This window comes from Dasypus novemcinctus, chromosome 6 (genome assembly GCF_030445035.2).
Source record: "Dasypus novemcinctus isolate mDasNov1 chromosome 6, mDasNov1.1.hap2, whole genome shotgun sequence".
NCBI classification, from domain to species: domain Eukaryota; kingdom Metazoa; phylum Chordata; class Mammalia; order Cingulata; family Dasypodidae; genus Dasypus; species Dasypus novemcinctus.
In genome coordinates, this window is record NC_080678.1 from 117,155,637 (window position 1) to 117,299,815 (window position 144,179).

The 144,179-nt window shown below is 41.8% G+C and overlaps 1 long non-coding RNA gene and 1 pseudogene across 1 annotated transcript; both read left to right on the forward strand.

Annotated features, from left to right (window-relative positions):
* Positions 1-40,091: 40,091 nt before the first annotated feature.
* On the forward strand, positions 40,092-70,426 carry LOC131279033 (uncharacterized). Its single transcript, XR_009186376.1, has 3 exons — positions 40,092-40,179; positions 41,267-41,382; positions 70,254-70,426. It is a non-coding gene; the product is annotated as an uncharacterized lncRNA (long non-coding RNA).
* A 6,918-nt stretch (positions 70,427-77,344) lies between these two features.
* On the forward strand, positions 77,345-77,530 carry LOC131279060 (U1 spliceosomal RNA; annotated as a pseudogene).
* Positions 77,531-144,179: the final 66,649 nt, after the last annotated feature.

Sequence of the window (144,179 nt, forward strand, 5' to 3'; positions counted from 1 at the left end):
GTCTGTCTAATGGGGAGACACACAGCCGAGTCAGATTCTCACACAGGGTGGTGGGGGGACGGTGATTTCATGAATAGAGCTGGGATAGCTGAAAACATGATTGACATTCGTAGTCCCCTTATTTTACTAAAATTAAGTACAGGTAGATTAAATATAAAAAACTCCACCAGGGGAAAATTGGTAGAAAACAGAATCTAATTTTTATCAGATCTATAGAGGAATGATAATTTCCTTTGGCTTCTGGCAAAAAGCATTAACAAAGAAGAACTACAAACTTGACAATATTGAAAATATTCAAACTTCTACATAATAACCATGATAAAATTCATGTAAAACTAGAATAATTGGGAAAATGTTTATATGATGGTAAATAGAGATTATATTTAGAGAACCTTGGAATTTATTATAACTTATCAAACAAGGAATTTGAATAGATAATGTACACAAGAAAAATACAAATGCTAGGCAAACCCATGGAAAATATTCTGGTAAAAAGTCAATGTACTAAGTTACGTTCACTATACTCTCAAAATAAAAAAGAATATTATCCAATGTTGTTAAGATAATGATGAAGCTGCTGTACTCCAAGGTATCAAAAGCCATAAAAATGTTTACGCCCATTAAGCCAATAATGCCAATTTTCAGAATTTATCCTAAATATCCAGAATAAGAAAAATAAAATATTCATTTATTTTAAGATATTCATTAAAGTGCTCTCCATAAAACAACAAATTGGAAGTGAATAAAATGCTTTACAATATGGTAATATTAAAGGCAATTCTGGTACTTCTGTTTCAGCATGATAGAATATTATGCAACCAAATAATAACTATAAGAAAGTCACACTTAGAAAGAGTTTGATGTAATAACTTAAAATTGTATGCTAACTGATTACAATAATAGGAGAACATGTACGCACACAAAGAAGTTCAAAGAATAGAAAGAACATTCATAAATGGAATAGAAATCAGCTACTGTTTCAGTGACAGGATTATGAAAATGCTCTTTATTTTGTTAAAAAATCCTTTATTAAAAAAATTCCTTTTTTGCTTTATAGTAAATTTCATATTGAAAAATACAAGGATTTCAACAGCAAACAAAGGCAGAGATTTCAAAAACACTTTTCCTCTAAAATCCAATTTGTAATTCTTCTCTACATGTTTTTATTTCTAGTTTTCATGTTCTCTCTGTGATGGTAAAGCCTTTGAGGTCATTTGGCTGGTTCTGCCATTAATGAAAAAGAATTTTCCAAGGATCTGAACAGTCTTGTTTCAAATGCTCTTAGGGCCATGGCCAGCTCCTTTGGTTCAGCATTACACAGTTTCATTGACCTCAAGGTTAGGTAATTAATCAAGTAGGCAATGAAGTGAATAGATAACAGTATGTACAATTTTAGAACTGCTTGCCCTCTGCTGAACTCTGCTTATTTCCTTTTGGAAAAGAAATGGGTGGGTGCAGTTTCACAATTAATTAATCTAGTCCTCCTGCTTGTAGGATAGGACCCCCAGACCTGGCAATACTCATTTTTGAGTCATATCTCAGGATGAATGTATTTGTTTTAATCAGACTCTATTGCATCTGCCACTTTGCTTTGTTTCAGGACAAAAGTCAGAAGAAGAGTCAGAAAGAGGGACTGTGCTCATTGCCTGCACAAAGCTCCCATTTTCAGTCTCTGCGTGTGGCATTCACAAATCCAACTGGACAAGGAAAACAACATTCAAGGGTGCTAAAATTGCAGATTCCCTGGCCTCACCCCTGGAGACTCTGAATCAGTAGGGCTCAGCAGATGATTGCATGTGTGGCCAGATTTAGGAAGCAGGCTCCAGACTCCTGAAGACTCCGCCTGCCCCTACCATCCTCCTTCTCCGTCATAATCATTTCTTTAGCTCCTATTATGCACCAGCACATCATTTGTCCAAGATGGCCCAAATGTACAAATGTTTGTCATTAAATTGTGAAGCAAAAGTGGACTTCCAGTTCAACACAGTAAAGATGTCAATCCTCCCCAAATTGATTTATAGGTTTAAAGCACTTCCTATCAAAATCCCAACAAAGTTTTACTGTAGACAGAGGCAAATTTATTCTAAAATTTATGTGGAAAGGAGGCACACAATCTAGACTAGCTAAAACAACCTTGAAAAAGTAGAAAAAAGTGAGAGGAATCACACTATCCCATATTAAGACTTATTCTATAGCTGTGTAAACAAAACAGTGTGGTATTGCAGAGGGACAGCCTTATAGCTCAGTGGAACAAAACAGAGGACCCAGAAAGAGACTCATGCCCTGACGACTGACCAAGTGCAAAAGCTAATCAATGGGGAAGCAGGTGTGGCTCAAGCAATTGGGCTCCTGTCTACCATATGGAAGGGCCAGGGTTTGAAACCCAGGGCCTCCCGGTGAAGGCAAGCTGGCCTGTGTGGCGAGCTGCCCCATGTGACATGCTGCCCCATGCAGAGAGCTGACACAGCAAGATGACACAACAAAAAGAGACACAGAGAAGAGACAATAAGAGATGCAGCCGACCAGGGAGGTGAGGAGGTGCAAGAGAATGATCACCTCTCTCCCACTCTGGAAGGTCCCAGGATCAGTTCCTGGAGCCACCTAATGAGAATATAAGCAGACACAGAAGAACACACAGTGAATGGACACAGAGAGCAGACAATGGAGGGAGGGGGGAGGAATCAATCAATCAATTAATCAATCAATCAATCTTTTAAAAAAAAAGATAATCAATGGAGGAAGAATAGCCTTCTCCACAAATGCTGTTGGAACAATTGGACATCCATAGGCAAAAAAAATGAAAATTGACCTACACCTTACACCCTATACAAAATTTAATTCAAAATGGGTCATGGACTTAAATGTAAATGTAAAACTCTAAAACTTTTAGGAAAAAAATATAAGAGAACAACTTTGGGATCTGGAGCTAAGCAAACAGTTCTTAGACTTGATACCAAAAGTACAATCCATAATAAGAATCAGTTATTAATTTCTCTTGTGCCCTGTGTAAGACACTGTTAGAAAGATAGGCAATATTAGCAAACCATAAATCCAACAAAGGATTATTATCTAGACTACATAAAGAACTTTCAAACCTTAACAGTTAAAGAACAAACAACCCAATTGGAAAATTGTCAAAAAACATAAACAGATAGTTGACTAAAGATTATATACAGATTACAGATAAGCACATATAAAGTTGTTCAACTTCATTAGCCATTAAGGAAATGCAAACTAAAACCACAATGAGATATGATAAACCTAGCAGAATGGCTGAAATGGGAAAAAAAATAGGGACATCAAATGCTCATGAGTATGTGGAAAAACTGGATCACTCATACACCACTGGTGGGAATGTAAAATTGTACAGTCCCTTGAAAAACAGTTTGGCACTTTCTTATAAAAGTGAACATGTAATTACTATAAGACCCAGCAATTGCACCTTGGGAATTTATTCCAGAGAAATTAAAGTTTATGTTTACACAAAACCTGTACACGAATGTTCAGAGCAACTTTGTTCATAACAGCCCCCAAATGGAAACAACCCAGAAGCTCTTCAACAGGTGGATAGCTAAACCATCTGTGGCACATCCAAATCATGAGGTGGTACTTCAAAATAAAAAAAAAGGCTACTGATACATGCAACAAATTGAATGACTCTCCAGAGACTGCTTAATTTAAAAAGGCAAGCCCAAAATGTTATACATACTGTATGATTCCATCTATCTAATATTCTTGAAATGACAAAGTTATAGAAATGCTGAACAGATTAGTGGTTGCCAGGGGTTAAGTGTGGAATGGGGTAGGGTGGGGGGTTGGAGTAGTAAGGTGGGAGGGAAGTGGGTGTGGTTATAAAGGGCAATGCAAGGGATTCTTGTGGTGATGGAAATGTTTTGTGTTTTCATTGTGGTGGTTGATACATGTACCCAATCACATGATAGAATTGTCTAGAGCTAAATACACACATACAAATAATTACAACTAAAACAGGAGAAATCTGAACAAGATGGATGGATTCATTATTAAGGTCAAGTCCTGGTTGTGATACTGTAAGAGGCAACCTTGCCGTGGCAGCTCTGCATTTTGGCAGATGGGTTTTTACAGAAAGTGACATATCCTTTGAAGACTGAGCATGGCTAGCTTCAGTGGCCAACTGGGGTGCATGTGCTCCCCCCAAAGGCTGTCTCCAGAGTTAGCAGTGTCACTGCATTTAAAACATTTTTGGTCATAGATTACAGAAGTCTAAGCCAACGCCATCCTTTAGCTACTGGTAAGTCTGCTGCAGAATAATGGACTTGTCTTTACAGAGTCAAAGAATCCTGGAGACAAAGAAAATTGGACAAATATTGGAACATATCTAAATGTTTCTGTTCCATTTTCAACTCGACACGCATTCATTGAGCATGTACTGTATAGCAGGGTCTGGGCAAGACCAAGCAGATAGTGATGAACTTGGATGATTACCCTCCAGGGGCTTACACTCCAGAGAAGGAGGTAAAATAAAAGCACATTACTATAATGCATGGAATAAATGCTGTAATGATGTTGTGGTAGGTTGTGAAACTCTTTGTAAATGGGAATTCTTGGAGGGTATAGCCAACTGAATCAGGATGAGTCTTCTTTTTTTTTAAGATTTATTTATTTATTTATCTATTTCTCCCCTTTCCCCCCTCTACCTCCCATTGTCTGCTCTGTGTCCACTTGCTGTGTATTCTTCTGTGTCTGCTTGCATTCTCAGCAGCACTGGGAATCTGTGTCTCTTTGTTGCATCATCTTGCTGCATCAGCTCTCCATGTATGTAGTGTCACTCCTGGGCAGGCTGTGCTTTTTTTGTGTGGGGTGGCTCTCCTTGCAGGGCGCACTCCTTGCACATGGGGCTCTCCTGCACAGGGGACACCCCTGCATGGCACAGCACTCCTTGTGCGTGGCAGCACTGCTCATGGGCCAACTCACCACATGGGCCGGGAGGCCCTGGGTTTAAACCCTGGACTTCCTCTATGGTAGGCAGACGCTCTATCAGTTGAGCCACATCCACTTTCCCAGGATGAGTCTTAATCCACATTACTAGAGGCCATTTAAAAGGAAGAAACTGGAAGCTAGCAGTCAGAGAAGGTCACACAGAAATGCAGACATAAGGAGAGAGAAAGCCCTATGCAAGGGAGGCAGGAAATAAGCTAAGGAACTCCAAGGATTGGTGCAAGCCAGCGCCAGAACGCTGATGACTTTGGGGAGAAAGCATGGTCTTGCCAAAGCCTGGATTTTGGATTTCTAGCCTCCCAAACTACAAGACAATACATACCCCACCAACCAAATGTATGGTATTTTTCATAGCAGCTTGGCCAATAAGACAGATGGCATATAGAAAACAGAAATTTTTCCCAGAAGGAAAATGTAATCATGCCTAAGGGTTGGGTCTGCAAGATCAAGGTATTCCTCTGAGAGAGTGCTGTAAAAATTAAAGGGCTTAGCATTTGAGCATGTGGAGGAGGCAAGCAAAGATGCAGCATACGGGTGCCTGGGAACTGGAATATGGGAGAGGAGCCAGGAGAGATGGGCTGGGAACAGACTGTGAACCAAGAATTCTGGGTTTTGAGTTGGAATTCATTATAATCAAACCCTGTTTAAAAAAGATTAGTCTGGTTTGTGGAGGTGAATGAATTCTTGGTGTGGGAGAGACAAGAATTAGTGAAATCACTTTGGAGGCTATTGTTCATTTCATATAAGAGAGAATGGAGGTGTTAGAAAATCCCATTTGATGATCAGTTTTGTACATTTGGAATTTGAGATATTTCTGGAATGAGCTACCCCAGAGGGTTAGCTGGCTACTTTAGCTAATGTGGGTTCATCCTGAATGCCATTGCAAGGGATGCAGCTGCAGGGTCTCAGAGCAGTGATATAGTGTAACTTTACCCACAAGAGATCCTATGGAAAGAACCCTAAAGAAGGCTGTGTTGTGAAACTCTAGCATAAAGGGAGAAGCCTTGGAAGAAGATTTTAAGGGTGAGTACACATGGACATATTTCACGGCTGAGGGGCAAACAAGGAATGAAGTGGGAGAGGATTGGTGTCTCCTAGTTGGTTCTTTTTAAATTTTTTATTATTTTTAAATTTATTTCTCTCCCTTTCCTACCTCTTCCCCCCCCCCCCCCAGTTGTCTGCTCTCTGGTTCTTCCTTATACTCCTAATCTGCTGACAAGTCCTACGTAATACTATCCCCTTAATAAGAAACTGCTAAGGATCAGTGCTGGAAACCATCTATCTCTGAAGCAGTTCTTAAAACCAGGCCTGCTTAGTATCAGTGGACACAGAGTAGACTAGTCATTGTCCATTCAGCATCCATCTCTCATTTTTCCTTCCAGGATAAGACCCAATTGCTTTAAGGGTAATCTCTCTTACTATGGACAGAACAAATGATGAAATTTAAGCCAACACACACACACATACACACACGCATACACAGTGTAGATACTTTGTAGAGGCTTTTAGGAAGTTCCCCATGCATCTCTAGAGAAAGTTTCCAGAAAGCAATTACTTATCTCTCCCACTGGATAGTTTCTGAAAGCCTTTCCATGACCTCAAGAGGAAGCAGCCTGAAGATGAAGACAAATGAAATCAACACACTGGATGGTCAAGCAGAAAGATGGAGAGAATCTGGGTCCATGTTGACATAATTGAGCTGCTGAATCAACCAACCTGAACCCTGCCTGCAGTGGCTCTGGGAGTTCTCCTACTCCTGTTTAAGGAGCACTGCCTGACACTTGCAGCCAAAAGCCTTCTGTCTGTCACCAGCGATTTTCACCCGCCTTCCCCTAAATTCTGTCCTTGAGGGCCCTCTGTATCTATGACTCAGAGACATTTGTCAGTCCTGATCTTTTTGGATCTCTGTTTCCCACCAAGGATTTTCTTTGCTGGAATTTTCAAATTTCCTTTTATCATTTTGAAAGTATTTTCACACGGAAGGCCTATGTCTACCTCTGTGGCCAAGGAGACAAAAGGTTTCCTAAAGTTCTTATCAGTTAGAAGCTAGGAGTCTTAACTACAGCTGTGGGTAGGGGTGCTCTTCCTCGAGGAGCTTCCATTTCTGTCAGAACCTGATAGAGTTCAAGGTCGGTTCCTGCCACTTAGTGTGTCTCACCAGATCTCGTCCTCACCATAGCCTTGAGGAGTTGACATTCAGGGAAGTCATTCATGCTGTGTTCCAAATATTTCTGGTTTCTTCATTCTGAGCACAGGGCCATGGACTTATTCTGGCCAAAAAGTGATGAGAAGAGGCCATGGGTGCTACTTCCATGCCATCCTGGCACATTAATTGCATGTGCACATGTGCAGATCCCACCCACCCCCACCCCTCTGTGATCTGGCCCAGGGATCATAACAAGCAAGGAGAAAGGAAACATGGAGCAGAGCTGCCCCCTGACCCACGCTGGAGAGCAAGAATAAAACCTGCATTGCGAGGAGTCACTAAGATGGGGGGTTTGTTCGCTCTACAGCAGCATAATCTGGGTTATTCTGACTTAAACGTTGTTAGTGTCATTTTTGTAGAGGAGCGAACTGAGATTCAGAGAAGGTAATTATTTGTCTCAGATCACCAGTAAAGAGGGGACTATTCATTGTCCCCCCAAATAAAACTGTGGTTACTCTGAAATAAAGTCCAGGACCTTTCCACTCAATCACCCTGCTTCCTTAAAGACCTGGCCAAACAAAAGGCCTGAGTGGCTATCCAGATTCTACTGAAGACACTCAGAGAAAAAGGTGAGAAATTCTTTCACTGATTGGAAGACTCTCCAAACATTGCTTCTTCCCCGTGCTTAGCTCATACCAAAGAAGTCTCCTCTTTCACTGTGCCCGCCCCCACAGTGCCCCCCAAAGCACACTGGGATGCACATAAAGCCATGTGCTCTGCTTTTTTGCCTAAAATCTGGCATAACATTCAAATTTCTTAGCCTGGCATGCAAAACACTCCAGGATCTGGCTACAACCCAGTTTTTCCATTCTTTTTTTTTTTTTTAAAGATTTATTTATTTATTTAATTTCCCCCCCATCCCCTGGTTGTCTGTTCTTGGTGTCTATTTGCTGCGTCTTGTTTCTTTGTCCGCTTCTGTTGTCGTCAGTGGCACGGGAAGTGTGGGCGGCGCCATTCCTGGGCAGGCTGCTCTTTCTTTTCACCCTGGGTGGCTCTCCTCACGGGCGCACTCCTTGCGCGTGGGGCCCACGCGGGGGACACCCTTGCGTGACACGGCACTCCTTGCGCGCATCAGCGCTGCGCATGGCCAGCTCCACACGGGTCAAGGAGGCCCGGGGTTTGAACCGTGGACCTCCCATATGGTAGACGGATGCCCTAACCACTGGGCCAAAGTCCGTTTCCCGAGTTTTTCCATTCTAATGCCATCTCTTGACCATTCCCGGAGGAACTCTTCCTCCTGCAGCCACATGGGTGGTCCTGGAATAGCCAGGACAGTCATGCTGTGCTCACTCCTGCCCCTTCATATGCTTTTCTTCAACTTTGGCCACATTAAAAAAAAGAAGTTTGTAAGGCTTTACATAGGGGTCCTGCAATTCAGGGGTTGGGGTGGCACAAGAGCTGGGGGCCTGGCACGTGCCTGAGCAAGTCAAAGGTGAGAGGTGATGGCTCTGACAACCTGCCTGGTGGGAGGGCAAAGAGGAAGAGTCAATACCCATGCCAGGGCAATGATGTGGATGTCCAAGGGGACCTGGACGGGAGCGGCAGCCAGGACCCGCCATGAAATATGGAGGGGCGATATGGGCCTGGACAGAGAGTGAGTGAGCCGAGATATCTGCTCACATAGAGGGGGCTTTCACATAAAGGGCACCCTCCTTTTGGCTGATGAATTACACAAAGGTGACCCTTCCTCCCCCACTCATCAGGGTTCAGGGCTTAGCTAACAAAGCGCTGCCTGCATCCTGGCCTTCAGGTACCCACCTGTTTGGCACCTTCATTCATGGTGTGAAATATATAAACATATTGGTAGCCCTGGAGTGGACCCAGGAAGGGCGAGGGCTGAGGGAGGGCGCTGTGTGCAGCTAGCCAAGGTCAGGACCTCATTAATCAACAGAGTTGCATTTGGAGATTTCCCCTTCCCCAGGGCAATTCCTGGGGAAACCACAGGATTCTCTTTCTGCAAAGTATCCGCCAAGTCTAGAGGGCCTCAGGCCAGATTCCAGGGGAGGAGGTGTCTGAGCTGATCCATTCGGCTGGCTGTGAAGCTGGGCGTAGAGGGAGAGGTTGAGGATGCCTCTTTCTCAAGACTGTTTTCTGCCCAAAGCAGAACAGGCCTGGAGGAGGCAAGAGCCTGCAAATCAGATCAGAACACAGAGTTTTCTGTTTGGAGTGCTTAAAGTAACTGGACATGCCCAAGATTTTATTTACAAGGGCCTAGGCAAAAATGAATCTGTGCATTGAGTTTGAATGGTTATTGGAAAGAAACAAAGCAGTTGCCTCCTGCAGGCGCCCTACGAGGTCCAGCTAATAAGATGCAATACAATAGCCACGCCTGTTTTCCCACTGTGAAGCACGGGCTCTGCACAGGCCGCCGTAACATGGGAGGATTGAAAGGCTCCGAGTCCAGCTGCTCTCTAGAAGCTGGCAATTTCTACACGCCACTTTCTGCCACATCATGATTTTAGAGTTAATAAAGCAGGGCATTTATGTTCAAGGGTGTGTGCCAGGTTTTCCTGTCCACCCAGATGCTCCCTCTCTTCAAAGCCTAAGGATTCTCTCTCCTTATGGGGGATGGGTGCAGGGCAATGCACTGGCTGAAGCTTTGCAAATGGGTGAGCTGGCAATTAATGGAATGAGCCATTAATATTTATTGGGTACCCACCAAGGCTCAGGGACTAGGTGGCCCCAGACTTCACACCGAGGTAATTATGTGTCCATTTGGTCTTTCAATAAAATATTTTTCAGCCTCCACTGGGAATTTTTTTATTGGCATTGGACTTCCACACAATTTATTTTTATAGTCTTTTATGTGAGGTTGTAACCTGATTTTGTCTAGGTTCTTGACTGTGGAATTGATCCAGGCAGGGCTGAAGAAGGCCAGAATAGGGTTCCAAAGGCAGGAGAGCAGAGGAGAGAGCAAGACCACTTTGAGCTTGCTTTTTAAACGACTAATTGTTCCGCCCCTTTGTTAATGACACAGGATGTGTCCCAGCTGTTTGCTGCTTTGATTGATTACCCCACTGTCAATTCCCCAGGAGGGCCATTAATAAGGCCCCTGGAGAATATCCAGGCATCTGGTCTTATCCCCAACAGTACCGAGCTGCTCCTGCAGAGGGTTCTTTACTCAGAGGGAAACACGGTGGTAGGTAGGAGCAAGGAGCCCAGTGAGTGCGGGGAGGGGCAGCTCTAGAGACCTGTAGGAAGTTAATCTCCTGGGGAGGGCGGGAAGCGTTGGCTGCAAGGGGGGGGGTGCCACCATCCTCTGTCTCAATTAGACACTCAAACCTATGAAAGGGAGGCTGAGACAGAAGCCGGGGAAGAATCTGCCAAGGCCACCCAGGATTAGGCAGCAGAGCAGAGATCTAAATCTAGGTCTGCCCACCTCCTTGCACTCCCAGTAACTGACAAGGCACAAGGGCTTGCAAAGGCCTCGAAGGAATGGTGCAAATCTATGACAGAGTCCTAAACTTCATAGTACTTTTCATTTTTCACTGGTAGAAACAAAATCACGAAGAGCCCTGGAGGTCAGTGGCCACTGGGAGTATTGGGTGGTCCAGTAGGAATTTCCAAGTTCCTGGGAGAGATGGGTTGAGACCTCAGGGCCCACCAAGGGGAATTTCCTGATGTAGCAAGCAGGGATTCTTCCTTCTATGTGTCCCCGGAGCAGCCACCTATGTAGGGACACAACGATGTCTGCAACATTTCAATTCATTCATTCTGCTCACGTTTATGAAATGGTGAGCAGGTGCAGAGTCTTGATTTTAGGCATCCTGAGGAAGAAAAAGATACACAAGACACGCTGCCCATCTTTAAGGAGGAATTGAACCCTGGTACTTACATGCTTGCCCGAAGGATGTCCTGGAAGCTGAGGGAAGGCCAGGATGATGAGGGCAAGAAGGCACCTGCTGCCAGTACACCATGGAGCAGGAAGCCGACTCCTCCTCACCTGGGCAGGGGGTGGCCATTCCTGCGCAGCCCAGTTCAGCTCAAGCATGAGACTGTCTCCTGGCATAGCCCAAGGAAGGCTGTGCACTGTGAGGCAGGTCTTGTCATACCTTTCAAAGAGCCAGGTCAGCCAGTTTTGGCTCTGGTTAGGATCAAATGGATAGGGGCGTGCTTGTTAAGAAGTAAAGTTTCTGGCTTCAGATTCTGAGCTGATGTCTGCTCCCTGAACTCTCTCTTGACTGACCACCAGACCTGAAACTGTCTCGACTGGCCTATTGGCCACTGACCTCCTATTTTGGCCAGGCTAGTGACTCCTTCTGCAGTGGTCTATCCGGTCCAGAGTGCTCAAGCTCTCTATGCGCCCTGCTCTGACACTGCAAACCTCCCCTGCCGCCCCTGCAGGATCAGTAGGGTGCTCAGGTGCGGGCCAGGCCCTCCCTGGAGAGCGCAGCCACCTAGTCCTTGCTGGGTGGAGAGGGTGTGCCCTGAAGTCCTCAGTGAGCAGGGCTGTTGGCACCAAGACACTGGCCTGGGAGACGGGCGACGGGCCGCTGTCACTCCAGAGAATTTACTGCTGGCAGCGAAGGGCGCTGCAGTGCCTCGGGCCACCAGCAGGGGCAGCACTACCGCTCTGGGCTCAGTCAGCCTAAGTCAGGGGCGCGGGCCAAGGCTCCAGTGTGCAGCGCGCAGGCGGCGCCGGGGTTGGCTGAGAGGACCCTGCACGGAACCTAACTGGTGAGGCGGAGGGGGCGGGGCAGGCCGGGTGAGGACAAGTGCAGGGCACCGGGAGGAGGGCGACGGTGGCCCGCCGGGGCGTGGGGGCGGGCGTGGGGGCGGGCGTGGGCCCCAGAGGGCGGGGCCGGGGTGCCGCGGGCCTGGCGGGTTCTCAGGTGAGGTCCAGCAGCCCCTGAGGGCGGGGCTATGCTGCCCTGGGCCCTGTCAGGCCTCAGGTGAGGCCCTGCGGTCACGAAGGGAGAGACCATGTGCTGTGCAGGGAGCCTAAAGGGGTGATTGTGGCTGGAGACCTGGTGAGGCCTGAATGGCCGGGCCCTGCGCAGCGGATGCCCACGTACTGTGACAAGTGCTGTGGCTCCTGTGTTTAGCAGGTTTGGGACAGAGAACAGTTTGGGTCTGTGGTAAAGAAAGTTCTTGAACTCTCCTTTAAGGGTCTGATATGACTGGTCAGAATCCATAATGAGATAGTATGACACAGTCTCTGCTGCCTGGGGCCTGGGGCAGTTGGAGTCCACGAGCTCCATTCTGGTTCAAGGATCAAGGAAGGGTGAAGGGCCTTAAGAGAAGCAGAACAGTAATCCCTCATTAATTAGTTCAGCCACTGGTTTTGAACACTTCCTGTGTGCCAGGCACTATTCTAGACTCTGAGAATATTGATGAACGAGCTGGGCAAGGTCCCTGCATTCATGGCGTTATGTTCCAGGTGGGAGACAGGCAGTCAAGGCTCAGCCCTGGATTTTTGCCTTGTCTATTTTTGCCTTGGTATTTACAAGAATACTGTAAGGAGTTTGAAAGGGATGGAAGCAATAATTATGATGTGACTATGTTAGGCTTGAGATGTGTAGTAGGTTTTTTCCCAACATACACTGTACTAACAGCATAGTTCAAAAAAATTTTTTTACAGTGAAGGCCATGCACCCACTGGTGGCATTTAACTCTCCTTGTGTTTTCACATTTCTATTTATCTATTCATCTCTCTATCCATCTGTCAATTGCCTAGTACATTTTTAGTTGAGATGTCAAATAGGCCATTGGAAATTTGAGTCAGAAGTCGTGGGGCTGTCAGGGCTAAAGTTAATTTTTGGAATTATCACCCATAGATGTAGTTAAACTGAGCCACTGGATAAGCCTAGGTTGAGCCAGGACACAAAGAAGAGTAGGGTTAAGTCAAAAATAAATAAATAAATAAAAGGGAGAAATGTGGTCAGCCATGCTTAATGCTGCTATTTAGAATGAATTTGGCAGTTAGGAGGCGTTTGAGTTTTCTGGCTAATGGGTTGGCTTGAACAAGGGGGTTTACCAGGCCCATGACTTTGTGGTTAGGAGAAGTCCAAAGTCAAGGCATCAGCAAAATGATGCTTTCTGCCTGCAGACTGGGGCTGGCCGCCAGCTCCCTTGGTCCTTGGCTTTTCAGGCACATGGCAGCGCCTTCTCCTTTCTGTTCTGGGCGCCGCTGACTCCCAGCTTCTGGCTGTTCCCCTTGGCTTCTCTGTCCAGTTTCCTTCACTCATCAGGACCTCCACCAACTGGAAAGGGTCACCCTCCTTGAGTTTGGGCATGACTTAGCTAATAACATCTCCAGAGGTCCTATTTCACTTGGGTTCATGTCCACAGACCTGGGGGTTGGGACTTGATTGTTCCTTTTGTGGGGGACAGGATTCATTCCCCAACAGAAGGATTTTGATAATTTTAACTAGAGCAATGATAGTGGAGTGGAGAGGCTTTAGGGTCAAGTAGATTTTTTTTCTAGCTAGAAGAAACTAGACCATCTAGTTAATACACCAGTGGGGTTGAACTCATGGAAGGAGAGAAGTTATGATATTGATGAGAGAGGAGAAGACTGCATGGGAAATCCTTGACTGCCTGAGAGGACAGGAGATACAAAAGAGGTGACTGACTGACTTTGAAATGAGCAGGGGCCCTAATCCACCACGGTAACTGCGGATGCAGGTAGGTCAGTAACATTGGTGGGAAAGGCAGAGTCATTGGCTGAGTGAGGGCAGTAGGAGAAAAAACAGGTACTGGAAATTGGAGGAGAGACCTGAGACATGGCCATTTTAGAGAGTGGGAAAGTGAAATAACCTGTGAGGTAGAATTGGATGGCCAGGCTGTATTGAGAGCCTATTTGCGAAATGCAGGCATGAGTTTAAAGTGAGCTTAACCAGTGTGGATGTGTCATTTTCTTCAGGAATGGTCAACCTTGTAATGGTGCTGTGAGGGTTAAATGAGGTAATCCAGTTAATATAGTGCCAAGCACGTGATCAGTGTTATCTGTTTTTATTTCCGTCCTCATTGGGCATCTCAGTTTATACAAACGTGGCTAAAGAGAGCTGACATTGACCACTTTGCAGGATCTTCTCCTGTGGCATCTTGTCATGTTCTCCAGTAAAACCAGTCCACTGCAGTTGGCAGCTTCTTGCTTCAGTTGGGCACAGCTTAACTAATAATATCTCCAGGGGTCCTTTCACTTGTGTTCACACCCACAGGCCTGGGGGTTGGGTCCTGAACGTTCCTTTGGTGGGGGTCAGACTCCTGGTGTGGTTCTCTTTATACAGTTTGGTGATCGAGAATGTTTGCTTTTCAAAGCCATGGGGTAGCAGCTAAAACCCTCCATCATCAGACTGTTTCAGAGTTCCCAACTGGATGCGCCAGAGTTTGTCAGCCATGGCAGTTCTTAAGTTTCTGTGAAGATCTCTTCTTCCTGCATTTTGTATTGGATCTGTGGCATCTACAGTTTGATTACCAGGGGGAAATTTTCAGTTTATTAGGTTGACTCTTCTTCCTGACTGCTGGGCAGTATTAACACAAATATAGCAATACTAACTGCCATTGACTGAGGTCTGAATGAGAGCCACTACTACAAGCACTTCATATGCATACTCTCAACTCTGTGAGGCACTTACTATTATATCTCTCTTTTTTTAGAAGAAAAAATAGGCTCAGAGTGGTTAAGGAACTTGCCCAAGTTACACATGGCCTAGTTTCTGCCACGGACTTGAATTTTTTTTATTTGGCTGAGCCATCACTCGTCTGGAGTAGAGTAGTTAAGGTAATGGGCCCAAAGCCAGATGAGCTGGATTAAAAAACTTCCACTTGCTAGCTATATGACTTGGGCAAATCATTTCACCTCTGTGTGCCTTTATTTCCTTGTCCAGAAAGTGGGAATCATAGTAGCACCTGCGAGGATTAAATAAATTAGAGTTAACCTGCCCAGCTAGTGCCTGGCTGCATTCAGGCAGATGGTAGTACAGTCATGGCGCTATGGGGGCTGACTGACCCTGACCCGCACCCCCAAACCCATCCCTGAGGGTCCTGCTGCCACAGCTTGGTGGAGCTTGAGCATGGAAGGGCGCTGGATCCCTGCTCCTCCCTCAGGGTTCCGATTTTATTAGCTCTCTGAGGTGAGCGAACACTTTATTCAGACTCATCTGACCCCTGGTGTTTATTTCATTAGTCCTGGAATTGCACATCACCTAGAAAAGGGCAGTAAGCCTCGAGGAGTAATGTAATTCCATTTTCATTCCTGAATCAGCAGCCCATGCAAGGGGTGGTTGAAAGGCCAGTTATTATATAGCTGGTGCTGGGCACGGAGTGTGGTAAATGGTGTGTGGTTCCGTGGCTGCGTGCTAAAATGTATGGACAAGCTTGGCCAAATCTTTGGGGTGACTGTGATGTGTGGTGTCAGTTCCTGATGAAAAGCACCTGGGCAGGCCTTGCATGTGAGACCAGGGACAGCTCTAAGTGATCTTTGATGAGGTACAACAGATCGCCTGAATGCATGCTAGAAAGGCATGGTGCCCCGTGGGCTGGCATCTGCATCAGCAGGGGTGGTTCATAAAACCTGGCAGAATGGCAGGCTTTACTTCTGCAGATTCTGAAGCAGTAAAGCACAGGTAGGGTGCTGGGATCTGTTTTTTAAGTGCGCTCTAAGTGAGTCTGGTATGCACGAGATATCGTTAGTGCCAGTCAGTGCTTTTTAGCCTTGACTATTTCAGAATCACCTGGGAAGTTTTACCAAACAAACACATACACAGACACACACACAAACAAAAAATGATTCCCTGGCTCACCCAAAAGATTCTGATTTAATTGATCTGTTTAAGAGCTGGCCATTGGTATGTTTAAAAAGCTTCCCACCTGATTCTTCTGTGCAGCCAGGTTTGAGTATCATTGTCTATGAATGATCAGCTTGGTTTCTGTTCACAGTTTTGTTACTCCTGGATTTAAAGGAAACATATCTCCAGGTAGGAAAGTAAAAGAAATCAGCATTTCTTAAGCTAAGCCATGAAGATTTCCTGACATTTTGCCCTGGGGAAGAGAATTAACATGCACTGAGAGCATTGTGTAGAATTTCCATCTTGCAGCGGTTCTGGGAGATGTTTATTCTTCCCATTTTGTTGATGAGGATTTGGAGACTGAGGGCAGTTATGTTACTTGCCCAAGGTTTGCATTCAGAAACGTACAACTCCCAAGTCCATACTGCACTCCATCAGTGGTTCTCAAGTGTCACTGCATGTTGGAATCCCTCAGGAAGTTTTAAAAATGACCCAGTGTTGTGTACCATTCTTAGAGATTTCTGGTTTCATTGGCCTGGACTGTCCTGGAACTGGGATTTTGGAAAGCTCTCCAGTTAGTCCTAATCCTAATGTGCAGCTGAAGTTGCGAATCCCTGTCTTACACCTTGTAGCCTCCTGGTGACCTAAATTCACTTTCTTCCACACCAGCAGATTGTCCCTGTGTAGGCTGCCACCACTGGGGCCCCTGCCTCCATCCGTTCACTTATACTTGTCTTAGTGTCCTTTCTTTCCATGCCTTCCTGTATCTTAATAAATAGGTATTGAGTGCCTACCATGTGCCAGACATTTTTCTTGGTGCTGGAGTGCCTCAGTGGTGACAAGACAGCCAGGCCCCTGTCCTCATGGTACTTACATTGGAGGAGACAGGCAGGAAGCACGTGAGCAGATTCGCATGGATTACACACAGAGCAGATTTTTGGGTGATGAATGGTACTTCAAAGAAAAATAAAGTGGGGTAATGAGGAGAGCCATGCAGACTCAGAGGGCCTCTGTAGGTTGGCTGATGAGGGGAGGTATTTCCAAGGATAAGTAGGCAGAAATCGAAATGCTGTGCATGTTTTAGGTAGCAGGAGATGAACTTGGCTCATTTGAAGAATGAGCTCCCTGCCAGAAGGTAGATTGAGGAATACCCAGATCCCTATTTCATTCAAAGCACCAGAACAGCACCTGGCGCATCCCTCAATAAATATTTGTTGGATGAATGAATGAGCAGCCACTAGGTATGGCTGGAACAAAATGACAGTGAGGGAATGAGTGGCAGAGGAGTTCAGAGGGATAGGGCCAGATGATGGGGGCTTTTATTGGCAATAATGAGGAGTTTGGATTTTACTTGAAATGCAAACAGAAGCTCATGGAGGGTTTTAATCACAGGAGTAACACAATCCAGTTTAAATATCTTTTCAATAGGGGTATAATTTAATTACAGGAAAACTCACTCTTTTTAGGTATTCAGTTTGATTAGTTTTGACGAATGTGTCAAGTCATGTAACACTGCCACATTTTCATCAGTCCATCATTCATCCACTCACCAGTTGATGGATACTTGAATTGTTTCCAGTTTTTGCCATTTCTAAGTAAAGCTGCTGTAAATGTTCAGGCACAGGTTTTTGTATGAAACTACATCTGACAGTAGGGTTGCGGGTCGTAAGGCAAGTATATTTTTAATTCTTTAAGAAACTGCCACGGTGTTTTTCAAAATGGCTGTACCATTTTGAAATATCACTGGCAATGAATGAGAGTTCCAGTTGCTTCATATCCTTGCCAGAACTTTGTGCTGTGTGTGTGTGTTTGATTTTAGTCATTCTGTATTCTAATAGGTATGTAGTAGTATTTCATTATGGTTTTCTTTTGCATTTTGGTATTTTTCGGGAGTGTTGAGCACCTTTTCATGTGTTTATTTGTCATCCATATTTCTTTGGTAAAATGTCTGTACAAATATTTTGCTCACTGAAAAATATTAGGTTGCTTGGCTTCTTTGTGAATTGGTCTTTATATATCTGGCATAAAGTCCTTCTTCAATATGTGTTTCACAAATATTTTCTCCCAATCTGTGGTTTGTCTTTGCTTTTTCTTAATGGTTTTTAATTTTTATGAAGTCTGCCAATTTTTTTCTTTCTGTGGTTTGTACTCTAGTATCCTAAGAAATCCTTGTATGTCGCAATGTCACAAAGATTTTCTTCTAGGTTTTCTTCCAGAAGGTTTACATATTTAGGCCCATGAGCCATTCTCAGTTGATTTTGTATATATTGTAGAGCTCTGTTCATAATTTTGCATGTGGGTGTTCAGTTGTTCCAGCACCATTTGTTGAAAATACTCTCCTATCTGTGTTGTGTATTCTCAGCACCTTTCCTGAAAAGGGAATTAGTTGATTTTATTCTGTTCCGAGAGGTGTTATGTCTATCCTTATACTATATGACTGTGTCTAGATGTTCCATCTCGTCACTTGTATTCACCATTACAAAAGGTCTTAGCCAGTGCAATCTAGGGAAGCAAAAGACAAAAGGTACACAGATTGAAAAGGAAAATATACAGTGGTCTTTATTTGTAGACAACACATTGTCTATATAGAATATCCCAAGGAATCTATGAAAAAGTTACTAGTAATACTAAGAGTTTGTAGCAAAGACAAAGGATACTAGGTTAATATCCAAAAATCAATTGTATTTCTATATACTAGCAATGAATACTTAGAAATTGAAATTTTAAAAATACCATTTACAATGGCTTCAAAAATATGAAAAACTTAGGGATAAATCTAATGAATCACTGAAATAGTTGAGTACTAAAAACTACAAAACACAGAAAAGAGAAATGAAAGGAAACCTAAATAAATGGAGAAATATCTATGAATTTTATTTGCTAATATTTTGTTGATGATTTTTTCATCATGAGAGACTATGGCCTGTAATTAAAGATTCTGTTCTATAATTATGCTTTTGATATCAGGTTAATGATGGCCTCATAAAACAAGTGGGAAGTATTCCTCCCTCTTTAATTTTTGCAAGATTTTGTGTAGAATTTGTTATTTTTTCTTGAAACCTTTGGTAGAATTCAGCAGTCAGGCCCTATGGGCCTGGAGTTTTCCTCATGTTGGTTTTTAGCTATGGACCCAGTTTCTTTATATACACACACACATGTTCATACATATGCATATACACATATATAGATACATGGCTACTTGGGTTATATATGCTACTCAATTTTTTTATTGGATAACTTCAGTACATTGAGTTTTTCAAGAAATTGTCCTTTTTGTTTATGTTATCAAATTTGGTATATGGTTGTTCATAATACTTGCTTGTTATCCTTCTGAGAGCTCTAATATTAAGATCTCTAGTGAAGTCCTCTCATTTCTTGTTTTGGTTACCCTTTTATATCTTTCTCTCCCCTCTTCGACCTTCTTCCCCTACTTTCTGCCTGCCTTCATTCCTTTCTCCCTATTAATTTTGTCTTCTGGCCAATATGTAATTGGGTTATTTTCTTATTGAAGAGTCCTTTGTATACTTTGAATATAAGTCCTTTATCAGATACGTATTTTCCAATGTTTTCTCCCCATCTGTGGTTTGTCTTTTCATCCTCTTAATAGAGTCTTCTGTAAAGAAGTTTTTAATTTTAATGAAGTCCAGTTTATCATTGTTTTTCTTTCATGGATTGTGCTTTTCATGTTGTATCTAGAACTTCAGTGCCAAACTCAAGGTCAAATAGATTATATCTTATGTTATCCTCTGGCACTTTTATAGCTTTGCATTATACATTTTGGTCTGTGATCCATTTTGAGTTTGTTTTTTTGTGAAAGGTTTAAGATCTGTGTCTAGATTTATTTATATTTTGTACACAGATGTCCCCTTGTTCCAGAACCATTTGTTGAAAACCCTGTGCTTTCTCCATTGAGTTGCCTTTGCTGTCTGTCAAAGACCAATTGATTGTATTTCTCTGGAGGCTTGCTCTTCTGGTCCTTCAATCTATTTGTGTATTCTTTCACCACTACTACACTGACTTGATTACTGCAGCTTTAGATTGTTTTGAATTCAAGTAGTGTCAGTCCTCTTAACTTTGTTCTTAGTATTGTAGTGGCTTTTCTGGGTCTTTTGCCATTTCATCTAAACTTTAGAATTGGTTTGTTGATATCCACAGAATAACTTGCCAGCATTTTCATTGGGATTTCCTTAAATCTGTTGATCACATTGGGAAGAATTGATAACTTAACAATTTTGAGTCTTCCTGTCCATGAACTTGGAATATCTTTCCGTTTATTTAAATCTTCAGTGTTCTCTTGCAAGTTTGCTTTGGGAGCTTATGGAGAATACAAAGAGCAGGTTGTTACTCATCCAGTTACACGAAGGCTGCCACTTTAGACAAGGTGGAATTAACTACAGTCTTCTTTTTCCTTTCCCTTTCCTCTTTCCTACTTCTCCAAATATTTGAATTACTAAGCTTTTACAGCCTTGGAATGTCTCCACCAGACCACTGGGGAATTAGAACTAACCTCACTGATGCTTGTACTCCCCTTTTCCTCATTACCCACAAACTTTTATCAACATTTATTGGGGTTATTCCAATTTGAAAAAGAATTGGCTACAATTTCTCTTTTTTCCTTTTGATATTATGGTAACATATACAATATAAAATAGCCCATTTTAACCACTTTCAACCTTACAATTCAATGGTAATTGAAGTACCAATGTTGTACTACAATCACCACCATCGGTTACTAAAACTTTTCCATCATCCCAAACAGAAATGCTATAATCATTAAGCATTGACTCCCTCTTCCCTCTGTTCCTGGTAACCTTTAATCTACTTTGTCTCTATGAATTTGCATATTCTAGTTATTGAATATAAGTGAAATCAAACAATATCTGACCTTTGTGTTTGGCTTATTTCACTCAACCTGATGTCTTCAAGGTTCACCCATGCTGTCCCATGTATCAGAAGTTCATTTTCATGGCTGAATGATAGTCCATTGCATGTATATACCACATTTTATTTTTCCATTCATCTGTTGATGTCCATTTCTTATGACGTGGCAGATGAATCCTAAATTAAGATTGAAGTCTTGGTATTTTAAAGCAACCTCTTGGACTTATTTATTTTCTTCCTTTGTTTTTTAAAATGATCATTTTTTTTTGCTGAGATATAATTCACATACCACAAATTTTACCCTTGTGAAGTGTATGATTCAGGACTTGTATATTTATGAAGTTGTTCAACCATGAGCTGTGTCAAATTTCAGAACATTTTCAACAACCAAAAATGAAACCCCTTACCCTTCAAGCAGTCCCTTCCAGGTCCAGTCCTTGGAAACCACTAATCTGTTTTCTGCCTCTATGGGTTTGTCTCTTCTGGACATTTCTTATCAGTGGAGTCATATGCTATGTGGCCATTTGTGTCTGACTTCCAGGTTTTCAAGGTTTATCCTCAACACCTTAATCTTTTTTTATGGTGACTAACATTCCCTTAACATGGATATACTATATTTTGTTTATCCGTCGATCAGTTGATAGACATTTGGGTTGTTTCCACTCTTTGGCTACTATGGATAATGTTGCAATGAAGTTTTTGTGTGGATTTTAAATTCTTAAATTCATTTGGGTATATTCCTAGGAGTGGAGCTATATCCAGACTTCTCTTAAAACATTTAATTCCTTTGGAAGTTTGAATGGAAGAGACATGCACATAAATAATTGTGTTAAGACAGGGCTTTTAGGGGACTCTTAAGAGGTCTCTAAAGTTATCTTCCATTTCATTGGACTGATTTCAAGAATCAGTGAGGAATTTTCCCAGATGCCCACTCAAATGAGAGCTCCTTGAAGGTGGAAGTTATATTCCTCTCTGTATTTTCAGTCCTAACAGTGTACAGCACATTGTAGGCACTCAAAGCCTGAGGAATCGATTGGGGATTTTTCCTCTTCCCAGACGTGATCTGTGATCACATTCCTGACAGGTGGATATAGAGACTCAGGGCATGTCAGGCACCATTGCCAGGCAACCAAGGGCAGCTTCTGTTGCTTGGTGACTGGATAAGAGGATGGGGTTGGAAGTTTAGAGCCTTCATGGTCACTCTTTTAGAACTGCCTCATTGAAGCTGAGCTTGCCTCCCCTCCTCATGCCTCTTTTTGTTCTCCCCACCTTGTTGTCCCTGAGTGAGTAGTTGGACAGCTTAAGCCACTTGCTTCATAGTAGAGCAGGGCTGTCTTGAAGCACGAGTGCCATTTGAAATCTTCAGGAGCAACCTTGTTTCCAGAGGTGGCTCAGACTTCACTTGCTAATCTCACAAGACTGCTGGGAAGTGGCCCAGAGGCTTTCCAGAGAAGGGAGAAGGTGGGGTGATGAGTTGGGAGAGGGAAGATTTTCAGAGGTGGGAAACTTGTTTCTTTTTTTCCAGCCTTTAGAAGCTCAGGGCTCAAGCCATAAAGTGACCTAGAAATCCAGAGCATTGGCTTTCTCTTCTCCCTTTTAACTTCTCTCAGAGGGAAGATGTCTAAGAAGAAAAGGGTTGTGGCAACATGTGTTTTCTTTTTTCCCTAAGGGTCCAGGACTTCTCAAAGGAACTGATTATACTCTAAGTTCAGAGAAGAATATTTTAACCATGACAAATGAACATCAGTCTTTCTAGGAGAGAATTTATGGACTTAGAATTTTCTAATTGAAAAAAACATTGCTGACATCCCTGTTGTTTTTTTTCCCCCAGTTTTGTTTTTTAAGTTTTCTTCTTATATTTGATGTCCCCTGTTTTAAAGCTTATGTTTGACATGTTAGATAACTAAAGATTAAGAACAAAGGTGGCCTTGAGGCATATGAGGACAAATAATTTGAGAGAGGTTGGGAAGTCCCCTTTCACAAGTTATCTCCCTCACTTCTTGTTTTCCTAACATAGATGCCTTCTTTGTCCTGTAAGTGACTGTTTTTTCAGGAGACCCCCCATGAAAATGCTCATGTATTAAAGGGAATTAATTTAAAGGTAGAATCTTGAGGGAATAGGCAGAGCAGTCATTTCTGAAGAGAGACAATGGCATTTTACATTTTCCTTTGAGTCTACCCTGGCTTAATCTTTTATTGAGTTTCTCATTTTAGACCATATCCACATATGCCTATTGATAGCACATTATGAAACATGTGGCTGGAGTTCCTCTCTTGATAATAGCAGAACAAATTGCATTTTGTTGGAGAAATATATTCTTATATTAAGAAAAACTTGTTACTTAATAAAACATATTTATAAAAACAATCAGATGCAGGCATGCCATGTATGCAAAACTCATTATGGTAAAAGTAATGAAGCATTATATGATTTCTCACTTTGCAGAGGTGGCTGTTCTGAGATTGCCCAGGGATGATGTGCAGGTAGCCCTTGTGTAGGTCTTTCTCTCCTGGCAAATGTGAGGCAGGAAATGCAATTAAGTAGGACCTGCTCATTGAGACAGCAATGTGTTCTCCCAGCGAGGTAAACACTACTGTACCAAGGGTCCCCAAATCCACCCCCAGATTCAGTAATTGACTGGAAGGCCTCATAAGAATCAGCATGAAGTTGTAGGGCTATTACAGTGAATTTATTCATTGTGATATTTACAGTATAAATAATTGCACTGTGATGATTACAGTGAATCTATATAATAAATACAGGGTACCAGTTACAAAGCAAAATCAGCAAAAAGGAAAGGCTCGTGGGGTAAGGTCTGAAGGAGACCAGGTACATGCTTCCAAGAGTCATCTCTCAGTGAAGTCACAAAGGCTTCAGTTCCTCCAGCTACAGGTTGTGACAAAACATGTTACTGTAACCTGAGGCTAGGAGTCCAGGGGTTTTATTGGAGGTGAATCATGTAGGCACAGACTCAGGAGACTCTCAGGAGGACAGCAGGTGTTCAACATAAGCCACATTGTTTGTACAGTTGCTTCAGCACATTGATCCACTGTTACCAGTTAGTTTTATATCAGTTAGGGAACTGTGTACAAGTCAGGTTCTCAGATGTCAACCAAGGGCCAGCTGTGCAAGCAGGCCCCTCTAAGGTAGCTGTTTCCAGCCTACTCTGTTGACTGTCTTTTGCACAAGTATGTAATGTGCACATGTTCTTGACTGTCATGATCTCAGGGAAATTGTTCAGTTGTCACCTATAAATCAGTAGTTCCTTGTGTTACATATGCCCAGGTCTTCTAATTGGTGATGCAGGAACTTTGTACTTTGAAATAAAGTCCTGTCTGTAATTAGTGGTAGAGAGGGAAAGGAATGAGGGGAAAGAAAGGACAGATGGACCCAGGGTTCAGGGGCTTGGAGGAGGAAATATGCTGAAGCAATTTACATCATGAAAGAAAGAAACTAGATTATTTACCTTGACGCCTAAATAGCAGAAGCATCTAGAAAATGGAGTAATTTAAAAGTGCTATTTTAAGTGTTTAGTTATTTTTACTTATTCCATTTTAATATTTGCAAAGCATTTGCTCAGAGTGAGGTTCTGTGTCGATCAGTTGCAATTGTTGGCAGGGGTCCGATCCTTATAATGCAAAAAGGATGATAATGGAACCTGGGACTATCACAGAAGTCCTTGATCTTGCTGCTAACACATGGGATGTGATAGTTCTCCATCATTTCTCTGAGTGGTAGGTAAAAACTTGTTTTTAATGTTTAAACTTTCATTAGTAACTTGATTGTTTTCATGCAATTGCTTCTACATATTTTATTTTAACCTTTATTTTTTAATTAATTAATTTCTCTTCCCTCCCCCCCAGTTGTCTGCTCTTTGTGTCCATTTGCTGTGTGTTCTTCTGTGTCCACTTGTATTCTTGTCAGTGGTATCCAGAATTGTGTCTCATTTTGTTGCATCACCTTGCTGCTGCGTCAGCTCTCCATGTGGGTGGTGCTAATCCTGGGCCGACTGCACTTTCTTTCATGCTGGCGGCTCTCCTTATGGGGTGCAGTCCTTGCGCTTGGAGCTCCCCTATGCAGGGGACAGCCCTGTGTGGCACGGCACTCCTTGCGTGCATCAGCACTGCGCATGGGCTAGCTCCACAGGGTCAGGAGGCCCTGGGTTTGAACCTTGGTAGGCAGAGGCCCTATCTGTTGGGCCAAATCTGCTTCCCATTTTTACCCTTAATGAAGTGAGTTATTTTTCTTCTATGGTTCAAAAATCAACTTTATTAAAATCATTTTACCTTTTAAAAATCAACTTTTTTCAGATACAGTTATGTACAGTAATCTTTACCTGATGAATAAAGTCCCATTTATTTAATTTTTTGGCCTATTTGAATACCCTTATTTCTTTTCCTTGCCCATTAGTATTGGTCAGAACTCTAGTACAATGTTGAATAGCAAGGGTGAGAATGAATGTACTTGTTTTGTTCCTGATCTTAGGTCAAAGCATTCAGTCTTTCACCTGTAGGTATGATGTTAACTATAGTTAGAACTTTTTGGTAGATACCATTTATCAGATTGAGGAAATTCCCTTTCATCCCTAGATTGCTGGTAATTATTATCAGGAAAGGATTTTGGATACTTTTTCAAATGACTTTTTTCCTATATTGAGGTTTACATATGGCTTTTTAGGTTTGTTATTATGGTGAATTATATTGTTTGATTTTTGAATGTTTGCCAACTGTGAATTCCTGGCACAAAGCCCATTTAGTTATGATCTCTTACCCTTGAAAAACATTGTTGGACTTGATTTGATGAAATTTTGTTTTAAATTTTGCATCTCTGTTCAGTGAATAGTTTTATTTTTTTGTAGTGTCTTTGTCTTATTTTAGCATCCTGGTGATACTGGCTTCATAGAATATATTGGGCATAATTCACTTCTCTTCAATTTTTGGGGAACATTTGTGTAGATTTGGTATAATTTTCCTTTGATGTTTGATAGAATTCACCAGGGAAGCCATCTAGGTCTGGAGATGTTTTGATTTTAAAAATGATTCAGGACTATTCATATTATCTTTTTCTTCCATAACTGAGCTTTTTAGTTTGTATCATTCAAGGAATTTGTCCATTTTAATTAAATTATTGAATTTAATGATATAAAGTTGTTATAGTATTTCCTGATAACCCTTTTTATATCTGTTGAATCTGAAGTGATGTCACTTCTTTCACTTCTGATTTTTGTGGTTTGTATCTCTCTTTTTTTTCTTTATCAGTATGGCTAGAGTTTTATTAATTTTATCGATCTACTCAAAGAACCAGCTTTTGGTTTCTTTGGTTTTCTCTTTTGGTATTTTATTAGTTTTTTCTATTTCATTAATTTCTGCTTTAATATTTATTTAATTTCTTATGACTATTTTGAGTTTTATTTGCTTTTCTTTTCCTAGTTTCTTAAGGTGGAAGCTCAGGTAATTTGAGCTCTCTTTTCTTTTTTAGTGTAAGTGGTAAATTTCTCACTCAGAACTTTTTTAGCAACATTCCATAAATTCTGTTATGTTAGGTTTTAATTTTCATTTAGTCTAAAATATATTCTGACCTCCTTTTTGGTTTCTTCTCTGATCTGTGGGTTATATAAGAGGGAGTTATTTAGCTTCCAAATATTTAGGCTTTTTTCAGAGACCACTCTGGTATTGATATCTGATTTAATTCCATTGTGGTCAAATAATATACTTTGAATAACTTGAATTCTTTTGAATTTTTAAAGATTATTTTATTGTACAGAATTTGCTTTATCTTGGCAAATGTTTCATGTGCACTCAAGAAGAATAATCTTCTGTTTTAGGTAGAACATTCTATAAATATTAGTTATGTCAAGCTGCTGGATGATATTGTTCAAATCTACTATATTTTTTGCTGATTTTCTTCCTACTTGTTCTATCCATTTTTGAGAGTGGGGCATTTAAATCTCCATCTATAATTATGAATTTGTCTATTTTTCCTTAGCAAACCAAAATTCTTGGTTTTTTTATTTTGAAGCTTTGTTATTGGGTGTATAAATGTTTAGGAATATTATGTTCTCTTGATTAATTGACCCCTTTATCAATGTGAAATGACCTTCTTTGTTTCTGGTACCATTCCTTGCTCTGAAATTGTCTTCTGCAATATTAACATCGTCCCTCCATCTTTCATTTGACTAGTGTTAGTATGATATAGCATTTTCCATCTTTTACTTTTAACCTATTTGTGTCTTTATATTTGTGCCTGGGGGTTTCCTCCTGACAGCCTTCATGTTACTCAAATGTGGCCACTCTCACAGCCAAACTCAGCGTGTAGATGTGATGCATTCCCCCCAGCATGGGACACGACACCCAGGGATGAGCCTCCCTGGCACCGAGGGATCACTACCACATACCAGCTGAAGAAGCAACTAGAAAATGACCTTGAATTAAAGATACAATGCGGAACAGCAGAATATACCTGTCTACATATAATAACATGACTTTGGGAAGTGGTTTGACCTAATGTAAGGGGGAAATGGAAAGAAGAAATGAGATTATAAGGCTGTGAGTCTCCAAAAAAGAGTCTGGAGGTTGTCAGAAGGAATACCCCTATGTACAACTGAACAGAGTCTAAGAGACAGATAAGGTAGATACAACCCCAGGTATTGGTTCTTTTGAGGGATAAAGAGACCCACGGGTTCTATGGTCATGGCAGAAGGGGTTCACTGCCATGACAGATGGCCCTTCTTTGGAGCTGGTGTTTCTGCGTGATGGAAATGGACTCAGAGGGGATCTCTTTTCACAAGACTTGCATGCTACTTTATTGAAATTGTAGTTGGTGCTGAGTTTAAGATATATGTAGGGGATTTGAATCTCTGGACTGATAATATGACACCCAGGCCCAGAGCCTCAACAGACTTCAGCTCCTACACTTTGACTTATTGGACTTACTCCACTCAGCTAACATGGAGTTGAAGAAGGTCAACCACCACAACATGGAGCCTAGAGTGTCTACAACTAGAAGCGGGAAGAGTGCATCCAGTACCCATGTGGAATCTAAGCCCTCACTTGACATAGGTGTGCAATGGACACAACCAATCCAATGTCCACAGAGAAAATGTGGAATGGGTGTGGGAACGGTAGCCATGGGGGCTGCTGGGTGTGGGGAACGGGAGGAAGAGATGAGATGTGGAGGCGTTTTCGGGACGTGGAGTTGTCCTGGATAGTGCTTCACGGACAATTACGGGACACTGTAGATCCCCCAGGGCCCACTGGATGGAACGTGAGAGAGTCTGGGCTATGATGTGGACCATTGACTATGGGGTGCAGTGATGCTCAGAGATGAACTTACCAGGTGCAATGGATGTATCACGATGATGGGAGAGAGTGTTGCTGTGGGGGGAGTGGGGGGTGGGGGTGGTGGGGTTGAATGGGACCTCATATATTTTTTTTAATGTAATTAATAAAAATAATAATAATATTTTTAAAAAAATATTTAAAGTGTATTTTAAGTAGCATATAGTTTGGTCTTTCTTTTTTATTCATTCTGATGATATCTGTTTTTTAATTGGGGTATTCAATCCATATACATTTAATATGATATTGTTATAGTTACATTTGAATCTGTCATCTTACTTTTGTTTTCTATTCGTCCTGTCTGTTTTGTGTTCCCTTTTCCATTTTTATTCCTTCTTTTTGATAAAGTAATTTTGTGGTTGCTTCAGAATTTATAGTATACATCTTTAAACTATTACAGTTTACCTTTAAGTGATTGCCTTAGTTTCTCAGCTGTATGGACAAGAAATACCACACAATGGGTTGGCTTAACAACTGGAATTTATTGGCTCCTGGTTTCAGAGGCTAGAAGACTTGCTTCCTCTTGGGGTAGGCAGTGTTCTGGTTGGCTGGCAATCCCTGGCTGGGTTCCTTGACTTTTCTGTCACATGATGTGTCCTTTCTTTCTCTTCCAGGCTCCATTGACTTCCTGCTTCTACTTGTCTATGTGGCTTTCTCTTCAAAAAATTTCCAGTAATAGGATTAAAGCCCAGCCTCATTCAGGTGGGCCACACCTTAACTAAAAATAACATCTTCAAAAGGTCCTATTTTCCATGGGTTCACACCCACAGGAATAGGTAAAGATTCAGAGCATTTTTTTTTCTGGAGTACATAATTCACCCTACCAAAGTGATATTATGCCACTGCACATATGGTGTTAGAATCTTTATTGATAATATACTTCCTTTTCTCCTTGACCTTTATAATATTTTTGAGTGTGTGTGTATGTCTCCCAGTGTGACTCCCTTATCTGTTTGTTTTTGCTCATTGTCTGCTTGTTGTCTGTTTGTTTTTTTCTTTTGGAGGCCCTGGGAACTGAACTCAGGACCTCTCATGTGGGAGGCATGCACTCAACTGCTTGAGCCATAATCGCTCCCCTTTGTAGTATTTTTGTCATGCAACTTACTTATATGGTTGTAAACTGTAAAATGCATTGTTATTATTTTTTATTAGTCAATTTTCTTTTTAAGTGATAAGAATATTTGTGATATATTTATCCTTATTGTTACCATTTCCTGTGCCCTTCATTCCTTTGTATACATATAGATTTCAATGTGATATCATTTTACTTTTGCCTAAAGGACTTCATGTAACATATATTGTTTTACAGGTTTGCTGATTAAGGAGTTCTTTCAGCTCTTGTATGTCTGAAAAATCTTTATTTTGCCTTTGTTTTTGAAAGAGATTTTCACTGTTTATATATCGCTATATTGTCCATTTCTTTCTATTCTTAAACAAAATTTTTTTGTGTGATGTTCTTCCACTGCCTTTCCACTAGTATCCTTACCTTTGTTCTTTTATCAATAGCATGTCTTTTTTCCTCTGGTTGCTTTTAAAAAATTCCCTTTATCTTTGGTTTTGAGCAACTTGATCAGATGTACCTGAGTGTAGTTTCCTTACTCATTTTTTTGCCTCGATTTCATTAAGTTTCTTGGTCTGTGGTTTCTCATCAGATTTGGAAAATGACCATTCTTTCTTCAAATATTTTTTCTGGCCTCCCTTCTTTCTTTGATGGAATCAAACTACATGCATATTAGACTGTTTGAAGTTGTCTTAGAGCTCACTGATGCTCTTTTCATTTTATTCAAAGATTTTTTTGTCTTTGTGTTTCAGTTTGGGTTTTTTTGTTTTTGTTTTGTTTTGTTTATTTTTTAGGAGATACCAGGGATTGAACCCAGGACCTTGTACATGGAAAGCAGGTGCTCAACCACTGGGCTACACCTGCTTGTGTTTCAGTTTGGATATTCTATTGCTTTGCCTTCTGGTTCACAAATCTTCTCTTTTATAACAACTTTTAATATATTTACCTGCTAATTCATCTGTTAAGGCTCAGTTTTAATTAAGTATTTTCCTTCTTATCTTTGCATGCTAGGTAATCATTTATTGGTAGTCAGACTGAATTTTACTTTGTGGGTACTGGATATTTTTGTTTTCCTAGAAGTCTTCTTGATCTTTATTCTGGGAGCAGTGAAAGTCAGTTGGATTACTATTATATTTCCTCTCTGTGTGATTATGCCACCAAATTTATATAGAGGTTTTTTCCTTTAATTTTGCTTGCAATTTTTTAGTGGATCTCATTTTCAAAATTTAATTGTTTTAAAGTTATTTGCATGGTTTCAAAGTTAAATTTACACAAAGCAAGGTTTAGTCCAAAGAAGTCTCTTGTCCAATCTGTCCCTCTACCCTTTATCCTTCCTTCCCTTATATTTAACCATTGTTTTAAGTTTAAAGGTACTTGCTTCCATTTATTAAAAAATGTTTTGTAATGTGTATTTTTGTGTGTGTGTGTATTGGTATTCTCTGTCCTTTCTTTTACTATGTAGTTTATTTAATTGCTTGCTCTATCTTTTGATAATGTTTCAGATATTTGGGCAAGTTTTTATTTTTTTATTTTGTTTTAAGTTACTGTTTTACTAATAATTTTATTGTAAGCTAGTTTACAAATTTTAGGTTATGGTTTTTAACTCATTTGTGGGCGTGCTTTTCTAATGTGCCTTTGTTACTTGAAAGGATATTATTTTTCTCCTGATTTCCTTTTTTATTATAACTTTTTGTGAGCACTGATCTCAGTGTTTTACTGTTGCTCATGTGTAGATGTGAAGAATTTTCCTATGGCTAAGAAAGGGAGAGTGGGTGAGGAGTGCTTTGCTACCTTTGTAGTTCTAGGTGTCCTCTGTTTCCACCAGGTGTTCAAAGTGTGCTTTTTATGACATGCGCTGGTTTCCTCCTATCCCCATTCCCAACTTTATTTGGCCCTTCTGTTTCCTTTGATCCTATTTTCCCCCACTGCTCAATTTGATTTATACTCCTGCAGTTTCTCTTCACTATGAAGCCTTGTCCTATAAGAAAACTTTCAGCTGGTTAGTTTCAGGACTTTATAGGATTCCCATCACTCTAGTACCCCCCAGCCTTACTATGTTTCCATTGCACTCATCCAAGAATTGGACCCTGCAAAGCCACTTCCAGTTTCAGATGTTGTTCTTCGACAGATTTTCTGAGTACCTATTGGAGATTTGGGGGTTCTGTAACTTTCAAGACCATCAGAAGTCCCTTTTTCTTTCTTCCTCTTTTCTTCTGTACAGTTGCTGATACTATGCAGGAAGTGTTGGTGGAGTTATGCTGAAACCTTTTTTGTTGTATATAATATCTATTTTTTTTGATGGCTATCCAGTTTGCTCTATTTTTGTGAGTAGATTTTAATTGTTGAAATTATGTGAATTTTAATAAGTTTTTGAGTTGTAACAATTCCATAATGCAAGACTGGTAGGATAAAAGGTGCTTTAGCATATTGGTTGGCCTTATAACCAGGAATGGCTTCTGCACATCTGTTGCCCTCTTGTTTTCAGGTGTTCTGGGGTGTTGTGGACACTCAAAATATGCCATAATTCTTAGTTATCTACAATGCCTTGGTATGACTAAGGAGGAAGTGGCTACCTGCCTATAAGATCTAATATTTGAGTCACTGTCTTTTTTCCTAAGGTATGTTTATTCATATTTGTCTAAATCCCTGATTTGTCTAAATCCCTAATATTATAACAGACATGTTATATTACATGTTATATACATATACATACATGTTATATTACATGTTATATACATATACATACATGTTAATATTATAACATAAGACTAAGACATTTCATTTTCTGTTCTATGTTTCAGTTTACATTAAAGATTATTTTCCAACATATCCAAATATTTCTGTTTAGGGCTACATAGAAAACTACAATTTGCCAAATTAGATTTTTCAGCAACAACTTTTGTTGCTTCCATATATGCAAATACTAATCTATTGAGTTGAATCTCATTTTATATTCTTAAAAATTCTTCACCCAATATTTCCAGGTCACCTCACAGTTCTACATTGCCTTATTACATGTTTTCAATCATAAGGCTTTTTTCTTTTTTCAAAATTCTACATATAAATTGTATTATTTTCCAGTATGAGTTAGCTGATGTGAAATCCAGCTGAAGGTTTACCCATCTGACCTTCAGAATGGTTGTTTCTTCATTGGAAGAATATTAAAGCTACTAGGAAATGAATGCTCACTGAACACACTCTTTCATATATGACCTGAAAAGTGTTTTTTTTTTTCTTTTTAAAGATTTATTTATTTATTTAATTTCCCCCCCTCCCCTGGTTGTCTGTTCTTGGTGTCTGTTTGCTGCGTCTTGTTTCTTTGTCCGCTTCTGTTGTCGTCAGCGGCACGGGAAGTGTGGGCGGCGCCATTCCTGGGCAGGCTGCTCTTTCTTTTCACGCTGGGCGGCTCTCCTCACGGGGGCACTCCTTGCGCGTGGGGCTCCCCCACGCGGGGGACACCCTTGCGTGGCACGGCACTCCTTGCGCGCATCAGCACTGCGCGTGGCCAGCTCCACACGGGTCAAGGAGGCCCGGGGTTTGAACCGCGGACCTCCCATATGGTAGACGGACGCCCTAACCACTGGGCCAAAGTCCGTTTCCCTGAAAAGTGTTTTAAATAATGTGAATTCCTACATGCCCTGCAAATGTTGCTGTATGAATAAAGGATTTCATGTGGTTTTCATCAAACAGTTTTTCAGCATGAAATATCTGGTATTCCTCCTAGGAGTTTTGTCTTTCTCATAAAGACTTTTCATGATTATTTTTTGTTTTTAGTGATTATTCCTACACTGAATTTTCTTTTGCACACCAAGGCTGGTCCTTGAGTAAATAGTTATACACATCCATTACAAACTTAGTGTTTCTCTTGTTGTGTTCCTTCATTTAATTTAAAGGAGAATATAAACTTAGGCATTCCTCCATTGATTTACAATGTAGAATTTCTCTCACATATCATTTTCCTGGTTTCTTTATAATTTTGAAAAGCAGGTGAAGACTCTTCTATTTTTATTGTATTTATATAATTAGTTCACTCATTTTATATCAAACCATCAATAGAAGGTTTTGCAACAACTATGACATTGTATAGATTTGCTTAGGTAAGATGAAGTAGTTATAAGATAAAAAGCTATTCCCTGTTGATTACAAGCATAGTGTTTCTTCAGTGTGTGAGCTCTGTGGTGTATTAAAGGTTAATTTTATGTTTATAATCTCTTCTGTATATTGAATGTTAGTGACTGCTGTCATATCCTCAGATAAAAACATTGCTTGAGAGCTGTCCCATATACTTGTATTTTATTCCTATTTAAGTTCTTATATATTATGTAAATTAAAAAATAAACTTAAGGTCTTCCCATTCATATTAAGACATTCACGCAGTTTCTTTCAAATGTGAGTACACTCATGTCATCTAAGTTCAGAATGAGTGAAAGCTTTCCCACACAGACAACATTCATGTGGTTTCTCCTCATTGGGAATTCTCTCATGTTTCCAAAGGAGAGAACAATGAGTTAGGACTTTATGACATAGGTGATATTCACATGGTTTCTGTTCAGTGAATTCCCTCATGTTCTCTAAGGTAAGAATAATGATGGAAGGTTTTCCAACATAGATGACATTCATAGGATTTCTCTCCAGTGTGGGTTCTCTCATGTCATCTAAGGCCAGAATGAATGAAAGTTTTACTACATAGAGAACATTCATGTGTTTTTCCCTCATTGTGAAATCTCTTATGATGCTAAGGGCTGAACAGTAAGTGAATGTTTTCCCACATAGATGACATTCACAAGATTTCACTTTACTGTGAGTGTTCTCATGTTTTCTAAGGTCAGAACAATGGGTGAAGGCTTTCCCTCATAGATGGCATTACTAGGGTTTTTTTTTTAACCAGTGTGAGTTTTCTCATGTTGTCTAAGGACAAAAAAAAAGGCAAAGGCTTTCCCATATAAATGACATTCATAGGGTTTCTCTCCAGTGTGAATTCTCTCCTGTTGACAAAGGCTTGAAAAGTGATTGAAGACTTTCCCACATAGATGACATCCATAGACTTTTTCTCCAGTGTGAGTACTCTCATGTTGTCGATAGTGGGACCAGTGGATGAAAGCTTTGCCACATAAAAGACACTCATATGGTTTCTCTCCAGTGTGAGTTCTCTCATGGCCTTTAAGTTGGGAACTTGTTCTGAAGGCTTTCTCACATAGATGGCATTCATAGGATTTCTCTTGAGTAGTAGTCTTCTCCTGTTTCCTAAGGCCAGAAAAGTGGTTCTGTATGTGGTTTTCCCACATACAGCACATGTGAAGGGCTTCTCTCCAGTGTGAAGCCTCTCACGTTGCCTAATGCTAGAAGAAGTGTTGAAGACTTCCCCACATAGATGGTCTTTTTAGGGTTTCTCTCCCTGTGAGTCCTCTGGTGCTAAGGATAGATTCAAAGGCTTTCCCACATATATGACATTCATAGGGTTTCTCTCTGGTGTGAGTTCTCTCATGTTGCCTAAGGTTTAAAGATTGACTGAAGCCTTTCCCACATAGATGACATCTGGAGGGTTTCTCAACAATGTCAGATCCATTGAATCATCTAAGGGCATACGACTGAATAAAGGTTTTACCATTTATGTGATATTCATATGATTTACTTCTACTGTGAACTGGTTCATGTTGAGTAAAAGATGACTGTCACTGAAGGTCTTTCCAAATTGCTGAAACAGGGTTTCTTTCCCTTGTGAGTTGACACATGTTGAAAATCTGTTGATCTTTGTGTGAATTCTTCTTGCAAATATATTACATCTAGAGGGATTCTTTCAAATGTGAAATCTCAATGACATGATGGAAGATACATCTTTCCTGCAGATATTTTGTATGGCTACCATTTATTTTTTATGGCTGCTTTGCCTGCTTGAACTCTAGTCATGGGGAAATCCTATTCCTTCACTCCACAGTTCCTCTACTTGCTCCAACTGGGAAAAGACATCTGATTTGCAGACCTGAATACCCACCGAAACCAGATGATTGGTGATCTCTGCTGTGACATCTCTGAACACCTTTCCCTGGGACTGGTCCAGGAGAGCCTATTCTTCTTGGGGGAAGTCTATAGCTACCTCTTTAAAGGCCACAGACTCCATAGGTTGCATTGGCAGTTGTCAGCTGAGAGCTATATTTTTCTGCATTTCTTTTACAACCAGAAAACCAGTAGTCAGCCAAACTGTGGAAGGCAGGCCATGGGGGTGATTGGTGAGCACAGGCAGCTTGAGACACTTGTTGGTGGCCTGAGAGGGAGATCTAGTTTTCTGTTGTGGTGGTGGTGGTTTTGCTTTTTCTCCTTATTTTGTTTATTTCTCTTTCTTTCATTTCCCCCTCTTTCTTTATTTTTCTTTCTTTCCACCTTCTCTTGTTTGGTCTTTATTTCATTCCTCTCTTCTCATCATTCTGATCTTTTATATTTTTCCTCTTACTTTTATTTCCACCTTTTAAATTTTTATTCCGTTTTTTTCGAGTGTGATTTTTCACTGTTATTAGTCTGGCTCTTTTATTCTTCTTCCATCCTTTCTTTTATTCTCCTTTTTCTCTTCCTCTTTCTTTCCCTTTTAGTGAACTTACTATTTCTTTGGTGGATGTCACATGACTTGTCCCAGAGTCACCAATGCTCCCCTGAGCCACTGTCTTTAAGTAGCAGTAATATTTTCCTATAAGATGACTGCACCTGAATTATGCATATCTGTAAGGGGGAAAGTTGTTGATTTATTTAGAGCAAGTCTAGAATAGTGATTTTTACATCTTTTAAGTGATAAAGATATGTATAAAATTACTCGGAGATGATTACTTAAAATACTGTTTGGAACAGTTGTTTTTGAACTTCTTTTAGTGGAAGAACTTTGTTGAAAAAATTATGGGAGCCTGGAGGGATCCTGGAGCCCTGCCTTCTGTGTCCTTTGCTTTTCTCTCCCTCACTCCACCACACTCATCTCCACCACCACAGCAGCTCTTGAGGTAGCAGTTCACACCTCTCTTCTCCCTGTTTCCCTGCAACCCTCTCTCCAGACACACATACTGAGAATGGTTAATAAACTACAAAATGAAATTTCCTATTTGTAACTTTACTATTGGTTATCTTTATAGTCAGAAAAATCAACAATAGTAATTCTTAGAAAAAGCATAGTCTGAAAAAACAATTCTTAAAAGGTATAAATAGTGCTGTATAATTTGTAATAGTCCAACATGCTTACACTGGCACTTCGCCACAGGAAAATAGATTTCAGAGGAGGGAACTCCTCTCTCCATAGGACTACAGGAAAGACAGCAAGAGCCATTCAGTATTGGGCACTTGGTCTTCTTTCCTGCCCTTTATTCTAGGCTAATACACGACTCAGTGAATGGGGTATGACAGAACCTTCAGGAGAGTTTGAAGAGTCTCAGCCTGTAGTTAAGAATTGGCCTAGACAAGGTGCTCAGCAGGTCATTTCAACTTATTTATCTTGGCATCTAGTACCTGCTTAAAGTCCATTATGAAGAAGTGGTCTTTGCCAGTATCTGCTAAAGTTTTGAGATAGGCTATAAATAGTACCCCAACTGGATTTACAATAGTTATCATTTGAAAATAAGAATTCATTGGTTCTTCCACTATGTCACCCTAACTTCTGAAGGAAAATGTCATGCTTCTTTTGCCTGGGCAACACAAACACTTGTGTTTTCTTCCTCTTATGATCAAATGGGATCACTTTGCATCAGGTTAGACCACTTTTTCTCTCTCCTGAGTTATGTATCCAGAAACTAGCTCTGCTTTTAGTTTTCTCCCTTCTCAGGGTTAATGCCCTGATTTTCAGCACTCTGGCACCTTCCCCAGGAGTTGGAAGGAAACCTTGAACTTTATCTTTTACAGCCCTTCTCTCAGGGACCGTATAAGACTTCTGAGACTTCCCAGAGTTATTGATGTGGCTGTGTGGACTGATCAGTGATGATACACATTTTCATGAAATTAATTAATCGAACATTTCTTGAGTATTTCCAATGTGCTAGTCACTGAAGAAACAGCAACAATTCTACCCTTAAATGCTTAGATTCTGATTTGTCTGAGAGGAAGCTCCGCTCCGCTGAAGCGGTAGGGAAGGATGAGCCCAGGAGGAGGTCGGCAAGGCTGTCTGCTAAACCTGCTCCTATGAAAGCAGACGTGAAGCCAAAAATGACAGTGGGAAAGGATAAACCTTCAGACTGAAAAGTGCAACCCTCAAAGGGAAAAGGGAAGCAAAGGGAAAACAAGCTGACATGGTAACCAAGAAACTCAACAGGATTTACTTGCAGAAAATGGAGAAACTAAAAATGAGAAGAGTCCAGCCTCTGATGAAGCAGGAGAGAAAGAAGCCAGGTCTGGTTAAATATTGTATACCATGTCTTCTCAGTGGTCCATTTCTCCTTTCTTGTATAACCCAGAGGAATATTTTTATCAGCTATTTTTTTTTACATTTTTAAAATTAATGCTAATAGATTGTAAAGAATGTTACATTAAAAAACATAAGCGGTTCCCATATAATCCACTCTCCACTCCCCACCCCACCATTTTTGTAAATTGTATTTTTTTGAAAATATATACATTACCAAAAAAAGTTATTTTATAAATGCAATGTTTTTAGTAGCTCTAGAAGAAACAGTGTTAAGAAGATTGGGATCCCACTTCATCCCATTTTTTAAAGTGTAAATGCTTTTTTTTTTTTTTAAGGGGGAAGTCATTTGCTGGTTGTTTATTTCTTGGTACAACCAGAAAATAGTGGATATTGATAGTCTTTGACTATCTTGGATGTCAACTTTTTTTTTTTCATTGTAAAAAATATATACACATTTCTGGTATATTAGATGTCAACACTCCATGGCAGGGGGAAGCGGACTTGGCCCAGTGGATAGGGCATCCATCTACCACATGGGAGGTCCATGGTTCAAACCCTGGGCCTCCTTGACCCATGTGGAGCTGGTCCATGTGCAGTGCTGATGCACGCAAGGAGTGCCCTGCCACGTCCTTGCATAGGAGAGCCCCCCACACAAGGAGTGCTCCCCATAAGGAGAGCTGCCCAGTGCAAAAGAAAGTTCAGCCTGCCTAGGAATGGTGCTGCACACACACGGAGAGCTGACACACAAGATGACGCAAGAAAAAGAAATACAGATTCCCGTGCTGCTGACAACAACAGAAGCGGACAAAGAACATGCAGCAAATAGACACAGAGAACAGACAACTAGGGCGGGGTGGGGGAAAGGGGAGAGAAATAAATATAAATATTAAAACAAACAAACAAACAAACAAAAACACTCCATGGCGTAGGGGTTGGCAGTTTTTGTACCTTGTAATGCATATTAACTGGTGATTTGAAATCACAGTCATGCATTGAATATGGTTGAACATTGTTATTAATCAGGGTTCTCTAGGGAAACAGAATCAACAAGAGATATCTGTCAATTGTATGTTATTTTATGAGTCTGTATTATGCAGCTGTGGGGATGCACAAATCAGGTTTTGCAGGCAGGCTGCAACCAGGGGCTCCGATGAAAGTCCAGTGAAGTTTCTTGATAAGTTCTGGGAGATGTTGGTTGTCCAAAGATGAGCTGGGAAATTATCACTCAATGCTGAAATCACTTCCTCTTTTAAGGCATTCAACTGATTGGGTTAAGTGTCACTCACTGCTGATTGCAATCTCCCTGATTGATGTAATTATAATGAGCTCTCTATGATTTACCACTGCAGTAAAGTCAATGGTGACTAAAGTCCATAAATGCCCTTGTATTACAGTTAGCCCAGTGCTTGCTTGACCAAACAACTGGGTACAATTACCTGGCTGAGTTGACACAGTAGCCATCACAAACATTTTAAATTACTTCTATTCCCCTGTTTTTTAATAGAATTCTTTCTTGAAACCATCCCTTGTCTGAACTGTGTGTACTCTATAACATCCTTGGTCATGGCCATCCAGTTTTTCTAATTACTGTGTTATGTGCTGTGAAAGATTGGAAATGTGTGTTGTGTGTATGATATTGAATTGTGAATTAGTGGGATATAAAGATGGAACAGCTTATCAGCACTTGAAGATGTAGGTACTAGATAGCCTCTTAAGGAAAACTTACATTCAAATTTTAAGCTGGAAAGTAACTGGAATAACTTTAGAAAAACAACTACATGGCTTTTTAGGTTTTTGGTATTTATATTTAGAATTGTGTTCAGATTGTTCATAAATGTCTGTGTACTGAACTTCAAAATGACTGATAAACCTCAATTATGAAAAGAAAAAAACCCCACAGAACAGTGTTTAACCATAAGTTAAACCATGGACTACAGTTAATGGTATAATTATAAACATGTGTGTTCATCATTTGTAACAAAGGTACCACACCAGTGCAAGTTGTTAATAATAGGCTGGTATATGGGAATCCTGTATTTGATGCACAATTGTTCTAAAACCCTCAACTTCTCTAATTAAAAAAATAACCAAAAATCCCCACAGAGATTAGAGGGGAAACACTAATGGCTGCTTACCTAGCCAAACTTGGGAGGAGGTGGGCACTGTATTTCCTGAAAAGTTTTCTTTTGCTTTATAATAAATGAAATAATGATAGTAAGGGTGGGCAGGAGAGGGAACAGGGATTTATATAATTTATTTTTTAAACTTTATGGACTGACTCGGCACTCAGTGTACATTTGTTGATGGTGACTTGTATAAACTGTTACTTAGGCATTATGCTATGTCTAATTTACTGCAGTAGTTGCAATTTAAAATTGAATTAAATATTAATCATCTTAACGTTGGTATTCTTTTATCTAGTTGTACTATGATATACTAGATAACATGTAAGAGAAGAGAAATTCATCCAGTTGATGGACTTTTGTTTTTCTATAGGATTATCTCTGATTCATTACCTAACAAGTCCCAGAAATGGGCATGTGTTTCTAATCAAAACTGTTTGTCCTGGAAGCACTGCTGACTTTGGTGGAAGATTTGAAATTGGTGACTCTTGGTATGAATTAATATGAGTTTCAGTCTATTTATTTGTTTGCTAGAGAGACCTTATCTATGTGTGTGTGTGTGTGTGTGTGTGTGTACAAAGAAGATAAGTTGTTTGGGTACAGGGCCATTCACATGTTTATTTCATGTGGGCCATTTATTTAAACCCTGGTACTTGTGTTAAGGGTTTCACTAATTATCAAGGACTGTCTTAAAATTAATTTTCAGACAAAATTTTTAGAGAAAATTGACTTTAGTTGTCTTTAGTTAAAAATATACCAAGTAGTTGGATGGCAGATCCTCTGGTCCTTAGTGGTTCTTCATTAACAAGGAGGTACTTCAATTCTCAGGTATGTGTACAGGGAAAGCTCTTCATTGCCAGTCACCATAGTTCTTCTTTTTGAAAAAGAGATGCCTTTTCTCCTTGTCAAAGTAGAATTAAAAAAAAAAGTTTACAAATAATATGTCATTTCACTAAGTGTAGGACTCTTAGTCAACAGTAAGCAATGAGTGGACCAAAGTACAATTTCCCTACGTTATTAAATAATCCTTGGGAGGGCCAGTTAAACATTATCCTTATGTGGCATTAAAAGGAGGTGCCACCTACATTTTTGCCTTAAGGAAAAATTTTAAATATTTTTCTTAATATTGTAAATCTCAGAGTTTTTAAAAATGAATCTGTTTAAAACAGTAATTTTTGGTTTCAGGTTACAGTAATCCCATTTCATTTGTAGGTAGCCAGACAAAAAATACGCCAAGCTTTAACAAATGACAGCAATGTAACATGACCTTGCAGTCCAATTATGGCAAATATTAGAGGAAAAAATGCTTTTTTACATGATAATATTTATTGATTGAATCAAGGTGACCACATTTCTTGAGGACAGGCTCTATAGTTAATTCTTATTTATTATTTCCATATTGAATCCCCAGCATCTCATTCAGTGTAGATGTGCTATTTAAGGAATTAAGTATCCACTGAATGACACTGACTGAATAAATGAGTAATGTGTCAGAGCTGTGGAAACACCAGTTGTCTTATAGAAAATCCTTGGCTTTGTGTTTGCCCAAGTGAAGGACTATTGTGTTCTGGCCCCCAGGGTGCTGACTGGGCCTGCCTGCCTCAGGACACCAAGCTCCATATCTGCAGAAGGCTTTGCGCCACCTCATGCCGGCTATGGCGACATGTCTTTATCCAGGGTCCCAGCAGAGTCTGGTAGGTTCCCACACACTGTTCACTTGGGGAGGGTGTGGGGAGTGGGGGGTGGGGAGAAGAGCAGAGCTTTTCAGACTGAGATGTGCCATCTTGTTAACAGCACAGTTTGGGGTCCCTGGGTCCCCAAGTTAGGTGTTTCTAACAAGCCATCACACTGAAGAGTAACAGTGATTATTGTGTTTTTTGGTCTTTATTTTCCCAAAGAGCATGGGTTCTCTGATTATAAAAGTAATACATGTGCATTATAGAGGATTTGGAAGGTACAAATAAGCACAAAAGCACCAAGAAGGCAATGAAAATACCCTGTAATTTGCCACAAGTCTCTTAGTATTTCCATGTTTTTCTTAGATATGGCTTTAGGGGATATATTTTTCTAAGACTTTTGGTACGTAATACTAATGTGATTTCTTTAAATTAGATGCCAGCTGTCTTCCAACTGACCTGTATTATCATTACCTTGCCTCAAACCTGAGTAGCTTGCCCTCGTTTTCCATGTCCTTCTATGTTTCCTTGTTCCTTCTGCGTTAGCCCTGTCCCTGTTCCCTCTCCTGCCCACCCTTACTGTCATCAGTGCTGCTCTCCTTCTCTAGAGGTTTAAAGCCACAGCCGTCTGCAGGACAGTCCTTTGCCAGGCTGCTTCTGGGTATGTCTGCTTACTCGCAGAGAGATCGGAAACAGCTTTCTTTCTCATTGTAATATTAATTACTCCATAGCAGATGCATTGTTTCCAGTTTTTTCTTCCCTATTATAGACATTACTATTCATACCATGTTAATATTTGTGACTTTTATTCTTTCATTGAATTGTTTCTTTAGGATAAATTCTCAAGAGTGGTACTCTTCAACTACGGGTGCAAATTTCACATTGCTTTTGCTCTCTGTTGCTATGTTATTTTCCAGAAGTGGTCAAACAATTTACCAGCGTTACTCTATTTACACTGCACCCACACGAGCTTTTGGTGTTATCATAGCAAGAAGAGACCTGATAATTTATTTGTGAAATGATGCCTTGAGCTTCTTTGATTTATATTTCTTTGATTACCACCCAGGATTATTTATCTCCTTTTGTTGTAGCTTAATTTTCTTTTTTATTTGCTTGATACTCTTTCTTTTTTGTAGTAATTGTGCATAAACAATTCTGTCAGTTAATAGTTGGTCTCTTCTGACCTATTCAAGAAACTGATGAAATGATAAATTTTACTAAAGTCATTTTAAGTATGATTTCCACTCAGAGTCTTCCCTATTTTACACAGACACTCTGTGCCTTTATTTTAGCTTCCAATAAAAAGGAAAAGGCAAGCACATAAAAAGATAGTTGAGGCACTCATTTAATACATTTCCTTTGTAAATTAATATTAAGTGGCCAAGCTAGGTGGATTGTCTTAAAAGAAATTACAATGAAAGTAGCAACATTTGTTATATTTTATGGGCAGAAATTTTGAGGTTCTAAATATATTTTATCTGTATTCAAAAAGTACTGCATCATGTTACGTTAATTTATAGTTCTGCTCTTCATTTCCACCTAGTGAATGGCCTCTTCGGGGAAAAGGAATGCTTTGCAAAATTGAAAGGTTAGACAGCTATAGATGGAGAGCCCCTGGTTACTTTAAGTGAATTAGTCTTTAGCCATAGACACAGTACTGAAATCACTAATTAAAAGCATTTACAGTAGTCATGGAATCCCCGCTGGAATGTGTATTCCCTTTTCGGGGCTCCTGTGAAGCTTTATTTATATGCCTATTCAAGTGCTTATTTGTTGTCTAATTCCATTTATTTTTATATTTCTCTAGTGGAGTGTTAGCTCCCTGAGAAAATAGGCCAGGTCTTTTTTCGTGTTCATTTAGGCAGGCTCAGTACTTGGTATGCTGTAGAAGGTTCATAAACATTTGTTGGGTTGAACATTTCCTCGGAGCCACTCTTGGTGGTGTAAGCAACCAGAGAACCAAAGTACTACTAAACAGAAGTTTCTACAGTACGTTGTCCTTTAAGAAACTACTAATTAAAAATCTTGGTTTATGGCATGGTTCCTAATACTAAACAGATGGAGTGTGAGCCCTTAGGAAAGAATGTTATTATTTTTAAGAACTGGCTGAGTTTCTTTAAGTCAAGGTGGGCTAACCCAGCTTCTAACTGGCATTGTGGAGAGCAGCCCTGGATCATGAAGACGTTCACCTCTTCCTGGTGGGGCAGGCACTCTTCTTCCTAGTTATTAAAACCACCAAACCCCAGGGAATTACTTGCTTAAGTACTTTGTGTCCCTTAAGCCACACTCCCCTTAGGAGGCCAGACAGGGGTGCTTGAGCCTATCATTGTTTTCTGTAATCTAAAACCATCCCTTTTTGATAATAAAAAGGGTAGGATACATAGGAGCTGTGTTAATACTTACCAGTACAGCAAGATCACTGAGATGTTCCATTGGTAAAAGCCTGTGTGAAGGTCATCAGTTTTTTCCATCTTTCAGACTTCTTTAAAACTTAGCCACGATAACCTGAAATTGCTCTATCAGGTCCAATATTCTGAATTACATAGGACCTTATAGGACCTGAGCCAGTGATCAGGGTTTATGTTACTTATCCTCAATTTCTGAGTAACCTCGGAGAGCCTCACCCTTCCTAAGATGCCCAGAATACAGTTCTCATTCTATGCAATGACCTTGCCAAAACAGACCATATGGCTCTTTGTGCTGGCTCACCTTTGTCTCCCCCAGTCAACCCCATTTTTTCGGAAGAGATGTTTCTTTGTGTGCTTCCCACTCATGTGTTGAGAGAGGGCCACATTTATTATGTCTTGCACTTAGAAGACTCTCCAAGATCATGTCCACCTATCAGTAATCCAGAAGGGGCATTTAAGGAGTCACTGGGAAGTACTTTGGGTACTGTGCCTTGTATGGATAAAATAGTAGGCTACAGAGCTACTATTTTAAATGTGCAAGTAGTTAAATTGGCATACACATCTTTCATAGTAATAATGTTTTTCACTTCTAGTTCTATATTTGATCTAGTGCCATCCTGATTCTGGCCATTGGTCAAGGAGTCTCAATCCACCAGTAAGGATTTTAGGATACCCCACCAAAGACCATTTACTAAGCCTCAACTGACACAGCATGGCTCTCCAGTAGACAGTATCGAATTAGGCAATCTAGAATCACTCACCTCCCATGAAATCTCTTTGACCTGCCCATTCAGGAAACTCAAAGACTACATTTTGGGTTCTTCCCAAATTGCTAAAGTAATGAAGGTTGCCACCTTTCTGCCTACCATGGCTTCATTCATATTATCCCTGTCTTTCACTGTCAATTGGCATCCCTTTCGACCATATCCAGCTCCTTTGGACATTGCAGCCAGTACTTTCAGGATGTGCTCCACACACTGCCTCCACCAAGACCTGCTCCAGCACCTGAGTCAAGAGGAGAGATTGGACAACAGAGGAGTACATAGGGACACTATCTCAAATAGATTTTCTTTGGGGTGGGATCTTAACACTGGGAAAAGGAACATCCTGTTCTTATCCTGAGGCAGTACCATCTGTGAATTATAAGACCTGGAGGAACTTTCCCAGCCTAGATTATCAATGAATTTGGGAAAGTACCTTGCCCATTATACTCTACTAATCTAGAATCCATGATGAAAGGGTTCCCAACCATAGTGGAAGTTCTTTGTTTCCCAGGTATATTGGTCAGCTAAAGGGCTACTGATGCAAAATACCAGAAATCGCTTGATTTTTATAAAGGGTATTTATTTGGGATAGAAGCTTTCCATCACAAGGCCCTAAAAAGTCCACCTAAAGGTACTGTAAGAGGTACTTTCTCACCCAGAGTCTGTTGCCACATGTTGGAGCAGGATGGTGGGTGATGCCTGTGAGGGTTCTGTCTTACTCCTCCTCCCAAGGCTCCATGGTCTAGCTTCTTCCAGTCTCAGCCACAGACTGGGACAAGTCTTGGCTCTTTTCCAAGGTTTGTTTCTTTCCCGGCTCAGCTGCTCTGCTCTCTCCACAAGGCCAGCTGTAAACTGTCAGGGGAACAGCTTGACTCTCTTCCTGGGGCCTCTGCAATGTCTAATGGAGCCTTCACTCTTTCCTCATGTATCTGCTTCTTTGTGTGCTTACTTCCTGAACTCCAGGATCAAAACTCCAATTTTCTTCTCTGCCATGTCATTTTCTCTGTGACTACTACTCACGTACTACTGATGTGGCCCAGTCAAAGCCTTAATCATTATTAATCAAGTAAAAGTGAAACCTCTGACTGCAATCCAATCTAATATGCCCAGAGGAACAGACCAGTTCACAACATAATCCAATATATATTTTTGGAAATCATAAATATTATCAAACTGCTACACCAGGTTTGTCAAGACCTGGGAATAGTACTCATTTTACTAGAGAAACATAATAAAATGAACCACACAGTGACAATACAAAATTCCTTTTTTCTAGTTACCATTCTGGACTAGGCACTACATTCTGGGTTGGAAAAAGAGAAGCAGGTAAACATTTTTCCAAGGAGATTATAAAATATTGTAGACATTTATATATAGGTAATTATAATACAAATGGGAATCCTATTATAGTTGCATGAACTAAGTGCTATAGTAAGGTTATCTCAGCAGATCTAGAAAGGAAACTAATTAAACAAGTTTAAATAAAGGAATAAAATTAAAATTTGTGTTTAATGTTAAAAGTTTAGCTCTAGAATAATATGATCGAGGTAAACTGTACTTAAAATATATTCAGTGGGCAATTGGTGTATTCTCTTTTTTTTTTTTTTTTCTTGACTGTCTTAGCTAGAGGTTTATCAATTTTGTTCATAATTTCAAAGAACCAGTTTTTGATTTTGTTGAAGTTCTTTATTTTCTTATTTTCAGTTTCACTGATGTCTGCTCTAATCCTTATTATTTTTTTCTGCTTTTTTGGTTTAATTTGATCTCTATCTTTTTTTTTTTTTTTTTGAGTTTCCTAAGGTGGAAGCTTATATAAACAACTTGAGATGCATCCAACGAATTTTGATAAGCTGTCTTTTCATTTTTCTGTAGTTCAAGATATTTTTAAAATTTCTTTTGAAACTTCTTCTCTGACCCATGTGTTATTTATGTTTTGTTTAAGCTCCAAATATTTTGGAATTTCCATCTATCTTTCTGTTATTGATTTCTAGTTTAATTCTGTTATGGATTGAAAGTTCTGTTCTTTTACATTTGTTGAGGGGTATCTTATAGCACAGTATGTGGTCTGTCTTGGTGAATGTTATGTGGGCTTGAGGAAAATGTATATTCTATTGCTGTTTGATGTTTCTATAGATGTCAATGAGATCCAGTTGATGGATGGTGCTCCTCAGTTCTAATATACCTTTACTGATTTTCTGCCTGATGAATCTGACAGTTACTCACAGAGGGATATTGATGTCTCCAAATATGAGTGGAGTTGTCTATGTCTCCTAGCAGTTCTATCAGTTTTTGTATCACATATTTTCGTGCCCTGTTGTTAGGGACATACATGTTAAGAATTGTTATTTTTTGGAACATTGACTCCTTTTTCGTTATGTTATTTCCCTATATATCCTTGATAATTTTTCTTGCTCTGAAATACGTTTTGTTTGAAATCAATACAGCTACTCCAGCTTTCTGTTGATTAGTGTTAGCATGGTATATCCTTCTCTATCTCTTTACTTTTATCTATCTTTGACTATGTATTTAAGGTGAGTTTATTAACAAAATATAGTTGGGTCTTATGTTTTAATCCACTCTACTAGTCTCTATTAACTGGTGTATTTAAGTCATTCACATTTAAAGTGATTATTTATATCATTCGATTAATATCTACCATATTTTAACTACTTTTTATTCATTGACATTGTGCTCTGTGTCTTCCAGTCTTTTTTTCCTTTTCTAATTTTAATCAAGTATTTTATACAATTCCATTGTCTCTCCATCTTAGAATTTCAATTATACATATTTTTTTAAAAATTTAATGGTTTCCCTAGAGGTTACAATATACATTTACAAGTAATCTGAGTACTGCTTCATGGGTAGTGCAGGTACCTTATATAACAGAATAATCCCAATTCTCCCCTTCCATTCCTTATAGCAACCATCATATATTTAATTTATCCATAAACTGTAATCATTGTTGGTATTATAATTTTGAACAAACTTTTATTTGTTAGATCAGTTAAGCATAAGAGAAACAAAATATTTTACCTTCATTTATTTTTTCTTAACACTCTTCCTTTCTTTTGTAGATCAGAGTTTCTGACCTTTATCATTTTCTTTCTCTCTGAAGTGCTTCTTTTAACATTTCCTGCAGGACAGGTCTGTTGGTAACAAATTTCCTTAATTTTTGTTTGTCTAGAAAGTTTACTTCTCCTTCACTTTTGAAGGATAGTTTGCTGAGTTCTATAATTCTAGGTTGTGTATGTGTGTTTTGTTTGTTTGTTTGTTTTACTTTCAATGCTTTTAGTATTTCACTCCAGTCTCTTCCTGCTTGTATTGTATCTGGAGAGAATCTGATGTAATTCTTACCCTTGTACCTCTATAGGAAGGTGCTTCTTTTTCTATGGCTTCTTTCAAGGTTTTCTTTTTTTCTCTGACTTACTTACATTTGAATAGATATGCCTAGGGGTGGGTTATTTTACATTTATCATGGTTGGTATTTTCTGAACTTCTCAGACCTGTGCTCTGTCATTAATTTTGGAAAACTCTCAGCCATTATTAATTCAAATAATTGTTTTGTTTCTTTTTTTCCTTCTGGTCAATACCTGCATACGTGCATGTTACACCATTTGTAGTAGTCCCACAGGTGTTAGATATTCTGTTCTACTTTTTCAGTTTTTATCTCTCTGCTTTTCAGTTTGGAAGTTTCTAGTTATGTATCTTCAAGCTTACTGTTTTTTTTCCCTCAGCTGTGTCTATTCTGATGGGCCTATCAAAGGCATTCTTCATTTATGTCACAGTGGTTTTGATTTCTAGTGTTTCTCTTTTATTCTTTTGTAGAGTTTCCATCTCTTTGCTTATGTTACCTGCCACTTTTTGCCTGCTGTCCACTTTTCCCATTAGAGCCCTTAACATACTAATCATAGTTATTTTAAATCTTGCCCTAATAATTCCCAAACTGCTCTCATATATCAGTCTGATATTTACCCTGTCTCTTCAAATTGTGTGTGTGTATTGTTTGTTTGTTTGTTTGTTTGTTTTGGCTTTATGCATGCCTTGTATTTTTTTATTAAGAGCCAGGCATGATGTATCAGGTAAGAGGAACTGAGTTAAATAGGTGTGCTTAGTGTGAGGTTTTATGTTTATCTGGCCAGAGTTAAGCTGTATTTATTTTTTGCTGTAGCTGTTAATGGAGGCTAAAATTTCCTGTGGTGGTCTTGTTTTTATCTTCCCTGTTGTCTGTGGGTTTCCTGGTATACTACTTCTAAAATACAGTCTGAGTTTTGCCATTTCAACACTAATCCCCTATTTTCCAGGAACCCTACTGATGTGGTTGTCAGAGGTGAAGGAAGGGATAGCTCTACAGTGCTGTGACTAGGTCTCATTCTTTTAATGAGCTGCTGCTCCTACATGGTGACCATCCCAGGTGCTTTGCATCTTTTTTAAAAATCACCCCTTATTGGATAGTGGGGACTGGAATTGGGTATTTCCTCTTCCCCATGTCAAAAGCTAGACATGGAATTCAGTGTTCTTCGTTCACTGGGTTGGTTAGGTTCTGATAAAACTCAAGTAGGTTGGTTCTGGTAAACTAGCTTCTTTCGAGGGCAGCCCTTTGTAAAAGAGAGGAGAGCTCTCTGGGCTTTTTTTTTTGAAGATTTTTTTTCTATCCCCTGCCCTGCTGTTTTAGCTGTCTGTGTCCATTTGCTGTATGATCTTCTGTATTTGTTTCTCTTTTTGTCTTCCCTTCTTCCTCCTACTGGAAACAGAGGGGGTTTGTTATAGTTTGCCAAAAGGCTGTCTATGCAAAGTACCAGAAATCTCTTGGCTTTTATGATGGGGATTTATTGGGAGTAGAAATTTACAGTTCCAAGGCCATGAAATGCCAAATCAAGACATCAGCAGAGATGCTTTCTCACCAAAGTCAGTTGCTGGTGATACTGGCATTGTTGCCACATGGTGAAGCAAGATGGCTGCCCATCTCTACAGAAGTCTCTGCCTTCCCCTCCAGAATCCACCATCTCTTAGAGCTCAGCTGTGAGCAATCAAGCATAAGGCTTGTCTGTTTCTTTTTGGACCTCAGCTCTTTGAGCCTCTCAGGGGCTTCTGTTTTCCTGCAGTTCTCTCTCATGGCAGAGTCAAACATGGCAGCTCTCTTTTCCTGTGTCTGTCTCTCTGTGTCTCCTTTTATATCAGACCCAGCCAAAGGGTTAGACGCAACAAGAATCACACCCCGATGATGTACTCCAGTCAAATGGATCTCACATCCACAGGAATGGATTAGTTTAAAACAATCTTTTTTTTTTTTTTTGATTCACACAATTCAAACTGTTATACTCCACCCTATGGATCCCAAAATATATATTCTTTCCATATGCAAAATACATTCACTACATCACAATATTTCAAAAGCCTTAAATCATTTCAGTGCAATGCTAAGTATAAAATTTCATAGAAATCAGTTATAGGTATGCAGTTTGTCTTGGGGAAATATTCCCCTCTGGCGGTAGACCAATGAAACTTACAAAGAAATTATCTGCTTCCAATATACAAAAGAGGGGCATATATAGGATAAACATTTGCTTTACCATAAGGAGAACTTGGAAGGGAAAAGGGTGTCACAGGTCCCAATAGTTCTGAAAACTTGCAGGGCATACTGCACTAGATTTCGAAGTCTGAGAGTCATCCTTAAGATAATGGTTTCTTCTCCTTGGGGCCTCATGGGAGCCCATCCTTTTCGTGGGTTTGCCCAAAGGCCATACTTTCAGCTCCATGTTCCTCAAGCATCTGGGTGGAAACCGAGCTACCGATGTTACCCACCAAGGATATTGGAGTGATGGTCACACTTTCCCCAATCTCTGGGGGACAGGCTCATTCCTCTTAGTACAGTGAAATGGCAGCAATATTCTCTCTAATCTTTGGCATATAGGCCCAACCCCCTCAGAGAAATGGAGTGTTGACCTCACTCTCCCCAAACATTGGGAAATATGCTCCACCCTCTGTAGCCTGGGGAGACCAAACTCTCCCTTAACAATGTGCTGGAACATCCGTCCTCTTCAAAGGCTGGGACAAACTCACCTTCTCTGTACACATGGGTGGGGTCTCTCTCTTGGCCCAAGGGAATATCTTAATTCCAGGCTTCAGCTTCCATGGTTTTCCTTTTGATGCTGTTTCTCCCTCAGTCTCTCCCTCCCCTGACTTTTAGTCCAGGCTGACAGTGGTTTTGTTCATACAGTTCTCACAGAAAGCTTGTTGGTTTAGATGAACCTCACAGGGGTCCAGACATCAGACAGTAGGACTTTCCACCACAGGTCCTTCCTGGATAACTGCGTTTCCAATCTTAACTTACAAGCTCCACGTTTAGTTAAATCCTCACATGGGGCACTATCATCTGGGGGCTTGTTTTCCAGAAGCTTAGAATTTCCCAAATCAGTCTTTGGTTTCTTTGTGCCCAGCAATTTAGTTCTCAGTTTATCTCTTTCCTCTTACATTTTTCTGTAAGCTGCAAGAAAAGCCAGGGTGCATTTTCCACATTTACTTTGAAACCTCCTCAGCTAAATGTCCAAGATTGTCATTTTCAAATTCTGCCTTCCATCTAACTTCAGGAGTCAATTTTGCCAAGTTCCCTGCAACATTAAAACAAAGATCACCTTTCCTCCAGGTTCAAATAATAGTTTCATCATTTCCTTCTAAGGCCTTATCAGCACTATATTTACCATCTGTATTTCTACCAACAGTCTCTTCAAAACAGTCTAGACCTTTTCTATCAACTGTCTCACAGTTCCTGACAGCTGAACTCCAAGAGATGGTTTTATAAAATAAAACTGTTCCAGCATTTTTGGGAATTGCAAACAGCGTGACTCACTCTCCTGGTACCAGTTTCTGTTTTAGTTTGCCAAAGGGCTAAACCTTCCAATTCTACCACCTGAATCCCAAAAAGCCATGTCTTTTCCATGTGCAAAATAAAATATTTCAAAAGCCTTAAATCATTCCAGTTCCAGGGCTGTGAAAAGTCAAAACCGAGGCACCACCAGAGATGCTTTTTCACCAAAATCAGCTGCCACATGTTGAAGCAAGATGGCTGCCAATCTCTGATAAGATTCCAGCCTTCCCCTCTGGGTTCACCATCTCTTGAGCTGCTCTGTGGGCTCAGCCTCTTGAGGCTTCATGCTTAAGCGATCCTCTAGCCCTCTCTCTTACATGACAGGATCAAACATGGTGACTTCCTTTTCCTGTGCCTGTCTGTGTCCCTCTCTCTCTCTGTGTATCTGTTTATATCAGCCCCAGGAAGAAAGTGAAGAATCAAACTGAGTCACAGCTCACTGAGGTAGTCTAATGAAAAGCCCTAAATCCACCTTATCAAGTAATCTGATCAAAGGTCCCTCAACTAAATTTATTGCAATCAGAGAGTAGAGTATCATATCCAGAGGAGTAGATTAGTTTACAAACTAATGATCATTCTCTTTTTGGGATTCATAAAATAATCTCAACCTGCCACATTCTACCCTCTGAATCCCAAAAAGATATGTCTTTCCATATGCAAAATACGTTCATTACATCACAATATTTCAAAAGCCTTATATTATTTCAGTAGTAATGCTTTAAAAAAATCTCATAGAAATCGGTTATAGGCTTGCAGTTTGTCCTGGGGCAACATTCCCCTCTGGCTGTAGACCTGTGAAACTTACAAATTATCTGCTTCCAATATCGAAAGGAGGGACGTACATAGGATAAACATTTGTATTTTTGCTTTTTGAGATTCACAAAATTCACACTGTCACAGGACTTATCTCTAATCTTCACAGTGAGAACCTGGTTGGCTCCTAGGGGTAAAACTCCTGAAAGTGTGGGCCCCTCCCCCAAGGCTGGGTCTCCAGGAGTTTTTCTCTCCCAATCTAGTCCACACTCAGCCTCCAGCAATTAGCCTTTCACTCTGCAAGAAGTCCTATCCAATACTTGCTCTAATCCTGTGAATATCTATAGTGGCAAGTCTTTTTAGTTTCCATGATGATGGTTTGCCTGTGACCTCAGTTGTCAGATGGATCTGGGAAGAGTTGTTGATTTTCAGTTTGTTTCTTTTCTTTTTTTAAATTAATAAACTATTTTTAGAGAAGTTTTAGATTACATAGAAGTGAATAGAAAGTGTAGGGAATTGCCATATAACCCACCCTTCCCCTCCCATATTTTCCCCTGTTAGTAATATCTTACATTAGTGTGGTACATTTGTACAACTGATGAACCAATACTGAAGCTTTGCTACTAGCCAGGGTCTTCAACTTACACGATAGTTTACACTTTTCACTGTGCAGTTTTATAGGTTTTGGCAAAATGTGTAGGGTCTTTATCTGCCATTGCAATATCATTCAGAACAATTCCACTGCCTCCAAAATGTGCTATATTCCACCTGTTCTTCCTCCCCCTCCCCTCAGCAACTCTGGTAATCATATCTTTATATCAATGTTGTAAGTTCTTTGCTACAATATAATAATTCTACTTTGATTGGGGGTTGTATTCCCCCTTTATATTGTTCATTCCTCAATTTTGAGGCTTTTGGGATGATGTTGCCACTTGGCTTCATATTGGAAGAGGGCTTAGATCTTATGGGGCAGATGGAAAGAACTGTTTTGCTGGCAGTTGTATATACTCTTCAGTTTTGGGGGATGGGAGTTGTCCATCCTCAGCATTTTGATAGTTGTCCTGGGCAAATCTAATGGACTGGAGAGTGGGTAACTCTGCTGAGTATCAGGGTTCAGCTGGCATATAAACAGACTAAAGCCTTAGGTCTCTGGAACTTGTATTTAATGGGTATAATGCTAATTATTAGGTTCAAATGAAAGGGATAGAAACCTTAAGTCTCTGAAACTTATATTTAAGGGGTATAATGCTACTTATAGGTTCAAATAAAAGGGATAGAAGAATTGCCAGTAGGGAAATTATGAATGAGTCTAATTCCTTATATTGGGGAAACAGAATATTGTATCTTACAGAATAAGGTCCGCTGCTGGAATGCTGATTTCGTGAGTATGTGCCTTGCCTGTAGTGACTGGATGTTACTAGAACCCTTGGGAGCACCCCTGTTTGAGGCTTTGTTTACTGTGTCAGTTAGTGAGATCTGCCTGAGACATGCATAAGCATGTCTGAAATGAACTCCTGGCTCACTTTTAGGTCTCTTAGCCATAAGAACTCTTTTGTATTTAATGTTTTCCCCTGTATTAGGGGTCTCTAGGGAAATAGAACCTATGGGAGATATCTGTAAATAGTATGAGATTTTATAAAATGGTCTCATGCAACCGTGGGGATGCACAAGTCCAAATTCTGCAGGACAGGTGCAAACCCAGGGCTCAGATAAGAGTCCTCCTTGAATTCCTCAGGAGATACTGGCTGCCTGCAGTAAAGATTGGGATTCTCACTGTGAATGCTGGAATCCCTTCTCCTTTTAAGGCCTTCAGCTAATTGGATTACATGTCACTCATTGCTGATAGCAGTCTCTGCAGTTGATTGTAGAAGTAACCAGCCATCTATGCAATCAACTCACTGATAATTAAAGTCAATGTCATTGTATTACAATTATCCCAGTACTTGGTTGACCAAATAACTGATACCATTACCTGGATGAGTTGACACCATAGCCTAACCATCAAAGTCTACCCCTTGTCAACCTGGCAGCTTTATTATCACCTTAAATCATACTTGGTCTGTAAATAAAAACAACAGATTCATACATATATATGTATATTTCTGCCTAACACTATTCAACTGTACTACATACAATCAGAAACACGCTAATTCCCTCCACAATAGGGTGCAAGTACTTGGGTAGTATTCACTGTTAAACTTCACATCCTTAAATAGTGCAACATAAAGCTGTACACCTTATTTCATATAATAAGGGGAAAGGCTAGGGAAGAAAACAAAGATTAATTTTATGTATATATACAAACATACTCATAACAAAACAAGGAAGGAAGATTCATGATTACAGTTCTTATTTCTGTAACTGGTCATGTGATTGAAGTTCATATTTATCACTATTTTCTTCCACTATCCATTCCATGTTCTCTTTACCATTAACCAGCTCCTCAGCTGGCTGTGGTTCTTTACCTGGTGGGATGACCCAAACTTTCATTCCTGAAGATTCTGGGCCTTTTTTAGTCCTGCCTGGATTGGGTTGGTGCAGTTTTCCATTGTATTTAATCACAGGTCATGGTAGTATTAGGAGCCACCCTAGGGGATCTCCTGTATTCCTATTTCCCCTTGATAGCAGGATCAATTACCCCAGGAAATAGTAATTTCCTTCTTTGCCTGTTAGTAAAGAGGCATGAGGAACCCAAAGTGGCCAGGTGGCAGTCTTAACTTCCAGGTCAGTGGAATCATTGTGTTCCCTGATGGAAGCACTCCTCCTTTTGGCAATACGACCCACAGACAAGCAGAGTTTCAGGTTGCAAAAAAGGAGGCAAAATTTTTTCCTAGTGGATCACTCAGGGTAATAGCTAGTGGTGTCACTCCCATTTCCATCCTTGATTCCTGGACCTGTGAATCCTGGCTATGGGAGAAATAGTACCTTAGAGTGAGTTAGAGCATACACAGCCTCCTGGAGAAACTTGCCCCAGCTGTGTGAAGTATTGCCACCTAGTTGGTGCCAGAACACCGTTCTAACAATCCAGCTTCTTCAGGATGGTCATGAACATGGTAGGGCCAGTGAATTCCATGAGTGTATGCCCATTCCTGCACATCACTTGCTGTAAGGTTAATTCCTTGATCAGAAGCAATGCTATGTGGAATGCAGTGGCAGTGGAAAAAATATTTGATAAGTCCACAGATGGTAGTTTTAGAAGAACCATTGCCTGCAGGGAAGGCAAACCCATATCCATGGTGTATGTCTATTCCAGTTAGAACAAATTGCTGCTCATTCCATGATGGAAGTTATCCAGTGTAATCAACCTGCCACTAGGTAGCAGGCTGATCACCTTGGGGAATGGTGCCATATTGGGGACTGATTGTGGGTCTCTGCTGCTGGCATATTGGGCATTCAGCAGTGGCTGTAGCCAAGTTGGTCCTGATGAGGGTGGGTAAGTCTATATTGCTGATCCCTTGCATAATCTCCATCCCTACCACCATGGCTACTTTGTTCATGAGCCCATTGGGCAATGACAAGAGTGGCTGGGGAAAGAATCTGAATGCTAGCCACAGAGTGGGTCATCTTATCCACTTGATTATTAAAGTCTTCCTCAGCTGAAGTCTCCCTTATGTGAGCATTTAGGTGGGACACAAATATTTTCAAGTTTTTTTGGCACACTCAGAAAGTTCGGTTCACATATTCTTCATTACCAATTTTTGAATCATGTTCTTCCAAGTCCCTGACCATCCACCTAAACCTTTGGCAACAACCCATGAGTCGTATATATACCACTTCCACTTTATGATGGAATGCTGCTATGCATGCCAAATTTTATGGTTTGGTGGGTCAGACAATACCCAGCTCATGATAGGCAACTCGGGTCTCATGGTTACTTGGTGGCCTGTAACCAAGCATTTGTCAGATAGATAGCTGCATTCCAGGTACCAGCAGATGTGCTGATTTGCTCAAACAATGGTACCACATCTGGAACAGCAACTGTAATTGGCCTGTAACTTAGTTCAGTGTCAACTAAGGCCCAGTAGCTGGCCAAAAGCTGTTCTCAAAAAGAGAATAAATATCTACATAGGATGGTAGGGCTTTGCTCTGAAATCCTAAGGGTCTGCATTGGGATTCTCATGTAGGGGCCTGCCGAAGGCTCCAGATGGCATCTCTATTTGCCACTGACACTTCCATCCCATTGGATCTGCTGGATCATATGGCCCAAGTGGTAGTGCGGCTTGTACAACAGCCTGGACCTGTCACAGAGCCTCCTTTTATTCAAGTCCCCACTCAAAACTAGCGGCTTTTCTGGTCAATTGGTAAATGGGCTAAGTAGCACACCCAAATGAGGAATGTGTTATCTCCAAAATCTGAAGAGGCCACTTAAGAATTGTGCCTCTTTTTTTTGGTCATAGGAGGGGCCAGAAGCAAGAGCTTATCCTTTACTGTGGAAGGGATATCTTGACATGCCCCAAATCACTAGACACCTAGAAATTTCACTGCGGTGGAAGGACCCTATATTTTTGTTGGATTTATCTCCTATCCTTTCTCACACAAATGCATTACCAGTGAGTCTAAAGTCATTGCTACTTCTTGCTCACTAGGTCCTATCAACATGATATCATCAATATAATGGGCCAGTATGATATCTTCTGGGAGGGAGAGTTGATCAAGGTCCCTGCAGACAATATTATGACTTAGGACTGGAAAGTTGACACACCCTTGAGATAGGACAGTGACAATTTATTGCTGACATTGCCAGCTGGAAAGCAAACTGTTCTGGTGGTCCTTACTAATGGCAATTGAGAAAAAAGCATTTGTTAGATAGATAGCTGCATTCCAGGTACCAGCAGATGTGCTGATTTGCTCAAACAATGGTACCACATCTGGAACAGCAGCTGTAATTGGCATAATCCACTGTCATCCTCCAAGATCCATCTGTTTTCTGCACAGGTCAGATAGGAGAGCTGAGTGGAGATGTGGTGGGAATCACCACCCCTGTGTCCTTCACATCCTTAGTGGTGGCACTGATCTTTGCAATCTCTCCAGGAATCTACTATTTTGCTAGGTAGAGGTAGTTCCTGTGGCTTCTTTTTGGCCTTTCCTATCATAATAACCCTCACTCCACAAGTCAGGGATCCAATGTGGGGATTTTGCCAGTAGCTGAGTGTATCTGTTCCAATTACATATTCTAGAACTAAGAAAATAGCTACAGAATGGGTCCAAGGACCCACTGGATTCACTGTGAGACATATCTGAGCTAAAACCCCATTGATCACCTGATCTCCATAAACCCCTACAGACTTGTGTACCACAGTGACATTTTGGGTTTTCTGGAATTAATGTCACTTTTAAGCCCGTATCTAGTAATCCCCCAAATACCTGATCATTTCCTTTTCCCCAGTGCATGGTTATCCTATTTAAAGGCCGTAAGTCTCTTTGGGGGAAAGGTGGGAGGAAGAATAACAGGATAAATTTTTGGCAGTTTAACAGGGTCCCTCCCCAGGGGTACCTGGCATTCCATTCATTCATGGTGCTCTGGTCCGTATCCTGTCTCAAGTCTGGCAATTGATTAAGGGGCTGTGATTCTCTGTGTCTGCAGTTCAGTTTAGGGTTTTATTTACTTGATCTAGAACTCTTCCACTTATACAGATCAAGTCGTAATTTTGTAGACTGCCTATCTATTTCACTTCTAGGTACTCCAGTACTTCATTCCTTTTTACAGCTTTATAATATTCCATCATATGTATATCACTCATTTTATTTATCCATTCATTAGTTGATGGGCACTTGGGTTGCTTTTATTTTTTGGCAATTGTGAATATATATTTTAGCACAGTAATATTTTTAAAAAAGAAGCCAGATACATAAGAGTAAAAATAGAGGATCCCGTTTATATAAAGTTCCACAATATGCAAAATTAAACTGTGGCTCAAGAAGTCGAAATAGTGGTTATCCTGGGAAAAAGGGAAATGATTGAAAGGGCATTCATAAAAAGGCACTCCAGCATTCTGGTAATGTTCTGCTTCTTGTTCTGGGTGCTGGTTACACAAAGTACAGTCACTTTGTGAAAAGTCATTGAGCTTATATTTATGAGCACTTTATATATATATATGTATATAATCTTGATTTTCTCCTCTGCTTACTCAGTACTAGCATATAGAAACAATACTGATTTTTGCATGTTGATCTTGTACTCCACCAATTTGTTTATTAGCTCCAGTAGCTTTTATTGTAGTTTTTTAGGACTTTCTGTATATAGGATCATGTCCTGTGGAAATAGTGAAAGTTGTGCTTCTTCCTATCTAATTTGTATGCTTTTTATTTTTTTCTTACCTAACTTCTCTGACTAGAACTTCCAGTAAAATGTTAAATGACAGTGGTGACAGTGCACATCCTGTTCCCAATCTCAGCAGGAAAGCTTTCAGTCTTTCACCATTGATTGTTTTGTTAGCTGTGGATTTTTCATGTATTCCCTTTATCATGTTGAAGAAGGTTCCTCTCTTTTTTTAAAAATATTTATTTCTCCCTGCCCCCCCCGCTCCCCGACATTCCCTGCTTTCTGTGTCCATTTGCTGTGTATTCTTCTGTGTCTGCTTGTATTCTCATTAGGCAGCTCCAGGAACTGATCCTGGGACCTTCTGGAGTGGGAGAGAGGTGATTACTCTCTTGTGCCACCTCAGCTCCCTGTTCTGCTACATCTTATTTCTTTTCTCTGTGTCTCTTATTGTGTATCTTGCTGTGTAAGCTCTCAGTGTCAGCTGGCAATCCTCTGTGGGGTGCCATTCCCATGCAGGGTGGCACTCCTGTGTGGGGTGGCATTCCAGCATAGGCTGGCACTCTATGTGAGCCAGCTTGCCACATGGGTCAGCTTGCCCTCACTAGGAGGCCCTGGCATCGAACTCTGGACCTTCTATATGGTAGGTGAGAGCCTAGTTGGTTGAGCTGCATCTGTTTCCCAGAATGTTCCTTTTATTCATACTTTTCTGTTTTTTTTTTTTTTAAATCAAGAAAGAATGCTGGGTTTTGTTAAATGCCTTTTCTGCATCAATTGAGAGGATCATGTGATTTTTCCTTTTGTTTTGTTAATATAGTGTATTACATTAATTGGTTTTCTTATGTGGAATCACCATTGCATACCTGGGATAAAACCCACTTGATCATGGTATATTATTATTTTCATGTACTGTTGGATTCTGTGTTTGGGTATGTTGAAGATTTTTCATCTATATTCATGTGAGAAATTGCTCTGAATTTTCTTTTCTTGTTGTATGGAATGAGTTAGGTAGTGTTCCCTCCTCTTCAATTTATTGGAATAGTTTGAACAGAATTTGTATTAATTCTTCTTGGAATGATTGGTAGAATTCCCCTGTGAATCCATCTGGTCCTGGGTTTTCTTTGTTGGGTGGTTTTTGATTACTGATTCAATCTCTTTACTTGTAATTTGGTCTGTATAGGTCATCTATTTCTTCTAGAGTCAGTGTAGTTTGTTTGTGTGTTTCCAGGAATTTTTCCACTTCATCTAAGTTGCCTAATTTGTTGTCATACAGTTGTTCAGTTGTTCATAGTATTTCTTAAGTTACTTTTTATTCTGTGGGGCCAGTAGTTATGTCCCTTTCTCATTTTTTATTTCATTTATTTATAACTTATCTCTTTTTTTGTCAGTTTAGCATAGGACTTGTCAATTTTATTGCTCTTCTCCAAGAACCAACTTTTGGTTTTGTTGATTCTCTCTTGTTTTTTTTAATTCTCAATTTCTTGTATTCTTCTCTAATATTTGTTATTTATTTTCTTCTACTTGTTTTGGAATTAGTTTGCTGGGTTTTTTTCCTAGTTCCTTGAGGTATGTATTTAGTTCTTTGATTTTAGCTCTCTCTTCTTTTTTATTATAAGTGTTTAGGGCTATAAATTTTCCTCTTAGCACTGCCTTCACTGTATCTCCTAAGTTTTTTTTAATATATATATTTTTAAATTTATTTTTAAAAGATAATAAATCACACAAAATGTTACATTAAAAAATATAGGAGATTCCCATATACCCCACTCCCCACACCCCCCACTTTCCCCACATCAACAACTTCTTTCATTAGTGTTATACATTCATTGCATTTGATAAATGCATTTTGGAGCACTGCTACAGAGTATGGATTATAGTTTACATTGTAGTTTACACTCTCTCCCAGTGAATTCAGTGGGTTATGGCAGAGCATATAATGTCCTGCATCTGTTTCTGCAGTATCATTCAGGACAGCTCCAAGTCCCAAAAATGTGCCCATATTACACCTCTTTTTCCCCCTCCCTGCCTTCAGCAACTCCAGACATTGATTGTCTCCACATCAATGATATAATTTCTTCCATTGCTAGAGTCACAATAATTCTATAGAAGAATACCAGTAAGTCCCCTCAGATCTATATTTTATTCCCCAATCCAGAAGACTCTGGGATGGTGATACCCACTCTACTTCTTAATTGAGAGGGGGCTTCTCTAGACACATTGACCTCTCTTGCAATTTCTTCTTTAACCCACTAATTGTTGGAATATGTCTTTTGTATTTGTGGATTTTTCAGTTCTCCTCCTGTGATTGACTTCTAGCTTCATTCCATTATGGTCAGAGAAAGTGCTTTGTGTAATTTCAATCTTTATAAATTTTTCGAGGCATGTTTTATAACCAAACATGTGGTCTCTCTTGGAGAATGATCCATGTGCACTTGAGAAATATATATATCTTGCTGTTATGGGTTGCAGTGTCCTATATACATGTTAGGTCTAGTTCATTTATCATATTACTCAAGTTCTCGGTTTCCCTGTTGATCCTCTGCCTAGATGTTCTATCTGTTTATGAGAGTAGATATATTGATGTCTCCATCTATTATTGTAGAGATGTCTATTTCTCCCTTCAGTTTGCCATATTTGCTTCACGTATTTTGAGGCATGATGGCTAGGTGCCTAGATATTTATGATTATTATTTCTTCTTGGTGGATTGCCCCTTTTATTGATACATAATGTCCTTCTTTGTCTCATAAAGTCTGTATTGTCCAGTGGAGGTTTAGCTATGTCAATTATTTTTTGGTTACAGTTTTGTATGGAATATTCTTTACAACATTTACTTTCAACTTATTTGTCTTTGGATGTAAGGTGAGTCTCTTTTAATGGAGGAGTTTAATCCATTAACATTCAATATTATTATTGTAATATTATTACTTTAACAATGTTATCCTTTGGTTTTCATATTTCATCTTTTTGGTCTCTCTTTTTACCTTTTCAATACCTTTATTGATAATTCTCACTTCTTCACTCTATTCCATGCCTCTCTCCTGTTTTTCCTTTCAGACTGTAGAATTCCTTTTAGTATTTCTGCAGGGCAGGCCTCTTGTTGATAAATTCTTTCAATTTTTGTTTATCTGTGAATATTTAAAATTCCCCCTCATTTTTGAAGGACACTTTCTTCCATGAAAGAATTTTTGGTTGGCAGTTTTTCTCTTTCATGATCTCAAATATATCATTTCATTTTCTTCTCACTTCCATGATTTCTGATGAGAAATTGGCACTTAATCTTATTGTGGATCCCTTGTATGTGATGAATCACTTTTCCCTTGCTGTTTTTAGAATTTTATCTTTAGCATTGACATTCTGATTAGTATATGTCTCAGGGCAGGTCTGTTGGGATTTATTCTGTTTGTAGTACATACACTCATAAGCATTGGGAACTTTTCAGCTATTATTTCCTCAAATATTATTTCTGCTCTTTTTCCCTTTTCTTCTCCTTCAAGGATACCCATTATATGTACATTTGTGCATTTCATGCTGTCATTCAAATCCCTGAGACCCTGTTCAATTTTTTTTCATTTTTTCTCTATCTGCTCTTCTGAGTTTCAATTTTCCTGTCTTCTAGTTCACTAATTATTTCTTCTGCCTGTTCAAATCTGCTGTTGCATACCTCTGGGTTTTTTGTTTTGTTATTGAGGTACTGGGAACCGGAGATTGAATCCAAGGCCTTGTATGTGGGAAGCCAGCACTCAACCACTGAGCCACATCAGCTTCCCTGAGTTGACTTTATCATCTGTTTTGCTTGTTTGTTATTTTTTCAGGAGGCATTGGGAACCGAACCCAGGACCTCCCATGTGGGAGGCGGGTGTTCAACTGCTGGAGCCCAATCCATTCCCTGTAGTGTATTTTTAATATCTTTTAATATGTTTCTTCCCCATAATTTCTGCTGTTTCTTTATATACTTTCAAATTGTTCCTTATGATCACAGTGTCTTCTTAATTTCCTTTCTCCCTTTAACTTTATTTTCCTTCATCTCCTTGTATTGATTTAGGAGGTTTGTTTGAATATTTTTATTTAGTTTTCCCAAATTCTGTGTCACCTCAGGTTTTAATTTGTTCCTTTGACTGGACCATATCTTCAAGTTTCTTAGTATGGTTTGTGATGTCTAGACATATGATAATATTGTTGAGTTTGTTTTGAAGGTCAGTTTCTACATCTTGCCCAGGGTTTTATTGTTGGTTGTTTGTGTTAAGGCTTTTCTTTGACACTTGGTTCAACTTACTGCACACTTTTAACTGATCTGATTCTTTCCCTGTATATGTGGTGCAATTTTTAATATTACAGTTTTTGTGAATGTTTTACCCCCAGGAGAAAAATTCCTTTCTTCCTTTCCTCTCTTCCTTCTCTGAGAATCTTTTTTGAGGAAGTACTGGGGCTTGAACCTGGGACCTCATACATGCAAATGAGCACTCAACCACTGAGTAACATCTGCTCCACAATGAGAGGTGTTTTTTTCATTTGTTTTTAGGAGGTACCTGAAATCAAAGCCAGGACTTCATACATGGGAAGCAGGCAGGCACTCAATCATTTGAGCTCTATCTGCTCCCCTCTGGGAATCTTGATCTGTTCTGTTTGTTTCAGTTTTGCCTCTGTAGTTACATTTACACTTCTTTTGTTGTCTCCAGCTCCCCCTCCCTGGAAGGCAACTCTTGCCTGAAGGTCATTCCAGAAAAGACCTTCTCAAGACCATATTTCCCCACCCAGACATGGCCAGGAATCCACAAAGGGATCAATGACCAATTCCAATGTGTTCTGGGAAGGGGATCAGAAAGGTTGCCAAAATTCTCCCCAGTGGTTTCCCAAAGCTGTGCCTTCTGGCCTGTCCATCAAATGCTGCCCTTTAACAAACTGTTCCCACTACCTCAAGGAGGTGCTTTGTCTTTAAATCTCCACTGCTTCCACCCCTGTCCAGGGTGCAGTCAAAATGGCTTCTGCTGCCCTTATCCAGGGCATGTCAAAACAGTAGCATAAAGATGGGACCCAATGATTCAAATTTGGTAATCAAAAGCCACGATCAGTGCTCTGCCATGCCTATTCCTGTTTTGGGGGAAAGGATATTTATGTTCCTTTCAGCCAGCAGCAGGTAGCCAGGGACTTGACCCCAGGTTGGCCCACCATAAGAATGGGGGATGGGTGTCAGCAGCTGCAGCAGAGAGAGCTACTCACTATTCTTTACTGTAGTTTATCAGTCTCTTCCTCCCTCTCTTCCCTGGATGCTGTTCTGGCCTCTGGAGCCCCAGAACAGTTGTTTCAGATAGTTCCTGCCTGTTTAATAGTTGCTTTGTTGGAAAGACCGAGTGTTAGAGCTCCCTACACTGCCATCTTCCCCAGAAGTTTGTGCCTTGCTTCTCTTTTGAAATCCCATTTTGTTGTTGTTCTGACCTGAGGCAACCACATGCCTTTTCAAAGAAGCATCAGAGTGAAACTAATATCCTACAGATCAGTATCAGGATATAATATGGTCAGTGATGTTGCCAGAATTTCTCTCAGTTCTTGGCTAAGCTACATAAAATGAATTTCAAGAGTGAGCCAGCTTAGTTAGGCCAGTAATTTATTAAGGAAGGGAGGGAAGATAAATGGGAGAAAATAACAGATTACAGGTCCCAAGTATAGGGGAAGGGGTTGAAAAGAGATAAAGAGGGCTGATTTACAGATTACAAATGCCCAGGTTTTACTTGTGTGCTGTTCCAGGCAAGAACAGGGGAGTCTTGTTTTGGCCCTTACCTTTTAAACCATTAATTATTCTTCCCCTTTGCTACTGACAGGGGAGGAGTCCCAGCAGTTTGTGTTTTGATTGATTACCCCACCCATCAATCCCCTGGGAGGGCCCAATGATAAGGCCTCCTGGAGAAGATCCCGGTCTTCTCCTGTCTTCCAGAGGAAATCTTGTTCTGAATGAGGTTTCTCTCAAGGGTCTTCCAGCAGCCATCCTGGGGGTACCAGTGGCCACATGGGCATCCTGCCAGTTTCCAGATTCATCTATTGATTCTCTTCCTAGCCTGCCTCAGTGAGAACATGGGCAGTTCTCTAGGAATTTTATACAATCTTTAAGTATTTGTAAGTACATTTTATCCATATAAATTCAACCAATAGAAGGTTAGAAAATCTCTTTTAATTTTTGTATTTCCCATGAAATTCCTAACATATCAGAGGAACCCAAAGATTTTTAGCACCATATTTTTACATGATGAAAGAATAAATCCTTTGCAACTGTTTGAAATAAAAGATAGCTTTTAGGGTTTGGTTTTGTGAAGACAAAATACAAAAGTTGTCAGGTTTAAACATTATGTTAAACAGGAAAATGGTCCCCGTAAAACAATATTTATTTCCCTATTTAACCAAAGTGACAATAAAATAATGAAATAAGACTTAATATGATTATAAGAAAAAGTCTTAATTCCTTTAAATAATAGAAGACTTGTCTTCTAAAACAATAAAGGATGGTAAGGTCAACATAAACATTAACGAGGATGTTATTCTAATATGACATAGAATCTTTGTCTTATAAGCAGAATACTTAGATGGCATTAAAACAAACAAACAAAACAAATAGAAATAACCTTATCAAATATTATTCAGCACTGACCACAACAAATAAAATTCATTTCTATGAACCCTCCACAACTTTCTATATCCATTCAGGCTTTTTCTTACACATTCTTGCTTCCCATTCTGTGAAAAACAGTAATTTTATTTTGGGAAAAATCTGTCTTTTTTCTTTAACAAAGAACATCCTGCATACTTTACATACCTGCCACCTTAAGTTACTAAAAAGATCTTTGAAACTGTCTTCAAACATCCTACAAAAATAATTATATTTGAAATAAAGTTTTTAAAAATAATTCAGTTACATTAAACAGAAATTAACTTTTTTCATAATTTTAAGATCTAATAGCCATAATGCAGGCTTATTTTATCAGTAAATCTGTATAAATTTAGGGAGAATATACCCAAGTAGAATAAAATTTTATGTTTGTATTGCAATTAACATGGTAGTACAGAGGACATAGCTATTTTAGTTACGGTTTTCAAAAATATTACTTTCCTCACTTTGCCATTTTATTAGTATTCCAGTGAGATACATTATGAATAATTTCTGAAATAGTTTTCTGGAGGCAATTAGGGAGGACTGGTTTAAAGCTATGATTTAATGTCAGGCTTATAAAAGTAGCCAGCTTCTTTCCATTCTTTTTTGTCACTTCTTCAAATAATTTTGTACATCTAGATTTCTGTATGACCTTCACCCGCAGTCCTTAAATTAAATGGTAAAGATATCCAGGCTCCTAAGTCTGAAATAAGACTGAATTATTTGTAATACCCTTTGAGTCTTCAGTAGGGTTTGATGAATCTTATCGCTATAGAAGGGGAGGTTGAGTAAGCCAGAACATAGACAAGGAAGACAGGAAGAGTCTGAAGGATATAAGTTTGATGTCCCTAATTCCTGGAAATCCAGGGTACCAATTTACATATACATCTGTGTGTATTTTTAATATTTTCATATGTATATATGTAAACACATATATGTATATTAGCACACATTTATTTTTAAGCAATTTGAATGGAGGTCTCCTAAGAATTTTTTTATTCTTAATTTGATATTACCATTTGGAGGTAGGAAAATGTGCATCAAACAGACAGACGCAAATAAAAAACCATGTAGCATCAGTTAAAATCTTTTTTTTTTAAAGATTTATTTATTTATTTCTCTCCCCACCCCAGTTGTCTTTTCTCTGTGTCCATTTGCTGCGTGTTCTTCTTTGTCCACTTCTGTTGTTGTCAGTGACACAGGAATCTGTTTCTTTTTGCTGCATCATCTTGCTATGTCAACTCTCTGTGTGGGAAGCACCATTCCTGGGCAGGCTGCACTTTCTTTTGCACTGGGCGGCTCTCCTTATGGGGTGCACTCCTTGCACATGGGGCTCCCCTACGTGGGGACACCCCTGCGTGGCAGAGCACTCCTTGCGTGCATCAGCACTGCGCATGGGCTGGCTCCACATGGGTCAAGGAGGCCTGGGGTTTGAACCACGGACCTCCCATGTGGTAGACAGATGTCCTAACCACTGGGCCAAATCCACTGCCAGTTAAAATATTTAGCCATGAGTCAGATACAGAAACACAGAAATGCAGAGATATAAAACTTGTTAGCTTAAATTATAATTTTGTACCTTTTTCTGTAAATTCTCATTCTGATACAAAGACATGAGCTTTTGGGATTTATTTTTAGTTCTCTTCTCTTTTACAGTCTAAACTTAAGAAATACATTTTCTGACCATTTTTCTCTAGATTCAAATTTGTATTGAGGCCAGGGAGTATTACAAAAGAATTTCATCTTTTTCTTTTTCATTGGTTCATAACTGAACATAGACCAATGATCTCAAACAAATTCCAAAGGACTATAGTCATCAGTACTGCTAACATTTCTCATGATTATATTTTTCAGCATGCTAAATTAAGGTGTACACAGAATTAAACTGATTAAATCAGAAATACCAGAAAGCAGAACCAGAATATGAAAATTGTATTGTGAGTACTTCAGTGGCTACCTCTCACAAGCCTGGGACCTGTACCCAGCAACCAGAGCAGAGCTAATGTGGAACTTGAACCACAATTTTGATTAACAGCCAATAACCAGAAAACCAAAATGAATTAATTGGTTTCACCAAAGAGTAGGCACTACAATGAAGTTACTCACCAGAAGATGACTGTACCTGTATCTGTAACTCCCCTCGAAATGGAACTGCACAACAGGGCCAGTGACACTGGCAGGAGTACAAGAGAGTACTGTCCATCGAGCCTGTAAAGTAACTGGGATAGGTGGCCGTGCAGGATCAGTGACTGGGCATCTCTGTCCCACAGGAGCCACAGGGCCTCCAGTAAAGATATTTAAGACTGGGATCACCAGATTATACCACCTGAATGGGCTTAGTGCCCAAAGCCCACAGAAATCAATGACCTGATACTTGGATTTCAAGAAGAGGGTTTTTTGCAAAGCACCATAGCAAGGAGACAGGAGACAAGCTCAAATCTGTCTCCCCGAGCTGAAGAGGTTTGAGATTCTTAAATGGTTTGGAGAGGGTTGGTCTAGGGAAGTAATACAGGATTAGATAAGATGACATGGGTCATGGGGCAGGATTAAGTGGAGCCTGTGCTGCTACAAGTTATGCTAGTTAATGCATTGCACTTTTAAAAATGGCAGCTTAGCATGTTGAATGGTTGTGATTTTTACTATTAAAATTAGGTATAGGTAACTTCATAAGGAAGTGCGAGTTCTACGAAAAGGGAAACAAACTTCTGCAAGCTGGTAAGGGAGGGGTTACTTTAAAAGTTGGTTATTATGCAGTGGTTTCAGTATCTGGTAGTAGTAGGGCAAATTTCTCCAGTACTTTCTCCTTTTCCAAAGTTGTCTTTGATGTTCTTAGACCTTGTATTCTATAGCATAAACTTTAGAGTCAGTTTGTCTACATACTCACACCCATGTGTACATGTGTGCAAATTCTACATGAACTTTGATTGGAATTGCATTGCATCTATGGATCCATTTGGGGGATAGTTGCCTTTATTATGATGTTGAGTTTTCTCCTACATGATTAGACCCTTTCTATGTAATCTATCTTTTGTGCTCTTCAATAAAATGTTGCAATTGTCACTATATAATTTTGGTTAAATTTATTTCTAGTTACCTTATACTATTTGTTTCTATTGGGAATCATATTTTCTTTTATAGCTGTATCTGGTTATTATGGAATGCTCCTAATTTATTTATCTTATATCAGTTCTTCTGTCAAACTTTCTTATTTTTTCTAGTAGTTTTACTGTACAGTCTCTTTAATTTTCTATGAAGACAATTAAAGTGTTTGCAAATAAGCTTACTTGCTTCATTTCCATTCCTTATGGGCCTGTTTGTTTGTTTGTTTGTTTTACTTATTTCACTTTGCCTGAACCCTCTATATTAGCAATATTAAGAAAGGGTGGTGATAGGAACCCTTGCCTTTTCTTTAAAATAATAATGTCTAAAGTTTTATCATTAATTTTCATGTTGGCTCAACATTTTGGATAGATAAACCTTCATTGTAAGTCAAAGAAGTTCTCTTCTATTTCTAGCTCGAATGGCTATTGAATTTTTCAAATGATTTCTTGTGACAAGGTTTAGTCTAGATGCATTTTTTTCTACTGCTTCATTTAGTAATAAATTATTCAGGACTTTTATATTATTGTTCATAACTGAACGTGGCTAAAACTTTTCCTTATTTGGCTAATAATTTTACCTTTTTAATTTTTGTGTTAGAATTATACTAACTTTTAATATAAATTAACTCTAAAAATTTTCAGAAAGTATTTATAGAAGAAAGGTATTTTTGTTCATTAAAAGTTTGATAAAGCCTCTTCTGGATACCTGTTGGGGGCCAGGTGGCTTTTTCTCCCTAAGGAGTGAGCTTTTTATTATTGTGCCAACTTTTTAAATGCTTATTATTTTTTGTCCTTTTGAAACTCTAGAGTAAATTTTTATGATTTATAATTCTCTATAAAATGTCCATTTCATCAACTTTTTCATAAAGTTGTTCATAATATTTGCTTATTATTTTAAAAAATGATCATACCATCTGTTCCTGTGCCATTTTTTATTCCTACTTTTAATTGTGTTTTTTCTCTCCATTGGTTAGTAGTGACAAAGTTTTGTGTATTTTTAAAGTTGTTTGTAAAGAACTATTCTTTGTTGTTTTGCTAGTTTTTTTCTTTTAGCTTGTTTTCTATTTGTTATATTCTATTCTTTATTATTTTTTCCTTTCTGCTTTCTTTGGATTTACTTATTTATTCTTTGCTTGGTCTTTATCATTAAATACAGAATTCATTTTTATTCATTTTTTCTGTCTTTTTTAGCAACACACTTAAAGTTACACTGTTCTCCTTTATACACTGCTTTAGTTCCTTCACCTTTATTTTGGTATGTTGTCCTTTCATTGATATTTCTTAGTATTATATATTTAAATTTTAATTCAGGTGTTATAATAGTTTATAATTTCTTTTTTTTTAACACAAATTAATGAATGCTCTTTTTAGTTTCCAATGTGCTTGTCTACTTTTTTATTGTTGATGTTGTCATTCTTGATTTTTACTTTATCACAAAATTTCTAAATCATAGTATTTAAGGCTGCCATAATATATTCTGAGAACTGAATTCTGAAATCAGAGAAAACTATCTCGCTTGGCCTCTTATCAGAAAGAGTCCATACAGTGAAATTAACAAAATAAGTAGTAACAATCCTATAATAAACCCAGCAATCAAGTCTCATTGTAATGATATTATGATCTTTAATAAAGCTTTAAACAACTTTCTCTAAAGATTAAGAATTTACTAATTTATATATTATTGGTAATACAAATGTTTAAGTGAGACTTATGGAGCACAGTATTCTTGATCCAAAAAGTAGACTCTGAAACACAAAAGATTTGTGTTCTTTAGATCCTAATGTATAGGTTTACAAGGTTGTATATATCTACGATTTACCTGAAAAGTACTTTCTTAAATAATATGGCCTTTAGGAACAAAAGAACTACTTAAAAATAAAACTCCTGAGGCTCATCCTGGAGGAAAGATTATCTTTGCTATTTGATTTTGTCAAAGCAGGGGGAAAAGAAATTAATATAGGAGATAAAGATGATATGATTCTAGAATAGAGGGGTAGATTAAAACAATTTCCCTGAGTAGCATGACTTTCTCATTTAGGCTTAATCTTTCCATCTGTGTGTTTTTTCCCATTTGATCATGTCTTGTCTTCTCTTTGTTCAGGAAAGGCTCCTGAGGGAGATGACCCTGTTTAGGAAGACCTGAATTCCCTGGAGACTTGGCCTGCATCAAGTCAGGAAACACATAGCTTAATGACTCGGGAGGTAAAACTCAAGAAGAGGGACCTGTGCTCATTGACTGTGCCTATTACCTAAATCACTGACCCCGTCCTCTCCTCACCACATTAGCTTTCCCATTCTGTGTCACTCTGATGTTGAAGATGACCCAATTAGGAATTTGAAGGAATGGAAATGTTTTACAACTGTAAAGAAAACAAAAACGTGAAGAAAAACTCTTTCAATTCTACCCTGAATTTACGTATTTTAGTATTGATCTTATTTTGTGCTACTAATAGAGATACATGATAAGTTTCACATGAAGTAGGAGGCATGCGTAGATATAGTGTGGATGGCCTTTTAATTAATGAAGACAGTGTGATACGATGTCTTCAAAGCAGAAGAGTAGAGGAATGTGAAAAATTGGTGGTAATAAGCCTTGCTTTAACATATTACCTGCCTTGTGGAGATACTGCCAATATTACAGAACACAAAAGAGGAAATGCATTCTCATCTTGTGGGTGCCTTGTATTTTTTTCCTTTATCTAATGCACTGAAGCATTGAGACTTCTATGATGATGCTGTCCTCATACTCACTTCCTATACGTTCCTTCATTATTAGAGAGAAAAGTCAGTACCAAGAGCAAACACTGCTTCCCCCAACTTCTCAATTCATTCAGTATCCCCATGCCTGCCTGGCAGTAATGCAGCTTTGAAAAGTGACATGGCAGTTTGGCTCTTCTCTCATGTAGGAAACTGTTCAGTCCTCTGTTATATTTAAAGTCACATTTCTGGATAGGAATCTCTTACTCTTAGGACAGATTTTTAGCTATCAGCCTATGAATAATACTTTTTCTTTGATTACTATGATTTTCTACTTGTAGAGAGATCATTTGAAAGTAAGCAATGTCATAGAATGTCCCAAGTAGATTCTTTATATAACCTTATTCTCTCCCTTCTAGAACCGAGTCCATTATTTATGTATGTATTCTTTTTTTTTCCCTAAATTTTATGGCCTAAATTTTATGACCTATCCTGGATGAATTTTTATATCTTTTAAAGTTTCCTTTTATAAAAGAGTGTCTTAGAATATTCCTGGATGTTTTTTAGGTTATCTTTGGAAAATCTTGCTTTACCAGAATTTTCTTTTCTTATATTTCATGTAGCAATTTGATGTTGTAGCCACTTGTACTGTCAGTTATGATGCTGTCCCCTAGGAATTGTCTAGACTCATAGTCCTGTAGGTAGGTTTTGAAGATAGTTGATATCTTTTTATTCCAACATTCATTTTAGAAGTAACATAACTTAGGCCCAAAGAGCTGTCCAAGATTATACAACTCTTCAGTCATAGTGAAAAGACTTAGAAACCAGGCTCTTATCTCCTACTATAACTAATTACACTTTGTACTTATAAATCTTTGGCATAATACAGAGCAGAAAAGCTCCTTGGAAAAATCTGTCCAACCTTTTTGACACTAATTTGATTCAGTGAGCAGACTCCAAAAAGACCTGGAATCTTGATAATTTATTGTATTACTTCCTGGCATTGTTAGCCAAATCACTATTTCATTCCATCAAAGACATATTAGAGTCCTAAGTGAGCCTTCAATTTGAATAGCAACCATCTGGACTGGTTTGCTTCTTTGATAAATATAGTCAAGTTGATTTTGTTGTTTTTTTATTTATTTTATTTATTTTATTTTATTTTATTTTATTTTTTAAGATTTATTTATTTAATTTCCCCCCTCCCCCGGTTGTCTGTTCTCTGTGTCTATTTGCTGCATCTTGTTTCTTTGTCTGCTTCTGTTGTCGTCAGTGGCATGGGAAGTATGGGCGGTGCCTGTTCCTGGGCAGGCTGCACTCTCCCCCGCGCTGGGCGGCTCTCCTCATGGGGCACACCCCCTGCACATGGGGCTCCCCTATGCGGGGGACACCCCTGCGTGGCAGGGCACTCCCCACGTGCATCAGCACTGCACATGGGCCAGCCCCACATGGGTCAAGGAGGCCCAGGGTCTGAACTGCGGACCTCCCATGTGGTAGACGGATGCCCCAACCACTGGGCCAAGTCCGTTTCCCGAGTCAAGTTGATTTTGGAGCATGACTTGAAATATGTCTTGGGTTTAAATTGTGCTAGGACTTCTCACTCAGGTGGTGTTACTTTTTTTAAGTAAATGAGTTGTGCTCAAATTGCTTTAAAATATATCTAGCTAGGAGGGCAGGGATGGTTGTTAGTGTAGTGGCACTGATAGACTTATTTTCCTCTATTCCATTTCACTGACAACTCCATAGTCCTATTTTGTTATCCTGAAATTAGTTTTTACAGATGTTTTACCAATTAGTGTTGCTTTTTAATTTTCAGGACTAGGTCAACTTTATAACCCATAGCTCATTTCATTTAATTAATTGGTAGATATGTAGTTTAATAAGAAGGGACATTAAGGGGACATCATTTTCCCTTGATATATTAAAAGGATTAAATACACACCAAGAAAAATACAAAGAAAATAAATCTGGTATAACAGTAGTAGTATTAGATAAAATAGACTTAAAAGCAAAAGGCATTAGTGATAAAGGGGTCATCATATAACTTTCTCTTCATATATTTTACACTAAAATGTGTGATAAATTCCAAATTTATTTGTACCTAATAACAACTTCAAAAAGTATAAATTGAACAATGGCAGTATAAGAAATGCCTGTAAACATCCCCTCTTAGAAACAGCTAAATAAAACAACAGGTTCAACTCACTGGACTCTGTGGAACAATTAAGAATGGAAAAAACTCAATGAATGCTGAATTGAAAAACAAATAAAGCAAACATCTAAAAAAGATAAAAGAGAGGCAAGATGTATTTATTGGTCCAGACCTCTTCCCCATTCTCAGATCTGCCAGGTTTATTTGACTCACAGATGTATTCCTGGTCTGGATACCTCCTACTGCAGTCATTTACTGCAGTTCCACCCACACCAGCAGTTTAATTGAACACACAAATACAGTGACCAAGACTTCACAGACCCACTGCAGCACTTTAAAGATCTTGACCAATACTATAAATGAACTAGATCCTACGGATATGTACAGAACATTGCACCCAACAACAGCAGAATACACATTCTTTTCAAGTGCACATGGGTCATTCTCCAGGATAGACCACATGTTTGGTCACAAAACATGTCTCAATAAATTTTAAAAGATTGAAGTTATACAAATCATCTTCTCTGACCCCAAATGAATGAAAGTAGAGATCATTAGAATACTGGAATATCAACAAATATATGGGAGTTAAAAGAAGATACTTTCTAACAATCAAAGAGTCAAAGAGGGAAACCACAAGGGAAATTAGAAAATGTCTTGTGATGAATAAAAATGTGAACACAACATACCAAAACTTATGGGACCCACTAAAGGCACTTTTCAGAAGGAAATTTGTAGTTATGAATACCTATATTAAAAAAGAACTATCTCAAGTCAATGACCTAACGTCATATCTAGAAGAGGAAATTCATATCTAAGAAGAGAAAATTAAACCTAAAGTAAGTGGAAAGAAGATAGTAAATTTTACAATGAATATAAATGAAATGGAAAATAGGAAAACAATCTAGAGTCAATGAAACCAAAAATTGCCTCTTTGTCACACATGGGTCACTCTCCAGGACAGATCACATGCTAGGCCACAGAACAACTCTCAAAAAATTCAGAAAGATTTAATTTATACAAATAATTTCTCTGACCACAATGGAATGAAGCTGGAAATCAGTAAGGGCCAGAGAACCAGATTAGGCACAAAGATATGGAAGTTAAGCAACATAATCTTAGATAATCAGTGTGTTAAGGAGGAAATTGCAAAAGAAATCAGTAACTACCTGGAAGTGAATGAAAATGAGAACACAACATATCAAAACCTAAGGGATGCAGCAAAAGCAGTGCTGAGAGGGAAATTTATAGCCATAAATGCCTACCTTAAAAAAGAATGAAGAGCTAAAATCAAAGACCTAATTGCATACCTGTAGGAATGAGAAAAAGAACAACAAATTAATCCCAAAGCAAGTATAAAGAAGGAAATAACAAAGATTAGAGCAGAGCTAAATGAAACTGAAAATGATAACACTAGAAAAAATGCAAACAAAAAGCTGGTTCTTTGAGGAAATCATTAAAATTGACAAACCCTTAGCAAGACTAACAAAGAAAAAAAGAGAGAATACATGAAATAAGAAATGAGGAAGGGGATATCACCACTAATTCCACAAAAATAGAGTATCATAAGAGGATATTTTAAAAAATTGTGTGCCAAAAAGATGGATAGCTTAGATGAAATGGATAAATTTCTAGAAATACATGAGCAGCCTTCATTGATGAAAGAAGAAATTGATGAACTCAGCAGACCAATCACAAATAACGAGATTGTCTTAGTCATCAAAAACCTCCCAATTAAGAAGAGCCCAGGACCAGATGTTTCACAGGTGAATTCTGTAAGTCATTCTGGAAAAAACTAACCATAATCCTGTTTAAACACTTCCAAAAAAGTAGAGGGAACATTGCCTAACTCATTCTGTGATGATAACATCACCCTAATACCAAATCCACATAAAGACGCCACAAGAAAAGAAAACAACAGACCAATCTCTCTAACGAAATTGGATGCTGAAATCATCAACAAAATATGTGCTAATTGTATTTAACAACACATCAAACAAATTATACACCATGACCAAGTGAGTTTCATCCCTGGTATGCAAGGATGGTTCAAAATAAGATTAATCAATGGTATACCACATTAACAGATCAAAAGAAAAAAAAATCACATGATCATCTTTAATGATGCAGAAAAAGCATTTGACAAAATACACACTCTGTCTTGACAAAAACACTTCAAAAGATAGGAATAGAAGGAAACTTCATCAATATGATAAAGGCTACATGTGCATAACCCACAGCTAACATCATATTCAATGGTGAAATGCTAAAGGCTTTCCCTCTAAAAACTGGGACAAGACAAGGATGCTCATTTTCACTATTCTTATTTAAAATTGTGTTAGAAATACTTGCTTTAGCACTTAGACAATAAAAAGACATAAAAGGCATCCAAATTGGAAAGGAAAAAGTAAAAATTTCACTTTTTTCAGATGACATGATCTTATACATAGAAAGCCCTGAGAAATCTACAACAAAGCTTCTAGAGCTAATAAACGAGTTCAGTAAAGTGGCAGGATATACGATCAATGTGCAAAAATCCATAGCATTTCTGTACTCCAATAATGAGCAATCTGAGGAGGAAATCAAGAAAAAAATCCATTTACAACAGCAACAAAAAGAATCATTTTTTATTCAAATTTAAAGATGTAAAGGACTTCTATGCAGAAAACTACACAACATTGTTTAAAGAAATCAAAGAACACCTAAATAAATGGAAGGATATTCCATGTTCATGGATTGGAAGACTAAACATCATTAAGATGTCTGCCCTACCCAAATTGATTTACAGATTTAACACAATCCCAATAAAAATTGCAATAGCATTTTTTGCAGAATTGGAAAAGCTAACTATGAAGTTTATTTTGAAGAACAAGAGGCTCCAAATAGCTAAAGATATTAACAAACTAAAATGAAATGGGGGGAACTCACACTACCTGACAAAACATACTGCAAAGCTACAGTGGTCAAAACTGCATGGTATTGGCACAAGGATAGACGTACTGACCAATGGAAGTGAATTGAAAATTCTGATATACATCCTCACATATACAGTCATCTGATATCAGAAATCTTGAAAATAAAAAGGCAAACAACCCATTTTTAAAATAGGCAAATGATTTGAATCGATACTTCTCCAAAGAAGAAATACATATTGCTAAAAAGTACATGAAAAGATGTATCCTTAGTTATTAGGTAAATATAAATCAAAACTACAATAAGATATCATCTTACACCTATTATACAGGAGGCTATTATGAAAACAGAGGACTATAAGCATTGGAGAGAATGTGGAGGAAAGAGAACACTTATCTACTGATGGTGTGAATGTAGAATGGTACAACCATTATGGGAGACAGTTTTGCAGATCCTCAAAAAACTAACTATAGATCTGCCATCTGATCCAGCCATTCCACTGCTGGGTAGATACACAGAAGCATTGACACAGGGACATGAACAGATATATGCACAGCCAAAGTTTATAGCAGTATTATTCACTATTGCCTAAAATTGTAAGCAATCCACATGTCCATCAACAGATGAATGGATAGGCAAACCATGGTATATACAATAAATGGAATATTTCTCAGCTGTAATAAGAAATGCAGTTTTAACACACAGGATAACATGGATGAATCTGGAAGACCTTATGTTGAATAAAGTAAGCCAGTCACTGAAGGACAAATATTACATGACCTCACTGATATGACTTAAGCAAATTGAGCAGACTCACAGAGCTAGATTCTGGAAGATAGCTTAACAGGAGGCAGGTCATAGAGAGTGGTGAGTCAATGCTCATATGGACAAAATCTATGATAAGGTGGAAGGGTGTGGTTGAGCAGTGGACGGGTGTGAGAGTGATGCAGTGATGAGCTTGGGTTCAGTGGTGCTGGTCTGTGAGGGGGAATTGGGTGGGGGCATTTGGTTGGACTATCCATGTAACTGGGGAAGGCTTGGAGGAAGGAGCAGGGATTTGGAAGTCTGTGGTTAAAACTACATTGGTGGGAATGTTCTTTTGGCAAATAGGGCAGAGGAGGGTTACTAGTATAGGGAGTTGGGTGTGAGGGATATGCAGGATAGAGCACACCTGGGACATGCCTTTATGGAATATTTAAGTGTTCATCTTGTCATAGTGTGTTATCTCAGTGGGTGGAGACCCACACAATACACAAGAAAATATTAAACTCCTATCCTGGTGAGCCCTGCTATGTTCTCAATTAGAAAGAAAAGAATCTCTCAAGAACATAGGCACTGTGCCTAATAAAAGAAAACAGACCAATATGTCCAGCCCTCAATATTATTGCAAGTAACTATAAATCTTATTTTTCTAAAATTGAAACTTAGTAATACTTACCTGGCAGGGGAGATAACATGATCGTGAAGGGGGTTTTCTCAGGGCAAAGCTTATCCATTGTACTCCATATGTGCTGACTCCTGTCATTTTCCGAAATGCTGGAAATTCGACTGCATAATTTGTGATGGTGGTGAAATAAATAAATAAATTTTAAAAATTGAAACTTAGTGGTTGCCATAAGTTCTGATAACAGGGGGAGAGATGGAACATAGGGCATTTTTTAGGACATTAGAATTGTTCTACATGATCTTGCAGTAACAAATACAGGCCTTTCAAAATTTCATCAAAACTTATAAAAGTGTATGGTGGAAAATGTAAACCATAATGTAAACCATTGACCATGGTTAGTAGCAATGCTTCAATATTTGTACATCAATTGTTAAAAATGTACCATACACATGTAGAATGTCATTAATAGGGAAGAGTGGAAAAGGGGGAGGGCATTAGGTATATGGGCATCTCCTATATTTTCCATGTGACTTTTCTGTAACCTAAAGCTTCTTTGAAAATAAAATGAGAAAAAAAAAAAGACAGTGGGGGAACATAGGGAAGAAATTGTCTCTATATATACAACATAATAGATCTTACATGAAAGACAATGTATAAAAATTTTTCATTTCAAATTTTTAATATTTTTTGTTGTTATTTTAAAATTTGTTATTTTATTAATATTATCATTTTTTGGCTTCATTTTTAGAAAGGTTTTGGATCACAACTGTGGCAGAGGAGGATCATAGGTATGGGGTGTTGGTGATGGGACAGTGTATGTGGAGGGGTACACCTGGGGCATGCCTCTAAGGCATATGAATATGCTCCAGTGTTCCTGAAGTGTTGTTTTGGTGGGTGGAAAACTGCACAATAAACAAAAGAATATTGAATTCCCATCCTGGGGAATACTGCTACATTCTCTATTAGAGTGGCAAGAATCCCCCAAGTAAATGGGCAGTGCCTAGTGAAGGAAGACAGATCATTACACCAGGCCCTTGATATTGATGATTGTATTTATGAACCTTTCTTGTGAAATTGAAACTTAACCTAGTATTATATATTGCCTAAGAGTTATCTCCTGAAAGCCTCCTTGTTGCTCTCTCTAAGCCAAACTCAGCATATAAATATACTACCTTCCCTCTGGTGTGGGACATGACTTCTAGGATAAACCTCCCTGGCACTGAGGGATTATTAGGAAGTACCAGCCAGCAATGTATCTGGAAAAAGACCTTGACCAAAAGGGGAAAATATTAAATACAAATGAATTTTTATGGCTAAGAAATTTCAAAGTGAGTCGGAGGTCATTCCAGAGGTTACTCTTATGCATGTCTCAGCAGGATCTCATTGACTGCTACAGTAAACAGTGCCTCAAACTTTAGGGCTCCTGAAGGCTCTAGAGACAGCCAAACACTATAAGCAGGGCAGACAGGCAGTCAGTGGGCCTTACTTTGGAATTTATGCTCCCCAGTGTAACAGAGTTAGACCATTTGTAGTTTCCCTACACATGGCTCTTCTGCCTCTTTTATTTGAACCTGTAATTAGCATTATACTTGTTAAATATATGTCCCAGAGACTTAAATCTTTGATCTGTTCATGTACCAGTTGAGCCCTGAATCTCAGCAGACTTGCAACACCTACTCTCCAGTTCATTGGACTCACCCAGGACAATTAACAAGGAGATGATGATGGACAACACCCATCCCAAGGAAGAGACAATGTCTGCAACTGCAAGCAAGATAATTCCATCCCTCTACCCCATGGAATGTAAGCCCCCTCTCAATTTTAAGCAGAGTGTGCATTACCATCCTAAATCCTCAAAATAGGGGAATAAACAAGGGACTATATAGACTTGTTATAATTCTGTTATAGATTTACTATTATTCTAGCAATGGACGAACTTTTATCATTGATGTAGATGCAGTGGCCACTAGAGGTTCTGAGGGGAGTGAGAGGGAAGAATAGGTGTAACATGGGAACATTTTCAGGACATTGAAATTGTCCTACATGACATTGCAATGACAGATACAGGCATTATACATTTTGTCAGAACATATAAAATTGTGTGGGGCAGAGTGTAAACCCTAAACTACAAGGTTTAGTACAAGGTTGGTAGCAATACTTCAATATTTGTTCAGCAATTGAAACAAATGTACCGTGCTAGTGGAAGATAGTGTTAATGTGGGAAAGTATGGAAGGGGGAGGAAGTGGTGCATATGTGAATTCTCTATATTTTTTATGTAACATTTATGTAATCTAAAGCTTCTTTTAAAAAATTTAAAAATGTTGCTTCCCCGAAAAGATCAATAAAATTGACAAACCTTAACAAGACTAGCAAGGAAAAAAGAGAAAGGATGCAAATACTAAAATGCAGAATGAAAGGAGAGACATTAAAATTGACTTTACAGAAATGAAATGGATTATAAGAATACTCTGAAAACTGTATGCCAACATATTCAATAATTGAGAGGAAATGGGCAAATTCCTAGAAACACACATCTTATCTAAACTGACTCATGTAAATATAGAATATTGCAACATACCTATAACAATTAAAGAGATTGAATCAGTAATCAAAAGCATCCCAACAAAGTAAAACCCAGGACCACATAGCTTCATTGATAAATTTTACCAAATATTCAAAGAAGAATAAGCATCAGTCCTCAAGCTTTTCCAAAAAATTGAAGAGAATGGAACTATTCCTAACTCATTTTATGAAGCAAATGTTACCCTAATATCAAAGCCAGATAATGACATCACAAGAAAAGGAAACTATAGACCAATTTCCTTTATGAACATAGATGCAAAAATCCTCAATAAAATACTAGCAAATCCAATCCAATAGTATATTAAAATAATTATACAATCATGACCAAGTGGGATGTAGGAATGCAAGGATGGTTTAGCATAAGAAAATCAACCAATGTAATAATCCCATTAATAGAATGGAGTAATATATTGACATGGTCATCTCAAGTGATACAGACAAGGCTTTTGACAAAATCCAACATCCTTTCATGATTAAAACACTTAGAAAAACAGGAATAGAAGGAACTTCCTCAACTTGATTAAGGACATATCTCTCAGCTACCTGTATACTCAGTGTTGAAAGACTGAATGCCTTCCACTTGAGAACAGGAACAGTACAAGAATGCCTGCTTGCTTTCACCACTGTACTTGTAGTCCTTGCCAGAATAACTAGGCAAGAAAAAGAGGTAAAAAGACCCAAGTCAGAACCAAGGAAGTAAAACCATCTCTATTTGAAGATGACAGGATCCTATATATAGGAGATTCCAAAGAATCCACAATTAGTCTACTGGAAATGATAAATTCAGCAAAGTTTCAGGCTACAATATCAACAACTCCAAATCATTTGTTTCTATATATCACCAAAAAATATTTGAAATTGGAAATAAAAAAAGACTCCCATTCACAATAGCTCATAAAAGGATACATCACTTAGGAATACATTTAACTGAGGAAATGAAGGACTTGTACACTGTAAACTACAAAGTATTTCTATAAGAAATGAAAGTTCTAAATAATTGCTAAGACATCCTGTGTTTATGGATAGGCAGACATAATCTTATTAAGATGTCAGTATTACCCAAAACTATCCACAGATTCAACACAGTACCTAACAAAATCCCTGCAGCCTTTTATTTTTATTTATTTTACAGTAATTGAAAAGCCAGTCTGTAAAATCATATGTAATCTCATGATTACATGATTTAGCTAAATCTGTATTGCAAAGAGGAAACAAAGTTGGAAATCTCCACACTTCCCAATTTAAAAACTTACAACTGAGCTACAGTAATCAAAACAGCATGGTACTGGCATTAAGATATTTCTTAGGATTAGAAGTGAGAGTTCAGAAATAAACCTTTTGGCAAGAGTGACAACAAAATTAATTGGGAAAAAAATGGTCTCTTCAACAAATGGTATTGGAAAAGTGGATATCCATATGCAAATGAGAGAATTCAGACCCTTCCTCACACCATATAAAAAAAATTAACTCTAATTGAATTGTGTACCTGAACAAAAGAACTAATATCCTAGAAGTCCTAGAAGAAAACAGGGTGGGTGGGCATTCATAATCATAGATATGGTATTCATTTCTTAGATAAGACACCAAAAGCAGGAGCAACAAAAGGAAAAATAGATAAAATGGTCTCCATTAAAATGAAAAGTTTTGCATATCAAAAGACACTTTTAAAGTGAAAAGATAACTTACAGAATGGGAGAAAATCATTGTGATCCATATAGTTGTTAAGTGTTTGGTATAGAGAAAATGTAAAGAATTCCTACAACTCAATCACAAAAAGACAGCCCAATTAAATTTGGGTAAAGGACTTAAATAGACATTTTTCTAAAGAAGATATGTAAATGTTATATAAATGCCTTGACATCACTGGTCATCAGGGTAATGCAAATCAACATCACAATGATATACCACTGCACATCTACTGGGATGGCTGTTATAAAAACAGGTATAGTAAATGGTGAGGATTCAGAGACAGAAAAACACTTATACTTTGCTGGTGGCAATGTAGAATGGTGCAGCCAGTGTGGAAATCAATTTGGTTGTTTTTTGAAAATCAAAAATAGAATTCTATATGACTTAGAAATTCCACTTCTAGGTATATTCTGAGAAGAATGGAAAGCAGGGACTTAAACAGATATTTGTACACTAATGTTTTAGTGTACATTGTTATTTACAAAAGCCAAAAGGAGGAAAGCAACCCAAATGTCCATCAATGGATGAGTGATTAACAAAATGTAGTATATAAATACACTGGCATATTTAGCTGTAAAAGGGAATGATGTTTTACTGTGTTCTGCAACATGGGTGGACTTCGAAGGCATAATGTTTAGTTAGATAAGCCAGACACAAAAAGACAAATATTGTATGATCTTGTTTATATGAAATATCCAAAAGAAGGAAACTTAACAGAGACAGATGGTAGTTTATAGATTACCAGGTGTGGAGGGCAGAGCTGGGGGGAGGTGGTGTGAGAAGAGGGAGTTAAAGCTTAATAGGTAAGTAGTTTCTGCATGACATGATGAAAAAGGAGGGGTAATGGTTGTTGGTGATGGTAGCACAGTATAGTGAATATAGTTAATACTACTGAATTGTATATTTAATGTGGGTTAAATGGGAAATTCTGTGCTTTATATCATTTACTGCAGTAAAAATTTAAGAAAATGCATCAATTGTTGACAGTTTCAAGGAGGAATTGAGATTTTCAACATGATAGTAGGCTACTTCAAAACATTAATTTTGTTAATAGATCAGACATTTATTTAAGAGTATAGAAATTAAACACGAGTAAGATATATACAATGAACATGTACAGAACTTGAATCCAAAATTAGAGAACATACATTCTTTTCAAGCATGCATGTTAACATTTATGAATATTTACCATGTACTACATTAATGTCAGTCATTATAGTACTGATTGTGCTCTGGCATCGTACAATTCAATTAGAAATTAATCACAATATGATAAAACATATATTTGAAATTTAAAGACATGTAATTTTTTATTTTTAACGTATTTATTTTTCAATACATTAAAAAATATTTTTAAAGATACTTAGATTACACAAAATGTTACACAAAAAAATATGAGATTCCCATATGCCCCAATCCCAACACCTCCCAGGCCTCCCCACATTAGTAACTTACTTCATTAGTATGGTATATTCATTACAATTGATGAACACATTTGGAGCATTGCCACTAAGCATGGATTATTGTTTACACTGTACACTCTCTCCCACTCAATTCTGTATCTGTCTTTGCAAAGATATTCAGAACAATTCCAAGTCCCCCAAATGCCCCCATATTACATCTCTTTTTCCCTCTCTATGCCTTCAGCATCTCCAGTGCCACTGTTTCCATATCAGTGATATAATTTCTTCCACTGCTATAATCATAAGTCCATAGTACAATAGTAAGTCCATTCTAGTCCATATTTTTAAAAGATTTATTGAAGTATATCACTCATAAATAAACAATAAGTGTACAGTAATAGTTGTGAACTTACAAAACAAACATATATATAACATCATACAGGACTTTCACACCTCACCCTACCACTAACACCTTGCATTGTTGTTAAACCTTTTTAACTAATGATTAAAGAGCATTGTCAAAATATTACTACTAACCAAGGTATTTTCCCCCAACCCCCATTATTATTATCTTTATATATTTATATATGAACATACATAAATGATAAGTGTATAGCAAAAGTTGTGTACTTACAAAGCAAACATGCACAGTATCATATAGAGGTCCCATACATCAACCCTCCACCAACACCTTACATTGTTGTGAGATGTTTGTTACAAATTATGAAAGAATGTTGTCAAAATCTTACTACTAATTATACTCCTTTTCTTATATTTGGTGTATTTTCCCCCAAACCAGCCTATTGTTATTTTTTAAATATATTTTAATGACAGAAGTAGTAGACTTATAAAACATGCACATGTGCAGAATTCCCAAACACCTTTCTATCAACACACAACACTATGGTGGAGCATTTGTTACAGATAAGATAATATCATCTGATTGTTACCATGTCCATAGTATACACTTGGCACACATTTTCCATATTGCCCCATTATCAACACAGTACATCTTTGGCATAGATGCAAGAATATTATTACTGCTAACCATAGTCTATAGGTCACTCCAGTTGTATCTTTCCCATGCTTCTCCATATTCCCACCACCGTGCAATAGTGATGTACATTTGCTCTAGCTAACAAAGGACACCCTTGCATCTATACCATCAACCACAATTCTCATTCACCTCTTGGTTTACCATGTTATTCTTTTCCTAGAATATTCTCTAGCATTCTGTTAACTGGCATTTACATCCCTAGACTACCATTTTTAGCCACATCCCCATTTATAAACTAGCTGTTACTATGTGTTGCCATTCACTTTTAGAGTAAAGGTAATTAAAACTCTACATACATTAAACATCAGTGGTAGATCTCAGTCCTTCTCATTTCTCCTTTAAGAATCCACCAACTACCACCAGGTCTTGAAGCTATTTTCCTATAATTTATTCTAGAAGCTTTATGATTACTGCTTTTATTTTTAGGTTTTTTTATTCATTTTGAGGTAATTTTGGATAAGGTGTGAGATAGGGGTCCTCTTTCCTTATTTTGGCTATGGACGTCCAGTTCTTTCAACACCATTTGTTGAATTGACTGTTCTGCCCAAGCTGTTTTGGACAGGCTAGTCAAAAATCACTTGATCATACATGCGAGGGTCTGTTTCTGAACCATCAGTTTGATTCCATTGGTCTATGTGTCTGTCTTTATGCCAGTACCATTCTGTTTTTACCACCATAGCTAGGTAATATAATTTAAAGTCCAGAAAGGAGAGTTTGCTTTTCCTTTTTTAGATGTTTCTGGCTGTTCAGGACCACTTATCCTTTCAAATAAATTTGATAATCATGTTTTCAGCTTAAAATAATGCTGGCAGAATTTTTATTGGGATTGCATTGAGTCTGTATATCAATTTGAAGAGAATTGACATCTTAATGATATTTAGTCTTCCAATCCATGAGCATGGAATGTTCTTTCAGTTATTTCAGACTTTTTTATTTCTTTTAACACTGATTTGCAGTTTTCTAAATACAAGTGCTTTACATCTTTGGTTAAGTTTATTCCTATTTGTGTTTTATCTGTCGTATTTTGTTTTCACCACTATTTTGACACTTTTGGTTACTTTTATTGATATAATCTTCATTTCTAGACTCTCTTCTAGGCCCCTCTCTCTCCTGTCTTTTCTTTTCAGGCTCTAGCACACCCTTTAGAATTCCCTAAAAATCTGGTCTCTTGATTAGAAATTCTCTCAATTTCTTTTTATCTGTGAATATTCTAAACTCACCCTCATTTTTGAAAGACAGTCTTGCTGGATATAAGATTCTTGGCTGGAAATATTTGTCCTGTAGTATCTTAAATATATCACTGTCTTCTTGCATTCATGGTTTCTGGTGAGAAATTGGCACTTAATCTTATTGGGTATCCCTTATATGATATGCATTGCTTTCTTATGCTATTCTCAGCATTCTCTCTGTCTTTGGCATTAGACTATGTGTCTCAGAGTTGGTCTATTTGGAGTTTTTTGGATGGGAGTACATTGTGCTTCTTGGATGTGGATATCTATGTCCTTCATTAGGGTTGGGAAATTTTCTACCAGTATTTCTTCAAATATTCCTTCTTCCTCTTTTCTCTTCTCTTCTCCTTCCGGGACACCCATGACATGTTTGTTTGCACATCTTTTGCTGTTATTTAGTTCCCTGAAAACTTTTTCAATTTTTTCCATTCTATTCTTCATCTGTTCTTTTGTATGTTCACTTTCAGAGGCCATTTCTTCAAGCTCACCAATGCTTTCTTCTGCCTCTTCAAATATGCTGTTATATGATTCCAGTGTTTTTAAAATTTCATTTATTGTGCCTTTCATTCCCATAAGATCTGCTATTTTTCTATGTATGCTTTTAAATTCTTCTTTGTGCTCACCCAATGTCTTCTTAATATCCTTAATCGCTTTTGCCATCTCATTGAATTTATTAAGGAGATTTATTTGAACATCTATGATTAGTTGTCTCAACTCCTTTATGTCATCTGGAGGCTTAACTTATTCCTTTAACTGTGCCATAGCTTCCTTTTTCTTGGTGTGGATGTAATTTTTTTTGTTGATGTCCTGGCACTTGGCTTACTAGAGTAATTATTCTGGGTGCAGTTTTTCTCTTTAGTTTAGGGCTTCTTGCCCTTTCTCCCTTGCTGATTGTGCAGTAGAAACCAAGGATGTAGTTGGTGTTATAAGCTGTGGAGGCTCAGGCTGCCCTCATTACCCCAGGGACTGATGAAGCTTCTCCCAATTTTCTCCTTTTCCAGGGGTAGGGATGGAGTCACAGCTGTGTGGAATAATTCAAGTTGTTTAGGCCTATACTCTAGTTGCCCAGAGAGACTGATGTCCTTCTTGTCCTTTTCTCCCCTGCCTGGGGTGGTGATGAAGCTGCAGCTGTGGGCAGCAATCTAAGCAGTGTGGGTCCAAGATGACTGCAGTTGCCCTGATAGATTTCTGATTATTCAGTCTGTGCCAATCAAATGTACCTGCAGTTTCCTGCATAGGCTGGTACAGGGCCTGCAAGCCTTCTCCCTGCTAGGGGTGGGGCTGATGCCTAGGCTAGGGCTGTAGGCTGATCTGGGTGAAAGAAACTAGTTCCTACCCTCACTGTGATTTTCCACCAGCCCAGCTTTCCCTCATGCTGGGGTCGGAGTCAAAATGGCAAGTATCAGCGTCTTTCTGACCTGGACAAGTTCAAACTTTATCTATTCTTAGGGTTATACGTTAGCCAGTCAAATCTGCCAATCAGTAGCTGAAATCAGTGTCCAACCATCTCCTCCTCCCCTGTTTTAGGGAAATGGAGCTTCAAATTCAAGCCACAGGATAGCTCCTGGAACAGTTTGTGGTGCCAAAGTAGGATGATCACTGGCCACTGTGGCTTGGCCAGTAATTTCCTGGAGAGTCTGGCACAGGTCCCCCTGGCTTCCAGGTGGGGTTTGGTCTTATGCTAGAGCTGCAAACTGATCTAGATGTAAAGAAGCCAGTCCCTACCAGCACTGTGATTTTCATTCTGCCCTGCTTCTCCTGATGCCAGTCATGGAGTTAAGATGGTGGTTACTGGCCTCTTTCTGACTTGGACAGATTCAAACTTTAGCTTTCTCAGGATTATACTTGAGCCTGCTGAATTTACTCATAAGTAGCTGAAGTTGGTGAAAAACTGTCTCTTCTTACCCTGTTTTTGGGAAATGGAGCTTTCAGTTCCAGTCCCAGAACAGCTCCCAAGATGGCTTGAGCCTCCAGTAGAGGATGGGCTCTGCCCTCCTTGGCATTGAGGTCTCTATTTATGAGTCTTCTCTGCAGATGGGCAGTCTCCTCTTTCCATTCTTTCCAGGATGTTGCAGAATGCTCTTCTGGTCTTCTGGAAGCCCCAGATAGGTGGTTCAGCTAGCTCCAGATAGCTCTGGGTGTTTACTAACTGCCCTGTAGCAGAAGCTGACTTTAGGAACCCCTTACTCTGCCGCCATCTTGCCTATTGATGGATGGGACTCTCTTGGTTACAACTGTAGACTCTCTCATTTCCTTGGCATGGTGGTTATTCATCCTCAACTTCTCGTTAGTTGTCCTGGTTGAGTCCAATAAACTGGAGAGTAAGTGTTGAAACTCTGCAGAGGCTCAGGGCCTAGCTGGTACATGGGCAGCCCAAAGATTTAAATCTCTTGGACATACACCTAAGAACTCTAGTACCAAATATAGATTCACATAAAATGGGATGGTGGAGGCATGTGTAGAGAAGTCACACCTGAATCAAACTCTGTCACACTGGGGAGCACAAACTCCAAAATAGGGCCCACTGGCAAGGGAACAGACTCTGGAGCTATCTGCTGTGACAGTAGGCCCTGGGTGTCTCCGTAGCACTCAGGAGCCCCACTATTTGGGGCAGTATCTTTGGCAATTTATGAGCTCCTACTGAGACTTATATAAGCATTACCTCTGGAATGACTTCCCAACTCACATTGAAGTCTCCTAGCCATATAAACTCATTTGTCTTTACTCCCCCCCCCTTTTTTTTATTTAAAGAAAACACTTATTTATGGTTTTTATTCAAACACACACAGAACAGGTTTTCATATTTTGAACCTTGAGTGCACAGACAGGGATGTCATGCATGGAATAAATGCTTTTCCAGCAGAGCTATTCCCTGATGCATTTAAGTATTAGGATGATTAGGCAGAAAAGAAAAAGACTTACTTGATAGAAATCTGCTCATAAATCTGCTTGAAAAAGGACATGATTTTAACCTTATTCCCCCTTTTATTCAAGGTCTTTTTCCAGTTCCATTGCTTTTGGGTGTTTGGTAGTAATCCCTTGGTGCCAGGGATGCTCATCCTTGGGAGTCATATCTCATGCTTGGAGGAAAATAAAGCATTTTTATGCTGAGTTTGGCTTAGAGAGGCCACATTGTAGCAACAAGGTGGCTCACAGGACGGAAATCTTAGGCACCCTGTAGCACTAGGCTAAGTTGCAATTTCAAGAGCAAATTCTCATAAGCATAATGTCAGTATCAAGGGTCCCTCAATGGACCATCCTTCTTCACTAGTCATTGCCCTGCACTTCGGGGATCAGTGATGTTCCATTAGAGAATGTGGCAGAGCTCCCAGGATGGGAATTCAATATTCTTTGGGTTATTGTTTGAATCTCCACTATGACAATGCCCCATAAACATTTGAACATATTTATGTACCTTATAGGTTTGCCCAGGTGAACTTCCTTCCATGTGTCCCCTATCACTGAAGCCCATACTGTTGTAGAATTTAAGAGAAGTTCAATTATTTGAGTATAGAGAGGCCAGGACTCAGGAATGATTTTGAGAAGGAAAAATGGTTTACTGACGGCCGGCCGGACTTGGGAACTTCTGTTTGAATCCCGAGCCCCGAACAAGATTTTCAAACGTCTTTTATACAGAGAGGAAAGGCCAAATGGTCCCTTTGTTTCAGTTCTCAATAGGCTTCAATTAGCATATATCTCTTCCACATCTTAGGTAAGCTTTTAGCATGGACTCCAGATATTCTAGATAAGCTTTTAGCATATTTGCTTTTTGCATTTCCCCTAAATACTTAAAGTTTATAGCCCTTGCATTGTTAAACATTTCCTGGGACTGGAGCCGCTGCCACTGTCCCTAAGGGCAGGACTGCAGCCTCTTCGTTCCACACCCACAAGTCAAACAACTTAGTTATCTCTGAAGAGACAAAGAGCCTTCCACCCATAGCCCACATCATTCCCCCCCTTTTGCCAAAGTTTAACTTGCTAAGATTTGGCATAATTATTGTTGGAGCTATGAGGTGGATGGCTGTTTGTTGTCTTGATTGATTATTTATCAGTCTTTAGTACAGCATCCAGGACTGTTTTTAGAAGTTTAGAACTTTTCATTCTGGACAGCAGAATCTTGGGCCGGGGCCTCCTGCAGTTATTCTGCTGCCACTGGCACTCACGTGGATTTCCAGTCAGGTTCCAGATCCATCTATTACTTTTATTTTACTCTTAAAGAGTTTACACCTTTAATTTAAAAGGGGTGCTGAAGGGAGATGATCTCTTTTCTGTAACTGCTTCCTACTGGCCATGGGCTGTAGTCATTGCCTAATAAGGTGTAAAACTCTTTAATTTATTCTAACTGGAGGAAGATGGATCTGGCATTCTGTACGACATTGGATGAAGTTTTCATATGGTTAATAAGATGTTCACTCTGAAAGAAACAAACTTAATTAAAAATTTGGAATACCTGTTTTTAAAAGAGGACACATTGGATTACAGAGGTAGACAAGGTTAGGTGCCTATAAAGATGGCATTCCTTAAAAGCTGGTGGGAACAGCATATATATTCTTTTTTAAGTTATCCATCTTTAGAGAGAAATTGCAACAGACACTTAGCTTTGTCTGAAGACACATTCCAAGCTGTTCAATGATTGACACTCATTCGCTCTGTCAGATGCTCCTGGTGAACTGGCACTCCTTGGGCAACTGGCTTCACTCAGGATTAGAACACTAATTTGGAAATACTCTTATGCAGCGGCTTGCTCGGTCGGTAGAGGTGGGGTTGCACTGCCCCACGTTAGACGCCAGCTGCGGCGACTTGCTCGGTTGGTAGAGGTGGGGTCTGGCTGCGGACAAGGGGTCGGTCCAGCTCTGGATGAGGGGTCGGTCCCGCTTGGGACGAGGGGTCGGTCCCACTTGGGACGAGGGGTCGGTCCGGCAGCAGACGAAGGATCGGTCTCACAAGGGGTTGCGCGGTTGGGCTGACGGGGTCGCCTGGCGAAGCCGGCGACGAGGGGGTCACCCGGAGAAGCAGGCGACGAACTGGGGACAAGGGAGGCCAGGCCCTTGTCGGGGGCTCTCAGGACTGGAGGGCGCATGGCAGAAGAACTACCACCGAGACAAGGTAAACACGCAACTCCACTTTATTGAGGGAGAGGCAACAGTTTTATAGGGGCTGGGGAAGGCTGATTGGTCGAAGCAACGCCCTGTTCTGATTGGTTGCCAGTGAAAGGTCAGTGGGCGGTACTGGATGGGGGAGGGGTGGTGGTTAGCGATTGGCTGTCGCTGTTGCTGGGGGAAGGGGCAGGGTTTAGGGATTGGTGGCTGCTGTTGCTGGGGTGGAGGGCAGACTTGAGTTTCCTGCCCACGCCTGGCTGTTGCTGCTGTCGGGGGGAGGGAAAAGGGCAGACTGGATTTTTCTGCCCACGCCTGGCTGTTGCTGCTGTTGGGGGAGGGGAAAAGGGCAGACTGGAATTTTCCGCCTTGTGCCTGCGCAGGGAGAAAGAAGAAGAAGGGTGCCGCCCCACAGGCATCGTGTGGCGCCATCTGGGAGGAGGGGCGGCTGCGGAAGCATGGCTGCTGAGAAGGGGAGACCCGAGGGCACTCTGCGCCCATGCCGAGCTCCCTTCAGGGGTGGCAGTGAGTCCGACCAGCCACCCTATTATGGGGGCAGCGGCTTGGCCTGCCACGGCTGCTCCCCCGCCAGGCCAGCAAACCACACTTCAGCCCGAGGGGTGACCGCATTTCCCCCTTCTTTTCAAATAAGGGCCAGGATGGCAGCAGTAACAAGTAGCCGAGGCCCAAGAGGCAGTAAGCAATGAGGGAAGCAGGGCTGAAGAGGGAGGTGAATATGATGGGGATATAAATGTACAATTTAGGGGGCGGTATCTTGCCATTGCAAGCAAAGGTGGCCAATGTCCAATTCTCGTTGATCTCGGTGGCTATAAGGTCCATCTGCTGTTAAAAGTCCAGGATGACAGCGCGTTGCAGGTAGTTGATCTCTCCTTGGCAGTGAAGACATTGTAAGAGAGGATTACTTTTTCCTGCCAGAGGCTTACTGTCCAATTAAAAGGCTGATGGCTGGGGTTGGTGAGTGCAATGGGGAGTGTGAGGAAAAGAAGGGTGACGGTTTTGGACAAGAGGAGGCTTGGTGAAGTCATTATGGGAGGAAGATAAGGAGTAAAGCATAAAAGAGGATAATAAACAGAAAGGCGATGGAGAGTAGAATTCGTTGGCCGAGGTTCCAATCTTCTGGAGTGGTAGCGGCTAGACAGATGGCGGAAAATATTATCAAGAAAGCAAGGGTTATGAGGAAGAAATAAAGTATTAAAGGCTGTGGGGGAAGTGAGAAGATCATTTAGAGGATAGGGTTGAGAATGGTATGTTTAAGACAGAAGCTTTGTGGTTTGTAGGAGACTGTTTTATAAACGAAGGAGAATGAGGGCAGTAAATATAGTAACGATAGATAGGGAGATGACAGTGAGGAGGAGTCTTTGTTTAAGGTTCCAATCGTCTGGTGCAACAGTGGCTAGGCCGATAGCGAGGGGTGTTGCTAAATAGACAATGGCTGCAAAGACAAAATCATCTTCTGTTTCCTTAAGAATAACTTTTCTTTAAATACTTAGTAGCATGCAATATTAGAAACCGTTTCCTAAAAGCAAGTTGGCAGGGGAGCTTGGTTGCTGTTAATCTTTCCTGTTATAAAATTACCTTTTATTATTATTATCATCAATTCAGTTTTATATATATATATTTAAGAATGACCTTTTGGAATTAGCCATTTAATACCTTAATGTAAACAATGCTTTATTAAACCTTTTATTATTATTTATAACCATATAGACTATTGAAGATAAATTTTATGTTTACAGAACACATTCCCTTACGTAAAGTTATCACAATACCTTTTACACTTGCCGCATGCAAATTAAGTTTCAAGAGTTTCTGAAAAATTAGCCATCCTACTTTAGGACAAAATACGTCTTTTTGCAAAACTTATTACATTTCTGTTAGCATTTTTACAAACTTTTAACCTTTTTAATATTCATATAAGTTTTACATTCTTCATATTATCCTGTGAAGAAAAATAAGTTATTCATTTTAATGTAGGCAAGAACAACTTTTTATGAAGACATACAGTTAATTTTGTTAATTAAGACTTACAATTTTTTTTTGAAATTGTAGATATCTTATTAACATTTAAACTTATGTATTAATATAATAAACTTAAGTATTAATATAAGTGCTTATTTAATTTTTGGCCATTTGGATAGAGCTCTTTTAAAGATTTCTAGTAATTTATATTTACCATCCGGAGGTATCATAACATATGTTGACATTGAACGAACAGACAGACAAACACAGAACAATTACAACACATTAACAGGAATATATATTTACAGTTGACTCATAACTCTTACTTTCTTGGTATAGCTGCTTTTAAATCCTTTTTTATATAGCATATCATAGATTATACCCTTCAAGATTTCTTCTGGACTTCATGTTGCCTGTAATAAGCCAGGAGGGAATCTTTTACCTTCCTGCTCCACAGCAAAAGTGACCCTATCTATAAGGCGAGTATAGGTGTCCGGGTCCCAAAGCTGACATGTGGTAAGCCATGGATTAAAGGGGAGAAGAAGGTCCCAATATACTTGGAGCTGTTTCAAAGAGATCTTACACCGGTGAGTGTCTAGGAGACCAGTGAGGGCCTGAACTTGTGGGGCTTGCTTAGCAGATAGGATGTTACCCATTGCTAATGGCCTTTTGGAGCCGATAAGAAAAGGGGCCCTTACCTTGAGAGCGTGGCGATGGGAGCCGAGGTGCGCGGTGAGACGAGGGGTCGGAGCTGGTGGGGCTCCGACGGTGGTCGCGGGCCAAGAGAAGGCCCCGACGAGGGGAGGGTGGGACGACGAGCAGTGGAGCAAGGCAAAGGGGAGCAAGCGCAGAGGGGAGGAGGCAGAGGTGAAGGCAGGGGTGGAGGTGCTCAGGCACGCGCTCCTGAGAGTTTTATTGGCGCCTCTTAATCATAGCGGGTTGGTATAAGCCCCCGACATGGAAGGAGCAAGCCATCCAGTGATTCTCCCAGACTGCCGTGGATCATATGAGGTCACCAAGGTTCAGGAGCAGCAATGCAGAGCGAAAAGATAGGGGTGAGAAGAGAGGAGGGCGTAGGGCTGTGGTAGGGTTACTTCAGATGTGCAAGCGCGTGCTCCTGAGAAATCCAAGGCTCCTCTTAATCATAGCGGGTCGGTATAAGCCCCCGACATGGAAGGAGAAAGCCATCTAGCGATTCTCCCAGACTGCCGTGGATCGTATGAGGTAGCCAAGGCTCAGGTAGCAGCAATGTTGCACGAGAGAAGTCCCAAGGTGAGAAGAGAGGAGGGTGTAGGGCTGTGGTAGGATTACTTCAGACGTGCAAGTGCACGCTCCCGAGAAATCCAAGGCTCCTCTTAATCATAGCGGGTCGGTATAAGCCCCCGACATGGAAGGAGAAAGCCATCCAGCGATTCTCCCAGACCGCCGTGGATCGTATGAGGTAGCCAAGGCTCAGGTAGCAGCAATGTTGCATGAGAGAAGTCCCAAGGTGAGAAGAGAGGAGGGCGTAGGGCTGTGGTAGGATTACTTCAGACGTGCAAGTGCACGCTCCCGAGAAATCCAAGGCTCCTCTTAATCATAGCGGGTCGGTATAAGCCCCCGACATGGAAGGAGAAAGCCATCCAGTGATTCTCCCAGACTGCCGTGGATCGTATGAGGTAGCCAAGGCTCAGGTAGCAGCAATGTTGCATGAGAGAAGCCCCACAGTGAGAAGAGGGGGGGAGGCCGCCAGGTTATGGAGTAAGGCTGTGGTGGAGTTGCCTTGCCCCACGTTGGGCGCCAGCTGCGGCAGCTTGCTCGGTCAGTAGAGGTGGGGTCTGGCTGCGGATGAGGGGTCGGTCCAGCTCTGGACGAGGGGTCGGTCCCGCTTGGGACGAGGGGTCGGTCCCACTTGGGACGAGGGGTCGGTCCGGCAGCAGACGAGGGATCGGTCTCACAAGGGGTTGCGCGGTTTGGCTGACAGGGTCGCCCGGCGAAGCCGGCGATGAAGGGGTCGCCCGGAGAAGCAGGCGACGAAGGGGTCGCCCGGAGAAGCAGGCGACAAACTGGGGACAAGGGAGGCCAGGCCCTTGTCGGGGGCTCTCAGGACTGGAGGGCGCACGGCAGAAGAACTACCGCAGAGACAAGGTAAACACGCAAGTGCACTTTATTGAGGGAGAGGCAACAGTTTTATAGGGGCTGGGGAAGGCTGATTGGTCGAAGCCATGCCCTGTTCTGATTGGTTGCCGGCGAAAGGTCAGTGGGTGGTACTGGATGGGGGAGGGGTGGTGGTTAGGGATTGGCTGTCGCTGTTGCTGGGGGAAGGGGCAGGGTTTAGGAATTGGTGGCTGCTGTTGCTGGGGTGGAGGGCAGACTGGAGTTTCCCGCCCACACCTGGCTGTTGGTGCTGTCAGGGGAGGGAAAAGGGCAGACTGGATTTTCCCGCCCACACCTGGCTGTTGCTGCTGTTGGGGGAGGGGAAAGGGCAGACTGGATTTTCCCGCCCACGCCTGGCTGTTGCTGCTGTCGGGGGAGGGGAAAAGGGCAGACTGGAATTTTCTGCCCTGCGCCTGTGCAGGGAGAAAGAAGAAGAAGGGTGCCGCCCCATAGGCATCATGTGGCGCCATCCGGGAGGAGGGGCGGCCGCGGAAGCATGGCTGCCGAGAAGGGGAGACCTGAGGGCACTCTGTGCCCATGCCGAGCTTCCTTCAAGGGTGGCGGTGAGTCCGACCAGCCACCCTATTATGGGGGCAGCGGCTTGGCCTGCCGCAGCTGCTCTCCCGCCCGGCCACACTTCAGCCTGAGGGATGACCGCAGTACTGGATGCACTTCTCCCGATTCCAGTTGTAGACACTCTAGGCTCCATGTTGTGGTGGTTGACCTTCTTCAACTCCATGTTAGCTGAGTGGAGTAAGTCCAATAAATCAAAGTGTAGGAGCTGAAGTCTGTTGAGGCTCTGGGCCTGGGAGTCATATTATCAGTCCAGAGATTCAAATCCCCTACATATATCTTAAACCCAGCACCTACTACAATTCCAATAAAGTAGCATGCAAGTCTTGTGAAAAGAGATCCCTCTGAGTCCAATTCCATCACGCAGAAACACCAGCTCTAAAGAAGGGCCATCTGTCATGGCAGTGAATCCCTTCTGCCATGACCATAGAACCCATGGGTCTCTTTATCCCTCAAAAGAACCAATACCTGGGGTTGTATCTACCTTATCTGTCTCTTAGACTCTGTTCAGTTGTACATAGGGGTATTCCTTCTGACAACCTCCAGACTCTTTTTTAGAGACTCACAGCCTTATAATCTCATTTCTCCTTTCCATTTCCACCTTAAATTAGGTAAAACAGCTTCCTGAAGTCGTGTTATTATATGTAGACAGGGATATTCTGCTGATCCGCATTGAACCTTTAATTCAAGGTCATTTTCTAGTTGCATTTTCAGCTGGTATGTGGTAGTGATCCCTCGGTGCCAGGGAGGCTCATCCCCGGGTGTCATGTCCCACGCTGGGGGGAATGCATCGCATCTACATGCTGAGTTTGGCTGTGAGAGTGGCCACACTTGAGTAACATGAAGGCTGTCAGGAGGAAACCCCCAGGCACAATGGTGCTCTAGGCCTTGTTCTTATTGCAGGTGTATAGGCTCAAAAGTGTAGCCATTAGTATCAAGAACCCACTGTTGGGCCCTCCTTCCTTCCTGGTTCTTGTCGTTGCACCTGGAGGATTGCCACTGCTCTCCCAGGGCCCACAACAGTGACCACCTGGCCAGGAGCCCAGTACCCCCTGAGCTGTTGTTTTTAATTGTTTCCACTATGAGTATATATAGACATTACCATATACCCTGGGCATATGCCCTGTATAACTCCCTGTCAACCATATATATCCTGTCAATAACATCCCATATCAGTATTCCTCCGCTGCCATTATTGAACCACTCTGTGATCCAAAACTTCCCGTAAAGTGAATCCCAACAAAATGTCAGCTTCAGAAGAGTCTTAGATCACCGAAATTCATATATATAATATACAGTACTTCCTCAGATCCACCATAAAATCTTTTCCCTTCCTCAGCAATAATCTTTTAACTTATTCATATCATATTTCCTGAAACTGATGTACAAATTCTGAAACAATAGTTTTCAAACAAGGTGACATCTGTGCTTACTAGGTTGTCCATACTTTAGGTTGTACAGTTTTCTAACTTTTTTTAGTTATCCTATATTTTGTCTTATGGTTTTCATTATTAGTCTGTTGTCCCCTATATGTTTTTGGTGTAATAGCTGTTTTATATTCATCCTCGTGTACTCTCACATAACTCCTCTCTTGCCCCCTTATTTACCTTTGTTCCATCCATTCCACATCCATTTTCCCCTCCCCTCAGGGGCCACAATGCCTGCCAATCTAATGCCCTGGGAGCCATCCTTTCTCACGAGAGATACAGTTCTCTCTATTTGACGGCATTAGTCTTCCCCAGGATATGGATCCACCCCACCCAATGGTAGAACCCAGCTTGGCAAAATGAGCCTTCAGCTATTCCCCCCGGAGTCCGTCCCGCATCAGACCATACCCCCTGAGCATCCTAACCAGGTAACCCTCCTACTTATACTTTGATACGTTTTACTCAACATTTTGTTCTCAACGAACATCTGACACTCTCCCATGTTCGTATGTTGCCCCTCCCTCCCCCCTATTTCTTGGACAATATTACCCCTCTGCCCGTCCCCAGCCCTCCTCAAACCCAGAAAACCGCACCCGAAGGTAACCCCTTGCCCCCATTTTGTCCCTTCTTTGTGCTCATACTTACCGCCAGCTCATCACAGATTCCACCCCTGCAGACATTAACTCACATCCTTCCTCCACCCCCCGATTTCCTGTAAGCCACTTTTCCAGACTCTAGCTCTCTGAGGCAGTTAACTTATTTCATATCATTGAGGTCATGTAGTATTTGTCCTTCAATGCCTGGGTTGCTTCACTCAACATAAGATTCTCAAGGTTCATTCATGTTATCATGTGCGATTGTAGTGTATTGGTTCTTACAGCTGAGTAGTATTCCATTGTGTGTATATACCACATTTTATTGATCCACTCATTTGTTGATGGACATTTGGATTGATTCCAACTTTTGGCAATAGTGAACAATGCTGCTATGAACATTGGTGTACATATATCGGTTTGTGTCCTTGTTTTCAGTTCTGCTGGGTATATACCCAGCAGTGGTATTGCTGGGTCATATGGCAAATCTATGGATAGTTTTTTGAGAAAGCGCCAAACTGTCCTCCAGAATGGTTGGATCATTCTGCATTCCCACCAGCAATGGATGAGTGTTCACCTTTCTTCACATCCTCTCCAGCATTTGTATTCTACTGTTTTTTTCATGGCTACCAATCTTATGGGAATAAGATGGTATCTCATTGTAGTTTTGATTTGCATTTCCCTGATAGCTAGAGATTTGGAGCATTTTTTCATGTGCTTTTTAGCCATTTGTATTTCTTCTTTGGAGAAGTGTCTGTTTAAATCTTTTTCCCATTTTTTAAATGGGTTGTTTATCTTTTTGTTTTCAAGATATATGAGCTCTTTATATATGCAAGTTATAAGTCTCTTATCAGATATATGGTTGCCAAATATTTTCTCCCATTGTGTGGGTTCCCTTTTTACTTTCTTGACAAACTCCTTTGAGGTGCAGAAGGCTTCAATTTTGAGGTAGTCCCATTTATCTATTTCTTCTTTTGCTGCTCGTACTTTTGGTGTGATATTCATGAAGCCATTTCCTATTACAAGGTCCTGTAGATGTTTCCCTACATTGCTTTCTAAGGTCTTTATGGTCTTGGCTCTTATATTTAGGTCTTTGATCCATCTTGAGTTGATCTTTGTATAAGGTGTGAGATGGTAATCCTCTTTCATTCTTCTACATATGGCTATCCAGTTCTCCAGGCACCATTTGTTGAATAGGCCATTCTCTCCCAGTTGAGAGGGTTTGGTGGCTTTATCGAATTTTATATGGCTATATACATGAGGTTCTATATCTGAACTTTCAATTCAATTCCATTGGTCTGTGTGTCTCTCCTTATGCCAGTACCATGCTGTTTTCACTATTGTATCTTTGTAGTATGTTTTGAAGTCAGGAAGTGTGATTCCTCCTATTTCATTTTTCTTTTTCAATATGTCTTTGGCTATTCGGGGCCTCTTTCCTTTCCAAATAAATTTCATAATTCATTTTCTACTTCCTTAAAGAAGGCTGTGTTGATTTTTATTGGGATTGCATTGAATGTGTAGATCAGTTTTGGTAGGATAGACATCTTAATAATATTCAGTCTTCCTATCCATGAACAGGGACTATTCTTCCATTTATTTAGGTCTTCTTTGATTTCCTTGAACAGTCTTGTATAGTTCTCAATGTATAAGTTTTTTACCTCTTTAGTTAAATTTATTCCTAAGTATTTGATTTTTTTATTTACTATTGTGAATGGTATTTGTTTCTTGATTTCCTCCTAATCTTGCTCATTATTGGTGTACAGAAATGCTACTGATTTTTGCACATTGATCTTATAACCTGCGACTTTGCTAAATGCATTTATGAGTTCTAGGAGCTTTGTTGTAGATCTCTCAGGGTTTTCTATATATAGGATCATGTCATCTGCAAATAATGAAATTTTGACTTCTTCCCTTCCAATTTGAATGCCTTTTATATCTGATTCTTGTCTCAGTGCTCGAGCAAGTACTTCCAAGACAATGTTAAATAGGAGTGGAGACAATGGGCATCCTTTTCTTGTTCCTGAGTTTAGAGGGAAGGATTTCAGGATTTCACCATTGTAAACAATGTTGGCTTTAGGTTTTTCATATATACTCTGTATCATGTTCAAAAAGTTTCCTTGCATTCCGATCTTTTGGAGTGTTTTTATCAGGAAGGGGTGCTGTATTTTGTCAAATGCCTTTTCTGCATCTATAGATTTAGTCATGTGGTTTTTTTCTCTCAATCTGTTTATATGGTGTATCACATTGATTGATTTTCTTATGTTGAACCATCCTTGCATACCTGGAATAAATCCCACTTGGTCATGGTGTATAATTTATTTAATGTGTTGTTGAATATGATTAGCACGTATTTTGTTAAGTATTTTTGCGTCTAGGTTCATTAGAGAAATTGGTCTGTAATTTTCCTTTCTTGTGGTGTCTTTGTTTGGTTTTGGTACTAGGGTAATGTTGGCATCATAGAAGGAGTTAGGCAATGTTCCTTCTGTTTCGATTTTTGGAATAGTTTCAACAGGATTGGTGTTAGTTCTTTCTGGAATGTTTTGTAGAATTCACCTGTGAAGCCGTCTGGCCCTGGGCTCTTCTTAGTTGGGAGATTTTTAATGACTGATTCTATCTCTTTGCTTGTGATTGGTTTGTTATGATCGTCAATTTCTTCTTTCATCAATATGGGCTGCTTATGTGTTTCTAGGAATTTGTCCATTTCCTCTAAATTGTCATTTTTGTTGGAATATAGTTTCAAAGTATCCTCTTATGATAGTCTTTATTTCTGTGGGGTGAGTGGTGATGTCACCTTCCTCATTTCTTATTTTGTGTATTTGCATCTTTTCTCTTTTTTTCTTTATAGTCTCACTAAAGGTTTGCCAATTTTGTTGATCTTCTCAAAAAACCAGCTCTTGGTCTTGTTTATTTTTTCAACTGCTTTCTTATTTTCTATTTCATTTAGTTCTGCTCTTATCTTTGTTTTTCCTTCATTCTTCTTCCTGTTGGGTTACTTTGTTGTTGTTTTTCTAATTCCGTCAAAAGTGCAGTTAGTTCTTCAATTTCTGCTCTTTCTTCTTTTTTGATGTATGAATTTATGGCTATAAATTTCCCTCTCAGTACTGCTTTTGCTGCATCCCATAAATTTTGGTATGTTGTGTTATCATTATCATTTGTTTCAAGGTAGTCCTTGATTTCTTTTGAGATTTCCTCTTTGACCCACTGTTTTTCTAAGAGTGTGCTGTTTAATTTCCAAATTGTAGTGTGAAGTCTGGGCCTCTGTCCCTTGCAAATTTCCAGCTTCACTCCACTGTGGTCAGAGATATTGTTTTGTATGATTTCAATCTTTCTGAATTCATTAAGCCTTTCTTTGTGGCCTAGCATATGGTCTATCTTGGAGAATGATCCATGTGCGCTTGAGAAAAATGTATATCCTGCTGTGTTTGGGTGTAATGATCTATATATGTCTATCATATCCAGCTCTTCTAATATACTGTTCAATTGTTTTGTTTCTTTAGTGATTCTCTTTTGAGATGAAGAACATGATTTTTAATGTTAACACATACACAGATACCTTAGGAGTGGGAGGCAGAATTCAAGCACATGTGTACACACTTGAGAGAGATGTGTTTGTGAGAGTTTTGTGTGTGTGTGAGTGTCATCGGCATTGGTGCATGAGGGCACGGAGGAGCAGCCTGGGCCACCCCCCGGAAGTTTGTGTTCCTTCTCTGCTGAGAAGTGTCTTTTGATGGAAAAGTTTGAGACATACGGGCGAAGTATTATCATTAAAGCATGAGTCTAAGCATCCAGCACAGGAGGATGCCTTATTGTTTCTACAGGCGATCTACTCATATCTCAAATTCTGAAACTCTGTTATTGTATGAATGGAAATTCCATGAAAGGCAAAAAAAATCCCAGAATTCTCAGGTCTATTATCAATGAGGTGTATTTTGGATATCAGCAGGACAGAGAATTTAATCTGAACACTCGGCAGATGGTGGCGGAAACCCATTCAGTGGCTGTGCATGTCCCCTTGCCTTAGACGGACCCTGCCTTGCCCCTCTCCACTCACAGCCTGGAAGCCTGTCACCGTAGCCTGGGGTGGATCTCTTCTGAGGCCACTGGGCATGGCAGCCTGTGCCTGCTGAGCCCCAGGCACAAAATATTTGGCAACAGGTGGTGAAGTGGGCAGTGAGCAGGTCTTCATGAAGCCTGGCTGCCCGGAAATGGCAGAGAACATCGAGAATCGCTCAGAGAGGGGGTGGCTAGAGAGGGCCCTGGGGTGAGCGGTGTGAAGACCACCCCAGCCTGCCCACCTCCAAGCCCAGCCCCCAGGGCTGTTTCCACGAGGACTTGGGAGCCCTGGGCGGACCTCCTGGTGTGCTGGACGAGCCCTCCCAGGACCCCATGCCTGTGGTGTTGAGAAGGGAGAATGCTCGCATGCCAGCCCGTGTGTATCCCAGAGGCCCCTGGCGAGGCATAACAGGACCCCAGGGACTTAGAAGATGCTTCTCTGCTGCCAGCAGTGCTATTTTTAGCTCCCTTCCACGCCCCCTGCTGTGCCAGGTGTTTGTCAGCACAGCATCCTGCACGCATGGAAAATGGCCGTCACCACTGGGTCTGCCTTGTGTGGCCCTGGCAGTGTATCTGGGGGACCTACCGGCCTGGCCGTGCCTCTGAGGCCGGCAGGTTGCTGTGAGGGAGCTGCGTCTCCAGCCTTTCTGCTGGCCATGGGGCCTGCTGGTTTGGGTGAGGTCAGACCAGCGTGAGCAGGTCTGCTGTCCCCGGCCCCTCCCTGAGTGCTGGCGCGTGGGGCAGCATCACCAGCCCGGCGGGGAGCTGTCACACTCAGCAGCTGCTGTGCTCTCCAGCCCCCTGCCCATGACGGAGGAGTGCTCCAGACTTGAGCAACATCCCCAATGGTGGGGAACATGGTGATGGCCACATTCGGCCACATGCGGTCCAGATGTGGTGGAAGGCTGGGGTGGCCTCAGAGTTGGTCCACTGCTCCCCTTTCCAGCCCTCCAGCTGGCCTCACCCTGTCACTCATGGCTCAGCTCAGATACCACCTTCCTGGGAAGTCTCCACCCGCCCTAGTTAGAGGTCTGTCCCACACTCTTTTTGGCGACTCCCCACTCTGTTTCGATGTCTCGTGTGGTCATCATCCATCTGAGGCTGCACTGCTGTTTATGTGGCCAGCACCTGGCCTCTTTGGCTGCAAGCTCCCTGTGGACAGCAGTGGTCTTTCTTTGGTTTTGGTCTTTTTCTTTTCTGATCTCCTGCTGTGCCTGGAGGGTGGCCAGGGAGCATCGGCTGCTCACTAGCAGTGCCATAGCCAGTCTCCAAAGAAGCCTCTCCATGTGTTTGGCTCCTGGTGTTCACATCTAGGGGCAGAACCCTCCTTTGAGCCGGGCTGGCTCTGTCGTAGCTGGTAACCATGGGGGCATGGGGGAAGTGAGGAGCGGGAGTTCTGAAGCTGGGTAGGAAGAAGAGCCTTGCAATGCCTGCTCCTGGAGCAGCTAGCCACCATGTAAGATGCCTGAGCTTACCTTGTTGTGACAAGAGTGGGCCACCTGGAAAGGCACTGGAAGGTGAGCTACTACATGAAGATAGACAGAGAGAGAGAGAGAGATACAGGCCCCCAGCATGTGAGTAAAGACGCCGTTTTAGAAGCAGATCCTTGAACCCCAACTGACATCAGATAGATCAGAGATGAACCGACCAGCTGATCCCTTCCTGAATTTTTGACTTAAAAATCATGAACAAAATAAAGTGATCATTTTAAGCCACTTTGGGCGGCGGACTTGGCCCAGTGGTTAGGGCGTTAGTCTACCACATGAGAGGTTTCCAGTTCAAACCCGGACCTCCTTGACCCGTGTGGAGCTGGCCCATGCGCAGTGCTGATGCACACAAGGAGTGCCCTGCCATGAAGGGGTATCCCCGGCGTAGGGGAGCCCCACGCGCAAGGAGTGCACACCGTAAGGAGAGTCACCCAGTGTGAAAGAAAGTGCAGCCTGCCCAGGAATGGCGCCGCACACACGGAGAGCTGACGCAACAAGATGACACAACAAAAAGAAACACAGATTCCCGTGCCACTGACAACAACAGAAGCGGGCAAATAAGATGCAGCAAATAGACACAGAGAACAGACAACTGGGGTGGGAGGGGAAGGGGAGAGAAATAAATAAAATAAATAAATCTTAAAAAAAAAAAACCTCTTTGTTTTAGGGTGATTTGTTACCCAGCCATAGGTAATTTGAACAAAGAGCCACTCTTTAGTGAGCTCCTTCCCCAAGAGCCATCTCATGCCCTCTGTCTCGGTGTCTCTTGGCCTCTCTTCCCAAGCTCTCCACCCTCAGCCCCCTGGGGCTTCTTTCATTTTATCACACCTTTTGTTCTTATACCCCTGGACCTTCAAACATGTTCTGCATGCTGCGGGGATTCTCTTCCCTTGTGTTCCCTCTTCCCTACCACTTAGCTGATGCCATTTCTGTGGTGTGCTGGTCACTGGGTAACAACTGGCCTTCCAGGGAAAAATGTCCCAGGTAGTAGCATTTGCCAGTTTCCGGGGAGCAACTGCTCCCATCACAGCTAATTTCACGGTACCAGATGCCACCGAACCCAGAGGCAGGCATTGGTATCTACACTTCCCAGACAAGGACACTGAAGACCAGAGAGGTTCCGCCACTTTCTGAGATAGTCACTGGCAGATATGGGCTCTGGTCTGCTAAGCCTCAAAGCCCCTACTCTCCCCACAGCACCACACTGCCCTCCTGAAGAACCAGTGGCTGACCGTGAACACAGGCAGTTCCGCTGCTGGGCTGGCCCACTTCTCCCGTAGGCCACTGGTCCTCCCATGGTGTCTCGTGAGTTGCCGCTGGCCCTTCCTCATGCTCACCAGTCCTAGCCAGTTGCATCCTATCCTTTCTTTCTTGGACATTATGCTGTCTAGTCTCTGCAGTGCATGCGGTGGTCATGGAAGCACCTACCAGTTCAACTTGAGGCTCGGTTAGCTGTGTGTAGCATTCAGGTTAGACCGGCTGCTGCAACAACAACCCTAACATGTCAGTGACCAAATGCAATAGAATTTAGATATTATTCATATAAAGTACCATTGCTGGTAGGGGTGGAGGGACATGCTCCACACAGTCATTCCGGGGCCTCGGCTCCTGTGGATCTGCCATCTCCCAGGGGCTCTGAAGACCTCTGCTAGATCCTCTGCATCAGCCTGGCAGATGGGGAGTGAGAAGGAGGGACCGTGAGGGGTAGTTTTTGTGGAGCAAAGCCTGGCAGTCGTTCACATCCCTTCTGCCCACACAGTGCACTGGCCAGAATTCAGGCACCTGCAATAGATGCTGAGAAATGTAGGAGTGTGCCCAGGAATCAGAAATGGGTTTGGAGGACCTCAAGCCAGTTTCTGTAGTACCTGGATTGCAGAGTCCCAGGCTGAGTAAGAATCTGGGTGAGGTCTCCGGTTGTCCGTCCATAGCTGGGTCTGCCCTAATTAATAATTACCATGGCCTAAATAGAGAAACTGAATATTTGCTGGTATCTACCAGGTTACAGATCTGACTTTATGCAACACACATTCTTAATCCTCTGTGTGGTAAGTATTATTATTATTATCCCCATTTTATAGGTGAGCAAAAGGTGCTTATGTTGTTTGTCCAAGGTGCATACGTTTCCAGAGTGTTATTTCTTAGTCCCTGCCCCTCTGCTCTGGGGTTCCCTCTGCTCTGCCACTTTTGGTCCCTGCCTTCAGCTTGAAGCTACTCCACTTCTTAAACACCTGAGGAGCAAAGGGACGAAGGGGCTTAACCTCCTCCTCTCTCTGTGTGCCGTAGAGAACAAAGGCATCTTTGCTGTCCCAAGATGACGTTGCCCTTGCCCTCCCTGGTGTCGTTAAAGGGCTTTGAGCTGAAAGTGGTGGCCCACACTCATCCTTAGGATTTGAAAGCACCGTCTGCTGCTCAGCTCTTTCCTGCTTTGAATATTACCTTGAGTGGCTCTTCGCCTGGAACACGAAGAGCATAAGTGGGCTGGATGACAGAGGTTCCTTCCTGGGTCCCTCATCTTTCTCCCCATGGTGCATCCCCGTAGCCCATTCCGCTCAGTTCAGATTTCATATTTAAGGAGAGTTCAGGAGTTCACTGGTGAGAAAATGGGATTGAAGGTGAGTAACAACATGAGCAATGTGGCTTTTTTCTCAAATCCAATGGACCAGATTGTAGGTGTCTGAATGAGCTTTTCTTGTTCTATGCAGTCCAGTGTAGTCATCAAGAGCCTGCCCTTTGAGCTGGACAACTTGGCCTCAGACCACAGTTCTGTTACTTGCTGACTTGTAGACCTTGGGCAAGTTAACTTCTTGGGTCTTCCATGTACTCACTTGAAAGGAGGAACTGGTGGGAACAGATGTGGGTCAAGCTGTTGAACACCCACCTCCCACTGTGGGAAGTCCCAGATACGGTTCCTGGTGCTTCCTGAAAAAAACAAAAACAACAAGCAAAACAAGCAAAAAAATCAACTCGGGGTAAGCGGCTGTGGCTTAATTAGTTGGGCTCCCATCTACCATATGGGAGTCTCTGGGTTCAAGTCCTAAGACCTCCTTGTGAAGACAAAGCTGGCACATGTGCAGAGGAGAGCTGATGGCCCATGTGCCATGGAGAGCTTATGCAGCAAGACGATGCAACAGAGGGGAAGCGAACTTGGCCCAGTGCTTAGGGTGTCTGTCTACCACATGGGAGGTCCATGGTTCAAATCCTGGGTCTCCTTGACCCGTGTGGAGCTGGCCCATGAGCAGTGCTGATGCAAACAAGGAGTGCCGTGCCACGAAGGGGTGTCCCCTGCGTAGGGAACCCCACACGCAAGGAGTGCACCCTGTAAGGAGAGCCGCCCAGTGCGAAAGAAAGTGCAGCCTGCCCAGGAATGTTGCCGCACACACGGAGAGCTGACACAAGATGACGCAACAAAAAGAAACACAGATTTCCATTCCACTGACAACAACAGAAGCAGGCAAAGAAGAACACGCAGTAAATAGACACAGAGAACAGACAACCCAGGCAAGGGGGAAGGGGAGAGAAATAAATAAATAAGTAAATCCTTAAAAAAAAAAGATGACAGCAAAAGGGAGAAAAGCAGATACAGAAAAAACATGCAGCAAATGGACACAGAGAAGAGACAGCAAAAAGAAAAGGGGCAAGCCACAAGGGGGGGGAATATATAAATAAAAATTGATCTTAAAAAAAAATCAACTCAGGGAAGCTGATATGGCTTGGTGGTTGAGCACTGGCTCCCCACATATGCGGTCCTGCGTTCAATCTCTGACCTCTGGTACCTCAAAACAAAACAAAAAAACAAAAAGAGGAACTGGTAATGGGAGCTGCTTCGTGAAGCTGTTTGGAGGATAAGAAGTATACAATGCTTAGAGTAGTGACATATACAGAGTAAGCTCTGTATACGTTTTAGCTCTTGTTATTATTTCAATCTGGTCTCCTCTGGGAGACCGTGACTTTTTTTCTAATGTGGACCATGACAGTAGAGGGTCACCCTCTCTTCTATTATGCCCTCCTCCAGTTCACTGACTTCAGAGAGGTTCACACACGATCACATGGCCATCTCCCCTGCTGGAAGGTAGACTTTCTGAGGTCTGGAACGGTGTCCTCTCCAGCTTTGTATCTGCAATGTCTATCTAGTGCTTGTGTCTGTTGAGTACTTGGCACAGGCTGCCTGCAATGTTGAACCCATGCTTATGACCGGCTGCCCAGGGGCTGAGGCCTCTTTGAGGACAGGGACCTTTTTATGCTTATCATGTTCCTTAGCAACCTATGACAGTGTCCAGCATCACAAAACATTCTTTGAACAAATGCAGGATTGAAAGGATGAATGATTTCATCCTTATTTGAATGATGAGGGAGTCTTCTTGGGGACAGCCTTGATAGTGCTGATTTCATTCTTTTTAATGCTGTCCTGGGTGACATCTCTCAGCATTGGAAACTCACCTTGATTTTAGGAAAGCATCAGAAGTAGTTTGCAGGCAGGTGGCATGAATAAGAGAGGAAGCCAATGGATAAGGGATCTCTGGTCTTATAAATATGTAATTATGAAGTGTTAAATCTGGAAGTTTTAGGTGGTTTGTCAATTTGTGAGCAATTTCCAAAGAAAAGTTCCAGAAACGTTTTGAGTTTTGGAGGCATTGGAATAAAGGTGTACTCCTCCCCCAACTTCCCACCACAAAGGGACAGCTGTCATTTTGAATATTAACTATGGTCTCTTAAATTCAGTCTTGTGGACTTGATAGCCTAGCTTTGGCACTGAACAAAGATAGTTTTAAATCCCAGCTTTTCCTTTCATAAGCTTGGTGCTTTTGAACAATTTACTGAACCTCACCAAGCTGACTTCCTATACTGGTAAAATGCAAATACTGAAAATACCCACCACATTGAGTTATTGGGAGGGCTAAATGAGATAGATGATCATGATGAATACACAGCCTTTTGGAAGTGCTCCATAAATGGCACTGGTGATGACAAGGTGGACTTAACTGTAGATGCCTCTCCATCAGTAGCCACAGTGAGGATGCTATGGAGAGGAGGAGGAGGCTGCTGGTGGGAAGTGTGGAAGTCAGGGGCCACAGTAAGTACCAAGATGAGAGGACAGTAAGGCATGTCTGTTTCCCTTGGGACACAAAAGATGGAGACAAAATTTAGTATGAAAGAAAAAATGGCATCCAAAAATGCTCCTTCCCTCTACCTTTACACCATTCCCCTGCCCTCTGTGCTACTATAGGAAGGAAGAGAAGGGATGGAAAGGGGTGGGAGGATGGGAAAGGAATAATTTTGGAATATAAGAGACCTTACTTTATAGGGTTGTTTCTGTGGGCCTCAGTTTGCCCATCTGTAACATGAAGGTTGGATTAGGCAATCAGGTCCTTGCTTGCAGCTCCACCAATCACCCATGCTTTGGAAGAGCTTTGCCTTTGCTCCTAACTGTTGTTTCCCCACACCAACCCCCTTCCACAGCCTCAGGCAGACATGAACAGGAGCAAAGGGAACAGAAAGGGTGTCAAGTGCTGGAAGGCATGGAAGTCACTTCCTTCAGAAGGTGGAGGGTCTGCAAAGAGGCTTTTGAGTCAAGGGGCAAGACTGCACAGAGCCGGGTGGGCAGTCTTTCCATGCACCCCTCCATCCACCATCCTGGGGCTGGAATACTCACAGGGGACTGGAGTGAGTGCTCGGTGGGCCACAGGCGCCTTTTGGAGCATAAGGGCAAAGAAGATGTGCCCATCCTAGCTCCTGGCTACCAGTTTCACGCGTTAAGGAATATGTACTTCTCTGATACGCGGGGGCAGGCCGGGCACTGGCTTTAAGGTTTACATAACATCTGGTATTTGTCCTTAGACTTTTTCCTCTCCTGGGGATTATGTGTTGTGAGGCACCAAAAGCATTTGTCTGCACACTGATCTCCTCCTGGAAGACTTCCCAGATTGAACTTCTTTCCCACCTTCCACCTGCTCTAATCTCAAATTTGTTTTGCCACAGTCATTCAGTTAAACAAATATTTTACTCACTGGCAATTTGTCCCACACTGGGCCAGGCTATGAAGAGAATACCAAGAGTATTGGTCATAGTGGCGCTGGATGAGGGGTGGACACAGGCTGTCCTTCCTCTGCTGGTGAGTGGGGGCAAGGGCATGGACTTGGGGGCACAAAGACCTGGGTTCAGCTCTCGCCTCCACCACCGAGGAGCTGTGTCATCTTGGACAAGTTGGCCATCCTCCCCCAGCCTCGGTTTCTCTTCCCGATGGGATGAGGACCACAGAGATAGTTCTGTCTAACCCATAAGAAATACTCAATAGATGTGCCCACCATTTTAATTATGTCTCCAGCTGGAATGATGTCATTTAGCAAATGTCGATAGAGTCAACCCCACCTTTGAGCACATCTTACCAAAGCACTGTGTTAGGTGGGGATGTAGATGACTCCCGAGAATTCCACCTAGCTTCCCTTGCCTGGCTCTCCAGCTAGGTTGTAAGCTCCTAAATGTAAGCTGCCTCTTCTTCATTTATCTCTGTATCCCCTGCCCCAAGCCAGCAGTGTGGCATAAGGCAGGTCCTTGGGAAACACTGGGTGAATGAGTGAACAAATGGTCATTCAACAAATTCTTGCTAATGAATTGGCTAAGAGTCCACACCTGTTAAATGTACATTTCATGCACTGTCTCTCTTTCTTGTCTGTGGCTTCTTGGGCTCTGAGGGCATTGAGATATTTCTGGAAGCCAGACATCAGGCCACCTTCACCAGGTCCCAGGCTCCAAGCAGAGGAGACAGCTGTCCCTGCCTGGGCTGCCACAGCATATGGAAGCCCTGGGGTGGACTTGCAAAGTTAACCTGTCTTCCCTCACCCCGGCCTCGCTTGCCTGAGGCTTGGCCCGGGCTCCTGAGAAGTCTTATGCCCAACTTCCACAGAAAAGAAAGAGTATTTTGTGTGCTCCGTGTGTGTCTAAGTGTTGGGTGGCAGCTTCCTGCCAGACAGTCTTCTCCTGTGTTTGATAAAATGACAAATTTGTTCTCTTCTTCCCCATCCCACCTTACCCCACCCAGCTCCTTTCATTTGCCATGTGAAGGGGCCTCTGTCAGGCCAGGCACCAGCCATCCCCAGGAGAGCCAAGTTCCTCATTGTGCTGTGATGTCCAGAACCGTGGCAAATCAGATGGAGGTGGCAATTTTAGCTCAAACGCAAATATCCTGTCTTAGAACAGAGCGGTCATAGTTTTTCCTGCACATGGGGAAATAACAGCACAGAGGTGAATCGCCAAGTCTCTTTACTGCTAATTAACCCTTCTGTGCACACTTGAGTTGCCACGTGAGCCCGGTCTGCATCTCCTTGGCACCAGTTGGTGGCCAGGATATGTTGGCTGGGATGCCTCAGTGGGCTTTACCTGTTGCTCCCATTCTGTCTGCTTTGAGTGCAGAGACTTGTTTTTGAGCTGGGCTTGCTTTGACTTCTTTGATGAGGCTCCACGTGTATGGGCATGTGCATCCAGGGGTTGGTTGGTTTATCCCAGTCCAGCGCTGTTAATTGGACCCTGGGGAAGTTTTCAACATGCTGTGAGGGATGGGGCCAGGGAGCTGCCACTTGTCAAGGCCTCACAACCGACCGTGTTCTGAGCTAGTTGCTCTGCACCTGAGCTGATGAAGCCTTGCAGCAGCCCAGAAGGGTAGGTGTGCCTCAGAGGCTGAGACTACAGCTGCCCAGGGTCACGTGGGTGTCCCAGGAGGTAGGACCTCAGGACCTTGGGCAAGAGTCATGGTCCATTTGAAGGTATTCCTGCCATCTATCATTGAGTGCTGACTGCAGGCCTGGCCCTGTGTGCAGAGCTGGGGATCCAGGAATGAAGGAGCCCAGCTTTGTCTTTCAGGGAGCACATAGCCCTGTCTGGACTCTTGGCCTTCAGGGCTTAGGGTAGGTCCAGGAGCCGTGTCAGGGCTGTGTATGAGGTGAGGCAAAGGTGCTGAAGACAGGAAGACTCCCCTGAGAATGTCACACTTGCAATGTGGATGAGGAGGGGAGGACTCTGCCGGTGTTTGAATTTAGGTTTTTTAGCTGGAGTCTGACATTCAGACAGGGATTGCGCAGATCTTAGTGTACAGCTTGGAGCATTTTTACCTGGATATGTACCTGTGTAACCACCAGTTCCTGGAGGCAGGAACCACACTCTCTGTTCGGTTAAAAAATAGAATTCCACCAGGAGTGCTCCAAGGAATTCAGAGGAAATGGAGCTCCATGAACCTGCCCCCAAACCTGGTTTCCATCAGAAGGGAGAAGATGAATATTCATGTATCTTGATCTCTTTTTGCATCACTTACATTTTGCTTTCTCTGGATTTGAAGCTCCCCACCTGCCCTTGGGGTTCTGAATAATAATTATTTCATACATCACATCTATTGCACTGGGGGGGCAGAAAGAGGGAGAAGAAAATAAACTGGGGAAAGTGAACGACTGGACACCTTGAATAGCTTAGCCGGCTTCGTGCCCATGACCTGAACTTTATCTGGGTCTCTGGCCATGCGCATGGAATATGTATCTTATTAGGTAGCCGGATCTCTGGGGTTTGCAAGAGCAGGGCTGCTGCTAGGCTCTCACATGTGGGCCCTGCATTCATTCTTAGGGGAGTGCATTTGGATCTGGGTAGATGCAGAGGGAACCAAGAGAAAGCAGAAAGCTGCTGGGATTTCTTATCTTTTTTCCTTGAGCTCTTGTAAGCTTTTACTTAAATCATCTCACTAGGCAAATAGTTGCTTTACTGTTTTGTGGGTCTTGATCTTGCCTTCGAGTTTAGATGATAAACTCATCCACAGGTGACAGTGCCTTGCTCTTCTTTTGCACTATTCCAGCACACCCTCAGTCCCTCATCAATGCTCATTGTGTGCACTGACTTTAGGGTCTTCATCAGAATTGTTTGTCACTTGCTATCCCAGGGACATGAAATTGGACCTGGTTGTAAGCTTAATACAAGAGTGCTCATCTCTGGGCATCTGGATGAACCTCCAAATTCTCACCGTTGACCTTGGTGAACAGCAGGAGAAAAGTTTGGCAAAGTCACAATAGCACACTTACTGAGAACTTGCCGTGGGCCAGGTCCTGTATGAAGGACCTTACATAGTAGAATCAGTTATGATGCTTCTGGTTGCAATTAGCAGAATCTCTGATTTAAGTTGGATTAAACATTAAAGGGATTTCATTGGCTCATATCATTGAAAAGTCAGGTAACTTCAGGTGAGTCTTGATCCAGAGTCTCAGTGATGTCATCCAGGACCCAGTTTCTTGCTGTCACTCCAATCTGCTTTTCGTGTGCTTGGCCTCATGCTGAGGCTGGTTTGCTGCTGGTTCTAAGAGGGCCGCCTACAGCTCTGGAGGGCACGTGCTTGGGTCATTCTTGGCAGACAGTGAAGCAGTTTTGTTCTTGCCTTCCTAGCCCAAATCCTGTACATCACTCTAATTGAGACTGGGGTGTGTGGTCAGTGTCCTCAGAAACTCAATGCTCCCCAAATGGAAAACAGGGTCTGCAAGGAAAGAGGAAGATGAAAGTTTAGAAAGCAGTCAGCCAAAGTAGATGGGCTCAAGTAATTCTCACAAAGCCTCAGCGAGCCTGGCACTGCTGCCACCCCCATTTATAGACAAGAAACTCAGGTACAGAGAGGTCTAGTAATTTGCCTTAGCTAGTATAAACTCACATCAGGAATTAAACCAGGACAATTGACTCTAGAACCTGTTCTTCTAACCACTCTCAGACAAAGTGCCTTTTTAGGGCAATAAATCATTTTTGTCTTTAAAAATTGAGATGATTTTTTGTGAGGCAAGATGGTCGCTGAGTGAACTTGCCTTTGCGGTAGGTCCGGGGAGGAGACGGCTGGGCGCGGCTGCAGGCTCTCCAAGGTCGGGCTTTTTCGGGATTTTTGCAGGGCAGAAGTGCCTGGACATCGATTGAGTGGAAAGGTAACGGAGAGGATTGGTCTAGTAGATATAGTTTGGGTTCTATTGCCTGTGGGTGAGACCCGCATGCGGGCTCCTCCCTGCTGGGGGTGGGGGGAGTCGCGGTTCAGCCCAGCGGCACTGCTTTTACACGGCTCTGAGCTGTCGAGGAGTTCACGAGCTCTGGGCGAGCTGTGCACGGATTGATGCGACGGGTCGCCTTTGCAGTGCGATTTGGGAAGATAGACGGTGCTTTGTCGTGAAGCGGGAGAAACTTGTGATTGCGAAAATAAACAATAGTGCTTCCGCCTGAAGCCCCGCCCCCAAAAGCCCGGCAGCCGGTCTCCGACCCAAATAGGCTGTAGGCAATAAAGAGACGTAATCGGAAAGTTGTATTAGGCTGCGGCAAGGGAGGGGGATACGTCTGGAAGCAGATTAGGGAATATTTTGCGAAGCTTGGGAAATCCGATTTTTGAATCTGTTTTCGGCGTCACAGGCCGGGCTTCAGATCTGTACTAGCAAAGTGGCTGCGGTGTAGAGGTGCCCTCTAGTGGCAGAGGTTTGGAATCACAGGACGGGAGCTGTCTAAAAGCTGAAGTGAAACATACTAATGAGCCCAGCTAAGTAAATGAATTGCAGGGTTCAGTCATAATATAAAGTTTGCGGATCTGACTTCCCCCTTAAGGCTGGCACCCAGCTGAGGGGATCCCTGAGGGCTGTGTTACACTGCGGGGCTCCCAGGCTTCCTGTAGACCAGATTGGAGGGTGCCAAGTCTGAATTCCCTAAAATCTGGTAGCCCACACCACAGAGACTCACATCTCTTGAGACCTCAATATCTCAGACTTTCCATCCCTGAATCCATCACGCACTGAGGTCCATCTGAGGTCCTCAAATGCCCTAGCCTTCAACGTTGGCGTTCTTTCCTTATCATTTCATTTTGTTTTGTTTTTATTTTCATTTTGACTTATTCTTTACTTTTTTCAATTTCCTGATTGCTAACACCGCATTATCCCCTAGTCTTCTCTCACAGCGTATCCCCCAAAGTCTTTCTTTTACTCAGTTATTTAAGGCTTTTTTTCGTGGTAGGTGCTGTGAAGTGGGTGTTATAATTCTGGGTCGTGCATATCTGTTTTTTTTTTTTCTTTCCCCTATCTGTTCCCCACCCCTTGCCCATCCCCTTCTACTTTCTTCCTCTCGTCCCTTCCCCCCCACTTTCTTTTTTTTTCTTTCTTTCTTTTTTTTCTGTTGTCTCTCTCCCTCTTGTCCCTCATATTCTACTTAGTTTATTTTAACTCAGTTATAAAATAGGTGCGGCAGGAAACACCTCACATTCGCTGGGGTTTTCTCATCCTCCACTGCCTCATTTCTGTGTGAACTGATTTAGCCTACCTGCACTATCCTCTTTCCCCTACATCTTGATATCCACCACCATCTACTGGCTCTCCCATATTCCACCTCCCACCTCCCTTTCTTCGATCCACGAAGGGTCTAAGTCTTAATTTCTAATACCTATGTTTTGTTTTCTGTCTGTTATCCACTCTTGAAACTATTACCATTTTTTTTCTCTTTCCCTCTCTCACAAAATCAATAGCTTTTTAACTCATACCATAATCCTCCCATATTCAATCACCTACCTCATAATAGGTACTCTACCTACTGCTATAACTCTACACAATTTACATAAATCTAACCTCCATCCTCCCAGATCTCATATTCTTGCTTTGCTAACATATATCACCAATATTACTTTACACTTTTCCCTTGCTTACACAATTGCCTTCCCCCAACACTAATACTTTCCTTTAAAGTGAACTTAACCAACAACAAGAAACTAGAATAAGAAGAAAAAAGTGACAAAGAGAAGATATAACACCTATGCAAAAATAACAGCTAAATAACCTCCAAGAGCAGACAAAGAAGCTAAGGAACTGATTAAATCCGTCAAGATAAAGAGATGACCAGAAAGCAACAAAAATCTACAAACCAAACCAGTAATCAGGAAAACATGGCTGAATCCAATCAACAAACCAATAAGCATGAAGGGGAGCAAAACTTGGCACAAGCAATGAAAGATCTCAGAACATTTATCACCGACAAATTTGACGAAGTAATGAAAGAGGTTAACAACATGAAGACATCACTTGGAGGGGAAATTGCAGACATACGAAAAAACATAACAGATATGATGGGAATGAACACCACAGTTCAAGAAATCAAAAATACACTTGCAGCAAATATCAGCAGACTAGAAGAGACAGAGCAGAGAATTAGTGATGTGGAAGACAGTACTTCAGAAATCAAGCAGATAGTAGAAGGGGTCAATAAGAAGATAGAAAAAATCCAATTAGGATTTAGGGACCTGAATGACAATGCAAAACGATCAAACATACGTATTATAGGCATTCCAGAAGGTGAAGAGAAGGGAAAGGGGTCAGAAGGAATGCTGCAGGAAATAATGGCTGAAAACTTCCCAAATCTACTGAAAGAGACAGATGTACATATCCAAGAAGCACAGCGCACTCCACAAGTCATAAACCCCAACAGGCCCACCCCAAGACATATACTTGTCAAATTATCCAATGCTCAAGACAAAGAGAAAATCCTAAAAGCAGCAAGAGAAAAGAAAACCATCACATACAAGGGAAGCTCAATTAGATTAAGTGCTGATTTCTCTTCTGAAACCATGGAGGCAAGAAGGCAGTGGTATGATATAGTCAAAGTACTAAAGGAAAGAAATTTCCAACCAAGAATACTCTATCCAGCTAAATTAGCATTCAAACATGATGGAGAGTTCAAAATATTCGCAGACAAACAGAAACTGAAAGAGTATACCAACAAGAAACCTCCCCTTCAAGAAATTCTAAAGGGAGTTCTACAGGAAGAAAGGAAAAAACAGGAAAGGCAGAGTTGGAGGAGAGTATAAGACCAACAACAATAACAAAAAAGACAAAAAAATATACAAACAAAATATGACAAACACAAATCCAATCAAAATATGGCTAGCACAAATAATTCCTTGACAGCAATAACACTGAATGTCAATGGATTAAACTCACCTATCAAAAGATTCAGACTGGGACATTGGATAAGGAAATATGACCCATCCATATGCTGTCTACAAGAGACACATCTTAGACCCAGAGACGCATGGAGATTGAAAGTGAATGGCTGGAAAACAATCATACAAGCTAACAATAACCAAAAAAAGGCAGGAGTAGCTATATTAATATCAGACAAAATAGACTTTAAATGTGAAACAATTGTGAGAGACAAAGAAGGACACTACATTTTAGTGAAAGGAAAAATCTGTCAAGAAGATCGAACAATCATAAATATCTATGCCCCTAACAAGGGTGCCTCTAAATACATCAGGCAAACGCTGGAAAAACTAAGTGAAAGAATAGATACATCTACAATTATAGTGGGGGATTTTAATACATCACTATCAACTCTGGACAGAACATCTCAAAAGAGAATCACCAAAGAAACAAAACACCTGAATAGTATATTAGAGGAGCTGGATCTAATAGATATATATAGATCACTACACCCAAACACAGCAGGATATACATTTTTCTCAAGTGCACATGGATCATTCTCCAAGATAGATCATATGCTAGGCCACAAAGAAAGGCTGAATGAATTCAGAAAGATTGAAATCATACAAAACATTATCTCTGACCACAGTGGAGTCAAGCTGGAGATTTGCAAGGGACAGAAGCCCAGATTTCACACCATGATTTGGAAATTAAACAGCACACTCTTAGAAAAACAGTGGGTCAAAGAGGAAATCTCAAAAGAAATCAATGACTACCTTGAAACAAATGATAATGATAACACAACATACCAAAATTTATGGGATGCAGCAAAAGCAGTACTGAGAGGGAAGTTTATAGCCATAAATTCATATATCAAAAAAGAAGAAAGAGCAAAAATTGAAGAACTAACTGCACATTTGAAGGAATTAGAAAAACAACAACAAAGTGACCCAACAGGAAGAAGGAAGGAAATAACAAAGATAAGAGCAGAACTAAATGAAATAGAAAATAAGAAAGCACTTGAACAGATAAACAAGACCAAGAGCTGGTTTTTTGAGAAGATCAACAAAATTGACAAACCTTTAGTGAGACTAACAAAGAAAAAAAGAGAGAAGATGCAAATACACAAAATAAGAAATGAGAAAGGCGATATCACCACTGACCCCACAGAAATAAAGACTATCATAAGAGGATATTTTGAAAAACTATATTCCAACAAAAATGACAATCTAGAGGAAATGGACAAATTCCTAGAAACACATAAGCAGCCCATATTGACAAAAGAAAAAATTGATGATCTTAACAAACCAATCACAAGCAGAGAGATAGAATCAGTTATTAAAAATCTCCCAACTAAGAAGAGCCCAGGGCCAGATGGCTTCACAGGTGAATTCTACAAAACATTCTGGAAAGAACTGACACCAATCCTGCTGAAACTATTCCAAAAAATCGAAACAGAAAGAACATTACCCAACTCCTTCTATGATGCCAACATTACCCTAGTACCAAAGCCAAACAAAGACATCACAAGAAAGGAAAATTACAGACCAATTTCTCTAATGAATCTAGATGCAAAAATACTTAACAAAATACTGGCTAATCGTATTCAACAACACATTAAACGTATTATACACCACGACCAAGTGGGATTCATCCCAGGTATGCAAGGATGGTTTAACATAAGAAAATCAATCAACGTAATACACCATATAAACAGATTGAAGGAAAAAAATCACATGATTATATCTATTGATGCAGAAAAAGCATTTGACAAAATACAGCACCCTTTCTTGATAAAAACACTCCAAAAGATTGGAATACAAGGAAATTTTTTGAACATGATAAAGAGTATATATGAAAAACCTAAAGCCAATATTGTTTACAATGGAGAAATCCTAGACTCCTTACCTCTAAACTCAGGAACAAGACAAGGATGCCCACTGTCTCCACTCCTATTTAACATTGTCTTAGAAGTACTTGCTCGAGCACTGAGGCAAGAACCAGAAATAAAAGGCATTCAAATTGGAAAGGAAGAAGTCAAAATTTCATTATTTGCAGATGACATGATCCTATACATAGAAAACCCTGAGAGATCTACAACGAAGATTCTAGAACTCATAAATGAGTTTAGTAAAGTCGCAGGTTATAAGATCAATGCGCAAAAATCAGTAGCATTTCTGTACACTAATAATGAGCAAGATCAGGAGGAAATCAAGAAACAAATACCATTCACAATAGTAAACAAAAAAATCAAATACTTAGGAATAAATTTAACTAAAGAGGTAAAGAACTTATACACCGAGAACTATACAAGATTGTTCAAGGAAATCAAAGAAGACCTAAATAAATGGAAGACTATTCCTTGTTCATGGATAGGAAGACTGAATATTATTAAGATGTCTATCCTACCAAAACTGATCTACACATTCAATGCAATCCCAATAAAAATCAATGCAGCCTTCTTTAAGGAACTAGAAAAACTAACTATGAAATTTATTTGGAAAGGAAAGAGACCCCGAATAGCCAAAGACATACTGAAAAAGAAAAATGAAATTGGAGGAATCACACTACCTGACTTCAAAACATACTACAAAGCTACGGTGGTGAAAACAGCATGGTATTGGCATGAGGAGAGACACATAGACCAATGGAATCAAATTGAAAGCTCTGATATAGAACCTCACATATACAGCCACATAATATTTGATAAAGCCACCAAACCCTCTCAACTGGGAGAGAGTGGCCTATTCAACAAATGGTTTCTGGAGAACTGGATAGCCATATGTAGAAGAATGAAAGAGGATTACCATCTCACACCTTATACAAAGATCAACTCAAGATGGATCAAAGACCTAAATATAAGAGCCAAGACCATAAAAACCTTAGAAAGCAGTGTAGGGAAACATCTACAGGACCTTGTAATAGGAAATGGCTTCATGAATATCACACCAAAAGCACGAGCAGCAAAATAGATAAATGGGACTACCTCAAAATTAAAGCCTTCTGCACCTCAAAGGAGTTTGTCAAGAAAGTAAAAAGGGAGCCCACACAGTGGGAGAAAATATTTGGCAATCATATGTCTGATAAGAAACTTATAACGTGCATATATAAAGAACTTCTATATCTTGAAAATAAAAAGATAAACAACCCATTTAAAAAATGGGAAAAAGACTTAAACAGACACTTCTCCGAAGAAGAAATACAAATGGCAAAAAAGCACATGAAAAAATGTTCCAAATCTCTAGCTATCAGGGAAATGCAAATCAAAACTACAATGAGATACCACCTTACACCCATAAGATTGGCAGCTATGAAAAAAACAGAAGAATACAAGTGCTGGAGAGGATGTGAAGAAAGGGGAACACTCATCCACTGCTGGTGGGAATGCAGAAGGATCCAACCATTCTGGAGGACAGTATGGCGGTTTCTCAAAAAACTAGCCATAGATTTGCCATATGACCCAGCAATACCACTGCTGGGTATATACCCAGCAGAACTGAAAACAAGGACACAAACAGATATATGTACACCAATGTTCATAGCAGCATTGTTCACTATTGCCAAAAGTTGGAATCAACCCAAATGCCCATCAACAGATGAGTGGATCAATAAAATGTGGTATATACACACAATGGAATACTACTCGGCTGTAAGAACAAACACACTACAAACACATGTGATAACATGGATGAATCTTGAGAACCTTATGTTGAGTGAAGCAACCCAGGCATTGAAGGACAAATACTACATGACCTCAATGATATGAAATAAACAAGCTGCCTTAGATAGCAAGAGACTGAACGATAGGCTTACAGGAAATCGGAGGGTGGAGGAAGGATATGAGCCAATGTCTGCAGGGGTGGAATTTAAGACGAGATGGTGGTAAGTATGAACACAAAGAAGAGATAAAAGGGGGGCAAGGGGTTGCCTTTGGTTGGGGCTTTGCGGGTTTGAGGGTGGCTGGGGAGGGACGGATGGGTAACATTGCCCAAAAGTGGGGGGAGGGAGGGGTAGCATACGAACATAGGAGAGGGTCAGATGTTGGTGGAGAGTAAAATGCCGAGAAAATCATATCAAAATATAATAAAGAGGGTTACCTGTTTAGAATGCTCGGAGGGGAGGGTCTGATGCAGGACGGGCTCCTGGGGAATGTCTAAATGCTCATTCTGCCAGAGTGGGTGTCACCATGGGGTAGAAACCCAAGTAGTGAGAGTGGGGGTGGACCCACATCCTGGGGAGGACTAATGCCACCAAATAGAGGGAACTGTATCCCTCGAGAGAAAGGGTGGCTCCCAGGGCATTGGGGCAGTTGAGCAAGTTAGGCCCTGAACACTATGCCATCTATCTCTGGAAGTGGCTCCTCAGGAAACGGAGGTTGGCTGTCACAGTGGGCACCAAGGTGGAAGGGAAAATGGACGTTAAATGTGTGGAACCAAGGTAAATGGGGGGTAAGAGAGGAGTTTCTTGAGAGTACACAAGGATGGATATAAAACATGTAATATTACACCATAACATATAGGAGATGACAGACTGATAATGTAAACCATAATGTAAAACATAGGATAACTAAGAATGTAAAGACCTGTATATCCTAAAGTATGCACCATAATGTAAGCACAGATGTCACCTTGTTAGAAAGCTAATGTCTCAGACTCTGTACATCACGTTAAGTAAATATGATATGAATAGGGTGTAAGAGTATCGCTGTGGAAGGAAAAAGGTTCTGTGGTGGATGTATGGGAGTGCTGTATATTATATATATGCATTGCTGTGGTCTAGGACTCCTGTGAAGAGAAGCTGAATAATTAGGGGGGGGAAAAAAAAAAAAGATAGGATGTAGAATTTTTGCAAGTCAACATTCTTTATCTAAGTTCTTTATCTAACTTTATCCAAGTTCTTTATCTAACCTTTAAATCCATCGCTATATGCCATTCCCTAGTAAGGGACCATGACATTATATTGGGCTTCAAATTTCGGGGAGTTCTGGATCACAGAGTGTTTCAACAATGGCAATGGAGGGATACTGGTATGGGATACCAATGACAGGTGATATTTGGCTGACAGGAAGCTGTACAGAACATATGTCCAGGGTGCATGGTAATGTTTGGAAATACTCATAGTGGCAACAATTAAAAACCACAGCAGGGGGGGTACTGGGTTCCTGGCCAATGGTGCTCTGTCGTGGTCCCTAGCGGAGCAGCGACAGTCTCCCAGGTACAGCGGCGGGGACCGGGAGGGAGTGAGGGTTCAACAGTGAGCCCCTGATGCTAATGACTATGCTTGTGAGCTGATAAGCCTAAAATAAGAACAAGGCCTAGAGCAACATTGTGCCTGGGAATTTCCTCCTGTCAGCCTTCATGTTACTCAAATGTGGCCAGTCTCGAAGCCAAACTCAGCATGTAAATGCAATGCCTTCCCCCCAGCGTGGGACATGACACCCGGGGATGAGCCTCCCTGGCACCGAGGGACCACTATCAACTACCAACTGATGATGCAACTGGAAAATGACCTTATACGGAAGGTTCAATGTGGATCAGCAGAATATCCCTGTCTACATAAAATAACATGACTTTAAAATGCTGTTTGACCTAAAGTAAGGGGGAAATGGAAAAGAGAAATGAGTTTATATGGCTACGAGTTTCTAAAAAAGAGTCTGGAGGCTGGCAGAAGGATTGCCCTCATGCACAACTGAGCAGAGTCAGAGAGACAGATAAAGCAGATACAACCCCCAGATATCGGTTCCTTTGAGGGCTAAAGAGACCCATGGGAGATATGGTCATGGCCGATGGGGTTAACTACCAGGTCAGATGGCCCCTTTTTGGAACTGATGTTTATGTGTGATGAATCTGGACTCAGATGGGATCTTCCTTCATAAGACTTTCATGCTAAGGTGATGGAGGTGCAGTTAATGTTGGGGTTTAAGATATATTTAGGGGATTTGAATCTCTGGACTGACAATGTGATAGCCAGGTCCTGAGCCTCAACAGACTCCAGCACCTACAATATGATTTATTGGACTTATCACACTCAGCTAAGATGGAGTTGAAGAAGGACAACCACCACACCATGGAGCCTAGAGTGATTACAACTGAAAGTGGGAGGATTGCATCCAACATCCATGTGGAATCTGAGCCTCCTCTTGACATAGAGGTGCAATGGACACAACCAATCCAATGTCCACATAGAAGAGGTGGCATTGGATTGGGAAAGTGGACATGGTGGCTGATGGGTATGGGGAAAGGCAGGAAGAGATGAGAGGTGGAGGCGTCTTTGGGACATGGAGCTGCCCTGGATGGTGCTTTAGAGGCAATCACTGGACATTGTAAATCCTCACAGGGCCCACTGGATGGAATGGAGGAGAGTATGGGCCATGATGTGGACCATTGACTATGAGGTGCAGAGGTGCCCAAAGATGTACTTACCAAATCCAATGGATGTGTCATGATGATGGGAACGAGTGTTGCTGGGGGGGGAGGGGGGGGAGAGGTGGGGTGGGGGGGTGGGGTTGAATGGGACCTCAGATATATATTTTTAATGTAATATTATCACAAAATCAATAAAAAAAGAAAAAAAATAAATTCTACTACCTAATTTAGAGGTTAAAAAAAAAATTGAGATAAAATTCACCATTTTCAAATGTGCATTCCAGTGGTTTCTAGTATATTCACAAGACTGTGCAACCATTGCTACTACCTAACTCCAAACATTTTTTACCATCCCCCAAAGAAACCTTGTACCCATTAGCAGGAACTCTCCCTTCTCCCTTCCCCCAGCCACTGGCTACTCTACTTTCTGTCTCTATGGATTTGCCTCTTCTGGACATTTGTATAAATGGAATCATGCAACATGTGGCCTCTTTCTCTTAGTCAATGATTTTAAATTTTTTATTGGGATCAGCTGTGCCTGAAGTCAAGGCTTCTTCCGCCTCACCTTTCCCTTCATGAAATGGACAGTGCTGCTCCGGGACTGGGAAAGAATTTCTCTATGAGAGGGAAGGGGGAGAGAGGGAGGTAGAGGGAGAAAGAGAGGGAAAGGAAGAGAGAGGAAAGGGAGGGAGAAGGTGGGAGAGGGAGAGAGGTGGCTTGGGATGTGTGCTCTGTTTGCTTTTTGGTGGTGCCACCAGCCTGGGGCTCTGGGAGGGCGTGATGTGCTTTTTTCTGTACCCAGTACCTATGGAAGGCCTGGTACATACTCTGCTCGGTCATCATTTATTCTGCATTCTTGAGGATCTCCTCTAGGTCAAGCTATGTGAGAAGCCCTGGGAAGCAGCAGTGAAACAGTCCCTGCCCTCCAGGGCTGCTGGTTGGTGCTGAGTTGTGTGTGGGCCTGAGTGTATGGGAGGGCAGATGATAAATGCACCAACAAATGAAAAATTTCAGGTGGCACATGGAGCAAACTGAAGAGGATGATACAGTTGCAGTGTAGAAGGGCTACTTAGGAAGGGTGGTCTGGGAAGGCCTCCTGGTGAGTGGAGACCTGCCTATGGAGAGAGGCAGCTGGGCATGGGGCCAGGGTGTCCCAGGCAAAAGTCTGCGGGAGGCACAAGGGTGGCATTTGATCCAATTAGAGATGACACAGGATGCTACCGCCTGTTCCTTCTGCTTTTCCCGTGGCTCCTCCCACATCAGGACCATCCTTTACCTGCAGCCTCTGCCCCGGCTGGGTTTGGCCACTGCTAAAAGGCCTCAGCATTTCCTCCCTATTTATCAGGTCCCTGGAGGTGCTGGGGTCTGTGCTTAGCTGGCTCTTTCTGTGAGTTCAAATTTTGGGTCCTGATTTCATTTTACTGATTTAGGCCTGAGGTTGCCGATCAGCTGTCTTCTTTTTTTGCTTTTAAAAGGCAAATTGGAGTATTTGAAGAGCCTTATGCTTTCTCTTCCAACGTCGCATCTGTCAGGTTTGAGGGAATGCGGGCCCAGGCGGGGGCAGGCGCGCTGTCCCTTGCCAAGGGGCATGATGTCAGTGATGCTGAGTGCCGCTGCCTGCCCCGTCTGGAGGAGGAGGAGTTCAGGCCCATAAGGAGTTGGTGCGGCTGAGGGGGAAGACCTGGCACACACAGGCATCTTCCTGACCCCGGGCTGGGGCGGCTTGTTCCCCTGAGCTCTAACTAAAGGCGCTGCAGCCGAGGGGAGCCCTGAAGCCGCCTGCTGCAGGCTGGGGAGGTTCGGCGGTGAGCAAGGTGAGCAAGCCGGCCTGTAGCCCTGCCCTCCCAGGGCTCACCAGTCCCGTTGGGGACCCTAATTACACACCATTCGGGGACTGGGTTGAACTCACTTGAACACTCACACACACATGTTCCCTGCCCAAGAAGCCTGAGGTGCAATGCCATGGGATGTGATGGGGCACCCGGCGGCACGGGGCTGGGAGCAGCACTGCAGGGCAGGCTTCACTGCAGAAGTGAGACCTAAGGCTGAGCAGACATCAGCCAGGCCCGGGGCAGGGTGACGAGGGTGTGGAAAGATGGGTGCGTTTGAGGGCTCTGGTGGGGGACGGCTTCGAGAGGCAGAAGACAGCATCTTCCCGACCCCTGGGACCCGAGCACAGAAGACAGAAGAGGACGGAGAATAGCCACCCAAGCCCCAGGAGGCCGGGGGGCTGCCTATCCCTCATTGCTCAGCCCCTCCTGGCTAGCACGGCGCATAGCGCGAAGGCGCCACCAAGGGCTTAGTGATGGAGTGTGGAGTGGTGTCCTGTTTCCTCTAACAAATGACCACACACCCAGTGGCTCGAAACAAGCCAGATTTATTCCCTCGCAGCTCTGGAGGTCAAGACCCGAAATCAGTTTTACTGCATGGTGGGTGGTGAGTTTCCAGGTTCTTGGCTACATGGCGGGAAAGAATTCAGAGGCACCACAGGGTAGACAGGCACGTCAAGGGCTCGATGAGAAGCGAAAGAGCGGGCGCACACCCTCGGGACTCGGTGCGGGCGTGCTCCAGGGTGAGTTGCGTGTTGGGGCTGGGGCCGCGGCCCCATGAGGCTGGCCACCCCTTCCCTCATCCATGCATCGGGGGTTCTTAACAAGGGGTCTGTGAGCTTGAACTGAAACACCAAAAAGCATGGTTCTTGTGGGGACGTGTTGGTGTGGGTGTGATGTATTTATTAAATAATCCACAGGACAGTGTGGACTTAGTTTTCACCTCACTGGCAAAGGGGCCTGTGGAACAAAAAGATTAAGCACCTCTGATGTAAATGAGGGCTAGTGAGTCACAACATTCTCGTTGGTTCTGAGTACACGGAAGAAGGAGCAGACCGTTCATTGGTTCTGAGGGTCTGCCGGCCCGAGTGGAGTTCAGGGGATGGGGTCCTGAATGGGCTTCTCTTTACCTGTTGTTTTTAGATATTCGGCCTTGGGCCCCTTGTTGGCAGGCAAGGGTGGGCATCCCAGCAGGAGTTTTACACAGAACTGACTGTTGGTCCTCATTGTCCATACATCCCTGTTCTAGCTGCCTCGACAGGGCTAAAAAGTCAAGGTGTCAGCAGGGCTGGTTCCTTCTGGAAGCATGCAGGGAGAATCTGTTTCCTGGACTTTTTCCCCTCCTCATGGCCTCCTGTATTCCTTGGCTCATGGCCCCTTCCTCTGTCTTCAAAGCGCATGGCTGCTGCCCCTGCTTCCATCATCATATTGCAGTCTCCTCTTCTGTAGTCAAATTTCCCTCTTATAAGCACCCTTTTGATTTAGGGCTCACCTGGATACACCATGATAATCTCCCATATGAAAATCCTTGAGTTAATCATATCTGCAAAGTCCCTTTTGCCATAGAGGGCCACTTTCAGAGGCTCTGGGGATTAGGACGTGCCCATCTTGGGGTTCGTGTGTCCACCTTCTGCAGTGTGTTAAATGAACAGCATTTTTAAAGGACGGTGACGGGATGTCCCTTGTGAGGGCAGGGGCACCAGAGACATGTGCTAAGTTGGGGAGCAGTGCCTTAAAAAGGGGTAAGAGGCTCAGTCCTTTAGTTCACCCCCTTAGCTGCTCCTAATGCTCTCCTCACACCTGCTTGAGCTGGAGGCAGTTTCTCTGGAGGCCCAGGAGCCTCACTCTCACTGTCTTCTGCAGCCAGCATCTTCCTTACACCACAGTGCTTGCTCCTGTGTTTTTTGCCTTTCTATCTTATATGTCCTAGTAAGCACTTGCTGAATTATAGACAATTGACTAGTAATATCAGCACAGAGGCACCCCAAGTCCAGAGCCACGTGTCTCCCTTCTGACCCATCTGCTTAGGTGACTCTGGACTCAAGGGCCTGGGGGCAGAGTGATTTAATGGAGGTGAACAGAGTGCTGGGCAGGGAGGCTCCAGCAAGGCCACTGCCATGGACTGGTGGGGTGGGCTTTTCTGGACTTGCCCAGAGGCCTCTGTAGCTATCAGGGTGCCCTTGTGCATGGATGGCTAAGACGACTGCGTGCAAGAGTGTGTGGACCGAGCCTGATGAAGCCCTCCTGGCGCTCCCCTCCAGGCTCCCCGGAAGGGCCTTGGGGAGGAGCGATTAGTGAGCTGTGCTGCCTGCAGCTCGGGGACCACCAGAGAAGGGTTGGGTGGGGCGAGCTGGGGTTGCAAACCTGGCTTTCCTGGCTCTGGGGAGGGGCACCTTCCGAGGGCCATTGGGGCTCGTTGCTCTGACTCAGAGGTACTTGTACCTGGCTCTCCCCTTCCAAAGGAGTGGAGGTGGCCCCAACTTAGAGCCAGCCTGCCCTTTCAGCAGCGTCACCTACAGAGAGACCGAGGGGACCCGGGAACTGGGGGAGCCAGGAGGTCTGAGCGAAGGGTGGGACACGGAGCCTGAGGAGCACCCCTGGGCCCCAGCCCTTCCGTGGTGGCAGGAAAGATGGCAGCCGAGGGGATGTGTTCATGACGTGGCACTGTATCCGCACCTGCTTCCTTTCAGGCCACGTGGGCTGGTGAGGAGCATGGATTCAGTGCCAGCTCTGCTGTTTCCAACCTCCGGAAATCTTAGTGTTCTGTGAAATGGGCAGAATCCCAGAGCCTCCCTCTCAGAGTGTGCCTGACTTGGAGAGCTAATCCTCTTCAATACTGGGCACGTAGGATGCCCCTAGATCACTCTGTCATCACTCCTGTACGTCAGCCAGCCCAGGGCCTGTGGGGCCCAGCCTTGGTTGCCTGATGCGTGGAAAAGCTTTCCAGAAAGGGGAGTCTCTGCCTCCTCCCTCCAGCCCTCCCGTCTCAGGGCTCGTCCCCCCGAGACCCCTCTGGGCTCTTCCGCAGACTGAGGTAGGCTGCCCTGGAGGCAGAGCTGCCCACGTTGGGGCAGGCCCTGAGCAGAGGGTCAAGAGCTCCAGGCCCCTTGTCTAACATCCCTGCCAGGAGCAACTGAGAAAGAGGGAGGTGGGCAAAGCCCCACGTTTGGAGTCAAACAGCCCTGGTGTGAAGCCCAGCCTGGTCACTTCCAAATTTAGTAACTTCCAAGAGCCTCAGTTTCCCCCACTGAAGGATGAGGTTACTGCTCAACCTGTGGGCTGAGGAGAGACCATGGGGGCCCCATTGTGAAGTCCTCCCCAGCTGTGGACTCTGTGCTGGCTCTTTCTTGCAGTGTCTCCTTGGCCCCAAGGAGGGCCTGGGGTGCACGCCCTGGCAGCTCGTAAGTGCTGGCGCAGGGCTCCTGCTGTCTGAGTGGACCTCTGCAGTCCCAGGCCCCGGGTGGCAGCCGGTGGGCTGGGGGCCAGGGAACGCCCCTCTCGGCTCCCCTGAGCCCAGCAGCTGGCCTCCTGGCCCGCCCCTGCATCTGCTGTTAGAACCATGGTTTTTTATGGCTGTTCTCTTGCTGTCAGTCTTGAGGTGGTTTTACGGGCTCCGTGTTCTGGGAGCCACACCTCAGCCTGGGCCAGGGCCCTTGACATTCCCTAGAGCCTTTATGGCACCACAGCGGCATACGGTGGGTGCATGCCCGGAGCCACCTGCGGGGACCGAGCTGAAGGTGGTGGGAGGATGGGCTGTGAGCAGAGTGCTGCCCAGGTGAAGTCCAAGGCCCCCCGGGCAGCGCATTTATTCTTCCCATTGCCTGCTGCCATGGGAGCGATCTGCTTGCCTGTGGGACTGGAATGCTTCTGGGTTCTGTGTCCTGACATAAAGTAATCTCAAAAGACCTGAGGAGAATTTGGCGACTTTAAAAAACTAATACATAATGAGTTATCCTGTCTGTCAGTTAATTATTTTTTGAAGAGGCTGCCTCCCTCCCCCCCCCCGGTCCTATATCCGTGTCCCTTACAGTGGTTGCCTTTCAAGGCTGCCTTTTGACATTTTCTCCCACTGGACTATATACTCCTTAGGCTTTGCAGGAGGTGGTTTAGTGTAGGGCAGTGGTTAGAGCTGGACTAACCTTGGTTGGAACCCTGTTGTCACCCCTCAGCCATCTGGGTAGTCATTGAGACCAGAGGAGCCCCTGTCCTTACTTCCCAGGGGCCAAGAATCCTGCTACGTACAAGGTGGCCCTGGAGAAAGAAGTGTTGTCCAGCCCAAATGCCGTGGCTTCCCTGGAGAGACACTGTTAGAAAGTCCCCAGTAATACCTGGTGTTTGTTGTACACCTTTATGTGTTGGCCGCTGTTGTAAGAACTTTGCAGTAACCCTGTGAGGCGGGAAGCATGGCTATCCTTCTTTTACAGATAAGCAAAGTGAGGTCAAGTACTTGTCCAAGGTTACACAGCTAGTGAGTGGCAGAGCTGGGATTTGAACCCTGGGCATTCTGACTCTGGAGCCCACACTCTTACTTACTCAAGGTACATGGCCTCCCTAAGGCTGTTCTGGTTCTAAGAGACTACAACTCTCTTACCATGTGTCATTCTTACCTATGTACTCAAAGAATTGATAACAGGTTCTCAAACAGATACTTGCATGCCAATATTAATAGCAATACTATTCACAATTGCCAGAAGGTAGAAGCACCGCAAGTGAGGGCCAACTGACAAATGGATAAACAACATGTAGTACATCCATGCAATGGAATATTATTGAGCTATGAAAAGAGTGAAGTTCTGATACATGAGACAACATGGATGAACCTTGGAGACATTACATGGAGTGCAATAAGCCAGACAGTCACAAAGGACACATGTTGTATGAGCTCACTGACCCAAAATAATTAGAATAAGCAAACTCAGAGTCAGGAATTAGATTATAGGCTATCGGGGGCCAGAGTGGAGGTAGAGGATAAGAGTTAAGGCTAAAATTGTACAGTTTCTGTTTGGGGTGATATAAAAGTTTTGGAAATGGCTGGTGGTGATGGAAGAACAACATCGTGAACATAATGAACGGGCCTGAACTGTAAATTTGAATGAGGTTAAAAGGGCAAATTTTTGGCTGTGTATATGACTAAAAAGAAAAACAAACCTATAGGACTGTTCAATGCAGTGAGCCCTAATATAAACCATGGACTTAAGCTAACATGTAATGATGAGCTCTTCTCAGTTGTAGTAATGATAGCAATGAATGCAAGGTGTTAGTAATGGGGGCGGTATATGGGAACTTGTATTTTCTGCATGATTTTTCTGTAAACCTACAGTTTCTCTAATAATAATAAAAAAGGAGTATTGGGCAGCCCAGGGGCTGGGGGGTGGCTGTGGAAGGAGGGAGAGGTGGCACTGCCTGCTGAGTAAGGGGGCTGGGGGTGGGTTGAGTAATGGCACACGTCTGTGTGACCCCACCACTGGACCCTGGGCAGCCAGCCTGCCTGCCTTGAGAGACACTGCCCTTGGTTCTCAAGGCCGGGACCACATCCCTGAAACGGGACATTAGGAGGAAACAACCATATCTGTGGACACGCTTCCTTTAGGCCGGGGCTCCTTGCTGCCTTGGGCTGCAGAAACCCATGGCCGAGGTGGCTGAGAAGGGGCGAATCGAAGGGTGATCAGAGTGAGGCTGGCTCAGCCGGGAATCCTGAGAATTCTGGTACTGGAAAGACCGAGTCCGTTGCTCTATTTTTAGCAGTATAAGGGGCCCTCGGGCAACGGGGTATGTGGGAATCCTATTTTTTCCTCCATCTTGTTAATGGAACCTCTAGCAGTGTTTATGCCTGATTAGGTTTCCTCTGAAGTCTCCCTTGCCTGCAGCCCCAAACTGTCCTTTTCCTTCAGCGCAGCTGGGAGGAGCAAACAATGAACTTGTGAATCTGCCCTGTTTCCATTCTCCCTTCCTACCAGATCCAGCTCCTCCCAGAAGGCAGGTGGCAGCCTCTCTGGTTTTACATCCTTCCCCATCCTGGGCTGTTGCCAGAAAAGCAGAGGGCTCCCCTCCCAGATGAATGAGTATTCCCAGAGGAGTTTCCTGGGAATGTTCTGAGAATGTTCCCAGGCCTGCCTGGCTTGTTTGGAACCTGTGAGTCCCCCAGGCTGGCCCACCAGAGGGATGAAGGAGACTGCTTGGCTGGAGGGGCCTGCTGAGGGCTGGACAAAATGTGGGTGTGTGGCATGTGGGTCCCACCCCTGCAGGGCCACCGAGGATATGAGGACCCAGTGCAGGGGGCAACTGGTAAGACATGGGGCAGGGATGTGCCTCCTCATTCGATACATTCATGTTCTCTCTCTCCACCATGAATGCTTTTTCAGAACAGCTTTATTGAGATACAATTCTCGTGTCATACATTTCCCTCTTTTAAATGGCTTTTAGTAGACTCACGAAGTTATGCCAACATCACCAAGATCTAATTTCAAAATATTGTCACCACCCCAAAATGAAACCCTGTACCCATACCCCACTTCCTATATCCCCTGGCAATGACTAATCTGCTTTCTGCCTATTCTGGATGTTTCAAATAAATTGCATCCTCCAGTGGGTAGCTTCTGATCTCCATGTTCTGTGACAGTGGGGAGCCTCTGTCTTTTTCTCTGAGCATGTTTGTCTACAGAATTTCATAGGTAACAGACACAAAGAAGAGGCCTCTTAGGCCATCAAGACAGAAAGTTAGGGATGAATAATCAGAATCTGAAAAAAGTTGGTATCTTGAGAGAATCTCTCTTTCCCCTTACCCTGGCAAATGGGAGCCCATCAGATTTTGCTGCCAGATATTGATGAGTTTTTTGTGCCTCAATTGTCGGAATAATTTCCCTCCCACCAACTAGGATGGTGAAATGTATAAAGGATGGATTCAGGATTAAAGGGCATTTTCACTGCCCTTTTGTGATATACCGTTTGATGAGCAGCAAGGTTAGTTTCATAGGTGGCATGGCATCCTCTTATAAGCAAGGGAGCAGGGACTACGTTACCTTGGTTACAACTCTTTGCTACCTGGACCTTAGCAAGTGTATGTCATTTTCTTTGACTCTGGGTCCAAGTAGCTTGTTATATCCTTTGACCAACATGACCTTGGCCATGCCCTTGAAGGCCAAGAAGTTGCCTTGAAGTACACATGGTCCCTGATAGAGTCACTGGCAAATAAAGTGGGTTTGATGCTTACTAGTGGCTGTGGGGAGGGGAGGTACCATGGCAATGACCTTTGGTGATTAACAGACCATCAGGATTAAAGGGGGGCCTCATTGGAACCATATGCCAGAGCTGCTTTATCGTGGGGCTGCTGGAAGTAAGTTGCCAATAGATATTTCAGTTCCTAGATTATGAAAGGAGAGCAAATGTATAATCCAAGGGTATAAAGGTTTCATGCTCCCAGTCTCACGTGATGGCATTATTTGTGCTTGGATGGCTGAGTCATGTGCTGATTTCTTCCTAACTCCCTTCACCAAACACTTGCAGAGTATTGATCACATACGAGACACATCACAGTCTTTGTATTTGAATATGGGTTTAATTGTATCTCTTTCTTGAAATGAAATTTTTGAGATGATCTTTATTCCCCCCACCCACGGGCCTTGGCTGGGATGGGAAGACAGATGTTGGCTGGTGTTCTTGGATATGTCTATGCTGGTCTGACTGGGGACCTTGAGTAGAACCTTCTCATCTGAGCCTCAGTTGCCTTCTCAGTCAAGTTCCTGCCTCTCAGAGGGGTGACGCTTAAATGAGATCATGTTTCTGAAAATAGTTTGAAAAAAAAAGGAAAGGGCTAGCTGTGAGAGCACAGAGTCAGCCCTGGCTCTGTACGAAGGGCTGGGATGAAGTCTTCCCTTGCTTTTGTCTTTGCTCAGTGGGAGGGACCTTTGACCATCTCAATCTGGGGTGAATCATTAAGTGTCCATTATGTGGCTGTCATCGCTGTGTCAGGCCATTTAATGTGAGGTTTCATGCCCTTTTGGGGGGGTTAGAATGAAGCTGTGGTTTGAGCATAAGGTACAGAGTCAGAGGACTTTGAGGCAAATCTGGGCTCTGTCCTCTCTAACTGTGTGACCTTGAGCCAGGTGTGTGCATGTGTGTATATGTGCGTGTGTGTGCATGTGTTTATATTGTAGTAACTTCTCTATGTATCCTGATTCCTAAAAGAGTTACTGTGAGGACTAAACAAGGAAATGTATATAAGGTGCTTGGAAATTCTAGATAAATCCTACCTCCTGCTCTTTCTTCTAGGCTGTTACCACCTCCTGCTCACATTCCTCTTGTTTTGTCTAATTATCCTCATTTTACACATGAGGAGACTCTAGTTCATTTTCATCTTGTGCAGCAATACATTCATGGGTGGCAGTCCCACCTCTGTTTAAATAATCCTGTGAGAGGGGAACTGACTCTCTCTTGAGAGCTTGCCTTCCATTTTGGATCAGCTTTACGTGAACCTTTGAACATGCTGAGGTGGATGGTGTTGTATTTACGTCAAAATAATGAGCTGTTATTTACATCAATGTGAATAATCCTGAGATGTGATACGATCTGCCTGCTTCCCAGAGTTCATACTTGGGTTGTTTGTCAAGACATAGAGATGGGTTGATAGTGAACTTTCTCTTGTCTTGATGGTCCCCTTCCCACAGGTGAAGGCCTTTGGCATTTTAGGGATTAGTTCAGGATGGAGATGCAGGAGATTAGCTAGGGGAGTTGAGGGTACAGGGGGAAGGGCTGTGTCTGGGAGGAAATGTCCATCAGGAGCTGTCTGGCCACTGAGTAGGAGTGATGGCATCATGTCCAGGATCACAGGCTGTGTTCTGCCTGCCTGGCAAGTGGAGCATCCCAGTTCTGTGCAGCTCTCTATGAGAATAGAGAAGAACAGATGATGACTCCTGTGTGTTGCTGGAGAAGCATTCAAGAGAATCCCATAGGTACTTCATGGATAAAACACAGTAAACTACATACAGAAGGAAACTTTCTTAATGTGATGGTATTTGCTAAAATCTGTAGCATGTGCTCAGTGGATAAATGCTAGACACAGTCCCTTGAGGTTAAGAATAAGACAAGAATGCCCGCTATCACTGCTCTTACTCAGCATTGACCCTTAGTTCTGAGCCAGTGCAATAAGACAAGAGAAATGCAGGAGAAACACAAACGGAAAAGAAGAGTAAAAGAGTCATTATTTGGGGGGATCTGATCATCTAGCTGGAGGGACACTAGACTCTGAATCTATAAATTATTAGGAGCAAGAGAGTTCAGCAAGGTGGCCAAAGGGCAAGTACAAAAATCATGGCTTTCCAATAAACAACAACTAATTAGAAGGTAAATTTGAAGAAACCAGTGTTCTATTTGGTGTGAAATATTGGTACTTATCCTATGTGGCAACCACAGCAGCAATTATTTTTGCCTAACATATATTTGTACAACATGATAAGTACTATTAAATATAAAAATAGATGAATAGATTTATAAAATAAAAAAAATATGTACTATAATATCAAGCCCGTTGGGGCAAGATACGTATCTTTAATTTTATTTTTATAGGGAGGAAACTGACTCAGAGAGGTTAAAATGACCTTACCCAAGGTCACCTAGTGAATAAGAGGCTGAGGTGGGACTTGGCCTCCCAGGAAGGGCTCCTCTTCTTGGTTGCTCTCTGCCACCTTCTTTGGGCCTTTGTGTATCCAGCAGTTTGTCTTGTGCTGTAGTTCTTTATTATCCATCTTCGGTGGTGGCAGATCTCGGTGGAAGGAATAATCCAGAAACATTTATATTTGGGTTGGAATGTACTCTTTGAATTCTTTTATGAGCAGCAGCTTGACCTGCCTAGAATGCTCGCTTTGTCTGCTGCTGGGAGGAGTTGGCTTCCTTTGGAGGTGCCTGGTTGAGGCACGTAGAGGGCAGACAGGGTCAAGCAGCTGCTGGTTATGACCTGGGGTCCCTCTCTTTTCATATTGGCTCAACTGCTTTCTTTTCATCCAATGTACATTTTTTGCTTTTTAAAATTTTATTAAACGGTTCTGCAAAAATGATAAAAATGACATGTTCATTGCAACTGGTAGAAATACAATCATATTTATTTTTTTCTTTGAAAGCTCTCGGCTGCTACACTCCCCTTTTCCCATGCTTCCCTAATCAGTGGTCAGAACTCATTTCTCCTGCACTTGTTTCTCCAGGCTCATGTCAAGATATGCAAACATGTTTTCGTTCATTCAATAAGTATTTATGGAATGTCTATTCTGTGCCAGCCACTATGCCAGAATGAGAAAGATAAAATTCCCTTCCCTCATGGAACTTACAGACCAGAGGGTTACAATATCTGATGGTTAAGAATCTACTGTGCCAGCCAATGATAAATGCTATGGAGAAAAATAAAGCATGACCCTTTTCTCCTGCCTTTTTATTGCAATTTGAAAGGAAGGGTCAGGGTAGAGTTCATTGAAAGGTGAATTTTTTAGAGTCCTGCAGGAGATGTGGGAGAAAGCTATTCAGATCTCTGGAGAAGGAACACTGTAGCTGAGAGGAATTGAAAAGGCCCTGAGGTAGTACTATGCCTAGAAATGGGCTCTTTCTACTGGAACAGAATGTGATACCAGAAGAAAGGCAGGAAGTGAAGTTACAGAGGCAGGGGGAAGGAGCTGGAGGAGGGCAGGTTGCAGAGGGCCCTGCGGGCATCTTATAGGACCCTTTTTGGTTGTTTAATGAAAATGGGACCTTATTTTGTAGTCTTTTTCCTCACAACTTGCTTTTCTTATTTAATAATACCCCTTCAGGTGCATAGATATATAGATCTGTCTTTCTTAGTTTTTAACAGTTATGAAATATCCATGGTGTAGATGTACCTAATTTATTCAACCATTCTTTTTTGATGGACATTCAGGTATCTTTGAGTTCCATCTCCTACCTCCCCCATCCCCGATCCCATGACAGAGCTGCAGTTAACATCCTTGTATACACCGCCCTCTGTTCTGGCACTTATATTCTGGAAATTAGAAAGTGCAATTGCTAGCTCAAAACATGTGTATATTTTAAATTTTAATAGATATTGTTAGAGTTCTCTCTAAAAAGGTTGGTGCCGTTTTTTTTTTCCTGCTAGAATTCCATTCCTAAGACTCAGATGCCTGGCTTTGCTCCCTAGGAGCTAAATAGCTACCCTGCAGAGGGGGATGTCACAGCTACCAAAAGGAATGAGTCTAGAATCCTCCATCTGGGGGGAAGACGTGTGGCCTTTTGGAGGATGCTGCTGGGAGTGGTATTGGCAGCTCTTTTTTAGGGTTTGTTTTTGATGGTTGTGATGTCAGGATATCCAAGAAGATGAAAACACAGCTGTTGCTGTGTTGTTTGCATTACGGCTAATTTTCCATATGCTTAAAATAAGCACATCACCTAAGCACTGCTGGGAAACAGATTCACACCTTGTCTGATATTGAATTGTGCCCGGTAACTTAAAGATATGGTTTCTCTGTTGCATGCTCTCTGTGGCCTTGTAAATCCTATAAAATGGTGGTGGGTGGGTGGTGCTTGACCAGATCACAGTGGGGAAGGCGTAGTAATTGCCCATCTCTCCTTTCCCACCCTCAACATATGGGAACAGGGTCTTATAAACTTGGAAGTACACTTTCCATCTGTTTAATAGCCATGTGTATTTGTGTGATTCGTACTGTTGGACATGTAGCTTGTTTCCCTTCTGTTGCAATTCAAACAATGAATTATCTTGCATGTGGGTCTTTTTATACATGGATGAGCATATCTTTTGGGAAGATTTATCAAAGTGGAACTGCTGGATCAAAAGGAATCTGCTGTTTACAAATGCTGATAGAGATTGCCAAATTGACGTCCACAGGGGAAACCGGTGTCCCCAACCATGGTGATGTAAGTAGTGCCATCGCACACCTGCTGCAGTAGCACCGGGTCTGGTCACACTTCCTGGATTTTCACCAATGTGATGGGTGCAATGTCTTATTTTATTGTCATTTCATTTTATATTTATTTCTCATGAGTAAGAGTGAATGTCTCTTCGGATATTCATGAGCTATTTCTGTTATGTGTGTGTGAACTGTATTTCCAATCCTTTACCTTTTATTTTTTCCTTCCTGGTGGATTATTAGTCTTTTTCTTATCTGGCTGCTTTCAGCATGGTCTGTCCACATTACGAGGACATTTGACACTGTGCTCAGATAACCTAACCCGTCTGACTAGTTAGAGGTCGATCCACACTGTCTTTGTTGGCAGGAGTGAAAGTCTAGGCATTGGAGAAAAGGAGGTACATCTCAACCATCTGTAGGTGCGTGTTGCATTTTGACAAGTGTGTTGCCCCAACAGTTCTTCAAACAGGTTGAAAGCAGACATGAGAGAGAACCGCTGATCCCTGGAGTCCATCAGCTGGTGTGTATCTTTTATATGGTCTCATTGTTATCCTGTTATTGGTTTGAGGACATATGAGGAATCTTGGTTGGTTGCTACTAAAGTGTATTTCTCCATTTGCTTGAATTTACCACCCTATCGTGTGGGAGTTTTCCAAGTGATGACTCCTTTGGGTTATGATTTAGTCCTGGTGCCCTAACTGCTGTAAGGACCCCCGACTTCAGTATCTTAGTTCAATAAAAAGGTTTCTCTCCCTGGATCCTGACCCATGTGGGGATCCTCATGGGGGAGCTCTCCTGGCAGGGCTCTCCAGCACCTGTCAGGGGTCCATGCTCTTTGTGTTGGGGGCTCAGCCCTTTCTAGGCTTTGGAGTTCTCTGAGTGCTGGGCTGGCAGAGGGATGAGAGAATCATGTGGAGGGTGGCATGGGCCAGGTGCTCTGCTGCCGGGGCAGTCCATAGCCAGTCTCAGTCTTAGGGCCGAGTGCCCCAGGGAGCCTGGGAAATGCAGGCGGGCCATGTGCTCCAGTCCTTGGCCCTGATCCCAGCCCTCCCCGCATGTGCCCTTGTCTCTTGTAAGTTCTCAGAGTGGCTTCCCAAGTGGGATATCGTTCCAGCTCTGCGAGGGAGGTGAGTCTAGTGTCTGAACCCCTTTTTGAGCCAAGGAACCTTAGGTCCAGGGAGACTCCCAAGTGAGGCAAGGCCTTTAGGAGTAGACAAAGTGGGTATGGAGAATGGGCTTGAGAACAAGGCTCTCACCCCACTGGTCCTTTCTTTCGTTGCACTAGAGGGGTCGCCCACTTTGGCTGCACCTGAGCCACCTCTGTGCATGGTGGGCAGGGGAGAATGGGTGGTTTAGAAAGGCAAAATTGGAGGCAGGCCAGAGCCCTTCCTTTACCCTGGTGAGTGACATGAGGGACAGTTGTCCCTTGCCCTTCATCAACAGCAGCCAAATGGTGAGGGGTGACAGCACTGCTCTGGGTAGGAAGGTTTGGCCAAGGTGTCCCATGTGGGGCAGAATTTCCCAGGCTGCTGTGAACCTGTTGCCTCCAGGGGAGCTGTCCCCTTACCTTGAGTTCAGCTGTCGTCCCTCTCCTACCATTGGTGTGGCACACTGGCATTGTCACTGGAGCTTTCTTCCTCACACTCCCATTGCCCTTTATTTAATTATTTTGAAAACATCTGATGCTGCAGTGAGATCAGCATGCGAGCTGTGATATCGCATTGGTTCTATATCGAGTAGTGGGGAAGCATGTGTGAGATGCTGTCACCACCCCCACCTGCCCCCGGCAAGGGCTGCACTCTCAGGGGCTGGTTGGATAAGCTGAGGCATGGCCGCTCTGGGCGCACCTTGGATGCTTTTCACTCTAAGGGGACACCTGGGTTTCCTTATTCCACGAATGCCTTGAACTAACGTGGCCAAAGTCTATAGAGAGACCCTTTAGGTGGTTTTATGAGTTATCAGGGTGGCAGATACAGCACCGAGGAGCAGAAGGAAAGCGAGCTATCAGAAGACCTGCACACAGATCTTAGCACTGTCACTTATGATTGAATGACCATGCAACTTTGTTTTTTTCATCTGTACAAAAGAAATAATATCCCTACCTGCCCTCCCACCCTGGATTCTTACGAGGATCACATTTATGTAGAAGTGCTTTATAAATGGAAAAGCACCCTTGAATATAAGGTAATATTGTATTTATGGTAACAGTGGTCATGTGCAATCCTGGTGACCCATTTGGGGTAGAAGCTCATCGACCTCACTGCCATTCCTACCCCACATTGTATTTCAAATCTGCAGTCACCATCTGGAAGTCCATTTGATACACCATTGTTCTTGGAATGTTAGAACTGGAAAGAAGCTTGAGGCCTAACTAAACCAACCTCATCCTTTTATAGAGGTTGAAACTGATACATGGAGGGGAGAGACTTGCCCAAGGTCCCTAGAATGTAGGGGCTTCAGACTCTCAGTTCTAGGGAGTGGGCTCTTTTGTTAGTTTTTTGGGGTCAGGGTGCTCTGTCCATTCTGAAGAGGCTGGAAACCTGGAGCCTCGGGTGGGACTTTACCCTCTGTCATGAGGAGGAGTTGCAGCTCTGACTCACATTGGCTCACTCCTGCTGACCCCAGGGTGAGCGCCACAGCTTGAGGTTCTTGGAAAATTTGGAGAGTGCTTGGAGGAGAAGTTTAGATGCTGAAAAGGTTGGGCACAGGGTCTAAGAGAGAAGGAAGGAGGAACTGAAATTGTTTGCTGGGAAGAAAAGGAGACCAGGGGTTTTCCAGAACAAAGAAAGTGAGGAGCCCGCTCCTGACCTTGGTGCTCATAGGCCCTCCACACCCCCTCCCCCAGCTCCCACCTCCTATGCTCTCTCTGCCCTCTCTAGGGGGGCGTCGGCCCCCAGGGCATACTCAGGAGGGACAGCTGCAGGACTGTGAAGTTCCTTCTGAGGAGCAGACTGAGGAGCTCCCCACGTGACCTTTAAGTTAACCTAGAGACGACAAGGAGCAGTTGGTGAAAGTCCTTGCGAGACCGACTTAGGCCTGCTACTCGCCGAGCCCCAGCTACTCCTCTGCTGCCTTCAGTCTTGCTCATGTGTCACCTTCTCGTTGAGGCCTTCGGAAACCCCTCTGTTTGTAGGTACAGATATACAACTAGTCCCCACCCTCATTTGTCTCTTCTTTCCAGGCTCGATTGCTTTTTCCATAACATATGTTTTAGTTTGCTGGGCTGCCAAAATGCAATATACCAGACATGGGTTGGCTTTTACAACAGGGATTTATTAGGTTGTAAGCTTACAGTTTTGAGGCTAAGAAAAATATCCAAATCAAGGCACCATCAGGTGATGCTTTCTCTTCTAACCTTCAAATGCTGTAATTTTACAACCTGGTAGTGGTTCATGAATTCTGTGTATGTTAACTGAACACATACTTGCTGTGAAACCTGTGCTGGACAAAGGGGACTGAAGACATGGGCACCTGTGATCCAGGCTCTGAAATCAATTACATTCCCCGTGGAACTCAGAGCCTCGGCAAACACATGGATCCATGCTATTGACAGCAGCACATCTAGAATGTAGATTCTAGAATCAAATCTAGTGCAAGAACTAGTCAAATCCAGAATCAAGTTTGGTATCTAGACTCAAGTCTAGAATCCTCCCATACTTTAGTGTGCCTTAGAATCACCCAGAGGACTTTGTCAAAACACAAATTGCTAGCCCTACCCTCTGGTTTCTCATTCACTAGAACTGGGTAGGACCTGAGAATTTGCATTTTCAACACGTTCTCAGGTGATGCTAATGCTGCCAGGCCAGGGGCCACCCTTTGAAAACCACTGCTGTAGATGTAGATGTAGAGGAGAAACAGGTCAGTGTGAATTGCTAAAATCTGGGAAAGCTCAGTGCAGGAGGTTAGGTTTGAGTGGGATACCATTGGAACAAGTGAGCGTGGAGGTTGAATTTATGCACAGCCGTCTTGGAATCACCACATGAAATCTGTGGGTACCTTTTGCTGGCCTTTCTCCTCTTGGCATCTGGCCTCACTCATGGCCTTGTCCAGTTCTCTTGGTACCATGAGCAATCTTGGCTGGCAGAGTTGGAGCCCCCAGAAGAGGAGGCTGACTAAGGCTTTGCCTGAAGTTGACCTTGGCCAGCTTGGATGAAGTCACTCTGAGCCCTGGACGTGTCCCTTACTGCACAGACTGTCTTAATGTGCTTATTTGCCTGGGCCTCACTCACTGCCTGCAGGCATCATCAGAGGTATTGCTGTTGGGTTCCGTGGCTCTATTTCTGTTTTCCCGTCTGGCACCAGCACAGCAGGGCCAGATGAGGTGTGTGGCCACCCTTGCTTTACTCCTGGCTTCATGTTATTCTTAAGGCTGGTACTTGGTCAAGTAGAACATTTGAATCTCACCAGAGAATCTGGTGTGGGAGCAGGTGGATTCTTTTAAGGGGAGAGAAATTCCTTGGAGGAGGGAGAAAGCCTTTAGGAAGATAAAGAATGAGATTATGTTTAGATTTAACACACAGCGATGGGAGGGATGTTTACATGTGTGTGTGTGTGTTTAAACTCCAGAATGATTTAGGAATTTTTATTCCTTCATGTGCCCTTCCGAAATTGGATATTAGACATTCTGAAATGGATGTTAGAGGTGAGGGGAGGCATCTGGGAAGCTTGGGAGGGGCCATATCGCTTGTGTGGTTGAAAGACTCTGGGCTGGAAGACAGCAGGTCATACAAATCACAGAATGTTGGGACAAGAGGGACCCATCAGCAGGCTTCTGCTGAGACCCCATCATTTTAACTGTGACCAAGACTTGTCTTGCTTGAATGTCACCTCTCCAACCATTGCCCGACCAAATAGCTCTCTCTTTCCTCTATGCTCCAAAGCTGTTTTATTTATGAAGTACTTCCCTTGCTTTCTAACTAGTTTTGTATGGGTTTGTTTTACGCACTAGATCAGGGATCATCAAGCTACAGCCTGTGGGTCAAATTTGGTGAACTGCCAGTTTTTGTCCATAAAGTTTTATTAGAACACAGCGATGCCCATTTGTTTATGAATTGCTCATGGCTGCTTCTGTGCTACAGCTGCAGAATTGAATAGTTGAGGCAAAGACCAAATGGTCTTCAAAGCTTGACTTTCTGGCTCTTTACAGAGAAACTTTGCCTACCTATCCCAGCATGAGAAGGCAAACTTCTTGTGGGCAGGAATAAGGTTTCACATATTTTTATATCTTCCATTCCTTGCTCCCAATAAGATGCTCAATAAATACATATTGACTAGACTTGATATGCAGTGAATTGATTTGTCAACAATCTTATCCATGAAGCTGGAGCCATCCCCTGGCTCTTCTTATTTCCTAAGCGATTTGTCTCACTGTCTGACCACTTTGTGCCCCAGTTTTTTCTAGGTAGAAAGAAGACAATTTTGTCGGCTTTGTTGAGTTCACTAATCTGTGGTGAGGATAGAACAGGAAAGTAGAATATCTTACCCTAACTGTGGGCCTACCTTCTGGTCTTCTGCATAGTTCTGGCATAGCCTAAAAATAGCACTTCTAATTTCGGGGCCCTCTTGCTCCTCTGTCCCCACACTTTCAGTGCTCCCATTTGCAGGCTCCCATTTGCCTTCAGGCTAAAGTTCAGCACTCACTGCCTGGCATTCAGGAGTCTCCTTCCTTTGACCCTGACCTGTCTGCCCTGGTCTCTCATTCTATCAGCATTTGTTTCATTCAGGGCCTTCTGCACACTGTCCCCTGCATGTGCCACCTTTGCCTGGGAACCCCCTTCCCCTGGCCCCACTTTGGAGGAGTGCCTTCCTTCTCCCTTCTCTGTTGTCTGCTTCCTGTTGGCCTTTGCAGTTTCCCCTAATGTCTGACCTTCCTGGAGTCCTTTGACCTTGGCCAGTAGGAGTGACTGTCTCCTTTGTAGTGTAGTGTTTTTTTTTTTTTTTTTTAAGGTTTTGTGCATCCTTGTTAAAAACAGGGACCAGACCCCAGACCCATGGAATGAGAGCACAAGCCTCTTTGTTTGATTGTGTTTTGAACAAGCTCCTAATGGAGTTATAATTCTGATTGAAGTTGAAGGATCACTAACTTCAAATTATCTTTTTATGGGACTCTTTCTTGTCTCTTCAGATTAACTGTAAACCTCTTGAGGGGAGATCCGGCCTTATTTTTCTCTTCAGAGCTGCAGGCCTATTTGGAGCTCGGGGCAGTGAGATGATTTGTAGGTGAGATAATCTCCTGCATCAGCCTGAAGTCTGGTAGGCTCTCAGTAAACGTTTGCTTATTGATCGATACCAGATGTGAAAGTGCCTGGGAAAGCAAACCATGCTCTGCTTTCTACAGGTTTTGCAAAAAACCTTCTCAAAGCCTGTGTGTTCAGGAGCCCACAACCCAGACACAGAAATCCCACCCCACTGAGAAAAGTGCACCCGGCAGAATCCTTGCATTTCTTCAGCTCAGTTCTCTTTACTTTGATCTCTTAACACTTATGAGATAAAGTCTCTTTTCTTCCCTCCCTTTGGCTCATCCCAGTAACGCAAAACCATAGGTGTACAGGCTGACTGCTGGGGAGAAGTTTATGTGAACACTTAAGAATGTAGCAGAGGGTTTAATTTGTATAACGAGTTTTGCTTTCCCATTTAAAATGCTCAGAGAGACGTGCAAGTTATACTGCTTGTTTACACAAGTCCGGACTCTGCGATCTCAGCAAAGCCTCCTTCCCTCTTCAGGGAGTGACGGTACAGCCTTGGTGTTGAGGGCTGAGCTCAGGCCTCATGCTTTACTTCAGCCATGTGGCGGGAGGGAGGTTCAATTCCAGAAAAAATAAGTTCAAGCAGTGTTTGCTTAGAACACGGGAAGTTGACATTTCACAAAGCTGGGAGAACAGAGCAGTGTATAGCCAACTCGTCATAACTGGGAGCCTGGGTCCCAGGTCAGGGCTCTCCTCTAACTGGAACAGAAAACTCTTAGGCTATAATGGAAATAAATTAGAGTCAAACAACCAAAACAGATGATCAAAAAATTGTGCTAGCAGTCAATAGGGAGGGCAGATTTGGGAAAGTTCTCTGTGCTCCTTGGTATGCAGATAAACACTTCTTTCATGTAGGGAAAAAATATGATTCTTCAACTTATTCCCCTCCTCTCTTCCTCTCTCATGATTTTACTCCATTAATATTAGGCTTAATTATTCCAATTTATTTTAGTACAGGTTAATGGTGTAACGTTAAAAATGAATGAACCCTTCATTTTAAAATAGGCAGTAATATTTAATATCTGATTAAAGCTCAAATAATTTAACACTGCATCTCTATTCTGTCATGAAATGCAACAGGAACTTACCTGTAAGATACCTGGATTTGTTGCTGTGCTCTTGAGAAAACCCACAGCCCTCTTTCTCTCTTTGTCATGAATCTAGACAGTGGAGGGCAGTCCTTTCAGAATCCAGAACAGGTATCTTCTGGGGCACAACAAGAAGCCATCAAACTTGAAACAGTCTGCATTTAAGTGCTACAACTGTTTTTCCTCTGTTGCCCCTGGAACCAAGAGCGTTGGTGGGAAAAGCTCAGTAGTGTTAGTGTGTGATCCTGTATTACAAATAAAGACAGAATCTGGCACCTTAGCCTCCTCTTTGCACTCGCAGATTCTCTCCAGTGGTGACTGTAAAACTGGCTCATCCGCTATCACATTCAGAAGAGGAGAGAGTGACACAACAATTTCAGAAATATGTCTGATGAAAACTGGGATCTCTTATTCTGTGAAGGGAAAATGTGTACTAATAAGCATGTTGTTTGATTTGGACAGTTAATTACTTTGCGATATAAAGTATGCTTGGTCAAACTGGCTTCTATTTGTGTTAAATATGAGAGTTTAGAAGGCCATCTGGCTTGTGTGCTTATGAGAGGGAGGTTTCAGAAAGGAGCTTTGGGGAAGCGGACTTGGCTCAATGGATAGGGTGTCTGCCTACCACATGGAGGTCTGCAGTTCAAACCCTGGGCCTCCTTGACCCGTGTGCAGCTGGCCCATGCGCAGTGCTGATGCATGCAAGGATTGCCGTACCATGCAGGGGTGTCCCCCACATAGGGGAGCCCCATGTGCAAGGAGTGCACCCTGTAAGGAGAGCTGCCCAGGGTGAAATAAAGAGCAGCCTGCCCAAGAGTGGTGCTGCACACACAGAGAGCTGATGCAACAAAAAGACAGATTCCCGTGCTGCTGACAACAAGGATAGATTACATAATTTTGTCTTTCTGTGTCTGGCTTATTTCACTTGACATATCTTCAAGGCTCATCTATGTTGTTGCATGTATCAGGGCTTCATTTCTTTTTACAGCTGAATAATATTCTATTGTACGTATATACCACATTTTGTTTATCTTTTCATCTGTTGATGGAGACTTGTGTTTCTTCCCCCTTTTTTGCTATAAACATTAGTGTACAAATATCTGTTTGGAGTCCCTGCTTTCAATTATTTTGGGAAGACCAAGAGATGGGATTGCTGGGTCGTATGGTACTTCTATGTTCAACTTTCTTTTGCACTCTGGATTTTTGTAACAGCTA